Genomic DNA, 144,179 nt, shown 5'->3' with positions numbered 1-144,179 from the left:
TGAACTGAGAATGCGTGAGGAGCGCTGATGTTAGCTGCAGGAAGGAAGGTCGCCAACCTCTTTCCTATGAGGCAGTACTGGTGCAGTTCCAGCAGCGGATCTCAACAGCTGGCGGGAATTGGACATCCCCACCAGCCATTCAAAGGGTATTCCAGTAGTGGAGGATACCTGAGCTCCTCCCCCCCACCCCCGGTGGTTATGCTACTGAAGAAATTTGTTCTTATTTTTCAAATTTGTCTTGAACTACAATTTATATAACATATTTTAGGGGTTTCTTTCATAAATTTATGCCCACAATAGCTGTGCCATTACCTGACTCATCTTCCCCCTTTTCCTCTCTAAGTTCCCCCAACTGTACCTACCATACATGTACCTCATTCTACTACAATATCACTTTGTATTCATTCATACCATGTATTTTTTCAGACCGTAATCGGCTAATGCTGTTAACGGTTATATGTAAGCCAAATTGAGCCTGCAAAAGGTGGAAAAATGTGGGATACAAATATAACAAATAAAATAAGCCATCACCCTAGATCAAGGTAATGCCTCCAGTCCACAGGCCTGAATCACCTTGAAGAAAGCAGGAAAGCCTGGGGGTTAAATAACAATATGTGGGGCTCCCAGCATGCCTCACTTCATCAACCATGATTTTTTTATCTTTACTGCAGCTTTTTACATCCTGCATAGGAGTTTATACTGCAATATTGTACTTTTATAGTGCACTTTAAAATAGAAATATAAGTGAGGCCTCACCTTTTTTTTCTGATTCACCCTTTGCTCCCATAGAGTATCTGTTAGAGGGAATCCGAAACTACTTTTTTTTTTTTATTCAGCCAAAACTGAGTCTGCAATGAAACTTCCAACACGTAGGCTCCCCTAAATCTCTTTCTATAAAAATATATTTAAATAAGGGTAATTTACCTCTATGGGCACTTTCACAGAAGAGCAGAAAATCTAGTCAAAGAAAAAAATGAAAAACACCATCACCATCATATACTGTAAAAATATAATGTATGTGCATCGCAATGTGATATGCATCCCGATGGTATGTACAAATTACTGTATATAGACTGTATAAAAAGTATTCAAACACAAAAAGGAATGAGTTATCTCTAAAATGATTGTACAATGTTAAGAAAATTATAAGAGGGAACCCATTGTTTTTCTTCTATAATCTGTTTACCCCCAATGCAGTCCATACTTGGGCAAAACAGGATGCTAGGAATTATTAGGAAAGGGATGGTAAATAAGGCCAATAATATTATAATGCCTCTATCACTCTATGGTGCGACCTTACCTTGAGTATTGTGTCCAATTCTGGTTGCTGTATCTCAAAAAAGATATAGCATAATTAGAAAAGGTTCGAAGAAGAGCAACCAAAATGATAAAGGTGATGAAACTCCTCCCATATGAGGAAAGGCTAAAGAGGTTAGGGCTCTTCAGCTTGGAAAAGAGATGGCTGGGGGGGGGGGGGGGGGATATGATTGAGGTCTCTAAAATCCTGAGTGGTGTAGAAGGGGTAAAAGTGAATCGATTTTTACTCTTTCAAAAAGTACAAATACTTAAAACAAATAGGAAGAAATATTTTTTCACTCAACGAATAGTTAAACTCTGGAACTCATTGCTAGAGGACGTGGTAGCAGCGGTATCTGTGATCATTTGACTCCTGGCTCATATAAGTAAAGTGTTTGTTTTAAAGGGGATTTAAACTGGTTAAATCCTCCCTTCTTTAAAAAAAAAAAATCCATAGAAATAATTACTTGAATCTTGAGTACTTTGGAAGTCCAGATGTTTTAAAGTAACCATTACAACTATTGAGGCTAATAATGCACTTTCACTACCATTTTATAAAGTTCCATTTGTGAGTCTCTCTTGGCAGAATATGGACTTTGGTACTACTGTTTTTAAATCTGCTTTTTTAGGAGTAAAAGCAAAGTAGAAAGATGCTTACTGAGACTGTTTCTGGGTTTGGAAGAACAATCAATACAGCTACATCGAGTCCTAGTCAAGAGAAGGGGACTAACGGATGGAACACACAGCTGGCTAGAAGAAATATTAACATAAAGCCCTGGGGCAGCACATAAAAGAAATTGGAACATGAGTCCTTGAGCTCTGAACAGATGTTTATTGTAAGCAATATTTAATATATATTACTATTTATAAACAAACCAAAAGCAACAGATACCACCAGATTCAGGTTCATGACAAAACCATTTCTATTCCTCCTGGGTTCATCATAAGGGATACCACTCTTCCTTATGATGAACCCAGGAGGAATAGAAAAGGTTTTGTCATGAACCTGAATTGATGTCCGTACCTCCTCACTGATTACAGTAATAAATTACTCTGAAGTAACTGTACACAGAAAGTCAAATACATTAGCGTTTAACTTTAAAAAAGGAGACTATGATAAAATGAGAAGAACAGTAAAAAAAAACTTAGGGGGGCAACTGAGAGAGTAAAAACTGTACAAAAGGCGTGCACGCTGTTCAAAAATACCATCCTGGAGGCCCAGGCCATGCATATTCCGCGAATTAGAAAAGAAAGACGGAAGTCCAAAAGACAGCCGGCCTGGTTGAAAAGTGAGGTGAAGGATGCTATTAGGGCTAAAAGAAACGCCTTCAGAAAATGGAAGAAGGAACCATCTGAAAATAACAAGAAGCAGCATAAGGAGTGTCAAAGCAAATGCAAGGTGCAGATAAAGAAGGCCAAGAGGTATTACGAAAAAAAGATAGCATTAGAGGCCAAAAAACATAGTAAAAAATTTTTTCGGTATATTAAAAGCAGGAAGCCGGCAAAAGAATCGGTTGGGCTGCTGGATGACCGAGGGGTAAAAGGGGCGATCAAGGAAGACAAAGACATAGCGGAGAGACTGAATGAATTCTTTGCTTCGGTCTTCACCGAGGAAGATTTGGGTGGGATACCAGTGTCGGAAATGGTATTTCAAGCGGACGAGTCGGAGAAACTTACTGACTTCACGGTAAACCTGGAGGACGTAATGGGCCAGTTCAGCAAACTGAAGAGTAGCAAATCTCCTGGACCGGATGGTATTCATCCTAGAGTACTGATAGAACTGAAAAATGAGCTTGCGGAGCTACTGCTAGTGATATGCAACTTATCCTTAAAATCGAGCGTGGTACCGGAAGATTGGAGGGTGGCCAATGTAACGCCGTTTTTTTTAAAAAGGCTCCAGGGGAGATCCGGGAAATTATAGACCGGTGAGTCTGACGTCAGTGCCGGGGAAAATGGTAGAGGCTATTATTAAAAACAAAATTACAGAGCACATCCAAGGACATGGATTACTGAGACCGAGTCAGCACGGCTTTTGTGTGGGGAAATTTTGCCTGACCAATTTACTTCAATTCTTTGAAGGAGTAAACAAACATGTGGACAAAGGGGAACCAGTTGATATTGTGTATCTGGATTTTCAAAAGGCGTTTGACAAGGTACCTCATGAAAGGCTACAGAGGAAATTGGAGGGTCATGGGATAGGAGGAAATGTCCTATTGTGGATTAAAAACTAGTTGAAGGATAGGAAACAGAGAGTGGGGTTAAATGGGCAGTATTCACAATGGAGAAGGGTAGTTAGTGGGGTTCCTCAGGGATCTGTGCTAGGACTGCTGCTTTTTAATATATTTATAAATGATTTAGAGATGGGAGTAACTAGCGAGGTAATTAAATTTGCTGATGACACAAAGTTATTCAAAGTTGTTAAATCGCGACAGGATTGTGAAAAATTACAAGAGGACCTTACGAGACTGGGAGACTGGGCGGCTAAATGGCAGATGATGTTTAATGTGAGCAAATGCAAGGTGATGCATGTGGGAAAAAAGAACCCGAATTATAGCTACGTCATGCAAGGTTCCACGTTAGGAGTTACGGACCAAGAAAGGGATCTGGGTGTCGTCGTCGATAATACGCTGAAACCTTCTGCTCAGTGTGCTGCTGCGACTAGGAAAGTGACTAGAATGTTGGGTATTATTAGGAAAGGTATGGAAAACAGGTGTGAGGATGTTATAATGCCGTTGTATCGCTCCATGGTGCGACCGCACCTTGAGTATTGTGTTCAATTCTGGTCGCCGCATCTCAAGAAAGATATAGTAGAATTGGAAAAGGTGCAGCGAAGGGCAACTAAAATGATAGCGGGGATGGGACGACTTCCCTATGAAGAAAGATTAAGGAGGCTAGGGCTATTCAGCTTGGAGAAGAGATGGCTGAGGGGAGACATGATAGAGGTATATAAAATAATGAGTGGAGTGGAACAGGTGGATGTGAAGCGTCTGTTCACGCTTTCCAAAAATACTAAGACTAGGGGGCATGCGATGAAACTACAGTGTAGTAAATTTAGAACAAATCGGAGAAAATGTTTCTTCACCCAACGTATAATTAAACTCTGGAATTCGTTGCCGGAGAAAGTGGTGAAGGCAGTTAGCTTAGCAGAGTTTAAAAGGGGGTTGGACGGTTTCCTAAAGGACAAGTCCATAAACCGCTACTAAATGGACTTGGGAAAAATCTACCGTTCCAGGAATAACATGTATAGAATGTTTGTACATTTGGGAAGCTTGCCAGGTGCCCTTGGCGTGGATTGGCCGCTGTCGTGGACAGGATGCTGGGCTCGATGGACCCTTGGTCTTTTCCCAGTATGGCATTGCTTATGTACTTATGATTCTTCATAAGAAATGAATTTACATTTTTATGGAACCATGTTAAAAAAATAATTACATATATGTATAATATGAAAATATAACACCATTCCCACTGAGGACCAAAAAGAGATGTTAATTATTTACCAGAATTAAATTCTATCCCAATATAAGCTTCTATATTTAAATTAGTTTAACTTCAGTATTATCAATAAACACATGTTCAAAGGACTAAGCTTGCAGTTGTTGATGTTGCTGTACTTTATTCTGATTTTTATTACATTTCTAAAGAAATGTTAGTGTGAATGTTTTGAAAACTTCATCTATAAAGTCACCTCAGTTTCTGTCCCCTATTGTTATCCCAGGCAGCCATCAGTAGAATGGAGGGCTAAGAACCAAAAAAACTGAGGGTCAAGTCCTGCTTCTCCCACTGACACTGTGACATTGGGTATTTCTCTTCACCATCTAGCTCAGGTTCCATCTTAGACAGTAAACCCTCTGAAGAAGGGCAATACCTTCTGGAAATTGGGAAATTAGCACATGGTCATTAAAGAAAAATATACAAATATAACCATTTTACTACTGGGAAGCCCATGTGCTAACAACAGCACCAGCCACTTTTTTAGCGTGGCTTAGTAAAAGGGCCCCTTTATTTCAGAAGAGCCCGTCATGGCCATGTTTTAGTTTGCGCCTGCATCAGGGGCATAATCAAATGTCTAAAAACAAGTTAAAATTACATACATCAATAACCAAAATAAAAAATGTATAATTATGTATATAGGAAAAACAACATAATGCACATAAAATAAATTAGTATTGTACATAAATAAAATTACAGAATAAAACTATTACAGAAAACCAAATCGGTACTTGTAAATATGTAAAACTATAGATAAATTAATCATTGTACTATTTTTATCTCATGTAATTAATGCACTTGTATAAAACCTTTTAGCACATACACTAGTCTGATCCAGCTAATCTCCAAGAGGAAAAATTGTCAGAGAGAGACGTTCCAATAATAATCCTAAAATACATAAATATTTAATTGACCACCTGACCTTATATTATTTCATGTGCAGCATGCTGCTTTTCCTATATACGTACTATAATTCTTTGTTTTATTTTTGCCATAGCTATTTTCCAAGCCAAACTGAGGCTTCATTCGTTTTACATTCTGGGCAGATTTCTGAACAGGAAACACCCCAGGTCAGCTACCCCTCTGTCAAGTCTGTCACTGAAAGTGGTGATCCTGCATGGTCCTATCCTTGTGTTAGGATAGCCAGGCCTGCAGCAACATGCAACTTTAAAGGGGAACCTTGTCCCCTGTGCCCCCTACACAAACACACATACCGCAGTTGGAAGTGGCAGCCAGCTATCTCAATGCTGAGGGGCAACTGACAAGTGAAATCCATTACTGTTAACATTTTATTTGTTGCAAAACTGCCAAAGTTAATTTCTCCCCATTGCAGTTAAAAGTAATTTTGCTCTGCAATGATAAATGATCTCTCCTTTGATCTCCAACAAATCAGTGATAGTTTGTGAATTACAAAGCCCATCAATGCTTCTACATTTTTTGAATGATATAGATGAGTCCGTGACCTGGAATTTCACCTCTGTTGAGCATCTGCACGACTTCATGTATGCTATTAACTGCCTAGTAAAGAAGTAATGAGAGAAGGTCAAGAACTCAACTATGTACTGCAGAAATGTAACTGATCCATAAGTCAATAAATCCATGTCCTTGGCATTGTTTCTCCTCTCTTCCCCTATGTATGACCATGAGGGGCATAATCGAAAGGGGCACCCAAGTTTTCCTGAGGATGTCTTCGCAGGACATCCCGGCGAAGGGGCGGGGAAACCTGTATTATTGAAACAAGATGGGCGTCCATCTTTTGCTTCGATAATACAGTCGGGGACACTCAAATCGCGAAATTTAGGTCGACCTTAGAGATGGTTGCCCTTAGAGACGGTCGTCTCCAATTTTCGGCGATAATGGAAACCGAGGACATCCATCTCAGAAACGACCAAATCCAAGCCCTTTGGTCATGGGAGGAGCCAGCATTCGTAGTGCACTGGTCCCCCTGACATGCCAAGACACCAACCGGGCACCCTAGGGGGCACTGCAGTGGACTTCAGAAATTGCTCCCTTACCTTGTGTGCTGAGCCCCCCAAAACCCACTCCCCATAACTGTACACCACTACCATAGCCCTTATGGGTGAAGGGGGGCACCTGGATGTGGGTACAGTGGGTTTCTGGTGGGTTTTGAAGGGCTCACATTTACCACCACAAGTAACAGGTAGGAGGGGGATGGGCCTGGATCCGCCTGCCTGAAGTGCACTGCACCCACTAAAACTGCTCCAGGGACCTGCATACTGCTGTCATGGAGTTGGGTATGATATTTGAGGCTGACATAGAGGCTGGAAAAACTATTTAAAAAAAGTTTGAGGGTGGGAGGGGTTAATGACCACTAGGGGAGTAAGAGGAGGTGATCTCCGATTCCCTCCGGTGGTCATCTGGTCATTTAGGGCACATTTTTGTGTCTTGGTCGTAAGAAAAAAAGGACCAGGTAAAGTCGTCCCAAGTGTACGTCAGGGACACCCTTCTTTTTTCCATTATCGGTCAAGGACGCCCATGTGTTAGGCACGCCCAAGTCCCGCCTTCGCTATGCCTCCGACACCCCCCCCCCCCCGTGAACTTTGGTCATCTCCGCGACAGAAAGCAGTTGAGGGTGCCCAAAATCAGCTTTCGATTGTGCCGATTTGGGCGACCCTGTGAGAAGGATGCCCATCTTGCGATTTGTGTCGAAAGATGGGCGCTCTTCTCTTTCGAAAATAAGTCTGCATGTGAATCAGAGTAACACAATAATGCTGTTTTCGTATGTATTGCTTCATGAAAATTGTAAGTATAAAAAATAGTTTCCCTCTTGTTATTAATGAACAATAAGCGGTAAAAAAAATAATGTGTAGTTTAATCATCAGACCTTGCTTGCATATATTGCACAGTTAAAAATAAATAAATAAAATAAAAAGCTGTAATGTTTCACAGAAAAAAAAACCCATCAACGTAGCAGCACATATTGAACAACCAGCATGCTCATCTTAGGATAAAATTGCACTCTGCCTCTTAGGATAAAGCAATGGGTCAAGACTATATATAATATTGATTGATTACAATACATAGGAGTGCTCCAGCATCCTCATCTGTAAGGGAAAAGCTAGCAGGGAAAAAATGTATGACTGAGATTGTTGCAAAATATTTTCAGCTGCTGTGCATCACCACATTTCTAAGAACGCAGGTGCATACAGAAGGCTCATGACCAGCTTAATTTGTGGACTTAACCTTTTCAGGATTTGCTGATGTTTGGTACAATGAATTTGAGTGACTGCAATACTGCTTGACCTTTTTTTTTTTAGCATATAGAAGTCGGACCTATCCTATGACACATGATGTGTTCTGAAGAATAATGTGATGTTCATTAACATGGGTGTGGATAGAATCTTTATGGCATAGTACATAGCCTGGCAATAACAATTTTATGATTCTAGCTACGCACAGAGGAAAGTCAAGCTGGAAATATCATAAATATTCAGCAACATATGCATACGTAGAGCTGGCTGTACCATTATGTGAACTTGGGGGGAAGGGGTCATCTAGAACACTAGAATTTAAAGGAGCACCAAAAACATGCTGTCCCAGTACCACACCAGCCATAGAGAGGAGCTAGCCAGGCAGAGCAGTATATCTGCCAGCTGAAGAGAGAGCAGATACATCCAGACAGGATGCCTCCTTTTTAGACATCTGGAAACTAGCATTTAGAAATCCATATTGCATAGAAGTCCAAATCTCAATTTTATAAAGCTGGGACATCAAAAACTATAGTGCATCCTTATGGCAGGGGGCGTTGTCTGGGTGTGTTTTGAGCAAGATTAGGGAGAGGCCAAAAAATGGACATGCAGTTCCTATTTCTGTCAGACACCAACAGGACCAATCTCTGTTCTCTTCTCTCCTCCCTGAACTACATGATACCCCCCTCCCCAACCCACAATCAAGGCCACCAACTAGATCTGGTCACCTTCAGTGACAATGGAAACACAAATCCCACCATCAGAGTGTCAGACATCAGTTGGGAAGAATATGTATGGTCTAACCAATACCAGTGCTCTTTCACAATCAACTGGAACCACTTTAAGAAAGCTTCAAAACCACAAAAACAGCAAATCACATCCAGAGAGAGAATCAACCTCAATACTTTCTGGGATACTGTAATACAAAGACTACCTGAAGACAGATTACACGACCTGCAAATCTCCTGGCCTAAAGTAAGCCTAGACACCCTGGGATGAAATAATACCTCTACGCTCTAAAACCAAGCTGGTGAACAGTGATAAATGGTTCACCCCCGATCTATTGAAACTAAAACGAGAATGCAGAAAACTAGAATGCAAATGGATTAAAGACAAATCCGATCTATCCGGTACCAACAGGTGATCGGCAGTTCGCTCCTACAAACAAGCAATAGTACTAGCCAGGAAATAATATTACTTAGAACTGATTGAAAGAAGGGGATGCAACACCAAGCAACTATTCTCCATTGCCAATTGCTTACAGCACCTTCTAAAAATGAAGACACTGCGAAAGAGGACCTTCCCACTACTAACCAACTAGCCACATTCTTCCAAGTCAAAATGAATAAACTCAGAGCCGGTTTCTCTTACGTAACTGACAATCCTGACTCGCCTTCAACCCTTCCCCCTAAAGAAGGCACCCCCTCCAACAGAACTTGGAAAGCCTTTAAACCTACACAGTGTCAAACTTCACCAAACTCTTCTCAAAATATGCCACCTCCTATTGCATACTAGATGCCTGCCCCCTCTTCTTAATGAATGGAGCCCCCTCATCATTCCACACCAAGGTACACTCATGGATTGAACAGCGACTGTCACAGGGCATCTTCCCCCAAAGCCTGGCTGAAATCATCATCACACCAATACCCAAAAACCTCAAACAACCCAGAAAACTGATTTCTTACTACATCCCATTCTTCACTAAACTAATAGAAGGTATGGTGATTATATAGCTACCTAGACAGGAACAACATCCTTCCAGCATCCCAATCTGGATTCCATGCACTTTTCAGCACAGAAACAGTCTTATGTTCCTTGCTGGAGCATGTCCGACTACTGCTAAGTGAGGGGAAAAGTGCACTCCTACTCCAGTTTGATTTATCCTCAGCATTTGACCTGGTGGACTATACTTTCCTACTAAGGAACCTCGAGGACATAGGGATCACAAGAAAAATTCTAAAATGGTTCAAAGGCTTCCTGAAAAGTAGATCATACAGGGTCAAACAACAAATGAACTTATCACTGAACTGGAGTAATGGATGCGGGGTCCTACAGGGTTCCCCTTTATCAATGGTACTAGTTAATGTTTTGCTTCGATCCCTAAGCTCACAATTAGACAGCAATGGCTTCCTCCATTATATCTACGCAGATGACATCTCCGTATTAATCCCCATCCAATTAACTTTCAAAATTGACATACCCAGGGTCCAGAAATGCATCACCTTACTAGAAACTTGGATGTATGACTACAAACTAAAGCTCAACGCAGACAAACCAAATTCTTATGTTTCAACTCCAAACCAGAACAAATCCCCAAGAAGATTACCATCAACCAAGTCAGTTTTGCCCTTTCCGCAACCATCAAAATCCTAGGTGTGCAAGTACAGTGCTCTTTCCCTAGAGACACAAATTAACACCTTAGCCAGAAAATGTTTCATCCTAATGAGAAAGCTCCACACCATTCGGAAATACTTCAAAATCAACCACTTTGAATGGCTGGTGCATGCATTATTACTATCATCCCTAGACTACTGTAACTCAATATACCTGGGCTGCACGAAGACTTTACTGAAAAGACAAAACACGGCAGTAAGCCTAATCTTCGGTCTAGCAAAATTCAACAGCATCTCACCGCTCTACATCAAACTACATTGGCTACCCATCGAGGCAAGAGTATCCTTCAAACTGGCTTGCTTCCTTTACAAAATACTTCAAGGATTGATCCCCAGCTACCTAGTAGCTCATTTCTACTTCCCAACCTCCACAAGAATGAGGAAACAAGAAACCGCTATTTCACTTTCCCTTCTCCCAAGGGCAAGGAAGAGACGACCAAACTCTTGCCGTCCAAGCAGCCAGACTCTGGAAATATATCACCGGAATGTTCTCACCTTCACAACCATACCTCAATTTCAGAAAAAAGATCAAAGCTCTCTTATTTAAGAAACATATACTATAACCAGAATCCCATCTACCCCATAATCTACTGTAATTCTCAAAGGAATGTTGTGATTTCAAAAACCCTTAGATAATTGTAAACTACTTAGATCTGAACAGGTGCTAGTAGGATATAAGCCATAATTGTAATGTAATGTAATGTAATTTAATAAGGGAAAGGGACATCTATTCCAAAAAATGGATTTTGTTATTTAGACCTGGTACCTGGAATGTCCATGTTACTGAAAGTTGCATCAGTTGAGCAGCTCTCTACTAGAGGGATTAAAGGAAGTTACAGTAGGTATTTTTCTGTCCCTGAAGAGCTCACTATTTAAAAAAAAGAAATTGCAAAAAGCCACAGGGTCCTTTGGTTTTCAGCCCACTACTCTAACCATTAGGCTATTTTTACGAAACGCCTAGCCACCTGCCTGGGGTTACCCCGTGACCACGTAGAGGGTCTATCCCCAGCACAGCTCAGGCCCGCCTGCACCTGTTGCTTGTGCTCTACACTAGCACCCTCCTCCACTGACTGGGTCATAACCACCTCTGTTCGAGTCTCCCGCTCTCCAATTATCCCCAGTGATTTCTAGGTTACTGGAGGCCACACCCCACAGTTCGCAGAAAGCACTCACAGACCCAACACACAAACAGCCAGGATTCTTTATCAGTCCAGACAGGCAGAACGAACAAACAAATGTGTTTATTCTCACACTGGAACAATAAACAAAAAATGTGCAGTTAGCAAACAATAACAGGTAACTGAAATATGGATCAATTATAACACTAACTAAACATCTTTATACTGTCTAAACAGTACCTGAGAAGGTCAGAATATAGAACTGTTCACAGAGCCTCAGCAAAGTATCTGTCTCTCTTTCCTTCTGGGCTAAGACTGAAGCAACAGCTAGCCATTGCTGGGTAATTTCAAAACTCCAGGCCAATCAGAGCCCAGAACAGTGTTTCAAATTAAAACTGGTTATATCACTACAGGCACTTCCTATTATCTGTGTGCCAACTAAAAGAAAGAGAAGCCAGTCCTTTGTAACAGCTTTAAGCATAAACATGCACCATCTGCTGGCCAAATAGAAGAAATACACTTCAGAACATAACCAATGCAGGCAAATATCCAATACATTTTACAGGTTTAAAACTCTTTCTTCACAGCTATGCCTTCGCCTAGATACCTATGTGACTATTTTATAACATAGATGTTCCTATGCTACTTTGATGACATTCAACTCACTTGTTTGACATGTTCATATTTTGAATGTCTCAGTTTGTAAAATGCATGTTCTCACTAGACATAACCAGCACATGGATTCCATATCTTCTGTGGATTCTGAAGAAGGGGCAGGAGAAAGAATGCTGGAGAAGAGAAAGTAGTGGTATGTGGTAAGAATAGGAAAGAAGGAACTCATCTGTCTTGCTTATTTAGTAAAATTTAATGTGCACATCAGTGGTGCTGGCAGTGTTATAGCCATGGGTTGGCCCAGATGAGCAGGGGTCCACTCACCAGCAACTGCATCCTTACAGTAGCTGTCGGGGATCCCCAGGCCCCACCAGCTGAGACCTACCTGAAGGTGCCCAGAGCTCTGCTGCCCACCTCAGCAGTCAGTGGCAGCTCCCAATGCCAGCACCCATGAATGCTCAGTTTCTGCACATGCACCAAAAATGGCACATGCACCTAAAATTAAGCCTTTACAGGTGTCGGCATTAGTGGCTTGTGGAGCTGCTGCCAATGTCGAGTTGGGTAGCAGAGTTCTGGGCACCTGCAGGAGGTCTTCAGCAGGTGAGGCATGGGGATCCATAGCAGCTCATTTTATTATGCAGTAATGCATTATCCTTTTCATTTTTAAATCTTTATTGAATTTTTCAATTACATATCAAGACATTTCTTGAAAATGGAATAAAATTTGTGGTAATAGAGAAAACAAGTCCATACTGTCAACCAGAAAAGAGGAAATAAAAGTAAGACCACTTATTACACAAGCCCTCCATTATGGGGAGAGAAAAGAGATCAAACAATATAGGTAATTCTTAACAAATCTACAAAAAGGAAACATTCCCTAGAGAGCAAACATTATGCAAATATCACAACAGAGAGCATGGTGAAATAAATCAAGCTTGGAGTTCCTCTAAAGGCATGGACATCGCAACTTGTCCTTGAGCCACCCTCTTATTACTCAAAACACCGTAAGTTGTGAAGGCTCAAAGCAAATATGATTCATTATTAGATCTAATTATACATTTGCAAGGAAACTTGAGCAAGAAAGAAACCCCTAGGGCCAAAATTCTAGCCCTCTCAGCAGCAGTTGTTTACAACACTTCTGAGTTGCCTTTGCAACATCTGGAAAAATTCTAACTTTCAAGGTGCAAAATAGTTTCTCTGAAATACAACTTCAAGAGCCAGTCACAGTCATAATCCAAAGTCAGAGTCATTGTGACCACCAATGTGGATGGAATGGCCACTTCTTCCTTAGATAATTTAAGAAAAGCACTCAGATTTAAACTATCCTCTGATTATACATAGAAACATAGAAAAATGAAGGCAGATAAAGATCATATGGCCTATCCAGTCTGCCCATCCATGCCATCTACTCTCCCTTTCGCTCCTTTAGAGATTCTATGTACTTGGCCCAAGCTTTCATGAATTCAGATACAGTTTTTGTTTCCACCACTTCCACAGGGAGACTGTTCCTCAAATTCACCACCATTTCCTCAGGTTACTTCTGAATCTATCTCCTGTCACTTTCATCCTATGTCCCCTCATTCCAGAACTTCCTTTCAATTGAAAGAGACTCACCACATGTGCAGTTATGCCACGGAGTTATCTAAATGTCACTACCATACCTCCCATCTCCCACCTTTCTTCCAAAGTATGCATATTGAGGTCTTCTTTTCCCATATGCTTTATTTTGAAGACCACTGACAATTTTAGTAGCTGCCCTCTGGACCGACTCCATCCTGTTTATATCTAGGAGACAATTGATCAATGCCATGTCCACCAGTTTTGTTCTTAAATGAAGACAGAATACTCTAGATATAGGTGGCATTGACTGGGTCAGCACATGCAATACTGCAATAGCATAACGTTTAAACATATCGTGCGCAGAAATGACCGGTATATGGGAAAGTTTATCAAGCAGAGATTCTTCCTCCAAGCTGGATTCTCCATATTCTCACATTTTACCTCCAGATTTGTTTGGCCTTTAACAAGGCCCACAGATAGTCCAAACGCTGCACTGTGGCAGAATGGAGTATTGTTATGATTTTTTAAATCTGTGAATGAATAAGTCATCAGCAATCTCAGGATTCAGTCTAGTTCACCTGTCTTCCACAATCCTTCCTGCAATAAAATATGTCTTCTCAAAAGATGTTCTGGTAGCAGGAATGTACAGGATCCCCCATGCAAATTTTGCCATTTGTGGCCAGCACTTGCGCTTGTTTTTCCAAAAAATTAAAGCCTCATTGCATGCATCACTCAAACATAAATAACTGTCAATTCATTAACAGCCTTCAAAGTAGAGAATGATACTGGGAAAAAATTTGTCCCAATTCCCGCGTTTACTGCAGGTCCTCAGTCCCCACGTCATTCTCTATCTGACACCTTTCCAAACTGAACCCCCATGCCTAGGTTTCTACTGGCTTCCATTTGCTCGCTACGAGATGAGATTGTGCTCCGGGATCACTTCCTGCTTGCGTTTAGCCCTGCTTCAGGGATGCCAACACTCGTGATTATTCCCAGATCCAGAAGGTCAATAGCTGAGCAGTCGTCAACGGACACTCTACTCGTATCCACCTCTCTTCTTTGCCTTAACACAGGATTACCCGGAGGCTCTCTTTCCTCACGGGATAGCAAAACACTACTCCAAAAAGTGGAGAGGGCTCCCATTCACCTTCTTCTACTCAAAGCGGGACTACCCCACTAGATGGAAGGTGTACAGTAAAAGTTTCCATTCTCTGCTGAATATAGGATAGAGTATACTTGCCATTCTCAATGGGGGTAGCAGGCTTCCTTAGTCTTCTCTTAGGCATAAGGACTGAAATGGAGAGGAGCTTTGTGCACATCTCTCTAGGGTGCCATCTTGACTCTTCCCCTGCTTTTCTAATACATTATCATTAATTAAAGCAGAATTTTGCTGAAGACTGGACTTGGACTTAGCTTTAGTTTCCACAGTTTGAACACGAGTATCTATGGAAGCTAAATCTTGCTGTGAAGTCTTAATTTCCTCAGATACATCTTGATGGTACAAAGCTTGAGCAGAAAATTGTAGCGAAAGCAGCTTACCAGGACTCCAAAGATGCCAAATTGAATCTGGAGAGACCTTGGTCGGTTGTTGGAGTGAAAAAGTAGATACTGGGCTTCCAATCTCCAGCTCTTCAACTCCTCACATCTCTCTGGTGTCACTCTAATAATCTCCCAGAGAAGAAATTGCTCCAACTCCTGGGGTTCCTGCTGCAGTCATTCCAGCCACAACACTTTCAGCAGATGCAGAGAGCTGGGCGAACGGCCCTATACCATCCGAGTCACTAGCAGGATTCGGGAGAGGTCATTTCATGCCCAGGTTAGAGGCTTCTCTGTCATTCCCAACCTCGATACTACAGATGTCGGTCCATCAGACCTATCACAGAAGCTGGCAGTAAGACTGATTTAGCCTCCCAACTGCTTCTTTTTCTTCTCTATAAAGTAGAGAAGACATTTATAAAGGGAAAAGAACATATAACTGCAAAGCTGCAACCATCAGCCAATGCTCTGCTAATGTTAAATATTTAATAAAGTTGCTATACTAGTTGCTAACACTGTCAAATAAGACTTCAACAGTTCCACTAACAACAAAATTCTGGTTTATGCTGTTGTGTGAGCCATTATCTGTGTATGCTTCCCATGGTGTCACAGACTGCATACAATTGAATGGCAGGCTACAGATTGCCCACCCCTAAAGTAAAGGAAAGCCTTGTTTCAAATAGTAGAAAATATTGCCCAGGATAAGATGCCATTATCTTGCATGTTTGTCAATCCCCATCCCAACATCTCTGCCCCCACTTCCCCTGGGTTCCTTCTTCCAGTGCCTCCTGCTTCTCAAGCACTAATACATCACTTTATCTCCTTCTTACATTTCAGTTGTCACCACTCTTAACCTACGAGTTGGTGCATAAAAGAAGGGCATTCTGCTTTGCTGTCCAAAAGCCACCTGTAAGTAAAATTAGCAGGTTTGATGGTTTGTATCCCTCCGAAGGAGGATGGATATGCAGCACAGATGGTAAAAGAAGGAGGGAGGGAGCATGTTAAATAAAGCACCTGGACTGGTTGACCTCCCCAGCTGCTTGGATTTAGAAGCCCAAGCAGAGGACTGGACGGGCTACACATTGCTTTCTTCTGCAGTCAGCGGCAAGGGCTGGAGCATGTGCTCATATGTGTGCTGTCGAGGAGTAGGAAAGTGCATACACTTACACTCTCGGCTATGTTTTTCTTGAATGAAATCTAATTGGGCAGATAAAAATAGAACCAATGTTGACTGTCATCAGAGGGTGAGCAGTGCAGCTGAAGATACTAGCCAAGTTCTTTCCACACCATCTGGGAGGGAGGGAGGGAACAGGAAATAATGTGGGAGGTGGTGGCCAGGTAGGGGCAAAACAACATTTCGCATTTCATCTTTTTGATATTCCACATGTAATAAAAAAATGCTTTACAGAGTCATTAAAAAAGTGTGGGGGGGGGGGGGGACAAAGAATTCGGAGAAGATGCAAAAGGTTAACGGTATTAAAATAATCCATTAACTAAACACAAAAGATTACAGAAGAACAAAACCTATTCGAGACCACCTCTGGACAGACAGACAGACAGACACAAATGCTGCTAAGATACAGGGAAGGACAATGACAGCGCACACCAGTGCTTTCCTGCAAAGTTGTGTTGGTTAGTCTTTCACACCTATTGACCGAACATATATACTGGCTAGGTCCTGATTATGTGCACAACTTTTATTGACAGTTTCTTGTGTTACATATGTTTGGATTAGTCCCATATTACGTCCATCATATACAGGGCTTTTTTACAGTGGGTACTTGGGGGTACTGAGTACCGGCACCTTTTCCATTGTCTGCTAAAATTGACCCATGGACCCCAAGTTTTAATGGAAGAGCTTAGGCTCTACACACCAATTCTGCCTTGTCGTAGATTATGTGACTGGTTGTAGAGGGCCTGGCTATTGTGGGGTGGGCCACTCAGTGATCACCCCACCCCTGAAGGGTGGCCTAGCATTGGAGTACAGGCACCTTTTTTGCTAGAAAAAAACGCACTGATCATATGACAAGTTAATTGGCATTGATGTGTGTTAAGAGTGGAGGAGTAGCCTAGTGGTTAGTGCAGTGGACTTTGAACCTGGGGAACTGAGTTCGATTCCCACTGCAGCTCCTTGTGACTCTGGGCAAGTCACTTAACCCTCCATTGCCCCTGGTACAAAACAGTGGCATAGTTACGTGGGGCCTGGGCCCCCGTAGATTTGGCCCTGACCCCCCTGCCAACAACCCTCTTGACCCCCCCCCCCTCCTGCCACCAACCCGCCGTCGCCTACCTGGACGTCAGACTCAGAAATAGAACAAAGCCTTGCACTGGAAGAAGAGGACCTCGGCTGGTGGGGGTTGGGGTCCCCCGCCAGCAAAGGTAGGCGACCGTGGCGGCGGGAGGGGGGTTGAGAGGGTTATCAGCAGGGGGGAGATCAAAGTTGGTGGTGGTGGTGGCGGTAGGGGGGGGTTGGCAATGGTGGGGGGGGGGCTTAAATGTGCCCCCTCACCTCGGGCTCTGGACCCCTCTCCCGCCGAAGTCTGGCTATGCCCCTGGTACAAAATAAGTACCTGAATATATGTTAACCGCTTTGAATGTAGTTGCAAAAACCTCAGAAAGGCGGTATATCAAGTCCCATTTCCCTTTCCCTTAAACTGCACCGATTTGTGATGTCAGGGCAGTTTGTGGCACTTCTGCTGCTGTGGTGAGGCAGCAGAACAAAATCAAAGTGTTCCTCCAGATTGGCTGCCTGCCTTGCCATTCAGCCCTGGCTGCTGGTTGATTTTCTGAAAGTGGACATTAACTCTTTATCGACTTTACATAAGAAGTGTCCTGTCGGTGCCCCAAGATAGCCAAGCCGTAGATGGGAAATTGTAGTTTCTCAAGCAGACAGCAGTTAGTGGTTTTCTGCCATTTTGCTTACGGAGCCTGTTGTGTGCTGTATCCAACAATGAGGCTTTAAAGCACACCAATCAAGTATCTGGTTGCTAAAAAAACAGATGTGTTATTTTTTTTAAGATATGAAAAAAATGGTTTACACACTTATTTGGGTATGTACTGCGTGTGTCTATTATGAGTATCTACATATCAGTGTACTTGGAAACATTCTCTGCTTTAAAAGTATTAAATATTTGATGTTGTAACAACTTGTAATCATTATTACTTGTCTTCTTTTCGCTTCCAGCCTATGTAACATAAAACTGCTTAGTGGTACCAAAAGAAGAACCTGAAACCCTACCTGTATAGCTGGTAGCTTTTGTGAATTTTATTTTTATTATATTTGGCATCAGAAGGTTTGGAAGTTACATAATATGCTGATACTGATAACTCTTGAGGAGAACGCAGGTTAGATATATTGCCCTGAGGTTTGTGGTTGTAACTAAGGGGTCCTTTTACCAAGCTGCAGTAAAAGGGGACCTGCACTGGCCTCAGCGTGTGTTTTTGACACCAGCTGAGGCCCCCTTTTACCACAGTGGATAAAAGGCTGTCTTTTTTTTTCTCAAAAAGTAATGGTCGTACAATAAGTGAACCATTTGCTGAGTGGCCATTTCTTGGGTGGGGGGGGGGGGGGGAAGTACCGCCACCCATTAAGGTGGTAGTAAGGGCTCCCACGCAAACAGCGTTCAGCACTACCCAATTACTGCTGGCTAAGCACTGGCATTACAAAAATAGAAAATATGTTTGTAGCACCGGAAATGACACATCCTTGGGGGTAGGAACTACCGCTGGGCTTCTGCAGTAGACCGGCGGTAGCTCTGGATTGGGGCACGGCAAGACCATTGCTGCACACAAATCCTTTAGTAAAAGGGTCCCTTAGTGATTTGTCGCTGGAATGCTTATGGGCAGGCTTGATTCCTCTCCATCTTCCTACGCTTACCTCCTAACGCTAATTTCCTTCTGCACCCAACTCCTCCTATGTTCAATTTACTTATCCGTTAACCACATTAATATTACATTTACTACAAATTATATATTCTTTTTATGACTTTTTTTTAATTGTTTTTTTTGTTTTGTTTTTGTTACATTTGTACCCCGCGCTTTCCCACTCATGGCAGGCTCAATGCGACTTACATGGGGCAATGGAGGGTTTAGTAATTCTTTTTTATTGTTACTATGTAAGCTGCATTGAGCCTGCCATGTGTGGGAAAGCGCAGGGTACAAATGTAATAAATAAATAAATAAATAAATAAATAAATAAAATAATCGTGGAAAGAAGCAGCCCTAGTGTTTTATCTCTACACAGCATGGAACAGGGCAGGACTGAAACTGAGCAAGATGTCAATGAGCATGCTTAGCACGCAGATTGTGCTTAGCAGAGTTATACACTATTGCTACCCCCCCAAAAGAAAATCCTCTGCTTAAGAGCATAAGAACAGCCATACTGGGTAAGACCAATGGGCCATCTAGCCCAGTATCCTGCTTCCAGCAGTGGCCAATCCAGGGCACAAGTACCTGGCAGAAACCCAATTAGTAGCAACATTCCATGCTACCAATCCCAGGACAAGCAGTGGCTTCTCCCACGTTCATCTCAAAAACAGACTATGGACATTTCCTCCAGGAACTTGTCCAAACCTTTTTTTAAACCCAGATACGCTAACCGCTGTTACCACATCCGGCAACAACTTCCAGGTCTTAACTATTCTTTAAGTGAAAAAATATTTCCTCTTAAGTATTTCCATGTAATTTCATTTGAGTGCCCCCTGGTCTTTGTACTTTTTGAAAAATTGAAAGAAGTCATCCTCGATCGTATCCCTCCCATCAGCCGTCTCTTTTCCAAGCTGAAGAGCCCTAACCCCTTTCGCCTTTCCTCATATGAGAGGAGTTCCATCCCATTTATCATTTTGTCACTGTTCTTTGAACCTTTTCTAACTCTGCTGTATCTTTTTTGAGATACGGCAACCAGAATTGAACACAGTTCAAGGTGGGATTGCACCATGGAGCCACACAAAGGCATTATAGTATTCTTGGTCTTATTTACCATCCCTTTCCTAATAATTCCTAGCATCCTGTTGGCTTTTTTGGCCACTGTCACCCCACACTAGGCAGAAGATTTCAGTGTATTTATCTACAATGATGCCTAGATCTTTTTCTTTAGTGGCACATAAATGTAGATTAATAACAAATAAAGCTGTAAAATTTCACATTGAAATTTCAAGCAGTTGCTGAGAAAACAATAAAAGAAAATTGCAGGAGGTTGTGGGTTGTTTTTTTTTTCCTCACACTGTACATTTATAAATTAATTACATTGAAAGAAATGTATCTAAAGTGGAGAATATATCTGAAGTTTACTTACCTCATGGTTAGATCAGAAATGACTAGGAATTATGGTATTTCTTTGGGAAATTTAAAATATCAGTGGGCAGGGCATTAGAAATAGCTCTGAAACTTGATGACTTCATGTTTAAACTGACCTGAAAATGAAAATAAATGTGTTCACTGCTGGTTTGATGTCAGAATCCCCTAAAGCTTAGTGGTCTCACGGCTACGTGTGGATGAAAACTGATGAGCAAAACCTATCTATGTCAAGGCATTCTTGTGGCCCTAAACTTCACAAACACAATTAGTGCTCATTTTGCTTGTTTAGTGCTGTTATCAGTACTCATTAGCTTGTCAAGCTACACATGTTGTTATAGAATCCACTTGGATTTTGGCACGGATTTCTAGCCGCACTCTGCGTCCTAATTTAGAACATCAAAATGGTTTGCAGAGGTTCTACACCCAACTATGATGGGCAGGAATATTTTTCTGCATCGAGTGTCCTGAAGAGTCTCTGAGGAGAACCTAAAAGAGTGAGAATCTAGTAGTCTACTTTAGTTATGTCAGAGATAGAGGAGAGTTCATCAGAAGAATAAAAGGACCCTATGGCTTGAGAGATCTCTAAAGAGCTTTCTGCAAGAGTCTGGGAGTCACAGGAAGCCCTTGTTACTGTCTTTGTGATTTGACTATAAGCCACCGTAAAGACCCTGGAAACTTGTCTATGAGACACCAACATTTTTTTAAATGATTGGTGATGCCATACACAATACAAATTGTCCCTCCCTTAACACAATGAAAGAGCTTGTTCAATATTGAAGCTGCTCGGCACCCACTCTGAGCTGGTTCCTGTGCCCCCAGTCCAAGGAACATGAAAGCCCTAGAAGCTTTATGATGGCTCCACTGCTTCCAGCTGTACTCTTGTATCTTACGAGATGATGGGTGGGTTACATTTGTTGTATCTATTACCCTCCAGTTAAGAAATCTCAAGTATTTGTAAGGCAGTAGGCTGGTTACCTCATTAGTCATTTTATAGGCGTTAGTTTACAAAAGGGTCCTTTTATGAAGCTGCGATAAGCACTAGCACATCCTTACTGCAGCTGAAAAGGGCTTACCACGGGGCGCACTCAAGCATCTTGCAGTAAGTTCTGGGTTAGCTCGCGCACACCATGTGCTAAAAATTTATTTTTATTTTTACCGCAGAGGGGACCTAATAGAAAAACAATGTAATTTCTCAAGTAAAAAAGAAATATGGTCAAACTTACAGTGGGGGAAATAAGTATTTGATCCCTTGCTGATTTTGTAAGTTTGCCCACTGACAAAGACATGAGCAGCCCATAATTGAAGGGTAGGTTATTGGTAACAGTGAGAGATAGCACATCACAAATTAAATCCGGAAAATCACATTGTGGAAAGTATATGAATTTATTTGCATTCTGCAGAGGGAAATAAGTATTTGATCCCCCACCAACCAGTAAGAGATCTGGCCCCTACAGACCAGGTAGATGCTCCAAATCAACTCGTTACCTGCATGACAGACAGCTGTCGGCAATGGTCACCTGTATGAAAGACACCTGTCCACAGACTCAGTGAATCAGTCAGACTCTAACCTCTACAAAATGGCCAAGAGCAAGGAGCTGTCTAAGGATGTCAGGGACAAGATCATACACCTGCACAAGGCTGGAATGGGCTACAAAACCATCAGTAAGACGCTGGGCGAGAAGGAGACAACTGTTGGTGCCATAGTAAGAAAATGGAAGAAGTACAAAATGACTGTCAATCGACAAAGATCTGGGGCTCCACGCAAAATCTCACCTCGTGGGGTATCCTTGATCATGAGGAAGATTAGAAATCAGCCTACAACTACAAGGGGGGAACTTGTCAATGATCTCAAGGCAGCTGGGACCACTGTCACCACGAAAACCATTGGTAACACATTACGACATAACGGATTGCAATCCTGCAGTGCCCGCAAGGTCCCCCTGCTCCGGAAGGCACATGTGACGGCCCGTCTGAAGTTTGACAGTGAACACCTGGATGATGCCGAGAGTGATTGGGAGAAGGTGCTGTGGTCAGATGAGACAAAAATTGAGCTCTTTGGCATGAACTCAACTCGCCGTGTTTGGAGGAAGAGAAATGCTGCCTATGACCCAAAGAACACCGTCCCCATTGTCAAGCATGGAGGTGGAAATGTTATGTTTTGGGGGTGTTTCCCTGCTAAGGGCACAGGACTACTTCACCGCATCAATGGGAGAATGGATGGGGCCATGTACCGTACAATTCTGAGTGACAACCTCCTTCCCTCCGCCAGGGCCTTAAAAATGGGTCGTGGCTGGGTCTTCCAGCACGACAATGACCCAAAACATACAGCCAAGGCAACAAAGGAGTGGCTCAGGAAGAAGCACATTAGGGTCATGGAGTGGCCTAGCCAGTCACCAGACCTTAATCCCATTGAAAACTTATGGAGGGAGCTGAAGCTGCGAGTTGCCAAGCGACAGCCCAGAACTCTTAATGATTTAGAGATGATCTGCAAAGAGGAGTGGACCAAAATTCCTCCTGACATGTGTGCAAACCTCATCATCAACTACAGAAGACGTCTGACCGCTGTGCTTGCCAACAAGGGTTTTGCCACCAAGTATTAGGTCTTGTTTGCCAGAGGGATCAAATACTTATTTCCCTCTGCAGAATGCAAATAAATTCATATACTTTCCACAATGTGATTTTCCGGATTTAATTTGTGATGTGCTATCTCTCACTGTTACCAATAACCTACCCTTCAATTATGGGCTGCTCATGTCTTTGTCAGTGGGCAAACTTACAAAATCAGCAAGGGATCAAATACTTATTTCCCCCACTGTATGTGCTGTGCAAAGGAATCTAGTGTCTGTGTTCTGTAATAATTGAAGTCATTTGATCTGATATTTCAGGATTCCTGTAATCACAGCATAATAACCCAAATAGGATATTAGGAACATGAGCAAAAAGAGATGGAAGAGTTTCAAAGTCAAAGAAATGGTGGACTGCACAGAGTTGAGTACCAAAAAGCCAGCTTGCATCACTGAAGACACATGCTCCCTCAGCGCATGTACATTAAAGCATAGAACTGCAGTAGGCCACTGTACCTGAAAAAAAGGTCTGTGGTCTAGCTCTGTGTAAAAGAATGTCTTGCCCACCTATGTGTACACCGAGATGCAGTACACCACCATTATTTGCTCCTTTTAAATCTGGGCAACTTCGGTCCTCAAGGGCTGCAATCCAGTCAGATTCTTTTAGGTTTTCCCCCAACGAATATGCATGAGATATATTTACATACAGTGGAGGCAGTGCATGCAAATAGTGCTCATGAATATTGATTGTGGAAATCCTGAAAACCCAACTAGGTTTCGGACCAAGGTTGCCCACCCCTGCACTAAGGTTATTTATTGTGAAAGGTCTTGATGCGGCAGGTTGTTAGTTGCATTGCCTCCTAAAAAGTTGTAAATTCCCAGTTGCTGATTAATTTTCCCTGATACTGTTCATAATTCTTGGCTGTCATTCCACTTGATTCATATATTTAAGACTCCCTATTGTAGAGAAATCCCTTTAGTGAGTAAAGGGCCTAGACTCAAGTGCTGCAGAGCCCTTGCAAGCTTTCTTGCCCTCATAGATTCAAGATTTTTGCATAGAGAGAAGAATAACCTGCCCAAGGGTAAGCGCAGGGGGATCACATGCAGCCTTGTCAGCAAAGTCCCTAGGAGTTTTGTTCCATATAAATTTAAGGTCATGGGAAAATCTGGACTTTCTATAGTTTTTGTATTTGGTCCCTTACTCTGCCCTTCACCATCAAGGAGCCTCATGGAGTCACCTGTGCAATTGAGCTATGTTCATCTCTCACATAATGTTACACTCCCCTCAAAACTCCCTTGCTGGAAATTTCCACACTTTAGCATTCAGTCTTTGATGTAGCCAAAAATTAAATCTTTTGACCAAGCACTTAGAAGAGCAGTACTTTTTACTCCCCCTCGGTAACTCCATGAAAGAAGCATTTTGGCTAAGTTAGTGTGTAGCTCAGTGCACGCACAGAGCTGTTACAGCTCCATGAATATGAAAACAAAGAGCTAAGAAAATTACAACCGTTTACTTCATAACTCAGGGTTTTCTATGTTTCATGCTCCAACTTGCTTTCCTGCTTCCCTCTCCCATCTGCTGGGAGCAGCAAAAGTACAGTTTATAGTGCAGCCTGGAAGAGGATAGAGCATTGGAACTACTGAAGGATGTTAATCTACCCACACTTTGTTCAGTTTAAACATATATTTTGAATGTTCTCATTCTGAACAAGTATGGGGAAATATGGATAGCTAGCTTTACAGACCTGCCTGATGTGCTCTGTGGTAATGCGAGCAAGGGTGGGCCCGGAGGTCAGGTCAGATAGCTACACATAGCAGTTGCAGGTGAAAGAAAATACTGTTTATTATAAGTATCAGGTAGGGGTCCTGTTCCATTCACAGGTAGGGGAGAGAAAATAAACACAAAACTGTTCTTTAAATGTAACAAGGTTCTCCATTGGCCTGTTCCTACAGAGCCATGATATGCATTACTGCTTCTCAGCACAGCAGTATGCTTTATTTGTCTCTGGTCTGGTTCTCCAGAGTTATAGCAATATAATCTCTAGCAGTTACCTAGATTAAAGTCCAAAGCTGCACAGTTGAACTTGGCCTACCTGACTGTAGTAGTTGCAGCAGTTCACATGTTGTAGGTGGAAGCAAATGCATCTGGGCATTGCTACTTCCCTTTGTGTCTCCTCAACCTAGCTGTGTCCCAGAGAGGTTTAATGATAGGAGACAGCATGAGCATATCTCACCCATTATCTGGGCTGAAAGCAGTGGGTGGAGCTTGCCGCCATATCGGACAGAAGAAAATTGAAAACAATAGCAAGTGTCTGATTTTATTAAACCTAGGTTTTGCATTCTCAAGTATCAAAGCATGCTCTGGAGCACTGACAAAAACATTTTGAATATAACCCCCCCCCCCCTTCACAGACCCCTCAAACTCTCCAACCTTCCTTATACCCCCCCCCCCCCCCCGATCTCCTAACAGAAAGAATACAAAACCAAGGAGGTTTAATAAAACAATAGAAACCGTACGATAGCAACTGGGGTTTTTTCTGGCCAATATGGCAGGGGAGGGTGGTAACGGCTTCAAAAGGAGCAAGTTCCCACAACCCAAAAATGTGCACTACAAAATGCAAACCTTTCAAAGGATACAGAATGTAAAACACTAGGATGAGCTACTCAGTAAGGTAAACACTGTACACAGTAACAGACCAGCAGAAGTCCCTGCAAAGGAGACAGATACTCTAAACAAGTTTATGTAAACCAATGCAATGCAATAAATTCCTTTCAAAGGACAGAACGCTCAGAACCAGTACAAGGAACCCATTATGTAGAGTTACTTAGGTGGGCAACAGAAAATCACTTATACAGTAATCACTCTGGACTCATTTGCTAGGAATATGATCAGTACCTTTTATATGGCCCTAAGCTCTGCTGACAGGCTGTACCAATGAAAGGAACAGTGCCAAAATGGAAATATTTATTATAGATATAAAAATAACTATGGCAAAATGCAAAGCAAGCTACAAAACCAAAATATACTGTGCCCAATGTATTGAGGATTACACAAAAATACTGATTACTATATATATGCGCAATAAAACTATACTGTCCTGAGAAGATTATAAGAATTACCCACCTATAATATATCCTGAGAAGATTACACACAGCAGCAAAATTAGGCTAAATACCACAGGTCCTATTATAACCAATTAGTTGCAGGCAACAACCGCAAACTAGCTAACCCTGAACTATTAAAGGAAAATCGTGATTCTCTCACCCTTTGCAGTCTGTAGGTTCCTGACTTCCAGTGATGAATTGGATTCCTGCTTTGAGGCTTCAGCAGGGTACCTGCGAGTCTATCCCTGTTCAAGAATAAAGTCCAAGGTCTTTGCTCTGTGCACGGGTTACACAATCTTTGGGGAAGCCACAGAGCCGCAACTGGACTGACCTTGTCAGCTTTTATCACAAGGAATTCAATTCACTGGTGTTCAGGCCAAAACGTCTCTGACTCCTCTGAAAGAGAACCATACACCAAGCAATCATCCTCTTCCTTCTCTCCGCTCTTCTGCTTTCTCCCTCATCTCCATCCTTCACACTGCTCTCGGTCAGGTGACATATGGACCAGTCATCAACCGTGTATCTCTGTCCAGCAGATAACCCATGGTCATGACAAAGAGGGCTTGTGAGCGTTCAGCTAGAAAAACTTATCAGTCACGAGTCTGATTGTAGCAAGTTCCCCTCCATTGTTCACAGTTGTTACCAGCGACACTGTTCCTGAGAAGTTCACTTCTCAGCATGCTCCCAGGAGACAAGGTGGACAGCCAATTCACATCGATACATATCCTTGATGAAGTCGGCACAGCTGTGCCAAAAAATAATTTTCTTTTGTAGAAAGCTAGTTTCTGTTGTATTCAGGCCACAGTTGCAGAATCCATATTAGATCAGGAAAAGACGGTTCAGGCTTACCAGGTATCTGACCAGCAAAGGTGAGGCAGCAGGAATAAAAACCCTACAGACCCAGGTGGTGAGAGGAGGGTGCTAGTATACAGCACATGCCCAGGTGCAGGTGGACATGAGCTATGCTGGGGATAGACCAACTGGCTGCAGGGTTAGCCCCAGGTGAGTGGCTAGGCGTTTTGTGACAAGATTCTAATGCATTCCATTGGTTTTCTTATATTTTGTCCTTGTGATGACTTATACTGCGCTAAAACTGGAAATCCAGTGAGACAGAATAATAGAAATCAGTTACATCCAAAACTTATTAACATTATAATTGTGTTCACATTTGGGTAATAACTGAGAAAATGCCGTTGAAAACTGACTTGAAGAAGAAATAAATATATATCACAGAACTGGAAAATGTTGGCACATTTAGACTGACTCTGGATTTCTGCATGAAGGTAGCTCTGCCCTCATTTAATATCTTTCTTTTAAACAGCAGTAATAGACAATATTAAGTGCATTTTTATAATCTACCGCTGCATTCCACAAAACAAAAGGAGCACGTTCCCACACACCATCTTTCTTTATTGATCTAGGCACAGAGCTCTTAACCATCAATTGGGTGCCAACAACCAATCATTTATTTATTTAGATTTTGCTCACACCTTTTTCAGTAGTATCTCAAAGTAAGTTGCATTGAGCTACACTGGGTATTTCCCTGTCCCTGGAAGGCTCACTATCAAATTTTGTGCCTGAGGCAGTGGAGGGTTAAATGACTTGCCCAAGGTCACAAGGAACAACAGTGGGATTTGAACCAGGCACCTTTGATGCTCTAACCACTAGGCTGTTACTATAATTTGTGCACACATGTAGCTGTCCGCTATTCTATAAGACAAGGTGCCTAACTCCCATAGTGTATATTGCAAAAAGGGATAGTGTAGCCATGAGAGGGGCATGGGCCTATCGGTGGCATTCCAAAATGTTACGTGCATAGTTATAGTATACTGAGTAAGCGCACCTAGCTTGGGTGCCAGCATTTACTCCAGGCTTTAGCAAGTATTAAGTCTGGCACCCAAAGTTAGGCATGGGAATCGGCGCTATATGCTATTCTATAAAGGGCATGCACTCTTTATAGAATAGTGCTTCATGCCAATTTTTTGCACTATTTAGAGAATTCCCCCCTAGGGTGTGTACTTGCATATGGTCCCTGCACATAGTTGCATCTTCCTTGGAGCTGCTGTAATATTTGTGCAAGGGCATTTTGATGATGCTAAGCTTAGTTCTTAGCCATTATTTTATAATGGTAACTACATGCGTAGGTAAAATGAATATCTCAAGTGGCCCAGTCAGCACCCAAACATGAATACATAGTAATATAGTAAAATAGTAAATGTTGGCAGTGAAAGACCTGCACAGTCCATCCAATCTGCCCAATGAGGTGGCCAGAGTTGAATCTGGCACTCAAATATTATAGGTAATCTGTGCTAAGACTTGAAAACTGTAGTCAACAGATGATCCCCAGCCAATCTGAAAGACCGTGAGCTATTCTGCCAAGAAGAATGGGCAAAACCTGCACCATCCTGCAGTGAAAAATTGGTAGACGCTTGCCCTAAACCAGGGTTTCCCAAGTCCAGACCTGGAGGTACCCCTTGCCAGTCACGTTTTCAGGATATCCACAATGAATATGCATGAAAGAGATTTGCATATAATGGAGGCAGTGTATGCAAATCAAGTTCATGCATATTCATTGTGGATATCCTGAAAACCTGACTGGCAAGGGGTACCTCCAGGTCTGGACTTGGAAAAAACTGCCCTAGACTACTAATGACTGTTGTTGCTGTAATAGGGGCTTCCACCCAGCACTGAGTCAAGGGGTGTGAAGTCCTATGCAATCAGCTCCTTGGTTTCCCATTCTTAATTATTTTCTCAATTCTTTCACGTTGAAAGTGTAGAGCATGTTGTGAAGATCAGTGAAACAAACTCCTACTTTAATACATTTTCAGTTGTGGTGTTTAGACAACAGAATGTGAAACATGTACAGAGGTGTGAAGCCTTTGCAAAGCACTGCAGACAGAAAGGCATAAGGTCACTCAGGACCCCTTTTACTAAGCCGCATAGGTGCATACGCACACCGAACGCATGCCACATTGGAGTTACCGCCAGGTTACCACATGGCCCTTGCAATAATTTCAATTTTGACCCGCGTCCGCAAAGTATTTTTTATTTTCTGGCACGCATAATGGATGCGAGCAAGTCATTACCTCCCAGATTCTTTACCTCTAGGTCTATAACTGGTGATAAGGTCTCAGACCCAAAATGGATGCGCGGCAATTTTGATTTTGCCGCACATCCATTTTTGGCAAAAAAAAAGAGGCCTTTTTTATAGGCCCGCTAAAAATGGATCGGCATGCGCCCAAAACCCGTGCCTACACTACCACAAGCCATTATTCAGCGCACCTTTGTAGAAGGACCTCTCAATGTCCATAAGCAATAAGTACAGTAAGAGGAATTTTTGTTGTTAGAATCAACAGACTATGGTCTCATTAGCTCAACAGCTTTATAATTTATTTTTTGTAAACACAACAGGAAGGATTCTATAAATGGTACCCAAAATTAGGCAGCAGGAAGATCCGTATTAAAGTAGTATTCTGTAAAGGGCACTCTATGTGGAGCATCCTTTATAGCAGTGGTTTCCAAACAGGCACCCCAGCCAGTCAGGTTTTCAGGATATCCACAATAAATATTCATGAGACACATTTGCATGAACTGCCTCCACCTCATGCAAATCTCTCTCATGAATATTGTGACACGGCAAGCCCCAGACATTCCCCAGTGAAGCAGTTGAGCCCAGAACTACGGGTCCCAGAAGTCCTTGCAAGAATGAGAGAAGAGAGTAGGCCTAAAAGGATGGAATTGATTCCCAGCCCCAGCAGGGGAAGCAATGACTCAAGTCAGGGTGAGCCTGGTACTCCCTTCCCCACTAGAGGGAGAGGGAAGGATGAAGCTCAGTTTCCCTGGCTTCGCCATCAGTATATAATTCCCCCCAGCTGTGAGAAGGGGAGAGATTTCCTGGAGGCTCTCAGTCACCAGGAGAGAGGGGAGACGAATGGAGAGAGACCCTCTGTGCTGTGAAAAGGCAGGTGATTTGTAGTATTGGTTTGATGTGCAAAGGACTGAACATGAAGATTTGTTCTGAACTGTTGTGCTATATTGGAAGTGTGCTGAACTCTTACTAAACCCTTCTGAAGGAGGGGGAAGGGAAAGCTAATGCCCTAATAGAAGACATGAGCGTTTGCTGAGGGGTTTTGGGACCTGGACTGTACCTTTTTTTCTTTTGAAGATTATCTTATGAGGACTGTACCTTTTTCTTTTGAAGACTATATTAACAGGGCTGTACCTTTTGTTATGAAGAATTAATTATGATTTTTGGTATGAAATTGCCTTGACAATAAAATACTTTGGCCCTGAGTCCCAGTATCAGCAGCATTTTGTCCTGGAACCCTGGGAGCCCCGCAGGCTTGCTGGCTCCACCCAAGAGGAGGAAGCAGACCCCCCCCTTTACAATATTTATTGTGGATATCCTGAAAACCTGATTGGCTGGGGTGCCTCCAAGACCAGATTTGGGAACCACTGCTGTATAGAACACTAGCTTAGCACAAGTCTCACGCTTAACTGTGGGTGTGGCACTTATGCCTGCTGAAACCTGGTGTAAATGCTGGCACACTGCTAATGCAGGCTCTAATCTCTCTCTCTCTCTCTCTCTCTCTCTGATTTCTTTTTTTATTTTATTCTATTTTTGTGTAAACCACTGAGTTTTGATCACGTTTATTATTGTGTAAACCGCTCAGATGCCTATGTGTAGGCCTTGCAGTGATACATCAAAAGTCTGAAATAAATGAAAAGATAAAAATAATGACCCTATAACATTGTGCCTAATTTCTAGGAATGAAAAATGTTTCTCCCATGGGCATGCCCCTTTTTGATTTGCACACTATAAAATTCAGGTTCCCCCTCTGAAGGGACACCACCTTGTAGTGGTGGAGGGGCTTCTGTGTTTCAGTGACTCAGAGGGCTATGCTGAAGTGTTACCCATATCAGACAGGCCTCTGAGGAGAAACCAGACAAAGAGTGTCCCAAACTAGGGAGAGTGGAAAGATGGTGACCTGAAGCTCGTACGCTCAATGGCACAGCTGTCCTCTGAAGTTTTGTCTTTGTTTACTTGAAATTTCCTCTCTGCATTTGCAGTTACCTTAACTGAGAGGAAGGGGACAATGGGGGTCAGCCGCCGATGACCAGCATTTTGTCCCCTGTGCAGCAAGTGTGGGACCGCTGCGCGACAAGCTGCCCATAGATGATTGGGTTGATGAGTCCTTTGATTAGTGCCGGCGAAGGAGCGTTGATGTTCTTGAACCTGGAAACAACTTCATCGCTCCCGAGTCATTTAACCACCATGTCCAAAGGAGTGGAGGAGTGAGTTAGGAGTGTAAGCTGAAACGGAAGTCGTTTACAGCTGAACCCGTGTCGACGGTGCCACTCCTAAACCCGTAAGAGCTATCAGCTTGGAGTTTTTGGCTCCCGTGGAGGCTACATTGAATATCATCTGGAAGGCGCTCCAGGACCTAACGGTGGTAGTAAATAATTTTGCTTCAGATATAATCTTATTAGTGAGCCACATGGATAATCGAATCGAATCCTTTGAGAATGAAAAATTGATACAGCAAATGAAGTTCTACAGGAGTAGGAAACGGTTAAGATTTTGAAAATGATAATAGACCAGAAAATTTGAACAAAATGAATATTATTGCAGATGATTAATATTGAGATTGTTGTTTTCCCAGAGTTCCGGGTATGACTCCTAAAGGTTTTTCCTCTGAAATGATTCCTCTTAGTATATTAATTCAAAAAGAGTGAAGCCTGTGAAACTGGGATTACTTTAATCAGTGGGAATTGGATTAGAGACTCAAGTGTTTGTATTGTTAAATAATTTCTGGTTTTAAAAGAGAAAAAAATGAAATCAGTTGTATTATTTCCACTAATATTGGACAATAAGTATGTTTCCAACAAAATAAATTGACTATACACCGTTTTGGATTTGAAGAAGCCAACCAGACGATCAATGTGGAATAATGATTCAGATAAATAATAACTGGGGATAATCAGGTTAATACCACATTTTCTTTGTTTACTGTTGTTTAATTGATCTCCTTGTCTTGTTTCACTTTCCCTATTTATTTTGTGGTCTAAGAAAGAGAAAGATTTTATATAATCCATTTATCTAGTTGAGATTGTTTTCCTCTAATATTGTATTAATGTACAGTCATCTCTGTATTACTGTTTGCAAGTGACCCTTGTAAAATTAAAAATTATAAATAAATGATTAAATGAAAAAAAATTCAGGTTTACAATTTTATAGAATGGGGCGCAGGGCATATCTGCACATAAACCCAAATGAGTGCCAATTAACACGTTTAATGCCTCATTAATTAGTTTGCACGTGGATCTGGGATCTGTGCCCAAATTTAGGTGACCTATGTAGAATCCGGGGGAACGTGTTGATCTAATTATTGACTTTGTAATTGCTTCTTGCCACCACATTTTGCAATTAGAGGTGGGAATTGATGACTGCATTGTAAACATGGAACAGCTATGCCCATACTCGGGCCCTGATGATCAATTCCTCACACACTTCTAAAACATTGGCCTAAAAAGCGTGGGGAATTAACTCCCCAGTGATCAACATTAATAACATTCAAATTTAAGCGCATTATTAGCGTTGATCATCCTGGGAAAGTACAGGAGGACTGTGCCTGAGCATGCATTCAGGCGCAATCCTCCCGCACTTGTTTGACAGTTCCAGGCTATGAAAAGCCTGGACCTGTCAAACACAGGGCTTGAGGTCCGTGGAATCCCCGAACCCTCCCCCCCACCCACCCAAATTAAGGTCCTTGTGGCCTAGTGCCTCCCCCCTCAAAGCACCCCCCTAGGACAATGCCACTGGGGGCTGGAGGTCCAGTGGATCTCCAGCCCCCCCCCCCCCCCACACACACACACAACAATATACCTCGTAGCCCAAGCGGGCTGCTGACGCAACCCCCCCCCCCCACCTTCCCTCCCTGGTGGTCTAGTGGCAACCCCCCCCCCCCCCCCCGTACCTCAGTGTTGGAGGAGGGAGTAGCACTCCCTCCTCTTTCCAGTGCCGCCTACAAAATGGTGGCGCCATGCGCTATTGCATTGCTCAGGCACTGTTTGCCCAATGATCTAGAGGGCGCAGGTAAATGCGGGCATTACTAGCCTCTGGTGCCCGCATTTTCTTTGATCATTGGGCCATCAGTGCTGTCAGCTGCCACAGGACTGCAGAAAGCTCCATTGTGTTTTCCTTGGGAATACACCTATCCAAGTTTAGACTGTCGCCTTTAACAACTGAGTAGAGTTCTGCAATCCCAAAATTATCCCCTGAAATAAATAAAGAGATTAAATCAGTAACCCTCCCAGGAGATTTCCTTTGTGGCTTTGCAGAATTCTATTTAAGCCTGTTGAAAAGGACCCAGCTGAGCCCCAGCTTAGTTTGTTATATGCAGCGTCAATAATTTGTGCATTAGTAGTGGAGCATGAGTTGTGACTTAATCCTATCAAGTCTTCATCTCAGAGTAGAGGAGTAACCTAGTGATTAGAGCAGCAGCCTGTGAACCAGAAAGACCAGGGGGACGGTGATCAAAAGTCTGGTACTATTCTGAATAGCGCCATAAAAATACCGCCGGAACGTTACAGAGGAACAATGCTGTAATGCTGAAAGCTAATGAGAGACAAATATAAGTGCGCTCATAGCTTTGAGCTTTAGGGCGTTCAGCAGGAGGCTTGTGCTTGGCGCATGCGTAGTGCCTGCACCTGGTACAACCTGAATGTGAAGCATACATTGGTGTCTGTTTTCTGCTGCCTAAGTATAAGCATTTTTCAATTTTTTTTCTGGATGCTTATATTTAGATGCAAGTAACAGATGCCAATGTGTGCTTTGTTTTATTTTTAAAGCATGGCCGCTTTAAACTTAGACACAGGACAAGAATGCCAATGTGTGCTTTATGTTTGGGTCTGCTGTTTCTCACAACCTGCACTGAAGGACTTGCACGGGCTTCCTTCTGCTTCCAAAAGCAATCAAAACCGGTAGATTTTGCAGAAAGAATCACGAGAGAAGCATGGAAAATCCTCTCTTCCAACACCCTAACGCCTGCTCGGACCTGGCGTTATTTTTTACAGCGGTAAGGCATCTTTGTTTCAAGCACTCTTTTCTGATCATTGGGGAGGAATATAAAATGATCTCATTTAAATGAGCTTGACTACTTTTGCATGCTGTCTGCGCTAAGGCCTGGCGCGCTTGTTGTTTGCTGCACTAGACCCCCTCTGATCATTCTGCGCTGGTAAATGTAGGTGCTAGTGTGGCACTTAATGGCCTCTAGCGCCCGTGTTTACTTTTGATCATCGGCACCCAGGCTTTTAGTGGCCTTGGGTAAGTCAATTATCCCTCCATTGCTTCAGGTGCATACTTAGGGGCCCTTTTCTTAAACCTCGTTAGGTTCTAATGCACATTTAATGTGGGAGGTGCTAAAACATTCTGTACTGGTTTTGCTATCTGCACATTTTGAGTGCATGGTATGTGTTTATTTTTTGAGGGGGGGGGGGGGGAGCTTGTGGGCGTGGAAGCATTAACCAGCTAGCCTTCTGACATAGCTATGCACTAACTAGTTAAAATGGACTTAACACAGTAAGGACTCCTGCGTTAATTTATTCAAATGGCCATGTGCTAATGGTAACACACAGTCAGAAATGGCACAAGTAGAAAAGAGGTTATTTTATGGGCTTAGCGTGTGGGAAAGACCCATGTAAAGGGGAAGGGAAATGGGACTTGATATACTGCCTTTCTTAGGTTTTTGCAACTACATTCAAAGCGGTTTACATATAGTCAGGTACTTATTTTGTACCAGGGGCAATGGAGGGTTAAGTGACTTACCCAGAGTCTCAGGGACCTGCAGTGGGAATTGCACTCAGTTCCCCAGGATCAAGGTCCACTGCACTAACCACTAGGCTACTCCGCAAAGCCCATTTACTTGTGCAGTTTAAGAAAAGGGTCTCTTAGATTGTAAACGTAGGAACAGGGAAATACCTAGCATACCTCACCTTGAACTACCACTGGAAAGGCAATATACAAGAATAAAAAAAAATCTTAATGCAGGAAATTTGTATGGTATTGTAAACTTTTATGAGATATGAGTGTTACGCTTTCTAAGAGCTGTTGCTGTATTACACAACTATGTTGCCACTGCAATAAAGTGTTCTAGGCTTTGCACACAGGTAAACTTGGCATTTGTGTGTAGAAATGTGTCTTGTGCTTAAGCTAACTGTGCATAAAGCCTCGGGTGTACATTATTTATTTATTTGTTTATTTATTTATTTGTTGCATTTGTATCCCACATTTTCCCACCTCTTTGCAGGCTCAATGTGGCTTACAATGCATCATGAATAGTGGAAATAAGAAGAGAATAGACATTTGGTATTACAGAAGGATTTTGGGTTACATGATAATGATAAAGCATAATAGTGATAGCACACAGCACATTTAAATCCATGCTAATGAAGCTATTAGCCGCGCTGGGAGAGATTCTGTATATGGCACCTAAAAAATCAGTGCCGATTAAGCGTATTCTATAATGTACAGAATACGCTTAGTTGATATTTCCGTGCCTAAATCAATGTGCATTCATTTACACCATTGAAAACGTAGCATAAATCCCAGTGCGTGCATTTAGTCATACTGGGCCATATTCTTTAACTGGGCGTGTAAATTTCAGAATGCTCAAGAAACACCTATAACCATGCCCATTTTTGCCTGTGCGCGTTAGAAGTTCATTGAACGTCTTACAAAACATACTTAGCAAGTTGTGCGCCTAGATGCTAATCAGTGCCAATTAGTGATTGTTAAGTGCTATTATCGGTGCTCATTAGCTTGTTAAGCTTGTTAAGTTACTTGCATTGATATAGAATCCACGCTGATTTCGATGCGGATCTCTAAGCGTGCTATATAGAATCCAGGGGTCTGTGCAGAAGTGCAATGCCAGAATTTTAATTCAAGGTCTGGAGAGGAGTAAGTTTAATTTTATTTCTTCTAAAGTGGTGTTAGTGAGGATTTCATGCCTGTTTTCTTCCCTTTGCTGCAAGCATAAGGAGCTGCAATTTTTTTTTCTGACTTCAGTGGAAAAGAGCACGGATATAAAAGAACTGAAGAGAGGAGAAGAAGTGTGCTGCACTGTTGACAAATGGGTATTGGCACTTGTCAGAAATGCAGGCGCACACACCCATGCATGTGCATCAGTAGTGATACTGCAAAACCTGTATGCACAGAGTAGCATTCCAACACATGTGCCAAAATAGCTTTTCTTTTTTTTTATGCATAAGATGCAGTTGCTACTTGCACAGATTAGAGGCCAACCGAATCTTGGGTTCGGTTTCGCCACTGAAACTGGTCCAAAATCTGAGTTCGGCTTTCGGCGGAAAATACAAGTGCATTTTCAGCTGAAACCGAAACTTCTCCTACCCCCCCCACCAGGCTGAATCCTCTGGCCTGTGGCTCCCACCGCTGCCACTGTACAACACCCCCCTGCAGATACTTGGACCAGATAGGCAGGCTGGGCCAGCCACCCACCCTGTGCCCCTCCCCCCTCGTAGGAGAGTAAGTGCTGCCGCACCAGCCCCTCCCCCTGCTCTCCCCAGGCCTACCTTTTACCTCCCTGGTGGCCTAGTAGGAGCTACTCCAATCACTCCTGCCACCGCTGGTTCCTCCATCAAAATGGCTGCCGAAACTCTGCATGCAGATCAGGGTTCTCCGTGCAGTTGGGGAAGATACACCACTGTGCACAGTCAGGGCTATGATATGTAGATCTCTAGTAAACTGGCAGACACAGTGACTATGTTGTGGGCTACTGAGTGTTTTAAGTCAGCTGATCAAATATTGGCGAGAATAAGGCCTGAATGAGTCCCTTCATAAAGGTGAACATCTTTCCCCACAAAATGACGAACAGCTCATCCATAATGGCAATTGTTATGCATCCCTTTGAATATACACTTTATTGATATCAACTGAATATAAAATAAAACATAACTTCAGACCATCCACTTTTTCTTTGTCCTACAGGCTGTTAAATAAGTGACACCTTTAAGGTTGTAGCAAAAACTGAAACCATAGCACAACAATTTTTTTTTTTTGTAAACAGAAATGTTTGGCCAACCAGTCTCTCTTCCATTGCTTCCTGCTCTGTAGAATTCTGTTTTTATAATACTGTTTGTGTTCTGGGATTAAAAATATGCCTGAAAAGTCTTTGAAAAATGTAAAGGTTTTCATGTCCTCTACCAATCCCATCAAGTACACAACTTCCACATCTCATTCCTTGCTGTTACTGGCTTTCAGGCAGAGAAGTCTTGTCTGGAACCATCACAAACCTGAATTTCCAGCAAGTTGCTGTCATTGACCATCAACAGGACAACCATGCCATGGTTCAGTGCCACCACTGACCAGCATTAACAGGAAGTACCAGGCAACTCAGGCCATCACTGAATGTGACCTGGTTTTTAGTGCATCATATGTAACACATATATCACAATAGACTTTATTACCCAAATCTATAGAGAAAAAAGTTGATTAAATAAAGCCCAGTGTCTGAGGATATTGCATATTCGAGCCAGGAAATACAAATAGGTATTTCTTCTAAAATCAATGTAGTTAGTAAGGAAATAAGAGATTATTTTCCTCGGGGGAAAAAAAAAGCTTTTTCAACATACAGTGGTGGAAATAAGTATTTGATCCCTTGCTGATTTTGTAAGTTTGCCCACTGACAAAGACATGAGCAGCCCATAATTGAAGGGTAGGTTATTGGTAACAGTGAGAGATAGCACATCACAAATTAAATCCGGAAAATCACATTGTGGAAAGTATATGAATTTATTTGCATTCTGCAGAGGGAAATAAGTATTTAATCCCTCTGGCAAACAAGACCTAATACTTGGTGGCAAAACCCTTGTTGGCAAGCACAGCGGTCAGACGTCTTCTGTAGTTGATGATGAGGTTTGCACACATGTCAGGAGGAATTTTGGTCCACTCCTCTTTGCAGATCATCTCTAAATCATTAAGAGTTCTGGGCTGTCGCTTGGCAACTCGCAGCTTCAGCTCCCTCCATAAGTTTTCAATGGGATTAAGGTCTGGTGACTGGCTAGGCCACTCCATGACCCTAATGTGCTTCTTCCTGAGCCACTCCTTTGTTGCCTTGGCTGTATGTTTGGGTCATTGTCGTGCTGGAAGACCCAGCCACGACCCATTTTTAAGGCCCTGGCGGAGGGAAGGAGGTTGTCACTCAGAATTGTACGGTACATGGCCCCATCCATTCTCCCATTGATGCGGTGAAGTAGTCCTGTGCCCTTAGCAGAGAAACACCCCCAAAACATAACATTTCCACCTCCATGCTTGACAGGGGGGACGGTGTTCTTTGGGTCATAGGCAGCATTTCTCTTCCTCCAAACACGGCGAGTTGAGTTCATGCCAAAGAGCTCATTTTTTGTCTCATCTGACCACAGCACCTTCTCCCAATCACTCTCGGCATCATCCAGGTGTTCACTGGCAAACTTCAGACGGGCCGTCACATGTGCCTTCCGGAGCAGGGGGACCTTGCGGGCACTGCAGGATTGCAATCCGTTATGTCGTAATGTGTTACCAATGGTTTTCGTGGTGACAGTGGTCCCAGCTGCCTTGAGATCATTGACAAGTTCCCCCCTTGTAGTTGTAGGCTGATTTCTAACCTTCCTCATGATCAAGGATACCCCACGAGGTGAGATTTTGCGTGGAGCCCCAGATCTTTGTCGATTGACAGTCATTTTGTACTTCTTCCATTTTCTTACTATGGCACCAACAGTTGTCTCCTTCTCGCCCAGCGTCTTACTGATGGTTTTGTAGCCCATTCCAGCCTTGTGCAGGTGTATGATCTTGTCCCTGACATCCTTAGACAGCTCCTTGCTCTTGGCCATTTTGTAGAGGTTAGAGTCTGACTGATTCACTGAGTCTGTGGACAGGTGTCTTTCATACAGGTGACCATTGCCGACAGCTGTCTGTCATGCAGGTAACGAGTTGATTTGGAGCTCTACCTGGTCCTGTAGGGCCAGATCTCTTACTGGTTGGTGGGGGATCAAATACTTATTTCCCTCTGCAGAATGCAAATAAATTCATATACTTTCCACAATGTGATTTTCCGGATTTATTTGTGATGTGCTATCTCTCACTGTTACCAATAACCTACCCTTCAATTATGGGCTGCTCATGTCTTTGTCAGTGGGCAAACTTACAAAATCAGCAAGGGATCAAATACTTATTTCCACCACTGTATCTCAGTACATTAGCTTAAAAAGCAGCCATTTATATGTATTTTCTTCAACAGCACAGTAAGGACTTGAGTCATAACACCTCCAATTAATGAATAAGGAGCCAAAGATCAGATTTTTCCATGTTGTGTACTGTAGCCCGCCAGCTCACAAATTCACTCGGACAGGCCTGCCCAAAATTTGCTATAACTTCTTTTCTCACTGAAATGACTGAACAGACTTTTTGTGATTATAAAAGAAATTGGGTCATTCAAGTGTTAAATGCTGCCACATAGAGGAATGTAAGCTTGATTCCTAGCCTAGGCCAGACACCTCTCCTTCCCAGGCTAAATAAAGCTGGAGAAACTGCAGAGGCAACATTCAGTCCATGGGGGGGGGGGGGGGGGGGGGGGGGGGGGGGACCTAGGTAATTGCTCAACAGTGATACCTAGTGTTCATGCTTCAGAGGAGCATGGTTTCATGACCCTTAGCTGAGGTCTGTTGCTGCAATGGCAGGTTTAAAAGGAAAGAATAGTGGACTGGCCTTATGGTTAGAGCAGTGAGCCAAAACAGAGAGAAATCGGATTTCAATTTTTGCCTCCCCCAAGTGATGCTGCTTGTGACCTTAACCCCATCATTTTTTCAAGTACCAACTTAGATGACAAAACCTCTGAAGCAGGGACCTACCTGTGATACCCGATCTATAGTTTATCTTGAGCACAGATCTGAAAATGTGAATGAGCGAGTCAAAGAATCAAGGTAGGGTATAAAATACAGGTGAAATACCCCAGGTAGTGGTGACTTGAAGACTCATGGAACTGGTTTCCAGGGAGGAAGGAAATACTAGACCAAAAGCCCCCAAAGGAGAGAAGCATCACGAGAGTTTCTAGGTATGCAACTACAGGAGTCTACTGCTCATTTCATCGGTACTGCACAGTTCTTCTCATTTTTGTTTTTATTTTATTTTTGTCAACTTCACAAATCCATATTCAAAGCTGAAACTGGACCTCCCTCTTACACAATTGTAAACATGATTACTTTAAAAAGTGCGGTATATATCTGAGTGCAGTATATATCTGGTTAACTTGAATAATCAAAATAATTGTTTAATAATATATGAGCTAATGCAACTTTAATAACCCACCTTGTCTGTCAGCTGCTGCTTTAGTTTCCTGTGAGTATCCACTGTTAAGTGTTTTCAATTTTACTTCCTCTGCTGTTAGCAATATTAATTCAATGCATGCATGTATAATCTGTAAAGTGGCAATTAAAATATTAACCAGATAACCAGGAAAACAAATATGATTTTACTGATTTGACTGCAGTTTTTTCCGAGGGCATTGTTCAAGTAGTCTTCTAGTCTAGGTACGCATTCTCGGGGACATGCTTCTTTCAGTTCTTGGAAAAAAAGATAAGCCCAAAGGAGGCCTAAAGAGAATTGCAGATTCTGCAATGGCCAAACTTTACTGTATGTGAAGCAACATTTGGGCCTCATTTACTAATGCGTGTGAATGAGTTAACGTGTTAATTCAAATTAAATGAATTGCTAGTAAATTGACCTTGTTACTACTACTTATCATTTCTATAGTGATACTAGATGTATGCAGCGCTGTACAGTGGACATAAATAGACAGTCCCTGCTCAAAAGAGCTTACAATCTAACTAGGACAGACAAACAGGACAAATAAGGGATAAGGGAGTTACAAAGGTGGGAATGATAAAAATGGTTGCTGAACAAGTGAGTAAGGGTTGTTGATTGGCTTGTATTGTTCAACATGGAGCAGAGGAGTGGCCTAATGATTAGAGCAGCGCTAGGAACCTGAAGGCCCAGATTCAAATCCCACAGGGGCTCCTTGTAGCCTTGGGCTAATCACTTAGGGTCTCTCTTATCAAGCTACGCTAGCGGCTCCCAATTCAATAATGCCAACAAAGCCCGTTCACTTTGAATGGGCTCCGCCGGCATTGCCAAGCAGGAACTGCTAGCACGACTTGATAAGAGGCCTTTAACCCTCTATGCCTCAGGAGAAGGCAGTGGCAAGCCACTGATATATCATGCCAAGAAAACCACAAGGGAGCATCCCTCATTGTGTGGTCATTAGGAGTCAACTCTGATCTGAGGGCACATCTGAATCTGGATTGTTTAACATGTTAAATCACATTAATGCATATTGGCAAACATTAATAAATGAGTCCCTTTATTCAAGCAATAGCTGCACAATAATCCTGAGCAAATAAGAGTATGTGAGGTGCCACAAAGATTAATACATCTAAACAGAGAAACAACAATATAGATGAAACCACTGGATGTTAGTACACTACAAGGGTGAAGAACCTCCGACCTAGACTATAGTCCTATTTGGTTTGCTGGTTGCCTCCTATACCCCATCCCCCCAAAAAATCTGATTGTAGCGGAACCCCAGCTCTCACCAACTGCTATCCCCCTTCCCCCTTGAAAACAACTGAAATGGAGCTCTGCTTTGCTCCAATCGTTTTGCTCCACTCATTCTCTCCCCCACCCAAATAGCTGATGCTGGCATGGGGGCAGGGGTGGGGTTGCCAAGTGGGCCTGTGAGCTGTGTCACACTGCCTGCTGTAGCTGCTTCTTGTTTGAACTCTCTGGATTGATATCAGGGTGAGGAGGTTGAATACAGAGAGATAAGTGGTTCTGGATGTGGGCATGGAGGGAACACGAGCAACATAGCAGTAGAAAAGGAAAGAAAGTATAGAGAAAAGGGAAATAAAGAAATAAGTAAAAATGAACAGTTTGAAAACCTGTACAATTTTATAGTGTGACACAATGACATGCTTCCCTTTCCTCATTGACAGACTCAAGCATTTGGGGATGCAACAGGGAGTGATATGGCAAAGTCTGTCTTAGTAAGGTTGCACAGTCTGTATCACACAACCAAAGAAAATGACAGCAGATAAAGACCAGGAGAATAATCATACATCCTCTCCAGTCTTCCCTTCTACACTAACTCCTAAGCTCTACAGTCCCTTCTTCTTCCTCAGAGATTTTTTTGTGCTTGACCTATGCTTTCTTGTTGAGGTGAAGGAAAGTGCAAGGGGTCTATGTGCTGTTTTTCACTGTGGAGGGGGGATCTATAACTGGGTAGCAGGTAGAAGCCTGTTCTACAAAGGAACATAGGTACCCACGCTCCCTTTTGGCGTACTAGCATAATTGGGAATATATGCAAGAATGCAATTAGGTGTAAACTCTTACATCAGTCATAGGACTGGCATAATTATGTACAACTAAGTGCTGATGATATGTAGATAACTTTTGAGTCCCGCCTATTCTCTGTCCCAGAATGCACCTGTGTGTGCACGCACTTGTAAAATTACAGGTGTATTTGAATTATGTCCTATCACTGGTACCCCACATGTGGAATATGTGAGATAAAATATGATGCGTGCCACCCATGGTCCACCCAAACTCTGCACCTATAAATGCTTACTGACCAAGTACACACCATCACGTCCAAGTGCATACTTTTATACTGATTGATATTTTATAAGAGGCCATTTACATATGTATGTGGTCACACACATGCAAAAATGACTTTAGAAAATGGCTCCTTCATGTGCATATGCAGTTATGCATTTTTAAAGCCCTTTTCTGCATGTACACTTCTCACCGTTACCCCTTCTGTACCCAACTGTACACCACTACAATAGCCCTTATGCCTGCAGGTGTTACCTCTATGTAACTACAGTAGGTATTAGTGTTTTTTGGAGGGCTCACACTTTCCACCATAAGTGTACTAGTTAGAGTGGGATATGGGCCTGGGTTCTCTTCTCTACAGTCCACTGCACTGTCCTCTAGGCTATTCCTGGGACCTGCCTGCTGCTGTAATAAGAATGGTTATCATATCTGAAGCTGACATAGAGCCTGGTATGTACTACTACTACTACTACTATTTAGCATTTCTATAGCGCTACAAGGCATACGCAGCGCTGCACAAACATAGAAGAAGACAGTCCCTGCTCAAGAGCTTACAATCTAATAGTCAAAAAATAAAGTAAGCAAATCAAATCAATTATTGTGTACAGGAAGGAGGAGGGTAGGTGGAGGCAAGTGGTTACAAGTGGTTACAAGTCAAAAGCAATGTTAAAGAGGGGGCTTTCAGTCTAGATTTAAAGGTGGCCAAGGAAGGGGCAAGACGTAGGGGCTCAGGAAGTTTATTCCAGGCATAGGGTGCAGCGAGACAGAAGGCGCGAAGTCTGGAGTTGGCAGTAGTGGAGAAGGGAACAGTTAAGAAGGATTTATCCATGGAGCGGAGTGCACGGGAAGGGGTGTAGGGAAGGACGAGTGTGGAGAGATACTGGGGAGCAGCAGAATGAGTACATTTATAGGTTAGTAGAAGAAGTTGAACAGGATGCGAAAACGGATAGGAGCCAGTGAAGCGACTTGAGGAGAGGGTAGTATGAGTAAAGCGACCCTGGCGGAAGACGAGATGGCAGCAGAGTTTTGAACCGATGGAGAGGGGAGAGGTGACTAAGTGGGAGGCTAGCAAGAAGCAGATTGCAGTAGTCTAAACGAGAGGTGACAAGGTACTATCACTGTCACATCTTATGGGGCTGGGAGGGGATCAGTGACCACTGGGGGAGTAAAGAGTTTATGCCTTATTCTCTCCAGTGGTCATTTAGGACACCTTTTGGTCACTTAGGGCCAAAATTAAGACATTTTGGGAAGACTTGTTTCAATCATAACTAATCTAGCTTATTTTCGAAAGGGAAGGACGCCCATCTTCCGACACAAATCGGGAGATGGGCGTCCTTCTCCCGAGGTCGCCCAAATCGGAATTATCAAAAAGCCGATTTTTTGTATCCTCAACTGCTTTCCATCGTGGGGATGACCAAAGTTCATGGGGGGCGTGTCGGCAGTGTACTGAAGGTGGGACAGGGGCGTGGTTAAGAGATGGACGTCCTCAGCCAATAATGGAAAAAAGAAGGGCGTCCCTCACGAGCATTTGGGCGACTTTACTTGGTCCATTTTTTTCAGGACCAAGCCTCGAAAAGGTGCCCGAACTGACCAGATGACCACCGGAGGGAATCAGGGATGACCTCCCCCACCCTAAAAAAAATAAAAAAAAAACATTTTTCCAGCCTCTATGCCAGCCTCCAGTGTCATACCCAGCTCCATCACAGCAGTATGCAGGTCCCTGGAGAAGTTTTAAGGGGGTGCAGTGTACTTCAGGCAGGTGGGACCCAGGCCCATCCCCTACCACCTGTTACACTTGTGGTGGTAAATGTGAGCCCTCCAAAACCCCCCCGAAACCCACTGTACCCACATGTAGGTGCCCCCTTCATCCCTAAGGGCTATGGTAGTGGTGTACAGTTGTGGGGAGTGGGTTTTTAGGGGGGTTGGGGGGCTCAGCACCCAGGTAAGGGAGTTATGCACCTCAGAGCAATTTGTGAAGTCCACTGCAGTGCCCCCTAGGGTGCCCGGTTGGTGTCCTGGCATGTGAGGAGGACCAGTGCACTACGAATGCTGGCTCCTCCCATGATCAAAGGGCTTGGATTTGGTCGTTTTTGAGATGGGCGTCCTCGGTTTCCATTATGGCCGAAAACCGGGGACGGCCATCTCTAAGGTTGACCATCTCACAATTTAGGTCGACCATCTCTAAGATCGACCTAAATGTTGAGATTTGGGCATCCCCGACCGTATTATCGAAGTGAAAGATGCACTTCCATCTTGTTTCGATAATATGGGTTTCCCCACCCCTTCGCCGGAACGTACTTAGAGATGGACGCCCTTAGAGATGGTCGTCCCCGTTCGATTATGCCCCTCTCTATGTTTTCATTTTGTACCATTATTGCAGATAAATGTCTATCTTTTGATGCAGTCCATGTCCAGCCCATGTCCATCCCAAAACACTACCCCAAAATACCCCCTTGAAATTTGGACGAACTGTGGAGCAAAACATCTAAAATCGTGGACTTTGAGATGGGCGTCCTCGGTTTCCATTATGGCCGAAAACCAGGGACGGCCATCTCTAAGGTTGACCATCTCAACATTTAGGTCGACCATCTCTAAGATCGACCTAAATGTTGAGATTTGGGCATCCCCGACCGTATTATCGAAGTGAAAGATGCACTTCCATCTTGTTTCGATAATATGGGTTTCCCCACCCCTTCACCGGAACGTACTTAGAGATGGACGCCCTTAGAGATGGTCGTCCCCGTTCGATTATGCCCCTCTCTATGTTTTCATTTTGTACCATTATTGCAGATAAATGTCTATCTTTTGATGCAGTCCATGTCCAGCCCATGTCCATCCCAAAACACTACCCCAAAATACCCCTTGAAATTTGGACAAACTGTGGAGCAAAACATCTAAAATCGTGGACTTTGTTTTAAATTTGCATTTCCTTGTAAATGTTATGTAGCATATCAGAATATTCGGTATAGTTTCTATGAACCTGTTCAGTTGAGATTTTTTTTTTTAAAGAAAAGCTGTAACCCTTACTTGACCCCTAGCTTTTTGGGGTTGTTGACTAGCCTATTTGAGTGACGAGAGGGGTAGTTCTTACTGTATTTTCTTTGTATGATTTTCTTTTATATTGATCTTCCTATGAATTTACTTGTCCTTAGATCTCCTCACTAGTTGGACTGTGTTTTATTTCTTCTGATTTGTTTAATGACTATAGGCTTCTTGAACAAAGACACGATACTGATTCCCCCCCCCCCCCCCCCTTCCGTGGTAAATGCAACAAAGCCCATAGGAATCGAATGGACTTCGTTGCATTTTGCCGCACAGGAATCTTTTATAAAAGGAGCCCTATATTTGTTCGAATTAATCTGAATTTTGTGTCAAAATAAATTCAAATCTTTGTTATTTTGAAATGCAAACTTAAAAAAGAGAAAAACATCCTTCTGCCACCTTATGATGTTTCTTGGACATTTTTTTATTTTGAAAATGAGCCCCTAAATGTATTTTGCAGGTTAAAATCTAGATCTAAACAATGTGAAGCTTTAGTCAAACTAATGTTTTTTTGGCATGTTTTTAATTCTGTAATTCAAGACTGATTCACTTGTAGCCTGTTTTGACCATAGTTTGGATTTGGTGTTTACAGAGTTTAAGTTGTATTTTGTACACTGTGAAATGTGGTTGAAACTTGCCTTCCCAGCTCTACTGTTTAGTGTAATCTTAAAATACATGGCATTAAGCAAGTCTATGCTAGAATGCCTAAGGTGAGACCCACACATTTCCAGTCTCTTCCAACTCCCAGAGTAAAGTGTGTTTAATAAGAAGTCAATGTAAGCAAGCAGTCCTACATTTGGCCAGTTTTATCTTCTTCAAGCAAGTTCTTGTTTTGAGAAAACCTGGGTTAAATGCAGTAAACATACTTGAAGTCAGATGAACTCTGTCTGCTATGATAAGCATAGGGTATAAAAAGAAATTGTTTGCCCATATCATTGTGCATTTTGGTTGAGTACCAATGTACGTTGCTTGATCCTTGGGGGTTTGAAATAGAAATTTAAGGATCAAACTTGTTGACACATTTACGGTTGTGGGGTAAAAATATACAGTTATTGCAATTGTCTTATTTCAGTTTTCTATAAATGGACACTGACATGGATTACGAAAGACCCAATGTTGAGACCATAAAGTGTGTGGTGGTGGGTGATAATGCTGTGGGGAAGACTCGTCTCATCTGTGCAAGGGCATGTAACACAACGCTGACCCAGTACCAGCTTCTATCAACTCATGTACCAACTGTATGGGCAATTGATCAGTACCGTGTCTGCCAAGAGGTAAGGCTTGCAATTCCTACCTAAATTTAATTTTTATTCTGTTGTGAAAGGTAATAGGACCATTGCAGTTCTTAGTGAAATGTGTAGAATGATTGAAAGATAACATGAAATTTTGTCGGGAATCAAAATAGAACAAAGTTGAAGGCCAACCCAGTGGCTGTGTTAGACATTGCTATGCAGATGGCTAGTGTTTATTCCAGGGTCATGTCTTCCACTTCTCCAGGCTGATTAGGGGCTGATTATGTTCCTGAAGTTGAAGCAGTCCCAGTCGTCAAGCAAAGGTGAAACCTAATAGATAAATGTATGGCCCATATGGGTCTAGAGGGAATATTGGTACATGGGCACTGGCCAAGGCTTGTTGCTTGCAAATCAAAAATTGAAAAAAAGATTCACAATAATCAAATTAGATAAACTGTTTCAAAATAAATCTGAACATTTATTGAAAGTCTGAACAGTTATTAAAAAGCCAGAACCTAGACCTCAGATATCACAAAGAGTTGTAATCCACCTTATAATTCACAGGCTGGGCTCACAGTCTTTTTGCAAAAAAAATCAATCATTGGTCAAACCTCCATCCTGCCCGTGGTCAAAACAGGTTTGCCAAAAATAAACTTGTGTTGATAATTTTAATCTGAAGTCTTTTTCCTTCCTGCTAGTTTCTGGCTTTTTCAATAATTGTTCAGACTTTTCAATAAATGTTCAGATTTATTTTGAAGGTGTTTATCCAATTTGATAATTGTGAATTTTTTTTCCACTTTTGAGTTGCAAGTTGCTATTGCTTTTTGGAAAATGTTTTGGCCATTTCTAGGGATCAAGGGACTGTTGCTGCAATAACTGAGCTAAATGAGGTGGGAGTGGATTTAAAGTAGTACAGATAATCCTGAGTAGTTATAAATAAAAGAAGGCGCCGATCAAGAAACCCAAAGGAGTAGGAGAAATTGTAACTGATGACCATCTTCCTCCCTTCAAAAAAATCCTCAAAAACCTATAAAAGGTATTTATATCAAGCAAAAATGGAAAAGATAATTACAAATTAAATCTCAGCCTAGCCTCAAAAAGAAGGGCAAGCAAACTAAGATAGCTCTGGAAGTGTTAACCAGTATTTGAATCACCTGTCATGCCCCTCAGAACTTCCACGGGCTTTTTCGGGGGGGGGGGGGGGGAGGAGGATTGGAAAGGAAATCAGAGGGATGGGGAAGCCTTTTAAAAATTATGCAGCTGCTGGCTGATATTCAGTGCCGGCACCCACATAGCTAAGTGCCAGAATTTAAGATAGCTTTTCAGCTGTCCTAAATTTATCCACTTAGCTATGCAGGTGCTGGCACTGTATATTACTACCACCTGCATAACTGCTGGCTGTTCCCCAGCACTGCCTCCTGTACTACCCCTGACCTGCCCACTTTTTCATGACCGGTCAGAGCTAATATTCAGCGGCATTGCTCAGTTAAATGCAACTGAATATTGGTTGCTGGGCATCCCTGAGTGATTGTAAGCGGGTAGGAGCCTCTTCTGTCTGCTTGAATTGGTTTGAATATCAGACGGATGGATCATAACTCTGGTCCTTGTGATCTGAAACCTGGTGTAATTTTCACAGTAATGAAATATAAAGATAAACTTGCTTCCTAACTGAAAATATAGAACCATATCTCATTCATATTCAGTTGTAGATATTCTGAAAACGGTTCTAGGTCAGTTCCTACCTGGACAGTAAACACCAGACAGTTCCCACCCACAAATTCCCATCTGGACAATTCCCACTGAACCAATTCCTACCACACCAGGGAGGACAATTCCCACCCATAACCCAAAAAACACACTAGGACAAATAATCTCCCTCCCTTTTCTCTTCCACATCGTTAAGGGGCCAGTACACCCTCACACCCCTCCTCCCCATAACATTATCTTTTACACATCCCTTTCCCCTTCCAGACATGAAGTTCATGTGGAAGGACAGTGCTCCCCACACCCCCCAAACTAGGTTTGAACCTAATTCATGTTTAATCTGGGATCTAAGTGTCATAAATAAATAAATAAATAACTACAAAGTGCAGTTCATGTGAGGGGGCAATGCCCCCCCACACTCCCCAAACTAGGTTTCAACCTAATTCATGTTTAATCTGGGATCTAAATGTCATAAATAAGTAAATAAATAAATAGATAACTACAAGTGCAGTTCATGTGAGGGGGGCATGCCCCCCCACACCCCTCAAACTTGGTTTCAACCTAATCCAGCCCCTCAAAATGACACAGTGATTACAATTTATAGCAAATTACTACTCTACCTATGAAGTTATTCCGTTATTATACGTCCTCTGTGTACATCCATATGCTGCTCTAACCTCATTTCAGATGCCGTAAAAAAAAAAAAAGCACTGCCAGGACTTATGGGACACGATAAAAGAAAGAAGCTATAGGTGGGGGAGGGTGTGAAATGTCCGGGGGGAGGGAGGTAAAAGTCCTTGGTGGGAAAAACCACACCTGTGCTTTGAGAAAAATTGGACTTCACAATATTCATTTCATTTTGCATTTTGAATTTGCTGAGGCATGAAGTACTTTCTTCTGTTGATCGTTTTTTGTCTTGATGAATTTGAGTATCTTGAAACAAAAGCACACGTGGCATTTACAAGTTAGCAATAGAATGTAAAGTTTTGTTCAATATTTTGTAAGCAATATTAAGGAAGGGATATCAGGAAACGTTTGCCTCTGTGCCAATGCTATGAATAACTGATGATCTTAAGGTGGCAATCAGTTGGACTAGTTGATTGTGACAAGATCCAGAAGGATACGTTGATGGATAAGAAAGGAATAGTTAAAAGGAAAAGGGAGATGATAGTGCCTCTGTATAAATCTTCCTTGAGACCTCATTTGGAGTATTGTGTGCAGTCATGAAGATCACATCTTGAAACAATATAAGATGGAGTCAGTCCAGACTGAGGACAACTGTAAAATGGTCAGTAATCTTCACCATAAAGAATATTTGTAGTATGGTAAAAAGCAGGGCAGGGTGATATGATGGAGATATTTAAATATCCCTAAGATAAAGATATAACAGGAGGCAAGGCATCTTGCAATGGAAAGGAAGTCTGGAAACAAGGGACCATAGGCTAAAGGCGAAAGTAGTAGAACCTCAGTAGTAATCTAAAGAAATATTTCTTACTTAACCCTCCATTGCCCCAGGTACAAATAAGTACCTGTATACAATATGTAAGACCGCATTGAGCCTGCCATGAGTGGGAAAGCGCGGGATACAAATTAACAAAAAATAAAAAAAAATAAATAAAAATAAAAAGGATAGTGTCACGATGGTAGCGACAAAGACAGTATCTGAATCTAAGAAAGAAAGAAGAAAGAAACAAGACACAGACAATCTCTAAAGATAGATAAATAGTGTTAGGTTGCTATTGTTAATCTACTTTAAAGATAATAAATAAAAGGAAAGGAAATAAGTGATACTTTTTTTTTCTTAGACTAACTTTCAAAGGCCAGAACCATCCTGTACTCAGGACAGCAGCGCTGTAGCAAGGGCTATGCAATCGGTGTGACTGACCTTCAGGGTGCAGATATGCTCCCAGCCCACTGTCTCCTCTCATTAGCATGGTGAAGTGAGCAAAAGGAGGATGCCACACAGGGTGCAACTATAGCAGGATATTAGAATATATAGTGGTAGGAAGCAATAATCCACCATTATTATCAGATGGGGAAAAAAAGGAAGGAAAAAAGCCTCAAAAAGAGCTCCAGGTCACACAAAACCTTCGGAGGTGAAACAGAGCACAAAAAACCTTCTTCCTAAGCAAACCATCTGTATAGTACAATATTAGAGGCCACAATCCATTTTCAAAATAACAATTGGCACTTATCTTTCAAAATGCTGAATAAGTTGCAATCCAGCACTGAGCTATCTTTGTCGTCCGTGCTGTAATAAACAAGGTGTCAAACCGACAACCAACGTGGCCAGCATTTTGCTATTCTGCTTCAGGGTTATACCATCTGGGAGTGTAACTAAAAAAAAACAAAGGCTCAGACTCCATAACCAAAATCCAGCTTCTGCTTCAGCTTACTCTTACGTACTTCCTAACTGCACATTCTTGATGAAAAGTTTCAGCTCCGAAGGTTTTGTGTGACCTGGAGATCTTTTGAGGCTTTTCCTTCCTTTTTTTTTCCATCGGATCATAGTGGTGGAATTATTGCTTCCTATCATTTTATAGAGGGAGTCGATTTTATTTTGTTTATAGTATTGGTTGTTTACACGTTCCTTCACACCTTAATTGTTATAGTAGAATATGTAAGTGGAACGGAAAAAGCATTCCAATGACAGGAAAGGTAGAGATGTGGGGAGGAGGAAGAAGAAAAGGGAGAGATGAAGTGGGGTGATTAGAGGTGACAAGGCAGCATAATTGTATGGTTATAATGTGATAGAAAACCAAGACCTTTAAGTTCTTTTTTGTTGATGTCAAAAGTTATTTTACTCTCTGAACTTTAAGAGGTCTTATTTCAGGATTGTTTTACAATTTCTTCATTGCATTCTGACCGTGGCTCGTGGTCCTCAAAAGAGCAAGGAGGAATTGTAGAGTTGAGCTGTGGGTGCAGATGGGCAGATTGATAGGCCATATGGTCGTCATCTGTCATGATTCTCTGTTTCCTCTATTGCAGTTCCATGTTCAAAAAGACTTGACACATGACAAGAAAATATTTTAACAGATTATAGACTAATTGGTGGCTGCAAATTTTATTTATTTTTATTAGGATTTATTTACAGCCTTGTTGAAGGAATTCACATCAAGGCAGTGTACAGTAAGAATAATCAAGGCATGAGCAATAGACATTACAGCAGTAAAATATTCAAATAATGCAAAGTATGGCTAGAGTATACTACTTAAAGCTAAGTACCAAAACTCTAGAGGGAGTAAGTTTGTTGATGACAGTAAAAAGCCAGCATGAGGGAACTTTAAGTCAATGTCTGCTTAATGAACTGTTTAGATTGCCGTGTCCTCCGATTGGGGTGGTTTTCTGTAGTTAGCCTTTTTGCAAGTTTAGGGCTGGGATTGGTCTGTTATGGTTTAGTTTGGGTGAGTGCCCCTTTATTGGTTAATATTTGAAGGTAAGAGAGTTTTTCACCTCATTTGCTTTTTCTCACTAATTGTGAGTTTTTTGCTTCTGGGATTTTTTTCTCTTTGTCCTTCTCAAGAAACCAGTGATATTAACTTACTCCTGATATAACAAGGATAGTATAAATACTTTTGTACTCTTTCCTGTTTGGAGATTTGAGGTTTCAATTGTTTGTAATATAATATAAGTTGGGTTTTTCCACAATTAAAGGGACACTCACAAACTAATTATATATAACAAACTCCTTTTAGAGAGTTAGAGTATTTCAATAGAGTTTGTTTTTCTCCTATTTAGTATTATAGTATACTACTTACAATGTCAACACATTACAAAATAGAACATTTCAATTGACAATGTAGGGTATAATGTCAACACAATATGAAATAGAACATTTTAATTGACAGTGTAGGGTATAGGCAAAGATGGAACATATAGATAGGTAAGGGAGTAAGAGGAGTTAGAGAATAAGGTGACTAATTTAAAGAAAGTTGTGCATGAGGTCAGAGAGATGGTTAACATAGAGATAGGTAAGAGAATAGAGGTGACTAAAGAAGGTGCACATTGGAGGAGGAGTATGGAAAAGAGCAGTAGGTGTTGACACAACATGGTTTGAGCTGCGTTATTGTGGTCTGCATTGGGTGCTATTTGAACGAACTGTAAGTATGGAAAGAATAATCAGTAGCCCACCTAGATTCAAAGTAGATAGTGTTTTTAGCAAAGTTTTTGAAGGCAACTACCAGGTGTTTTGTGTTTTAAAATTAGCTTGCAAAAGTAGTGCCAGAGAGCTCCCATCTTTCAGTCCCATATTATTCAATATCATGATAGCTCTTTTGGTAGGAACTGGAAGCATCTAGTCTAAATGCGTTTATCTATGCAGATGATTAAACAATATATCTCCCATTTGAACAATCACAGTTCACACTATCCAGGACATTGAATCTGGCTTAGACCTAATGGAATCATGGATAGCCACTTTTTAAACTGAAACTTAACTGAGGCGAAAACAAAATTTCTGATTATAACCAACCTTTCACCCTATCCCATACAAACACTTCACAATCGACCAAAGCAACCTACCCACTAAATCGAGTCTAAAGAACCTTAGGGGTGACCGTTGACCAACACCTATCGCCTAGAACTTATGGAGAAATAAAAGGATTAGATCTTTATATCTGTAACGAAATCTTCTGCACTTTAATGCAATCCCTGATTTTTAAATCTCAAATAGATTATTGCAACGTGATTTAGGCAGGTTGCAAAGAACAGTGCTAAAAAAAAACTGCAAAACAGCACAGAACACCGCAGCACAGCCTTATCTATAGGTCCCCCCGTTCGAGAGAGGCAGGGGCCGCCGAGAGGGGGGAGCAGGGGGGGCAAAATTCCCCAGGCCCGTGCTGCGCTGCACTCATAATTGCCGGGGGGGGGAGGGTTCATGTTTAGAAATTAAGGTAAACGGCGCCGCAGTGATGGAGCAGGAAGAAGGCTGCAGCAAATGGTTTCCTTTCCTCCTGTGCGACGATGGCCCATTTACATTGACGAGCTGCATGCACTGCCGCTTCAGTCCTCCTCCCTCTGCTCCTCCTCTCATCTTCTTTCCTCCTGCCTCAGTCAGTCTCTCTGGTGCGTGCGTGCGTCGTCTGCGTGGGCGGCGTGGCCAGCCCTGGGCAGGCCCTCCCCTATCTGTCTCGGTGCGCGCATGGTGACGACACGTTTCCTGAGTGGCTCCTCGTGCGTGGCTTCTCTGCAGCGGGCTAGTGTCTGCTCTTCCTACAGTCTATCTGGTCGTGCTGTTCACTGAAGGGCCTGGCATTGAATATCCAGGCTCACTGCCAGCTGCAGGAGTAGTTGGGCAGCCTCCTGTGGTCTGAATATCAGCTCCTAAGATTTCACACCTGCCCAAAACAGTTCAGTTTATACAGGGTTTACTTTATCTGCTGGTTGACATCCAGTCTTACTGGAATGGAAAAGCCCATGTATGGATCCCAAAAGGTCCCCCTGAAGGCACCATAATTTGTATGTTGTCTACCTAGAAGGTCATGGGCAAGACCCAAATTTCTAACAATTTGCTGGACTGACAGTGGAATGTAATCCGGGGGGCGTCACTGGTAGGGTGGATAAAAGCATTGCCCTATTGAGAGTGGGGTCTTTGGTTGCCTAAAACCCCCACCAGACCCATGGTTGAGAGGTATCCTAGCAGCAGCAGAAGGATGGGCTGTTGATGCAAAGTGGACTTCTGCTGGGGAGCAGATGTTGAAGTAAGGAGGTGCTCCGAGAGGGAGAGAGAGAGAGAGACCCCCCTTCCCCCCTCCCCCCACAAGTGGAGCAGGGAGAAAAATCTGTTCGAACCAGAGGTCTGTGAGGAGAACTGCCTCTGATGGAGAGGGACAGGGAGGTCAAATCCTGGATCCAGTCCGGCAGCTGGGAGAAAGCCTACTGGATGCTTGCCTGGCAAGTTGATGTGGCAGGCCGCATCTCCGGGTTTCCTGCTGGGTGGATGGGCCTGAAGGTTTCAGTGCAGAGTTGACATGTAACAGAATTGAGATTGAGAGACTAAGAACTAACCCGAGCCATGTGCTTACCTCTCTCTCCCGTGAATTACACTTCATGAGACTATGACATGTTGTGTTTGAAGTTCTTAACATGTTCCTGTTGGTAGAGTTTCCATGTTTATAAAAAAACAACTGGGTTATGAGAGTTGGATGTTTTTTTTGCCTGAACTGTGTCAAAGTTGAAAAAAAGGTGGTGCAAACCCCCCCCCCCCCCCCCCCCCCCCCCCCATAGCCTACAGGGAAGCAGCCAGGCCCTGGCCTGTGCCCAGCTCATCATACCTAACACTTTTTGTAAATCCTGGTCAAGATGCCTAACCCAAAGAGCTTAGCCAGCCTCCAGGACTGTGTGAGCGGGATCAGGGGTTACATCATTATATTGTTAAATACAAGTGCATAAGTGCACACCTGTCTTCAACATACAATCAACATTAATGCTCTGTTTTGTATACAGTGTACAGATCATTAAGGCATTACTAAAGATAATGGCAAAGCCAACACCTCATTTACTAAGATGCCAAGTTACTAGATCCTAACTGGAGATTTGGGAACATGTCCTGGATTTCTGACCACCCCATCCTGGTGCATTATGGGACTGCAGCACTGGTTTCAATGGGCAGGATCAGGCATTAAAGTCCAAAATACAGCAAAGGCACCAAGAGCCCTCAGAAACCGGGACACAGTTCTTATTTATAAATGTCAATTTTCAATGTTGACCCGACACTGGCAGTGTTTCGGTGCACAGCGCCTGCGTCAGGGGTCTAGTGTATTCAAAGACCAAAGCTTCTTCCTACAAGTAGGGTGATAATCCTTCGGTTGAGAAAATATTACTCAGTGGTGTCCAGGATAATAAAGTCCCTTCGTGTCCTTTTGGACTTTATTTTGTACTTTGGACTCTCTCTGTACTACTATCATGGTCAGGCATTACAAATCCCAGCACGTGCTCTGGGATGTAAGTCCAAAATGTCTCCTTTTGAAATTGGGTAACTTGGCATCTCTGTTTTTACCCACTTCAAGAACATGCTGAATAACAGTATCTGGAAGGAAAAAAATTAGCCCCTCATTTGAGGGAAAGCCAAGATGCTGTTACTGAAACTACGAGGTTCCTTATTCACAATAAAATCATGAGTCTCTCAATTTTCAACTGATGATATTAAAAGTACAAAACGCATGATGGAATAGTGGCTGCGTAGACTTTGAGATGTAAAAGTTGCAATTATGTAAAATAGTGGGGTCTCAACACCTTTCTAAAGACATCTATATGTATGTGACATTAAAAGGCTTTTATATGTTTGGCATTAAAAGTACATGCGCTGGCATCAGCGTGTGTACTTTTACTTTAGATATTGTCAGGGGCGTGGTCTGGGCAGAGCAGAGTGAAGTGACAAAAGTGCACATGGTAATTATATGGTAAACTATATGCGCGCTTGCATAAGTTATGCATGGATATTTACACCTGCTCTTGAGCTGGCATAATATCCACACCTTCAATGTAGGCCAGCGTTTGTCGATCTTTTGATCGTGGCCAAACAAAATTGTATAATTCCCTGGGATGTGCAGAATAATGGTACACCTATGCAGAGCCTACCCAGGGCGTGACCCCAAATGTGGATTTAGGGTCCCACCAGCATCAGTATTATGAGCATTTTTTTGCAAAGCAGAATGAAGGTCTGAGGAGTGCAGTGAACTGTAAACCAGGGGACCCAGGTTCAAGTCCCACTTCAGCTCGCTTTCCTTTCCCTTTCAATTTTGAGTCCTCCAGAAATGGACATCTATCTACTGTACCTAAATATTTATGACACTACAAGCTTAAGCCATAAAAACAACGCAGACCTAACTATCTTCTGAAGTCTACTGAAAACTGATCTGTTCAAGAAGGAATACCATAAACATCCATCTTAAACACTAAATAATAAGATCCCACATGAACTAGACAAAACCGAAATCTTATCACTTGACTGATTAACCTCTTTGCTAGAAATGAACAACACTAATACTTAATCCTTACGTCGAATATGAACTCTTTAGTCGCTGACCTAATGTATGTTACAATCCGAGTTATTATTCGGGATCCTTCATGCAGTATCATAAGTATTCTTCTTTACCATGGATGTATACACATGATATAATATATATATATATATATACACATGATCTATTCCATGTATGTCACGTTCATGTATGTTACCTGGATGTATTACCTTAACGCAATACCATTGTAATTCCGTTACCCGGAAATGGCAACTGCCATTACGGCAAATGTAAGCCACATTGAGCCTGCAAATTGGTGGGAAAATGTGGGATGCAAATGCTACAAATAAATAAATAAATATCACTTTGTAAAACGAGCCCAAAGGCTGTTTATAGCGATTCTGCATGCTGTTTTAGATTCTTTAATTTGTAGTTTTTCAATGTATGTGGAGTGGAGGAGTGGCCTAGTGGTTAGAGCACTGGTGTCTGGTTCAAATCCCACTGCTGCTCCTTGTGATCTTGGGCAAGTCACTTAACCCTCCATTGCCTCAGGTACAAACTTAGATTGTGAGCCCTCCTGGACAGAGAAATATCCAGAGTACCTGAATGTAACACACCTTGAGCTACTACTGAAAAAGGTGTGAGCAAAATCTAAAAAATAAATAAATATAGTTGGACACAGTAGGTTTTTCTCTGTTCCTGGAGGGCTCAGTATTTACAACATGAGCTGTAGGGAGATATGAACCTGGGTGTACTGGTTTACAGTTCACTGCACTGACCACTAGGCTGCTCCTTTGCTCTGCAAGGACATCTGTGTGGCCATTTCTGTAACAATGCTGTCTTGTCTCTGGATTTCTGGTGTTCATAATTTGGATGTTTCAGTTTGTAAAATGGCTGTTCGTTTTGGACATTCTCACATATTTTTGCACAGGAAACCCTGGCTTATTTCTTGTTCAAAAATGGCTGTGAGATGGACTTTTTTTTTGGACGCTGTGAGCAGGAGGTCCTTTTGAAAATGCCCCTCATAGGTACCTGTGTGTCTTTATAAAGTAGGGCCAAAATAGGCACTTTCTTGCCAACTAAATCTAGGTGTCCTGTTATAAATTACCTTCAAGATATTTGTCTCTGCCTGTTATGACAAAAATAGCAAACTACTGTAAAGAGTCCTGCATGAATCTCAGTGCTGAGTGATTAGATGGCATGAGCCAGGAAACATGACATTTCCTATTAACAGTACCAACAAAAGGTGGAAATTACAGAAATAAAACAGGTCATAATAAACTTCAAAAACGTGAGCAAAGCAGTGAGTTCAGAATCAAAACTGAACCTCAGGCACAGAGTTACATGTGAAGAGGTCACATAAAAGGCCGCAAAATTGTCCCCACTAATGACACCTGGTACTAGGTCAGATATCTGACTTGATTGCATTCATTTTTCCCAGTTCTGAGATTGAATCTTGGTGAGTTTTTAGCTAAGCATGTAGTTTTTTTTGTATCCTTTTTTCTTTCATAGGTACTGGAGCGATCCCGGGATGTTGTTGATGAAGTCAGCGTTTCTCTCAGGTTGTGGGATACCTTTGGGGACCACCACAAAGACCGACGATTTGCTTATGGAAGGTAAATGGAATAGATTTCAGTTTTCTAGAGGTAGCTTGTACAGTAAACCTAAGCAGAGGCATGAAAGGAACTTGGACTACTGAAGAAACAGAGTGGAATCTGAGATCTGAATGAATGTTCTGGTTTCCCCCTGGGTCAGAGTACTTTGATATGTACTTCAGTCTAGGCGGTATATTAAGATTTTAAATAAACTAAACTACTGCCTATTGTGCAGCATAAAAATTCTAAATATTTAATATGGTGTAATTATAATGGACTCAATCTGTAAATGTCATCCATATTTGGGGCGCCGATAAAAAATTAGTGCTAAGCGCTATTCTATACATGGTGCTTGGATTTGGGTGCTGTTTATATAAAATCGTTTGGCACCATGGTCTGTGCCCAGTTTTGGAGTGTGAGAATTTACACTAACTGAAACCTGGTGTAAATTCTCACTCCTAAATTAGGCATGGATCCCCCGAAGTCTGTAACACTGCGCACAAATTCCAAGAATGCCTCTGATCTGCCCATGCCCCTCCCATGGCCACACCTCCTTTTCGGATCCATGCGTAAAATTTATGCGCAGATCCCACTGCCTAAAGATTGGTGTGCAAATATTAATACCAAGTCATGCTGATAATTGATTAGTTCTCAATTCTTAGCGCTAATTGGCTCATTTGTCAAGCAAATTTGCACATGCAGTTTTTTATTTGTTACATTTGTATCCCACATTTTCCCACCTATTTGTAGGCTCAATGTGGCTTACACAGTACCGGAGAGGCCTTTGCAGGCTCCGGTGTGAATAAATACAGGGTGATGTTATGGTAAGATCAAGTTCATGTGGCACAGCCACATCAGGGAATCGGAGAACAGAAGAGTTGTGTTATGTCCATTACGTGCTTTAGTTTGGTTGTGTTGGAGAGATTTATTTATTTATTATCTCATTTGTACCCCACAGTTTCCCAACAATGTCAGGCTCAATGTGGCTTACAATGCACCACAGAGGCAGGCGCCAATGTAGTAAAATGAAACTAATACAGCAAACCTACAAGAGATAATGGGGAAGAATAGGAATGGATGGAGATAGAGGGCAAATTGTGAGGGAAGAGGGAAGGGGGATATGTCCAAATGTCTTTAGGTCGGTGTGTTTCCAGCAGTGGAGTCACTGGGAGAGCCCGCAGGGTAGGCACTTCTGTTTAGGCATTTAAGTTGGATTGGTAGGGTATGCCTTTTTAAACAGGTTGGTTTTTAGTGATTTCTGGAATTTTAGGTGGTCATATGTCGTGTTGTCAAGGTTTTTGGTAATGAGCGTTATACATACAATTAGGGTGAATTTGTTTAGTTTACTCAGTTCATGATCCTGAAAACAAAGTAACACACATTTGGCTTGCCCTGCTCTCATGAATCTCTGTCTCTTATCTTGTACTTGTCACAAATCAATGACAAGAACCTGGTTGTATCAACTTGCATGATCACATTTCCGACTGGTGAGCAAATTTACACATGCAGGTTTTAGAATAGGGTCAATTGCGCATGTAACTTAATTCAATATAATTGGCAGTTAATAGCAAATTATATTGGCTATAATTGGGCATACTTAGTGGTAATTGGCACTAGTTACGTGCGTAACGAAGTTGCACAAATTTCAGAGTGCGCATCTTCAAGGGGGATACGGATCTGGGAAGGGCATGAGCTGGTTGGGCAGTTACACGCGCGGGTTATAGAATACTATCATTTATGCACCTAAGTGCCTACAGTTAGGTGCTAACATTTACGCCAACCATTGAGCTGGCGTAAGTGCTTGTACCTAACGTTAAGTAGATATATACAGAGTTACGCTAGTATTCTATAACGGCAGTTGCATGTACAGCTGCCATTATAGATTTTGCGCTTAGTATGCATCAGCCCCTTACCTAAATTTCAGCAGCTTTTTGAGAATTTACTCCTAGTTGTGTTACAGAAGCCACAGCTCTGTGGAATCTGACAGAATGATTCTGCCGATGGCTCCTGGATTTGGATCGAGACCATCACCATATTTCATATAGGCCACCTTAGCTGGTTTTACCTTTGTGACGTAGAGATGAAAGGCTTCTCTAGTCATGTGACTATTTCCTTGAGTCATCCACTTTCCAGTTGAATAATTTGGGAAGTTTTTGAAAACCTAAAGAATAGGTTAGTTTTATGGTGGTGGCTTAAGCCATCTTAGGGTACGCTGGGATTTTTGTTTAGAAAAGTTAATGTGATAGATGTCTATACTATTCACTTTTGTATGCCTTTATAAAGAAGAATTATTAATAACAATAATAATCCAGTTAGTTCAAACCAAGCACAAATGCAGAGCAGGCTGGAGTATTAAGAAATGGATTTCTTCACAGTTAGAAATGGTCTAGTGTGAAAATAATATGAAACACCCTGTGTGTGGAGACATAACACTAAGACACTGAAATAGCAGTGTCTTAGGATATCTGGGAAGTTGAAGGTTGACTATGGTCATTGCTGTTTTATTTATAGACAGCAGTTCAGGCTTGCAGAACAAAGCGTAGCATTAGAGTCCTCTCAGCCACTCAAATTACACCTCTGTAACTGTGTCTGCAAAAATAATCATAATAATAAAATAAATAAATAAATGTGTTTGTAGAACTGTATGAGAAAACTATTGTTTCTCCAAAATCTTGAGTACATCTTCTTACACTGGTCTAGTACAAAATTATTGTAAACACATTGGGGCCAATATTCAGATCCCAGGAGTTAGACCGGTTAACTCCCGCAGTAGGCGCTAAGCCCAGATATTCAATGCCAGGCTGTTTCCGGTGACCGCATTGAATATCTGGTTTATTTTTGTCTGGTTTAAAGATAATCGCTAAGTCAATATTCATACATAGCTGGTTATCTTTAAACTGGCCAAAGATATACACAACCAAATATGGCCACAAACCCAGTTTAGAAATTGGCAGATAGCCGGTTATATTGGCCGATATAACCGGCTAGCTGCTAATCAGGGATATTCAGCAAGGGCATAACCGGTTATCCCCGCTGAATATCATCAGATAGTTGGTTAAGTGCTATTTAACCAGTCAGCAGCCGTTCTGACCGGTTAAATAGCACTGAATATCAGGGGGAGAGATCTTGGAGAAGATTTTTTTGCAGGCAGTAGGTAAGTGCTCCCGCCCGAAATTGGTGCATGGCAAGTGTGTCACTTCCTGCATGTCCATTTCTTTAAAAAAAAGAAAACCTGCCTTTTACCCTTTGCGGTAAAAGGGGGCCTCAGTGCGTGTCAAAACACGTGCTGACACCAGCGCAGGCCCCTTTTGCCGCAGCTTCGTAAAAGGACCCCTTAGGTGCCATTTATAGAATAGAGCTTAGTTCTAGGAACCGTGACTACATTTAGGCGTGACCATTTACACCAACGAAACCTTGGTGTAAATACTCAACCCTAAATTAAGTGCAGATCCCCTTTTAGAAACGTCCATGATCCACTCATGGCCACACACCCCTTTTGGACCCACATGTAAAATTTACATGCGTAGCTTTTAATTAAATCTAATTAGCACCAATAATTGCTTGTTAAGCTCTCAATACTGTCAAGCCTCTTAAGACTTGTTAACTGTAAAGTCTCAATATCTTGACGTATAACCTTGGCACACCAGTACACACCTGAAGTCTCTTTATTTTCTGAAGTTTCCTTTATTGAATAAACACAGATAATTTACTCACAGTCAGAAGTGTTCAGAAGTGTTGCCCCAGGGCACAGAGACTCCATAATTCTGAGAGCTGTATCAGTGGTTGGAGGTAGAAATCTGAAGAGAGGCAGCTTTATTGCAGAGGTGAGAAAATAGTTGTTGAACAGGTAGAAGTAGCTCAGAGCTGGGTGACTGGAGAGTGCAATATTTCATTAGGAAGATATATTCAAGTGCAGGAGTGGCCTAGTGGTTAGAGCACCAGTCTTGATATCCAGAGGTGACCAGTTCAAATCCCACTGCTGCTCCTTGTGATCTTCAGCAAGTCACTTACCCCTCCATTGCCTCAGGTACAAACTTAGACTGTGAGCCCTCCTGGGACAGAGAAATACCCACTGTACCTGAATGTAACTCACCTTGAGCTACTACTGAAAAGGGTGTGAGCAAAATCTAAATAAATTGTCAGTACTAAAGGTTTGTTAACTTCTTGGAAATACACAATATTTTTGCAAACCACTTTATGGTATGATAAATGAATCTCATATCACAATGCCACTCTATATGTGCAATATGAAAAGTAGAGCCATGCCAGTAACCATTATCTATAATGTAATTTAATAAGAAACACTACTGTTTCACAAAATCAAGAACAGAAATGGACAATTTATTAATGAGAATGGGAAACAAAAACAGAAATTTGTCTACGAAAATAGATTAAATGAACTGCAGTGTAGAGTAACTGTCATTCTTGTTTTCAACATTTCTAATTTTATTCCACATAGTTTAAAATTTAGGGTTTTACCACAAGAGCAAGATCTCTGTGTATTCTAATTTTCGCACATGTTTTTCATTCATACCTACGGTTTCAATGCTCTTATGTTAACAATTTGCAAAAATGTATTATGACTATAATTATTAGAGAAGTATAGGCTACCTGAAACATGAAAACCCTGGACCACAATCAAGCCATGAACCAAGGGTACTCGTATACTGTAGGTTTTGACAGCTGAAGTACATTGAACACTTTTTTAAACATTGCCTCCTGAGGAGGACGCGTATTCTTTATAGAATCACACTAAGCGCATTACATTTTCAGCGTTGATTTTTAGACGCTACGTATAGATTATACCCCTTAGTGCACACTAATGTGAATGTGTTAACTGGATAATGCTTCCATGCTCATTCCTTGCCCATGATGCACCCCTTCCCAAAAATATTTTTAAATAATTCTGTTGAGCAATTTTGTGCTCAAGACAAGGTCAACTGCAACATTTGATTTTTATTTAAAATTTAAAAAGTGCATGCCTTTCTTAAAAAGAAAAGAAACCACTGTAAATGAGGGCTCTCCAAATTGATTTAATTTGCATGTAAAGAGTCAGCCAGCTGACGTGAACTATTTTTCTGCAGGACTAAATGCATAAAGTACTTAAAACTTTACAGCTGTTTCCACATGTAGACATTGTACAACAAAGCAGGATAAATTCTGAGAACAGCATTACATTTCAGCACATTTTTGTTAAGTGCTTGAACTGCAGTAAGAATAGATAGGTCTTTCAATTTGTTTTGTATCACAAGGACTTTATATAGCAATCTGTTTATTGCCCTTTGCTGAAATCTCTGAAATAAATGTGTGTGTGTGCGTGGGTTTTAAAATAAGAAGAAGAAAAGTATGAGTATTGTTGCTTCCTTGGTGGTCTGCATGAAACATTGAGATATTTATAGCTGCAGGTTTGTCTGTAGGTAGAAACAAAATCCATCTGAAATCTCAAATATATAGTCTCCCCCCACACATTTTTTTTTTTGTGGTAGATTGTGAGGTTTTCTCACTGACATTCTTTGAGTTTGTGCAATCACTTGTGCATTAGGATAACCTCAAAAACAGAGTTTATTCCTTGATTCGCCCTTTTGGGGGAGGTGGGTTCTGAGAGAGGCAGAAGAGTAGGCCTAGCGCAAAAAGAAATCTGCTGAAAACCAGTTAATTTGTGGGCGGTCCAGGAGCGGAGTTATGGTGGAATGGAAACTTAGCTGATAAGTTTTCAGTCCACTAACCAGCTAAGTAACCACATAAAATGCTATGACAGCAAAACAGCTTCTGAACTTTATGCAGCAAGTCAACCTGGCACCAGTCTGAATGTCAGTCGGTGCCCAGTTCACGTCTCAGTTTGAGACTATACCCAGATACTCAGTGTTAGTGCTGTCCAATTCACAATTTGAATTGATTCACCAATTCGTTTTGTGCGAATCAATTTGAATCGATTTGTTTTAGCAAAAAATTGGGAGCCCCGATTTGGGACTTCCCCACCTCCCTCCCACTGTAACCCAAGCCGCTGCTGCTCCTTCTAGAACCAGTTATGGGAGAAAAACAAGGCTTCGTTCTGTTTCTGAGTCTGAGGTGTGCAGGACGTCAGACTCAGAAACAGAACGAATCCTTGCACCAGAAGAAGAGGACCTCGGCTGGCGGGGGTTGGGGTCCCCCGCCAGCAAAGGTAGGCGGTGGTGGGGGAGGGTTGGTGGCGGGGTCGAGAGGGTCGTCGGCAGGGGGGGGTCAAAGTTGGTGGTGGCGGCAGCGGGGTCGGCTATGGCGGGGGGGGTCGACAATGGCAGGGGGGTCGGCGGTGCCAGGGGGGCTAAAAAGTGCCCCCTTACCTCGGACTCTGAACCCCCCTTCCGCTGAAGTCTGGCTACGCCCCTGGGCTGTCCAACAAGGTACAGCCTTAACTATCAGCTGCGCCATTTTATCTTTCTGCACACCATCCCTCGGATTCTATGTAATGGGCCAGATTCTGTATGTGGTGCCTGAAAAATCTGCGCGGAACAAATTTCCGCCTAAGCATTTTCTATAAGTGGCGCCTAGATTTAGGTGCGGTATATAGAAAATGCTTCGTTGATATCCCAGCGCCTAGAACTATGTGCATCCATTTACACCATGGGAAACATGGCATAAATACTAATGCATAGATTTAGGGCTCAGAGGGGCAATATTCCCTATCAGTGCACATTAATTTTGGCATGCCCACAAAATGCCATTTCCCCACTCATCACCATGCCACATTTTGGCAGCATGCATTAGAATTTAAAGACTCTGCATTACAGATGCACATAGCGAGTTGTGTGCATAAATTCCAACTATTGCAATAGTGCTCACTATTGCTTGTTAAGTGCTGTTAGCACGCTGATTCGCTTGTTAAGCCAATTAAGTTCCGTGCATTGTTATAGAAATATGCTTGGATTTCAGCGCAGATGCTAAGGCAATAATTAGAATCTGAGAGAAAGTGCCCAAAATCGAGTGCCGATCTAAGATGTCCGCCCAACTAAATTAGCTAACAAACCAATTTATGCTAATTGAATTTGCACTCACATTTTCCTATATACTATTCTATAACAATGTACGCCCAAATCCCATTGTGTGTAACCCAAAAGGGGGCATGGCCACGGGAGGTGCATGGGCGGGTCAGGGGCATTCCTAAAATTTGTGGGTGGTGTTATAGAATACCAGGGATGTGTGCTAAAACTGACCACCAGGAATTACATCTGGTTTCAGCAGGTATAAGTCCTGGCGCCAAAAATAGCATTATAGAATAGTATTGCATGCTGACTTTTTTCAGCGCCATTTTTTTAGTTCAATTTACTGAACCTAGCCCTATATGAAACAATACACATAAAATACCAACATCCTGGCATTCAAGAAATGTCCCCCAAATATTAAGATCTAACATTTAAATATTCCTGGGGAATAAGCTCTGTATGTCTCAGCCCTCCTTTAAATTTCTTGTTAAAAATTGCTTATTTATTTGAGTCCCAAAGAAATTGTAGGCTTGGTTAACATGTGATAGTTTATATACAGTGGGGGAAATAAGTATTTGATCCCTTGCTGATTTTGTAAGTTTGCCCACTGACAAAGACATGAGCAGCCCATAATTGAAGGGTAGGTTATTGGTAACAGTGAGAGATAGCACATCACAAATTAAATCCGGAAAATCACATTGTGGAAAGTATATGAATTTATTTGCATTCTGCAGAGGGAAATAAGTATTTGATCCCCCACCAACCAGTAAGAGATCTGGCCCCTACAGACCAGGTAGATGCTCCAAATCAACTCGTTACCTGCATGACAGACAGCTGTCGGCAATGGTCACCTGTATGAAAGACACCTGTCCACAGACTCAGTGAATCAGTCAGACTCTAACCTCTACAAAATGGCCAAGAGCAAGGAGCTGTCTAAGGATGTCAGGGACAAGATCATACACCTGCACAAGGCTGGAATGGCTACAAAACCATCAGTAAGACGCTGGGCGAGAAGGAGACAACTGTTGGTGCCATAGTAAGAAAATGGAAGAAGTACAAAATGACTGTCAATCGACAAAGATCTGGGGCTCCACGCAAAATCTCACCTCGTGGGGTATCCTTGATCATGAGGAAGGTTAGAAATCAGCCTACAACTACAAGGGGGAACTTGTCAATGATCTCAAGGCAGCTGGGACCACTGTCACCACGAAAACCATTGGTAACACATTACGACATAACGGATTGCAATCCTGCAGTGCCCGCAAGGTCCCCCTGCTCCGGAAGGCACATGTGACGGCCCGTCTGAAGTTTGCCAGTGAACACCTGGATGATGCCGAGAGTGATTGGGAGAAGGTGCTGTGGTCAGATGAGACAAAATTGAGCTCTTTGGGCATGAACTCAACTCGCCGTGTTTGGAGGAAGAGAAATGCTGCCTATGACCCAAAGAACACCGTCCCCCCTGTCAAGCATGGAGGTGGAAATGTTATGTTTTGGGGGTGTTTCTCTGCTAAGGCACAGGACTACGTCACCGCATCAATGGGAGAATGGATGGGGCCATGTACCGTACAATTCTGAGTGACAACCTCCTTCCCTCCGCCAGGGCCTTAAAAATGGGTCGTGGCTGGGTCTTCCAGCACGACAATGACCCAAAACATACCGCCAAGGCAACAAAGGAGTGGCTCAGGAAGAAGCACATTAGGGTCATGGAGTGGCCTAGCCAGTCACCAGACCTTAATCCCATTGAAAACTTATGGAGGGAGCTGAAGCTGCGAGTTGCCAAGCGACAGCCCAGAACTCTTAATGATTTTAGAGATGATCTGCAAAGAGGAGTGGACCAAAATTCCTCCTGACATGTGTGCAAACCTCATCATCAACTACAGAAGACGTCTGACCGCTGTGCTTGCCAACAAGGGTTTTGCCACCAAGTATTAGGTCTTGTTTGCCAGAGGGATTAAATACTTATTTCCCTCTGCAGAATGCAAATAAATTCATATACTTTCCACAATGTGATTTTCCGGATTTAATTTGTGATGTGCTATCTCTCACTGTTACCAATAACCTACCCTTCAATTATGGGCTGCTCATGTCTTTGTCAGTGGGCAAACTTACAAAATCAGCAAGGGATCAAATACTTATTTCCCCCACTGTAAATACTTCTGCTATTTCTCTTAAGCGAAGATTAATTTCTGTATCTGTGTTACTTTAAATCACTGTTTCCTAAGTTGGTCCTGGAGTACTCCCTTGCCAGTCAGGTTTTCATAGTGCATTTTTTCTAGTGAAAAAGGTGCCGGCACTCAAATGCCTTACCACCCTTCAGGGGTGGGGTGATCACTGAGGGACTCACCCCACAATAGCCAGGCCCCCTGCAACCAATCACAGAATTTATGACAAGGCAGAATTAGTGTGTAGAGCCTGAGACCTTTCCATTAAAAACTGGGGTAGCATGGGCCAATTTTAGCAGACAATGGAAAAGCTGCCGGTACTCAGTACCCCCAAGTACCCCCTCAAAAAAAGCCCTGGGTTTTCAGAATATCTACAGTGAATAAGCATGAAAGAGATTTGCATACAATGAAGGTAGTGTATGCAGATCAATCTCATGCATATTCATGGTGGAAAAAGATGCAATATCATATACAACTAATTATGCCTGTGTCATGGAAAGAGGAGCGAGTTAGTTATAGTAATGATGCATAATGGTAGAGTCACTGCAAAGTTGTGCACAGAATTCTGGGTCATAACATGGTGATTTACTGGATGTAATTTCTCTTCAGGATACCTCTGTTACCCTTCATATTTCTTGGGAGGGTTAGGATCATCGTGTGTCATGACCACAGTTAATCATCACAGTGAATGACACTGTAGAAAGGGCAAAATGCTAGAAGGTGGCAGAGGGCTGTGAATAAGAATAATGACATGTAAGGAAGGATGAATCCTTGAAGGATTTTCAAACACAAGTAGATTCTGAAGAGAGGCGGTCAATGATATTTGTAAGGCTTCTGTTCTAAAGTATTGATAAGTGTCTATTTTACAGCTAATTAGTGGTTCTTTGAGAGTACAAAAAAAATCTCTGCATATTGGTGATTTCACAGCCAGGGTGCAATCACTAGATACCTTTTCTGCCTCAATCAAATATAGACATTTGTGCAGTTGGGAACTTTTCAGCACAGAAATGGCATAAAAAGACAGTGGAGGATCCAAGGCAGGAACGAGGAGGCATATGAGAATATATACCAGATACTCCTAGGGGAATGCTGCACAAAAAAAATTGAAAATCCTGCAGACTTTATTTGTAACCTTCTTGTGCAGAATTCCCCCATTCCCCCACTCACTGCAGCAGTTCCCTCCTCAGGCTCCACCTTCTTCATTTCTCTCTTAGCTTGTATCCATTCCACTGATAAGTTCAGTCCCCAGCTCTCGCTATTCCTTCTCCAAGGTGAATGCCTCCAATTTTTCCCTCTTCCTCCACCCTCTTTTCGTTCACCTGTTCTGTACCCTCTAGCAGCACTATGTCTTCTAGAGTTATCCATCCCCACCCTCCAGCCTTCACTGCCTTCCCTTTGCTCTCACCCTAATTCCTAGCAAGACCTCTGTCCTGTCTACCCCCAAGGTCTCTTCCTCCTCTCTCAGGCAAACCCCCACCTTACTTTCCCATGGCACACACACTCTGTCTATCTTTTGCCAGCCCTCCCTCTTCCCATGACGCACACATCCTCCATCCACCCTTTTCTAGCCCTCCACCCTATAACACACACATTATCCACCTTTCTCCAGAGAAGGAGGCTGCAGCCAATGGGTAGCTATACAGCTCCTCCTCTTGCTATACTGGAGTGGGGAATGTCCAGGGAGGGAGGAAGCTGGAAACGGAGTATCTGTGCCAGGCTGCACTGTGATAGCAGACTACACAGAATTCTGCATGGGATAGGCAGAATTCTGCGCAGTCTACAAAGATGAGGAATTCTGTGCGAATTATGCATTGTGCAGTAGGCAGTGCATATTTTCTAGCGAAAAAGGTGCCGGTACTCAAATGGCAGACCACCCTTCAGGGGTGGGAGTGATCACTGAGGGACCCACCCCACAATAGTCAGGCCCCCTGCAACCAGCCAGTAACAGAACCTAAGATAAGGCAGAATTGTTGTGTAGAGCCTGAACTCTTTCATTAAAACTTGGAGACCTTGGATCAATTTTAGCAAACAATGGAAAAGGTGCTGGTACTCAGTACCCCCCTCAATAAAAGCCCTGGCAGTAGGACAGAAGTAACCAGAGATTTTTCTAGTATTTATTCTGTATTTTATACAGAGGGAGTGTTTATCAGTGTTCACTGCTAAAAATGTAAATCAGAAGCAGGGTAGGCCCTACCCTTGAGCAACTGTTTTTCACACATGGCTCTGCTTTTCAGTCCCTCTTGACTTAAGCAAATGAGTCTCTGCACATGGCTCCTCAGGCCTCTACATCTCCCAGAGGTCATCCTTGATCAGGAGCTCTATATATAGGGATGGGTAAAAAGCTGGAGGCAGAGGGTTGGATTATTGAGCTTTGAAATTTAAAGAACCAGTGTTACTGCCATATGTACACTCACTGTTTCAGAGAAGGTCATGCCAGGGATAATGCTGATAAGATGCTAATGATGAGGCTTATTTACGAGAGGAGGACAACAGAGTTCCTCCCATGCGTCCAAGGGCAAGAAATAAATATATCCATGCTCATTTCACATGTGACTTACTTTTTGGAAATACAGTAGAGTGTCTACTTATCCATCGTACCACTTAGGCCCTTGAGAGTTTTTAGCGTTTTAATTTTAGGTATTCTTTTCTAAAGTCCAAAGTCACTGAAGTTTATACACTAACAGATAAATTGAAGAAAGGTTGGCTCAGTCAGGCGCCAAACATGTGGACATTAAGCTAATGGAGTCCCCACATGGTACAGACTTTATAGAATACTAGTGTAAGTCTGCATTTTCACCACCTACTTTAGGCGTGAGCAGTTACGCCTGTTCAAAGGCTGGTGTAAATGTTTGTGCCTAATTCCTTGGCATGCCTCTAACTCACCCATGGCCCCTTCCAGGTTCACAGCCCCCTTGGAGTTGTGTGCCATCAAAATTAGGTATATAGTTTATAGAATAGGAGTGTACGTCAGTTACGCACGTAACTACTAATTATTGACAATCGCTGTTTAAGGCCAATTATTGGCACTTATCGATAAAATGATTATTTAACACCAATTAGTTAGTTAATTAACAGTTAAATGTGGCTGCTGCCCAAACAAAAGAAAAATACCCATTCATGGCAAACAACCTCCCCCCATCATTTAGCCAAACCCACAATGACAATCTGCACCTCCCTCCCCCCAGGGTCCACCCCAACTCTCCTCAGTCAATCCTGGTACCAGTGTTAGACAAAGTCTAAACCCCTCCTCATCAAAAAAGCAGTTGATGCCTCCAGCACATACCAGGGGTATCATTGGTAGTATAGTGATGGACAGCCATGATACCCCTTCACTCCGCTGGTCTGGAATACCTGGAGTTGGAGTCTTGGAAGCAGGAGGCTTTGAAATGTGGCTTAAAGCCACAGATTTGGAGCATGTGAGGGTACCCAAAAATTGAGAGGCATAGCAGTTACAAATTGCACAGAAGTGAGCTGTTCGCATCCAACACAAAAGGATGCACTGAGAGTCTGACGAGATACTGGAATCCCGAGCCCTCGGGGAAACAAGGCAAAAACAGGAACCAAATGCATGGACTGACAACAGAACAACATTGTAGCAACAAGCCCAGAGGCAGGGCAGAAATGTTGAAACATGCCATGGACTGGTCCCAGGTAGGCCAATCAGAAACTAAGAGTACCAAAAATAGAAGACACAGCTAGGGGCAGGCTAGCTAGAGGTAGAATAATGCCTCCTGGAATGCAGCTGCTTCCCAGTGCAAAGGTCACAGGTGCTTAATAGCTAATAACACTAGAAAAAAAAATCAGTAATTTAAAGACACTGGAAAGAAACCTAACAGTTCAGGTTTTTTCCTGCTTTGGGTTGGAAATGATATAAAACAAGCAGCACATGCCTTTTAGGCCTAATATAAAATCCACAAAGCACTGTACATGCATCTTTTTATAGAGGTTGTAGTGCTTTCATGATACATTTGTCCCTGTTAAATCAAGGAGGGAACTGAGCAGATAATGAATCAACGGGATAAAAGAAAAATATCGAGGTGACCAGGATTTATGTTATACATCTTACAGACTGCAGGGAATGAAATTGTTGGGTAAGCTCAGGTGAGACAATAGGCAGTTGGCCATTTACGCTAGAAACTGGCAGCTCTGTTGACCAGATAGCAGGCTCAGGAAAACACATTTATTTCATTTTACCTTGTCCTCAAATCTATGCTGAAAGCCACTATTCTTCAGTTTCTTTTCACAAAGAGACATCTATAAATAGAGGGGTTGTGGCTATAGTCGCCTTGAGTTTTATCTCTTCAGAGAAACAGCTGTGTGGACAATTGTTAAATGGGGTTTGTAAAGAAGGTTTGATCCAGTCCAGGTTTTACTTCATTGCGTGCATTGACTTGACATTTAAATTTCCCTCTTGCTTTCCCTAAGACTGTGCTTCTCAACCCAGTCCTCAAGGGCACATCCAGCCAGTCAAGTCTTTAGGTTACCCACAATGAATATGTGTGAGATAGATTTGTATGGACTGCCTCCTTGGTATTCATATCTATCTCATGCATATTTATTGTGGATATCTTGAAAATCCAATTGGTTGGGTTCGCCATGAGAACTGGATTGAGAAGCACTGCTCTAAGAAAATGCAAGACTATATGTGCACAGATGTAGTAGGGATAAAATCAGAATTGGTTCAGCCTATGCTGAAAATCTGGAACCAGTTGACAGCCTTAGTTTTGTATCTAAACTAGGAGGGAGGAGTGGCCTGATGGTTAGTGCAGCATGGTAACCTCTGGGTTCAATTCCCACTGCAGCTCCTTGTGACCTTGGGCAAATCACTTAACCTTCCAATTTCCCCAGGTTCAAAAACTTAGATTGTGAGCCCTCTAGGGACAGAGAAAGTACCTGTATATAATGTGTACAGTGCTGTTTATGTCTATTAGCACTATAGAAATGATTAGAAGTAAACCAAAGTCTGAAATTCTTTTTTTTTTAATTTATAAGATTAGAAGAGTGACGTACATCTAAAAAAAGAATGTTGATAAGGAAATAACTGTTGTATTCTCAGATGACTTACAAAATGAAAGAATACTATGAAATAAATCATTGTTGAAAGCTGGAAAAAGGATGCATGCAGCAGTGTTGCCATGCTAAAACTTATTAAATGGGCCATTCTTATGGCTTGCAGCATCCTAGAATCTTGGCAAACAATCTCTTCCATTCTAATCAGCAGTATGTACTGTTGTACTTTGCCTGTTTTCCTTATAGGGTTTATATTAGTCCAAATTCAAGAAATGGCAAATGCAAGATGCTGTAAGTTCTACCGCTATGGTAGTTTTTGAAGACATTGCTATTTTTCATGTACTAAAGGTGTTGGAAGTACTACTGTGTTGTGTTTGTATGGGATGACCATTGTTTGCTTGCATAGTGCATGGAGAAACACGTTCATCCCTTCTTCAATAACATCGCGTTTTTACAATTTTCTTTGCTGCCTTGAATCGGTTCCAACATTTTATTTTAAATGTGTTTTTGAGGTAATGACATCCATATTAAACTCTCCGTTTTTCACTCTGAGCTGAAGCACTGCTGCATGTGGTGACAATCCAAGCAAGTCATGAAAGGTACAGAATAGTAAAGTAACATGATTGCTGCAGACTAGGCATTAATATCTGGCGGTAAGCACTAATCTGTGAAATTAAGGAGCTTCCTAGTGTTGCTGCATTGTGCTGGGATGCTGCCGTGTTGGAATGCTTAGGCCTAAGCAGTTTTGTGCATGAATCTGGGATGCATTCACACATTTGTGTTGTGCTGAGTCATGGAAAGTGCACCTGGCAGTTCGCATAAAGTGGATTTCCTTTAAAAAATAAAAAAAAAAAGTATCTTGAAAATATGTATTTGTTCTTTTTTCGTCTTCAGGTCTGATGTAGTGGTGCTTTGCTTTTCAATTGCAAATCCTAACTCCTTAAACCATGTGAGAACCATGTGGTCCTTAGAAATCAAGCACTTTTGTCCTCGCACACCTGTAATTCTGGTTGGTTGTCAGCTGGATCTGCGGTATGCTGATCTCGAGGCTGTTAATCGAGCCCGGCGTCCGTTAGCAAGGTAAAACGTACAATTCTGCTACTTTTCAACTAAACGGCCCTATCAAAAGTCCCATTAAGTGGAATGGAAGTTTATTTAGCATTCACTGTAGACCTGATATAATGCTGGATCATTTATTCTCATCGCTTTTTTTTATTGCTTTTGATATTACATAGTACACAGTAGCATTGATATAAAGGAGAAAGGGGTCACAGTCAAACTGTTTTGCATATTATATTACCTGTATATAATATGTAAACCATTTTGATTGTAACCGCAGAAAGGCAGTATATCACATTCCATCCCCTCCCCCCATGCCCTTCAATATACTGCCTTTCTGTGGTACGGCCAAAGCAGTTTACATTTATTATGTGCTGGTACTTTCTCTGTTCCTGGTGGGCTTCCAATCTAACCTCCTTATTTACTAAACCGCGCTAATGCCGACACAGCCCATTCTCTTTGAATAGGCTGTTTCGGCGTTGCCATGCAACAGCTGCTAATGCAGCTTAGTAAACAGGGGGATAAGTTTTCGTGCCTGGGGCAATGGGGGTTAAGTGACTTGCCCAGATTACTTACAATGTGGTCAAGTGTCTTGGATCCCGTTGTCCATGTTACATTGAGTCTACAGTATACTGTAAACAAAAGTAAAGTAAGATTTTGACATGTGGCAGAAGTCCCATATAATGTTTCTCCTTTTTAAATCCTAGACCAATAAAAAGAAAGTGACATTTTACCACCAGAGAAGGGCAGAGAAGTTGCCAAGGAGCTTGGGGTACCATACTATGAAACTAGTGTATTTGATCAGTTTGGGATTAAAGATGTATTTGATAATGCAATTAGAGCAGCACTGATTTCCCGACGACACCTTCAGTTCTGGAAATCACATTTGAAGAAAGTCCAGAAACCATTAGTGCAAGCTCCCTTCCTACCTCCCAAAGCTCCTCCTCCTGTCATTAAAATACCAGAATGCACTTCAACCAGTAAAATGATGCTGGCTACTTATTGGACAATCCTTTGTGTGCTGATGTCCTGTTCATCCTTCGAGATCTAAGACACATTTTGCACATAAGATTTTTCTAGCTACCTCCTCTTCAAAGTTCTATGACCTTTTTTTAATGGAAGAACCTCATCCTTTAGTTGAAAATAATGTGAAGAAAGAAAAGCTTACTAGAGATTTATTAACTAGGGCATTAAGTCTGGATACAGATGAAGATAGCGATGTGAGAGCCCTGAAACCATCAGGTGCCAATCTACGGATGTCAAAGAGTGATGGAACCCTGATGTTGATACTAAGGATGAAGAAATGCTTGAGGCTGATTGTCTTTATGGAGTAAGGGATTATCAGCATCCACACAGAGAGCAAGTCAATCCAGTTTCAAAAAGGTTATGCCCAGTGACTGTGGCAGGATGGACTCATCTATTCAGCCTGGGCCTTTCAAGACTGTTTTACGTTTCCTGTACACAGGACAACTCGATGAAAATGAAAGAGATCTAATGAGGGTGGCCCAAATTGCTGAAATTTTAGAAGTGTTTGATTTACCGGATGATGGTAGAAAACATTACAAACAAAGAGGCCTTCATGAATCAGGAAATTACTAAGGCCTTCCACGTCAGGAAGGCTAACAGGATCAAAGAATGCCTTTCCAAAGCAACATTTTCCGGTGAGTGAATAAATAGTCAAAGCAACAAAACATAAAATTTAGTTTACTCTTTATTCCCCCCTCCCCCCCGTAGGATATAGGCAGACAGATGTTTCTACCCACTGCTTTTCGGCTTCCAGCTCATTCAGGTATGGGATCTGGCATTATGAGCTTCTGTTCACAAGTATTGGGGGGAAGAGTCCTCTATTTTATATCCCCTCCTGAACTCAGCTACCCAGGTGTTGTAACAACAGTCCTCAACCAGGGTCTAGGCTGCAGAGCACTACAAATTAGACCCCAATCAGTCACTAAGCATCACTGTAGTACAGTGGTTGGGACTTCATCCCCCTCCCCCCAAACACACACACCCCTGTTAGCTGTAATATCGTACTGTTTATATGAGAGATGATATCTGACACACAGGAGGTCTCGGCCTACTTCTGTTTCTATTCTGTTTATATACTGCCAACTCTCCCAAACGATCTGAAGCAGTTAACAAAACAGAATAAGCCTTCACGTAAATGGGAATTGCATTTAGTTAGTTATAAGTTACATCAAACAAGTACAATTATGTTATAACTGAAACAAAAAATAATTTTAGGCAAATATGAAGGAATGGATCTAACGTCTAGAGGGATATCATTCCAAATGCTTGACTACCTGAAAAGTAAATGAATTCTCATGAACCCTTTTTAAACGTATCTGTATAGATATGGGATAGCCCATTTGTAAATCTCATAAGAAACATCTATCCGCTCAATGGCTAGAAAAAACCAAAAAGTTCTATTACATCTTCAGAATTCAAGCTGCAAATTGCTTTAAAAACCAAGCAAGCTAACTTAAATCTAATCCGTTGTTTAATAGGAAACCAGTGAAACTCTGTCGTAAAGCTAAACACAGAATCAAGCGACCTCTCCCTCTACTAAATATCACAACTAACTGCTGTGTTTTGTAACAGGTGTAACCGACGTTGCAATTTAACCAAGATGCCACCATATAAGGAATTGCAATAATTCTACAGTGGCAACAAAATCGCCTGGGCTAAGATCCTAAAATTATATGGGTGGAGTGATGCTCTCATGCGCGGAGTTGCCTGAGCTTGAAAAAAAAAAGATGTCTGGTCAGTATAGGACCAAATTTGAGCCTAAAATAAACCCTAACACTTTGGACTGATTTTCAATCATTAATTTTTCAGCCTGTTATTTAGAATTGAGGGGTCTGGAGACCATTCCTCTTTCACCCTTCGAGCTGGACCTGGCCTCTTGTGTAACCCTTGGGCCCAAAACGTTGCACACGCCTAGTTATTGCAGATCTTAGTATGAATAAAAATAATACTATGGACATGCTAATACCATTGATGTGACTATTAGTATATAGGTCCCATTATATAAAATGAGCCTTGTGGTATGTAACGCACGTTAATGTGTGCTAGAGCATACAAGTGCGATAATGAACCTTAAATTAATTTAGTGTCCCCTATAAGCTAGCAGCATGCATTGCGTTAGCACTGAATTTCAGATTGTGATTCTGTTTTGATCTGGGTTTTCTTCCATGCTAGATGTGACATTTAAATTGGATGATGGACGAATAAACGCCCATAAGCCATTGCTAATCTGCAGCTAGTGAGTGGATGTCTGCTATGTTTGGAGGTCATTTGTTGAAAGTGCAAACAGTGAGGTATTTGATTTATTTTTGTACGAGATTCTCCTCACTGGGATCCTTTTACTAAGCTGCGTTAAGGGTTAATTTGCACCTAATGCAACAAGGCACACCACAGGACACGCCCAGGCATCCTGCAGTAACTTGGGAATCTGCGTGCGCTATCTGCACGCTAAATAACTTTTCTTACTCCGTCATGGACGGAAAGTGGACATTCCTATGCTAACCAGTTAGCGCCAGATACTGTGTGAGCCCTTACCGGCCTTCAAAATGGACGGTCATAAGTGCTTACTCAGTAATTTACAAAATGGCCACACGCATGACCATTAATGCAGAAAATAGGAGAAAGCCATTTTTAAAGCCGTGGTCAAAATGGCCTCAAGGCGGCAGGGAAAGTCCGACATAAGGGCACACGAAGGCCACTTTTACTGCAGCTTAGTAAAAGGACCCTAATATTTGTTAGCCAATTCTAGTTTCATAAATAGATCATTTGCTCACCGCTAGATATGAGAATTTAAAAATTACAAGTGGCATGAAATTTCAAATCTAAAATTACCGATCTAAGGGTATGGACTCTGTTTACCAAAGCTAGGGTTAGCTCTTGGCTCAGCACTTAACAGCTGATGCTTAGGGTACCAGTTGCTGTGGTGCCTCAGTTGTAATTGCAATTCTGTGTTAATAGCTAACTTGCAAGGGGGTGGAGGATGGGTGGAGGATGGGGCAAGAATTTCACCTCAACTTACAGTTAATATGTGGTAAATTACTGCTCATTAACTGTTAACGCAGCAGATAACATGGCACAATTAATACCATCTGTGACTATCTACATCGCATAATCTGCAATATAAGTTAATATAATTACAAAATCTGAATGGGAAACTGCTGGAAACACCTCAGTCGGTAACACACCTCTTAATGCAGTTACCACATGTCAATTTTGGCCATTAATGTGCATTAACTGCAAGCCTTTAATGCACTTTAGTAATAGGGGACTATATGAGTACAAAAGAGAAGATTTTCAAATTCAACTAATCTTTATTAGAGAATCTTAATGACGAGAGGACTCAACACATCCATGTTTTGGCACCAAGGCAGTGGGTAGATATTTATGGGGCCACCGTAGATTGGCCCTGGACCCCCCTGCGAGACCCTCTCAACCCCCTCCCGCCACCAACCCGCTGTCGCCCGTCTGCTACCTGTGCTGCGGGGGACTCAACCCCTGCCAGCGAAGTCAGACTCGGAAACCAAACGAAGGAAGAAGACTTCGGCTGGCGGGGGTTGGAGTCCCCTGCCAGCAAAGGTAGGCGACGGCGGGGATGGTAGGGCGGGCGGGGGTCGAGAGGGTCATCGGCAGGGGGGGGGGCAAAGTTGTTCGTGATGGTGCTGACGGCGGCGGGGGGTGTCGGCAATGGTGGCGGGGGGGTCCGCAGTGCGGGGGGGGGGCTAATAAGTGCCCCCTCACCTCGAGCTCTGGACCCCCTCCTGCGAAGTCTGGCTATGCCCCTGGCACAAAGTGCTTGCATCAGGAGTCTTTCCACCTTTTGAAGTAAGATCAGTAGAACACACAACTGCCAACTGGAAATGTAAACTGAATACTTTGACACAGCAAAAAAAATCCAAGTAGCGCACAGTTCAGTTGTCAAGAAGACAACATGTGTCTCTGTGTCAGAGAAAAACTGAAACACAGCTGTGGCGAGTCCTCTCAACATATGTCATTAACGGGTCCTTTCATCAAGCTGCGGGGAAAAAGGGACCTGCACTAGTGGTGGGGGCTGTTTTTCCACAGCCGGTATAAGCCCTCAAAAAATGGCCACACGGTGAGATAACGCTTACTGCGTGGCCTGCAGCGGGGAGCCCTTATGCCACCCATGAGGTGCAATTAGGGCTCCCGTGCTAACCTGGCAGTAACTGTTCAGCGCACGGCGGTGCACGATTATCACCAGGTTATTGCCATGCAAGCCATTTCCGTGGCTTCTCTTTTTTCCTATTACCCTCTAAAGCACTCCCGCAATGTCCAACAGGTCCAAAAAACCGCAAACGCGGCCATTACTTGTAATCTAGCCTCAGGTGAGCGTGCCAAACCTTCCCTCTCCGCCGCTTTTATGACTATTCATTACCACTACGGTATTGTGGGCTGCATGAAGGCTGCCGGAAATAAATGCAATTCATTCATCACTCTTCCTTAGACGTCACTGGTCCTCAGATTTGGCACACTCACCCGAGGCTAGATTACAAGTAACGCCGCCGTGTTTGCAGTTTTTTTGGACACGTTGGACATTGCGGGACAATGACTTGCGCTTTAAGACTTGGTGAACTAAGAGGTGCTTTGGCACTGAGAGTTGGTAAAGAGATCTGCCAGTGCTTTAATTGCGTAGCTCAGTAGATAAGATCAAAAGAATTTTGGATAGGTGATGATGTCATATTAGCAATGTTCTATGATTGTATGATTGCACAGTGAATGATGGTGAATGCGGTGTGGGTGGATGAAGGAGTGCTGGAATAACTTGGTGGTATTGTTGAAAAGTATACACTAATAAAAGTATAATATTTTTAAGAATAAGTGGAAATGGTCATATGTTGTGAAGGAGGCTTTAGAGGGTAATAGTAAATAAATGTACTCCAGGTATAGGATATTTTCCCTGTGCATTGTAATTCTCTTTTTTCCCCTCAGAACGGTGCATGCTCAGGGCAGGACTACACCAGCGGCCGTGTTGGGCTGGTGGTAGTCCGGAAGAGTGAGCGGTAAGCCCACGTTGGCGTTACCGCTGCTCCTGTAAAAGGGCCCCTTAAGATTCTCCAATAAAGATAGTTGGACTTTAAGAATCTTCACTTTTACGCTCCACGTTTCTCTTTGCTGTTGCTCTTCGTGAGGCTCGCATCGCCTCCCTTTGTGCCGTATTCAATGAATTTTACAACAGCATTGTCTAAAGAAGTTTTAAGCTGTTTTGTTTTGTTTTTTTTCACAATTTACTACATAATTCCTAGAATAATCTTGTTACAGAACTAGGAAATATTAACATAATTCTTATCCTTAACAAAACAAAGACGCAACACCTTATCTACTTCTATTTTTAGTCCACAATTTAAAGGGGAGCCAAGGCCACAATACTCTAAGAAATTGAACAACAATTTACAATTTGAATTAGTAACATGAAAGGAAACTTACAGGAATCATTTGGTCCGATTATGGTGTAGATATTGTTAACACTCTGAAATTTGGGGATGGTGTACATTACCTTTTTGAATCTAAACAAAGATCTTAAATGATCGGGGTCAAAAAAAACCATATTTAAAAAGAAGACAACTTCACCACACATTACATGGAAAATTGAGCCAAAACAAGCCTCCTAACTGGACTGCCAATGAACGTAGTCCAAGAAAAGGTTTTCGCCTCTTTTGGGTCATTTTAGAGACATCAGGAAACATCCAATCTATAACCCAGAAAGGACTCTTCTCTATGCCAAAAAAAATTGTTTAATATCCAGTCTCTGTCTGGTTTGCAAAACAAAAGTCACAATAAGTGTTGCTAATTTTATACCAGCATTATCTTCCTCAAGTATTTGTGTAAGATTTAAAGTTTCAATAACAGCTTCATTTCCATCAATCACAGGCTGGTCAGTTGGATCCTTTTTATAAGGATACATTTTTGCAATTGGCGGAAAGCTTGTTCTGGTCCTTTTTAATATTTCAATATTTCAATATTTTTTTAAGGTTATTAAAGGTGCTATCGACTCCTGTCTTGAAAATTTATTAAACGTAAAGTTTTTGATCTTTGCTGATTCTCTAGGGTTCCATTTTACTCTGTAAACCATTTATTTTCTTTACATATATTATTTGAAGTTGTTGAAAATTTGTATATCCTTACTATGAATTTGAATTTTTTTTCTTCCAAAATGGAAGTTTTCTTTTCCAAACAGATATCCTCTCTTTCAGGTATTTGAACTTGTTTTACAAGTGTAGGACCAATCTTTTTTGAAAAGAAGTCTCTAGTCCAATAAGGCTTCCCATATCACTTCAATGTTGTAACTGAGGGTTTAGTTGGTAGAAAGGACTTACTCAGAAAAGATAGTTCAGTCGAGGAAAATCCAAAAGGTTCCAACTCCTTCCCTCTCGTTGTTAAACCAGAAGCGCCGCTGCTTTGCTGTATCACACCCATGTCTACTGGGGTGATCGGCATACTTTGCTCGTATCTGCCCCCCGCATTAGGGTGGACCAAGGGCCTCTTCGGACCCCCATGGGCAACCCTGTGTAGACATTCCTTGCTCAGTTGCTGGCATCGGCAACGGCTCTAATCTCTGGGCGAGTGAGATGCCTACCTCAGGCTATGGGAGAGTTTCACCTTCCACCGCTCCCGACAGCAAACGAAGCTTCACCGCATACAGCAAGTCCTGAAGTAGTGAACAACAATCCATGGGGCACCGCTTTTGGCTCTGAACCAGTGTTGAGGGGATTACACGCGTCTGCCTCTTCGTTTTAGGCATCTGGTAAGGAAGGAATTTCTTTCGAATTATTCAAAATTATAGGCCGGGTCCAGGAGCAGCCTCACTAAGTTCCCTTTTCATGCCGCCATCTTGTCCCAAGTTTAAGCTGTTTAAATATTACCCTTGAATATGGTCCATTAATATGCTGCACATAAACACCTAGCTTAAGAAAGATTTGCTGCTGTCTTAAATGTTAAACTGTTGTAGCTCTTCAGTTGTCTGTTTTATAATGATCTCCTACAGTAATATGAATGCAGGTAACCTGAAGGCAAAAAGAAGGGACACACAGATGTCAGCATGTAGAAAGCTTAGACAAACTCAATTTTATCATCCCAAATTACAAGATAAATGTATTACCAAAACATTCAGAACTATTGCACTTTATACAGTGCCCTGGACTGTATCAAGAGCCAGTGTAAAACTTTCATTAATCTAATCACATGATCTGTTCGTCCTACTCCCTTAATTAATCAAGGATGTTATAATGCCTTTGTATCACTCCATGATGCGACCGCGCCTTGAATAATGTGTTCAATCACATCTCAAAAAAGATGTGGAGGGGCATTTTTGAACGGGGATGCCCATCTCTAAGGGCGTCCATCTCTGAGGATGTCCCCATGAAGGGGCATCCCGTATTATCGAACAAGATGGGCGTCCATCTTTCATTTCGATAATACGGTCAGGGACGCCCAAATCTCAGCATTTAGGTCGTCCTAAGAGATGGTCGACCTAAATGTTGAGATGGTCGACCTTAGAGATGGTCGTTCCCAGTTTTCAGCCATAATGGAAACCGAGGATGCCCATCTCAAAAACGACCAAATCCAAGCCCTTTAGTTGTGGGAGGAGCCAGCATTCGTAGTGCACTGGTCCCCCTCACATGCCTTAGGGGGCACTGCAGTGGACTTCATAAATTGCTTCCATGGTGCATAGCTCCCTTACCTTGGGTGCTGAGCCCCCCAAACCCCCCCCCCCAAAACCCACTACCCACAACTGTACAACACTACCATAGCCCTTAAGGGATAAAGGGGGCACCTAGATGTGGGTACAGTGGGTTTCGGGTGGGTTTTGGAGGGCTCACATTTACCAGCACAAGTGTAACAGGTGGGGGGGATGGGCCTGGGTCCGCCTGCTGAAGTGCACTGCAGTACCCACTAAAAACTGCTCCAGGGTACCTGCATACTGCTTGTGATGGAGCTGGGTATGACATTTGAGGCTTGGCATAGAGCTGACAAAAAATGTTTACAAAAATTTTGGGGGGGCGAGAGGAGTTGGTGACCCTGGGGGAGTAAGGGGAGATGATCCCGATTCCCTCCGGTGGGCATCTGGTCAGTTCGGCGCAACTTTTTGAGGCTTGGTCGTGAAAAAAATTGGACCAAGATAAAATCAGCAAATGCTCGTCAGGGACGCCCTTCTTTTTTCCTTATCAGCTGAGGACGCCCATCTCTTAACCACGCCCCCTGTCTCGCCTTCGGTACACTGGCCCGACACCCCTTGTGAACTTTGGTCATCCCCACGACAGAAAGCAGTTGAGGGCGCCCAAAATCGGCTTTCGATTATGCCGATTTGGGAAACCTTGAGAGAAGGACGCCCATTTCCCGATTTGTGTTGGAAGATGGACGTCCTTCTCTTTCGATTATGCCCCTGATAGTGGAATTAGGAAAGGTACAGAGAAGGATAACGAAAATGATAAAGGGGATGGGACAACTTCCCTATGAGGAAAGGCTTTTGAGCAGCTAGGGCTCTTCAGTTTGGAGAAATGACGGCTGAGGGGAGATATGATAGTGGTATATAAAATAATGAGTAGAGTGGAACAGGTAGACGTGAATTGCTTGTTTACCCTTTCCAAAAATACTAGGACTAGGGGGCATGCAATGAAGCTACAAAGTAGTAAATTTTAAACAAATCGGAGAAAATATTTCTTCACTCAATGTGTAATTAAACTCTGGAATTCATTGCCAGAGAATGTGGTAAAAGCAGTTATATTGATGGGGTTTAAAAAAGGTTTGGATGTCTTCCTAAAAGAAAAGCACATAAGCCATTATTAAAATTGACTTGGGAAAATCCACTGCTTATTTTAGGATAAGCAGCATGAAATGTATTGTACTGTTTTAGGATCTTGCCAGGTAGTTGTGACCTGGATTGGCCACTGTTGGAGACAGGATACTAGGCTTGATGGATCTTCGGTCTGTCCTAGTATGGCAACACCTATGTTCTTATCAATGTTCAACTTTGTAACATTAAAAATGTAGCCTGTTTTATGATATGCTGCTGTGGTACTTGAGGGCTGCAAACAGCTCAGGTTTTCAGGATATCCCTAGTGAATATGCATGAGAGGTTTGCCTACAATGGAGGTAGTAGGCCTGTAGATGTTGCTCATGGATATTCATTTGGATGTCTTGAAAACAGGATCTGTTGGCAGCCCTTCAAGACTAAGAGTAAAGACAAAGGATATACTGTTAAATCTATGGTTCTCAATCTTTGTTCTGTTGTGACACACCTGACAGACAGTATTCACATGTGTGACACACTCAGGGCTTTTTTTGAGGGGGTACTTGGGGGTACTGAGTACCAGCACCTTTTCCATTGTCTGCTAAAATTGACCCATGATCCCCAAGTTTTAATGAAAGAGCTCAGGCTCTACACACCAATTCTGCCTTGTCATAGATTCTGTGACTGGTTGCAGGGGGTCTGTCTATTGTGGGGTGGGTCCCTCAGTGATCACCCCACCCCTGAAGGGTAGCCTGGCATTTGAGTACCGGCACCTTTTTTGCTAGAAAACATGCACTGGCCACACTAAACACTACAGTTTTCAGCTGAACAAAGGGAAAAATAAACCCTAGCTTTCATTTAATTGTTGAAAATAACGATGTGAAGGAAATACAGACACAATAGTGATGACTGCCAGGGTGGAAGAGAAGGGTGAGCTGCAACATTTTCATTTGAGGCTAATAACGAAATAGGGACCAGTTATGGAGATTTCAAGTACCCAACTTCCTGGTTCTCAACCTCTCCCCAACCTGCAGCACAGAAAAGCAAAAGCATGCTGTCGAAATGTCAAATTTTGGGTGACACACCAGTGTGTCCCAACACACTGGTTGAGAACCACTGCTGTAAATATACACAAAAGCCTTTTGTCGGAATCAGCAACAAATCAGCTTGACTGAAGTCTCTGCCGCCTGTTTTATAATGTCAAATAAATGAGGAAAGTTTTGACTAAGCAGAGTTCTACTTCTGTCTCCTTCATTACTTTCAGTGCACCAGTCAGCAGAGTTTCTCTCCCTAGAGTCACACATAGTAGGTTCTTTATTAAAAAATACAGTATACTGTGCTGGTAATTAAGCCATACTGCACAATAGGAATGTAAATAAATTTTCTGCATTAGCTCTCACTGCAATTAATATTTCAAACAGTCATGTAATTGGAATTTTTAGCATTGAATTTGGAAGTATCTAAAGAACAATTATTTTTGGTTGCAAGGTATTTATTACAGAAATGTTTTCTTCTTTTTGATGGTGCTGCACTATTTTCTAGCTAAAGTGCCCATTGGAGGTGAAATATGGGAAAGATTTGCTTTTTTGCTGAATAAATATTTACTATGAGGAGCTTTTTGGCTCCCCATAGTAAACAGTTCATTTGTTTAAGATTTCTCAGAGTGCCTGAGTCTGTGGATCATGTACAGACAATTTCCCAAATCATAACTCAGGAAGTTAGAATTAATTGCCTTGTTTTCATTTGGGTCCTGGAGGCACCAGGAGCTACAGTATCATGCCAGAAGGTGCACAGAAACTCCATGGCAGAGGCACACCTTGAATTCAGTCAGTTTATTATGAACAATTTTCTATGCTTCATGCATAACTTATACTACAGTGTCTGCAATTTCTGCACTACTGTTTGCATAAACTGCCTATATATTTGTGGTCTTCACATTTCCACTGTCCAGTATTTAGTACTATTAAAAGGAAAAGGAGCACTGAAACCTGCTTGATTGAACAACACCTAATGCTCTCCTTCCACCTATGATGCACGTTTATTGGTTTTTTTCAATTTGCAGAGCAGGTGATATTTATAACCAATAGGAAGATCACATGGTGCCATGGGCTGGTGAAGATGTGTGTTTCGCTAGCTCCGAGGGTCCCCACTCCAGCTCAGCATTTTGCATCATTTATTTTGATTCATACATGCCATTATTCACTCCTAATGTCAGACTTGTGAGTCTTGTGCCAAGTGGAGCACTGCTGAGCGCGATGACACACCCTGTACTCTGCTTGGTGGCCGAGCAACCCCGAGGTTCACCTGCGGTGACTGCCATTCCCCAGAGGTTGAGCCCCCAGGTGCAGGCGGCTGGCAGGACTTGTGTGGGAAGCTGAGGAGAGGGGCCCTGAGGAACCAGCTGGAGGGGAACGGAAGGGAATGGTCCTGGTACAAGCAATGTCCAACTGGCAGGCAGCAGGCGAGAGAGTAATCCAGGTACAAGCAAGGTTCAACAGGCAGGCAGCAGGTGAGAGAGTAATCCAGGTACAAACAAGGTTCAACAGGCAGGCAGCAGGCGAGACACTAATCCAGGTACAAGCAATATCAACAGGCAGGCAAAAGAGTAATCCAGGCACAAGCAGATAAAGTGCTGGCGTCTGACGTCAGCAGGAGCCTAGCAGGGTGAGAGAGAGAGCAGCCATAGGGAGAGAACAGGAGGAGGGCACAAGCAGTAGCCAATAGGAAAGGAGCAAGGGAAAGGGAGCACCCTGAAAGGCCACGTGGGATGATAGGAGCAGAGCTACACAAATGTGCGGTGCATCACGATGCGGAGACGCCAAGCAGTCAAAGGGCAGCGCTGTCGAGGAGGCTGGAAGCACCCGCGCTGGTTACAATGGCACTGCAGTGAAGCCCTGCGCGCTCGAGGATAGCGAGGTAGGGGATGTGACAGCTGCACTGGTTACTACGGCGCTGCAGTGGAGACCCGCGCCGCTTGAGGACGTCGAGGTAGGGGACGTGACACCTAAGTGTGTGGGAACGCATGGACAAATGTCTAACCTGCACAGGAGTACCCAATGGCAGGCAAATCTCTTCGTAAGGAGAAGGACCAGCTCAAGACTGCAGAAGGCAAGTGCATAAGAACATAAGCACCGCCATACTGGGAAAACACCAAGGGTCTATTAAGCCCAGCATCCTGTCTCTGACAGTGGCCAATCCAGGCCTCAAGAACCAGGCAAAAACCCAAAACAATACAAAATTTTAAATTAATAATATTCAATGGACTTTTCCTTCAGGAATCTGTCCAAACCCCCCTTTAAACTCAACAAGGCCAACTGTTGTCACTACATTCTCTGGCAATGAATTCCAGAGTCTAACTACGCGCTGAGTAATGAAAAACTTTCTCCTATTTGTTTTAAATCTACCACATTCTAGCTTCATCTTATGTCCCCTGGTTCTATTATTGTTAGAAAGTGTAAAACAAATGCTTCACATCTGTTCCGCTCCATTCCACTCATTATCTTGTAGGACTTCTATCATATCACCCCTCAGCCGCCTCTTCTCCAAGCTGAAGAGCCCTAACCATCTTAGCCTTTCCTCATAGGGAAGTCCTCCTATCCCCTTTACCATTTTTGTTGCCCTTCTCTGCACCTTCTCCAATTCCTTTATATCTTTTTTGAGGTGCAGCAACCAGAACTGAACACAATACTCGAGGTGCGGTCTCACCATGGAGTGATACAACGGCATTATAACATCCTCGTGTTTATTTTCCATCCCTTTCCTAATAACATCCGTTTTATGCTTATTTATCCCGCACTGCTCAGAATTTACTATGAGGGTAAGTGGAATGTGTTGGATACAGTAGATCAAGCACAGGAGTTTCTACACCAGATAAATCGTTCATCTTTTTTTCTTTTTTTTTATTACATTTGTACCCCAAGCTTTCCCACTCATGGCAGGCTCAATGCAGCTTACATATTGTATACAGGTTACTTATTTGTACCTGGGGCAATGGAGGGTTAAGTGACTTGCCCAGAGTCACAAGGAGCTGCCTGTGCCTGAAGTGGGAATCGAACTCATCTCCATCGGGTACATCACCTAATTAAGTAGAGACTATAGACGATGATGACTGCTACAAGTTAACTTTTGTACTATCCATGCCCAGTATTTTATGTTGTATAGTTGGTTCTTGTTCACTTGATAGATGTACAGACATGAAATGCTGACTTTACCCCTGTTCATTCTGGGGACAGGTTTGTTGTACTTTTTAGAATTCTTGGGAGTGGGGTGGGTGACTGTTCTCTGCACTGTACGTGATCTTAGTGTGTTATTCAGAAATAGAGACTGAGGCACTAATTTTCTTTATTGTTCAACTGCTGGTGAAGGAGGGTGGTTTGAAGGGGATTATGTTTGAAAAGGGTGATGAGAAAAGGGGGACTTGTTTTAACTGTGTATTAGATGAGCAGTCCATTTGTGCACTACTTTTATTCAGTGGGAGACTTGGGGCGAAGGCTGGGCATCCCAGGTGCCCAAATGTAAGTTTACAAAACTGTTGGCTTTGGGCTTCCTGGAAAGTGCATTGACCGCCCCTCATTGTCACATAGCCACTTGGAATGTTGGCGGTATTATTTCTCCTATTAAGCGAACAAAAATTTAAAGTGACACTTAAGCGCAATGAGGTGGGCATCACATGTCTTCAAGGACCCGGTTGTTCGATGCTGAACATCAAAGCTTAAAAGGAGATGTTTCCTCTCCATGATAACACAGCGTTGATCACGCTGATTCCCAAACCTAATAAGCCAAGGGCAGAAGTGGATTCCTATAGATCAATATCTTTATTAAATGTGGATATTAAGTTGTTGGCCAAGCGTCTCACTCTTTGGCTGCTCATCTCTCAGATCTGGTGAGAGAATCACAGTTTTTGTTAAATCTCACCAATCAGTATTAAACATCCATAAAGGCATTCTTAAGCATGTCCCATTGTCAGGCTGAAAGCTGCCAGCACTGGTGCTGAGCCTCGATGCCGAGAAGGCATTTGATAAGTACACTGGACCCATCTGTTTGCTGTGCTAGATCGTGTAGGCATCAGAGGTTGGTTTCTGCAGGATGTCAGACTTTATATCATTACCAACAAGCACAACTTGAGAATTTGAGAGCCTAGGCAGGGATGTACCATTATCCCTTTTGTTGTGTTTTCCCTGGAACCGCTTTTGCAACTTATTAACCATATGCTGCAAATTACAGGCTTAGAACTTTTGGGCCATTCTGTGAAGGTGTTAGCATATGCTGATGATCTTTGTTTCTTACTCATCCCCAGGAGGCCTTACTTCATCTATTGTGGTTGGTGCAGGGATGTGGAACCTTTTCTGGGTTTTCTCTCAATCTGAGTAATTCTAAAAGCTCTTCCAGTTCAGTGGTCTGTGCGCATCTCCTGGAAGGGAGATTTCCTCTAAACGTGGGAAGATGATACTTTGAGATATTTAGGCATAAGCATACCAATGATCTGTCCACCTTATATACTGCAAAGTGTATTCATTGTTGGAAGATACAAGAGTAACATTATACTTGTGGCGATCATATCCGTTTTATGGGGCAGGATCCATCTTTTTAACGTGATCTTAACGCCTCGCTGGCTGTATGTTTTTCAATTTCGATAGATTCTTGAGCATGGGGGTTGCCTACTTGAGGTTCCTGATGTGAGCATTACTGGGGGGGGGGGGGCATGGGGAGTTGAGTTTGCTTGTTCTTCAAGACGTTATGTTTTTTTTTTTTTAGAGTGAAATTATAAGGTTTCTTATTCTTTGCAATAAAAAAGATTTCAACATAACAAATGCTCAGTATGGCAGAATCTGAAGACACAATAGATGAGTTCATTGTGTCTTCGATTTAAGTTTTTTCCTGCACCTTTGGATTTCTCTATTGGCTAGTGGTGCTATTGTCCTTTGTTCCTAATCATGCAGAATATTTCTCACATTTTTTCTAATGTTTCCTATCCTAGTCAATGCAGTGACAGTCCCTGGTCAAGAACCGTAGGTGGCAATTCCATATAAAACCTTGTACCCATTACCCTAGCCAGTAGGCCTCTCTCTAGAGCAATTGCTGGAACTCTTTCCCTCCCCACTCCCTCTCAGTGGCAGCATCCCCAGTTCTGCCTGGGCTCACAAAATCAAATCTGTGTCTTCCACAAGGCAGTGTATATAGCATTTGCCACTCAATCCCTGGGCCAGCCCAGGCACAGCATTTTATGCTTTGTAGCCCTTACGTATATGATATGAAACAATGTAGTGGTAAGAGTGTAGGGCCCTATTCAGTAAATATTTTTTTTCTAAATTATGAATATAAACAGAACTTAGCGTAATAATAACGTTAACAGACTGGCAATACGAAAATGTGGAGAGCCAAAGATAAACAGAAATCAAAGAGCAATAGTAATTAACATAACCGCTAATTTCAGTTCAAATGGAACCATCCTCAAAGACAGTTTGCTTGGAGCAAAGTGTCAGTTGTAAATATTCATTTGTTAAATATTCATTTTAACATATTTTGTTGTGTTGCAGTGAAGGTTTTCTGTCATCATGAGCCCTTGCTAAAAATGCTTGCAAGTTATGATCCATAATTTGACTGTATCTCCTACACACTTGCTTTCATTATCTGCCTCTTTTTTGATGCAGTGTACGTTTTCATAACAAATGTTATTTTGCAGGTTGTTCTTCCCAACATAAGCCAGTCTACTATGCAGGCAGTTCTGGATTATTTGTATACCAGGCAGTTACCTAAATTAGACTTGGAACCCCTTGAGCTAATTGCAGTGGCCAACAGACTCTGCCTTCCACGCTTGATCGCTCTTGCAGGTAAATCTGTTCAAAACTACAGTATAGATTGGCAACTTCAATGTGGATATCAAAGCTTAAAGAGACATTGTAATTCCAAATATCTATCTATCTACACTTAAGATATTATTTTTTTTAATTAAATATAATTAAAATGGTAACAAGATTATTTTATCATGTTGAATTAGAACAGTATGCTGTGCAGGAGCTGACCAAGTCTGCAATGAATGGAGAAGACATAGATGATAAAGTGCTGACCTATTTGGAATTGTCCCAGGTGAGTATCCATTGCATGCAAAGCTTGCATATATTTGATAGTATGTTCCATAAATCTGCGCCTTATGCACAAGTATCCAGTTACACTGGCTGCAACATGGTGCATTTCAACCTGAATTGTGCACACAATGGAAGGAATTCTATAAATGGCCCTCAAAATTTGGCCTTGGAAAAAATTAGCACTAAGGTGATTCTATAAATCTTACCACATGGCCATGTATTTTATTGGGGCTTTTTACCCACTGCAGTAAAAGGGACCCTGGTGCATGGCAAAAACGATCCCAGCAGCTACCATAGGGCCCTTTTTACCTCTGAGTGAATAACATCAAGTAATTGATTAATTAAATAAATTAAGAAGAAAAAGCTGTCAAAAGCCAATATAAAACAGATTGCATTTATTTTATAATGGATATTTTAAGAATATATAATTATCAAACCAAGTGTATAGGATGGGAGATATAAATATGTATTAAAATAAAATACATATAAATTAGCTATACAGATAGAAAAGAGCATTAAGAATTTATTAAATGATAATAGATACCAAACCATAATGGAAAAAAAAGAGAGGGGGGGGGGGACAAACAACCTTAACTGTCTTCTGGCCTAATCACAGACATACCGTTGCAGTAGGTGGTCAAAGGCAACGCCCTCATGGTAACAATAGTTGACAAAATGATAGCGGGTCTAAAACAGAAGGAAAAAAGCACACTAAAGCAAAATAGGATAGATCTTTTCAGGAACAGCCAAGAATAAATAAAGTCAACAAGAATCAGATAGGAAGACATCCCGTGAGCAGATATAGAATAAGACCTAGAAGTAAAGCCAACTGCATAAGCAATTTTTTACAAGTTGCACTCATTGCAGTAAACAAGAAGATGTTTGGCCTAGATATTATAAGAAATATCCAAGAAAGTGTCGTCAAACACGGTAGATCCAATCCCTGATAGGAAACTTTTGAAAAGATATACCCCTGAAGCCAACGTTCCAAAACACCACACAGTGACACCAGTAGGCGAAATGTGGCATATTGCCACCAGATAGTGGAGGCAGCCTAATGAAAACCAACAGAGAGTAAGTCAATTGGAAAAAACAATTGAGAGAAAAACAGCGGTAGTGGCAATGTGAAATAAAACCGCCAAATCAGACAAGCTGTGGAATGAATTGAAAAAGAAATATCTATTATTGATCGTTAAGGGTTCTTTACTCAATTAATTTGCACACACATCTTGGGCACATGCTCAAATTTGGATATGCAATTCTAGCACCATATATGGAATCTGGGGGAATATGTACAAACTTAGAAGTAAATTCAAGAAAGGTCATCTAAATATTTGGGGTGCTAATTGCAAATTCAATACCAGCAATTATACATGTAATTGCCATTATAAATACTAGCATAAGTCAGCAATCATGTGCCTAACTTTATGCATGAGCACTTAATCCATGTTAAAGGTTGGTGTAAATGCTTGTGCATAACTATTGGCAGTTGTGCACATAAGTGATACTATTCTAGAACTTAGGTGAACAACTGCAAGACACGCCCTGGAGCCCATCCACATGCACGCTCCCTTTGCTGCTGTGTGACGGTAGTTCTGCTCTCAGTATGCAGCATTTCTGGTGCTGTCAGAATTTTTGAAAAATTAATACCGCAGGAGGGCTTACCTGGCTGTAATTGGGCAGCACACAATCTTACTGTGCCCCCCCCCCCCAAAAAGAATGGCCACGCGGCACATGCTTTTTTTCAGGCTTTTTATCCACTGCAGTAAAAGGGCCTTGGCGCATGGCAAAAAACAGCCGCTGCCACTAGCACAGAGCCTTTTACCACAGCTTGGTAAAGGACCCCTGTATCATTTAGAAGCAATGGGCCAGATTCAGTAACTGGCGCTCAAATTTAGGCAACGGAGAAAGTACGTGCTAAACACTATTCTATGAATGAAACTCCAGGCTCAGTGCCCTTTATAGAATAATGCTTAGAGCGGATTCCTGTGCCCATCTTTGGGCATGAGGACTTAGGCCAGCTGAAACCTATCTGGCACGCATGTTGGACGCATAACCGCAGTATTCTATAACACTGTACCTAAATATTTTGAATGCCCCTGACCCGCCCATGGCCTGTCCCTTTTGGGTTGCATGTGAGACATTTTAGGCACTCAGAATTATAATGCATAAGCAGATGCACACACAAATCCAGATTAATGCCAATTAAGTGCCAGTCAACTCCAATTAACACCAATAATTGGTTGTTAGCACCAAATTGACTAATTTGTGTGCGCTTCTGGACTCCATGCCTAAATTTGGACACCCAACTGTGGGCAACCTGTATAGAATTCGCTATTAGAATAACGCCTAAGTTGTCAGACTTGTGAGTTCTTGTACCAAGTAGAGCGCTACTAAGCCCGGTACTCAGACCAGGTTCTGCTTGGCAGCTGGACAACCCCGGGTTTCACCTGCGCTGACCGCCGTTCCCCAGAGATTGAGCCTTTAGGTGCGGGCGGCCTGGAGGACTTGCGGGACGGAGCTGGAAACCGGGTGATGAATGTATCAGCCAGGCAGGCAGCAGGTCAAGAGAGTAATCCAGGTACAAGCGGCAGTCAGTAGGCAGGCAGCAGGCAAGAGAGTAATCCAGGTACAGGCGAAAGTCAGTAGCCAGGCGACAGGCAAGAGAGTAATCCAGATGCAGACAAAGTCAGTAGGCAGCAGGCAAGAGAGTAATCCAGGTACAGGCAAGTCAGTAGGCAGGCAGCAGGCAAGAGAGTAATCCAGGTACAGGCAAAGTCAGCAACGAGGGACAAAGTAGAGAAGAAGCAAACTACTGAGCAAGTAACACCTGTTCTGTCCTCCGACAGCCTCGCACTAGTTTATAACGTGATCCTAAAATGTGTGTAATGCCTTTACTGTTATTCTCAGTCCCAAGGACTATCATTGCTGGCAGTTTCCACTGGAAAAATATGAGCAATGCACTGTGGGTAATGTAGTTCACAGGCAGTGCAAACCCACTTGTTTGGCTGTGTAAGAACTGTTACCACTGGTTGTGAGGCTGCCCAAACCTCCCTCTCTCTCTCTCTCTCTCTGCCAAGCTTGGCTCTTTTGTCTTCCTGTTCAGATCTTACTATCTGTCCTCAGAGGTCAGCCAGGTATGACCTTTCCCTCCTATCTCTAGGACTACCCTTGCTATCCGATGGCAGGCTTTGTCCCCATTGGCCTCTATCTGCTCCTCCCTGTGTGAAGCCCCACCACTTCTTTGTCCTTTCAGCCACGCGGGGCTTCTTTCACCATTATAGCCAGGGGACATGGAGCTAACACCATCTGGCTCCGCACAGCTCTCTGTCCTGCTGAGAACTCCCTGTAAAGAACCTGGTTTTTTACCCTGGGAATATCTCTTTCCAAATGAGATATCGCACATTCCATTCACCCAGCTTTGGACTATTTCTACCTGTTCAACTACCTTCCCCTCCCCCTGCAATACAACTACCTCTCTTCAGATCTTCACCTCCCACAACCTCCAGATTAAGAAGTCTCTGTATCCTGAACATAGTAACATAGTGACATAGTAACATAGAACAAATGGCTAGAAATGTAAGGAGGGTCGACAAAAATTTCTTCAGGTATATTAGTGAAAGAAGAATGACTAAAAAGGGAATTGTGAGACTAAAAGATACAGCGAACCGCTATGTAGATAATGATGAAGAAAAGCCAATTTGCTAAATAGATACTTTTGTTCTGTTTTCACTGAAGAAAATCCTGGAGAAGGACCGCGAGGGACTGGCAAAAGTACACCTGAGAATGGAATGGATATAGCACCGTTCACGGAAGAGAGTGTGTATCAACAACTTGGAAAGCTAAAGGTGGACAAAGCCATGGGACCGGGCGGGATCCACCCCAGAATATTGAGGGAGCTCAGAGAGGTTCTGGCGGGTCCTCTTAAAGACTTGTTTAATAAATCCTTGGAGACGGGAGAGGTTTCGAGGGACTGGAGAATGGCAGAGGTGGTCCCTCTTCACAAAAGTGGTGATAGGGAAGAAGCTGGAAACTACAGGCCGGTAAGCCTCACTTCGGTTATTGGAAAAGTAATGGAAGCCATGCTGAAGGAAAGGATAGTGAATTTCCTAGAAGCCAATAAGTTGCAAGATCCGAGACAACATGGTTTTACCAGAGGGAAATCGTGCCAAATGAATCTCATTGAATTCTTTGATTGGGTAACTGGAGAATTGAATCATCGACGTGCTATAGACGTAATCTACTTAGATTTTAGCAAAGCTTTTGACACGGTTCCCCACAGGAGGCTCTTAAATAAACTAGATGGGCTGAAGATAGGTCCCGAAGTGGTGAACTGGATTAGGAACTGGTTGACGGACAGAAGACAGAGGGTGGTGGTAAATGGAGTTCGCTCGGAGGAGGGAAAGGTGAGTAGTGGAGTGCCTCAGGGATCGGTGCTGGGGCCGATTCTGTTCAATATATTTGTGAGTGACATTGCCGAAGGGTTAGAAGGTAAAGTTTGCCTATTTGCAGATGATACTAAGATTTGCAACAGAGTGGACACCCGGGAGGGAGTGGAAAGCATGAAAAGAGATCTGAGGAAGCTAGAAGAATGGTCTAAGTTTGGCAATTAAAATTCAATGCGAAGAAATGCAAAGTGATGCATTTAGGGAGTAGAAACCCACAAGAGACTTATGTGTTAGGCGGGGAGAGTCTGATAGGTACTGAGGGGGAGAGGGATCTTGGGGTAATAGTATCCGAGGATCGAAGGCGACGAAACAGTGTGACAAGGCGGCGGCTGTAGCGAGAAGATTGCTAGGCTGTATAGAGAGAGGTGTGATCATCAGAAGAAAGGAAGTGTTGATGCCCCTGTACAAGTCGTTGGTGAGGCCCCACCTGGAGTATTGTGTTCAGTTTTGGAGGCCGTACCTTGCGAAGGATGTTAAAAAAATGGAAGCGGTGCAAAGAAAAGCTACGAGAATGGTATGGGATTTGCGTTCCAAGACGTATGAGCAAAGACTTGCTGACCTGAACATGTATACCCTGGAGGAAAGGAGGAACAGGGGTGATATGATACAGACGTTCAAATACTTGAAAGGTATTATCCGCAAAAAAAATCTTTTCCGGAGATGGGAAGGCGGTAGAACGAAAGGACATGAAATGAGATTGAAGGGGGGCAGACTCAAAAAAGATGTCAGAAAGTGTTTTTTTTCACGGAGAGGGTGGTGGATGCTTGGAATGCCCTCCCGCGGGAGGTGGTGGAGATGAAAACGGTAACGGAATTCAAACATGCGCGGGATATGCATAAAGGAATCCTGTGCAGTAGGAATGGATCCTCAGAAGCTTAGCCAAAATTGGGTGGCGGAGCAGGTGGGGGAAGAGAGGTTGGTGGTTGGGAGGCAAGGATAGTGGAGGGCAGACTTATATGGTCTGTGCCAGAGCCGGTGATGGGAGGCGGGACTGGTGGTTGGGAGGCGGGAAATACTGCTGGGCAGACTTGTACGGTCTGTGCCCTGAAAAAGGCAGGTACAAATCAAGGTAAGGTATACACATATGAGTTTATCTTGTTGGGCAGACTGGATGGACCATGCAGGTCTTTTTCTGCCATCATCTACTATGTTACTATGTTATTAGTTGGTGAGACTTTTGATGGGACTATCTGTAGGTCCTGATGGAGACATTTAGTTTTGTTGGCAAAGTATTTGACAACATCATTGCTGGTTAGCTGTGACTGGGAGGGCTGATTCTGTTGTGGAGTTTGCAGTAGGCTGCTTACTGTTTTAAATAGTTGCTTGATTGAATTAGCAACTTGTTCAATGTGTTAAGGGAAATATTGTTTTTGGCAGTTGTTAAGGCCTGGTGGTACATTGCTATGTGTTTCTTTCAGTTGAGCCTGTCTTCTAGGCAGTGCATTTTTTCTAGTGAAAAAGGTGGCGGTACTCAAATGCCATACCACCCTTCAGGGGTGGGGTGATCACTGAGGGATTCACCCCACAATAGCCAGGCCCCCTGCAACCAGTCACAGAATCTAAGGCAGAATTAGTGTGTAGAGCCTGAGACCTTTCCTTAAAACTTGGGGAGCATGGGTCAATTTTAGCAGACAATGGAAAAGGTGCCGGTACTCAGTACCCCCAAGTACCCCCTCAAAAAAAGCCCTGCTTCTAGGTGAGATTTATGCCGTTTTCTTTCAAGTTGGTGTCCTTGACACTTAAGAACCCATAGTTCTGTGGAGAATCACGCTGAATGTTTGTGTGTAGAGAATAGGACCTTCTTTACAGGGGCCAGATACCAACATGTTCTGACACTGTCATCATCTTTTCATCCACATGGGAGTAGGACAAGGCCACTAGTACATTATCAGTAGTCAGATTTTTCATGTCACATAATTCCTTCCAAAATTTGGTTCGGCCTATCTGATGTCCTTTTATGATTCAATTGATGTAGATCTCTGGAGACTTTTTTGGTGTAAATCCAGCTCAGGTCAGAAGCAAAGAAAAAAAGGTGTTTGCTTGAAATGTACAGGGAAGCAAAAACTTGTCTTTATCCAAACAAATCAAATTAAATTAACTACGTAAATAAAAGAAACTCAAAATAAACTCAGGACTGGTACCGCAACATAAACTGAGCAGAGGTATGTAAAACCTTCAGCAGTATATAAACCAAAAGAGTATTTAACCTGAATTGTAGGAGCCCAATATGAATGTAACCTTTGCTTCTGTCATGCCACCACACGATGTGGAGGGCCAGCAAATTATGGTCATCATTGAATTTTGTACAAAATAATGAAATCTCATTTAACTTGTCAATAAATATTGTGGTTTCAAAACCATTAACCCAGAAAATCTGGCTATCTGAAAACCACCCTCCCTCATTGTGGCTAAAAGTATTTGCAGGCTTCCATAGCATGTGTACATTTAGCTGGACTATAAGGAGATGTTCCCAGAAACATGTTTAGGTAAGGGAAGGAAAACAATGCAGATTATATTTTCAGCTCTGGAGTAGTTTTACTAAGCCGTGGTAAAATCCGGGTTAACATATGACTTTCTGCACTCTAAGCTTAGACTGAACCTGCCATTTCTTAGGGCTTTTCTGTTGTGTTAATTACAGGTCGAGTGCTAATGTTCCTATTAGCTCATGGTACCTGCAAAGAATTACCACAGGAGTATTTACTGCTTCCTACAATGGAGGCGCTAAGTGCTCCCACATTAACTCTGCATTATCCAGTTAGCCTGCACTAGTCATAATGCACTAGTCGGATAACATGGGACTGCCCACATTCCGCCCGGGACATGCCCCCTCTGTAAAATATTTCTTTAAAAAAATCAGTAACGTGTGGGTTAGCACATGCAAATGGGCAGAATACTGCAGAATGCTTCAACGTGTTCTGCAGTGGCCTGTTAGTGTGCGCATAGCGCACATTAACACCCCCCCCCCCCCCCCCCCCCCCCGTTTACTGAAGCTTAGCTCAAGATATCTGCAACAGGGCCCATTTTATTCCTATGGGCCCTGCTACAGATAACTCGAGCTAAGCTTTAGTAAACAACCCCCTAAGAGTTTAACGCCCCTTAGTAAAATGTCCACTGTTGGGGTTCTATTTTTTCCGGACAATGTGTATAATATTTTATTGATGTGTGAACCGCTTTGATCTCACCTATGTAAAGGCTTAAATTTCCACACAGTATATAGAATACAACAAGCGTCTCTCCAAGTGACCAAATTTGGTTTCGTCCATTTAGGCCATCATCCCAACACCTAAATTAGGCACAGAGCAGGCGTATTCTATAATAATGCACATAGATTTTAGAAATGCCAATGACCTGCCCATTCCACGCCCATAACCACATCCTGTTTTCAAGTATGCGACTTGAAATTTACGTGCACCACATTGCAGAATACACTTAGTGAGCTGTGCACGTAAATCATAATGCCAATTAGTGCTGATAATTGCTTCTTAACATCCAATTAACAGCGCTGATTAGCTAGTTAACCAATTCGAAAGTGCTAAACCCCTACGTGAAATAGTGCACTGACTACCAATCAAGGAACGAATAGCCTTCAAAATTTGCACTTTGGTCCACAAAACAATCTATGGTCTGGCCCCAACCTAGATGACCGAACTTATCGACTTACCAACTAGAAACATCATCGAATCATCAAGAATGTTTCTAAACCTGCGTTACCCAAACTGTAAAGGACTAAAATACAAATCAACATATGCATCCAGCTTTTCCTACATTTGCACCCAGCTCTGGAACGCTTTACTTAGAAACATTAGATGAACACCCATCTAAAATTTCAAAAAGACCTCAAGACTCACCTCTTCCGGAAAGCCTACCCAGCACACCCAAACTAATTCATGAACAATGCATCACATCTTTCGATCTAAGAAATGAACAATACCCCTTCCACATAATCCTATTACTTCAAACTGCACGAATCTTATCACTCCAGTTATAATTAAGTGTACTTCTACCCTGTATCCTACTCTGTAGTCCCATCCCCGGAGACTTATCAGCCTCATTGGGATTACTTCTCTCTGTATGCTACTATATATTTGTCCCAGAGTTTTATTCTCTTTTCCGGAACCTTATCAGCTTCCTTGCACCTACTGTTACTCAATTTTCCACTCTGTATATATTCCCGGAGTTGGTACTCTCCTCTCCAGAACCTGTAAGCCACATTGAGCCTACTGCTATGTGGGAAAATGTGGGATACAAATGTAATTAATTAATGAAGTTACGCACATTGTTGTAGAATACGCTTCAATTTCCACATGGAAATTAAGGAGCGCTATAAAGAATTTGGGGGTAAGGGTTTTGCTCCCTTGGTCAGCTGGGACTGGGAGACATTTTTTATTTATTTCATTATTTAGTCCATCCTCCTGACAACACCAGAACAGGTTACAGAATTACATTCATAATACAATAAACAGTACAACATGTAAACAAATTAAATTAAACAACACTTTCAGCCTGATCATTTCTATTTCAACTCATCAAATAGCTAGATTAAAACAAGCAAGTTTTAACAACCCTTTAAGAAAATCCCAAAAGATCATTAATAGATCTCACAGAGGGAGGAACCTTATCCACAACAGGTCATAAAATAAGAGTAAACTGGAGAGCGAGCACACTGTAACTGAAAGGATCTGGCAGGAGGTAAAAGAACCCCCCCCCCCCCCCCCCCACTCTGAGAATGTAATGATTGCTGGGGAGTATAAATTGGCAGCTTATTAGAAACACATCTCAGTGCCATGCCATGAAACACTTTAAAACGCCAACACCAGCGTTTTGAAAATGCAGTATTTTTAAATTGGAAGCCAATGCAATGAAGAAAGAATAGGTGAGAGTTGAACTCTTAAAGGCCTTTGGGGGATGGAGGAGAGTCATACTCATAAGTACATAAGTAATGCCACACTGGGAAAAGACCAAGGGTCCATCGAGCCCAGCATCCTGTCCACGACAGCGGCCAATCCAGGTCAAGGGCACCTGGCAAGCTACCCAAACGTTACCCAAATGTTATTCCCGAAATTGTGGATTTTTCCCAAGTCCATTTAGTAGTGGTTTATGGACTTGTCCTTTAGGTTTATGGACTTGTCCTTTAGGAAACCGTCTAACTCATTTTTAAACTCTGCTCAGGGTTTAATAGGGACACCTAGTTACTGGATTTAAGGATTGTCACTGAATAACTGGTCTAAAGTTAGTTAGCAAGGGAAAATTCACAGGAGGGTTCATAATGCTAGATCCTAGCTCTAGTTCCAAATAAGTTGAAAGGCAGCAGGAGACTGCTGGGTCAAAAAGACAAGAACATGTAATATGTCACTTTAAAGTGATCATAAAGCATCTATAACCGCAGAACGCATTGAAGCATTTTGCCTGTTTGCATGCGCTAACCCACATGTTACTGATTTTTTTTTTTTAGAAATATTTTACAGAGGGGACATGTCATGGGCGGAGAGTGGGCAGTCCCATGTTATCTGACTAGTGCATTATGACTAGTGCGCGCTAACCGGATAATGCAGAGTTAAAGTGGGAACACTTAGCGTCTCCTTCATAGGAGGACGTTGTTGGCCTCTTTCCATTTGTCTACCGCTTGTAGATGACAGAGTGAATGCCCCACCCCACCTGTTAGCTTACATTTAAATTCCAATGTCTTCCTTTTTTCTTTTGAAGGGATGGGAAATGCATCCTCTTTTCCTTCATTTATTTGTAGCTATTCAGAAAGAAAGATGCTTTAGAGCATACGATTTATTGGTGTCGTGATTAAAATTTCTGGAGCTTTCTTGCTTGTGCTACTTGTACCTGAGTCCTTTCCTCCTGACCATAGTTTACAATGAATCCTTTGCTTTACAGTTTCATAATGCTCATCAGCTGGCAGCATGGTGCCTATACCAGATCTGCACCAATTACAACACTATTTGTTCCAAATTCTACAAGGAAATAAAAGCAAAGTCTCTGGGTAAGTACTGGATGTAAGAATTCCCTTCTAGATATTTAGAGGGAAATTCATCAAGCAGTGTTATGGGCTTAAGGGAATTAGTACACACTAAGGGCCAGATTCTGTATATGGCGCCTAAAAAATCCATGTGGTAAACATATCCACCTAAACGTATTCTATATGTGACACCTAGATTTAGGCACAGTATATAGAATATGCTTAGTTGATATTCCAGCACCTAAAACTATGCGCATCCATTTACACCAATGAAAACGTGATGTAAATCACTGCGCATAAATTTACACACACTGGGCCATATTCTACAACTACGCATGTTGTTGCTGGAAATATCATTTTGTGCAAGTAATAACAGAGCTTGTACTTGTCTTCAGCATACAATATATTGATTAGCCAGTGGATTATCTATTTATTTATTTATTTATTTAGGATTTATTTATCGCCTTTTTGAATTTTGATTAACCAGTGGAATAATGCAGTTGAGCAGGGCTAGTGCAAGGTTACTGGGTGCTAGACAAAACTTCAGTTTTATTGTCTCCCCACCACCATCACCAGTCTGCCCCACCTCAATATGTCATGGGGCCCTTTTACTAAGGCGCATAGGCGCCTACGTGTGTCCAATGCATGCCAGATTGGAACTACTGCCTAGTTACTGCATGCCCTAGACAGTAATTCCATTTTTGATGTGCGTTCTACCGTGTGGTGCTTAACAGTTTACACGCGCTGGCTGCTTACCGCCCAGTTAGCGCGTGGCACATTACCGCTAAGTCAAAGGGTGGTGGTAAGATCTCAGGCCGAAAATGGACGTGCACTGGTTTTAATTTTGCCGCACATCCATTTTCAGCCACAAAAAAAATGCCTTTTTCCCAGACGCGCTGAAAAAAAAAATCATCTGCGCACATCCAGCGCAGGCACTTTTTGGTGCGCCTTAGTAAAAGGGCCCCACACATTTAAGTACTTAGGGGCCCTTTTAGAAAGGTGCGGGAGGGCTAACGCACGGGTAGCACACACCCAATCAGCACTACTGCCGGGGTAGTACTGCGCCTGGCAGTAATTCTGATTTTAGCATGCGCTGAATCCCGCAGTAGAAAATATCTTTTAACTTTCTACCGTAGGGGTGTTCCTAGCTAACTGGCAGCATACCCATATTGGCGTGCACTGTATAGTTACCGCGTGGGAAGAGCTTGAGCTCAGGTCGTAAGGAGGCACATGCTAGTTTTAATATTAGCACAGGTCCATTTCCCAGCCCATTAAAAAATAGCCTTTTTCCCAGCTACGGTAAAAAATGGCCCATCACGCGCCTAAAAGATGTACCCACACTACTGCAGGCCACTTTTTACCCCGGCTTTGTGTGTGTATGTATGTATGTAACATCCACTAAATAGTAAGATAAATGAGCTGATTGAAAATTGCCCACCCTTCCCACAGATAAAAGTGCAAATTGATGGTTCTTCTAGTTTATGTGATAGGATCTATTGTTTTGCTTTGTTGAGTTTGTTTGGCTGTCAGGATCTATTGTTTTGCTTTGATTCTTTCTGTGATGATTATTTTACCCACAACGATCCCTCAGAATCATCTGTGGCTACATGATTGGATGCCTTTAAGGTGACCATTTCAGGGGTGTCATTGGGTTATTCGGTTCAGAGAGGAGGAAACATGCCAAGGAGTTGCCCAAACTTGAGCAGAAAATTAAAAATATGGAATGGCTTTTAATACAGAAATATGAGTATAATCTATTTAAAAAATTTTGTTGGAAATTATTTTTTGGTTTTAAGTATTGAGAAATATTGCTTTGTGATTGAAAAATACTTTTATGAAAATGTATTATTCCCCAGTTGTGATTGACTTATTTTGGTATTCAATAGTTTGGATGAAGTATTTTTTGTATCACAGATATTTTGTTCTTTTGTTTGGGTTTCAGGCCTTTCCTGAAAAAAAGGCATTTGTTGTCTTAATAGCAAGTAGCATTGTAGGAAAAGAAGACCATCCCGGAATGCACAAATTTTTTAGAAGCTGTGATTTTTTTTTGCTTGAATAATGAAAAAAGCACGAGCTCTCAAGACCAGATAAATTTATTCTACAGATGTGACTGAAGGAAGGGCCTGAGTTGTTTGAATTTCATGTACTAAAGCACTTTTTATTGGTCAAGCAAAAGTATCACAATCTACATAGACTGCAGTTTCTTCAAGGACTAGTACAATTGCTAGAATCTTGTACTGGCACAAATCAGACAGTTATATCAGGAAGAAAAAAACTGAGCAGGCTTTTATATATTTTTTTAAATGTCTTTTTCTCAAATCAGATAACCAGGAGTATTTTGAGAGACACCGCTGGCCTCCCATCTGGTATTTGAAAGAAGATGACCATTACCAACGAGTTAAAAAGGAGAGAGAAAAAGAAGATATTTCATTTAAACATAATTCAAAACGCAAATGGTGCTTCTGGAACTCACCAGCAGCAGTTTCTTGATTATTGTAGTAAACTCAGTTTATGTTGTGTCTGCAGTTAATATTTTGTCTTATTGTTAGAGTATAATCAGGTTTCAAACACTGGTCTCTTCTTCCCGTATGGGTGCAGTTATCATCATTATTGAAGCATAAAATACATAGAGTCTGCACAAAGCAGCCATTATAAAATAATCACAGATCCTTTATTGAAAAACAGATCAAATCATTGCCAAATGGGGTTCCATGTGAAAAGAAATGTATGAACCCCTCTTCCCCCCACCACAAACATTTCATACTGAACCAGCAATGTTTCAGGGCAAAACATTGCTGCAGAATTTTATACATTTTTTATTTGACACTGATTTTATATATTGTTTTTTTATAAAGAGGTTGTTTTTGCTTTATTATGGCTGTTTTGTTTTTGCTGTGGAACTATTGCAGACATTTTAAGCCTAACACCAACTAACCACTGTCTTTCCTGTGGTGTAAGAGTTGGTGTCATTGAACTTTCTCATCTTTGCTATGAAGAGCAAAGCACAAATTACTCCTTAACTGAGCCTGGCCTAAATTGCACTTCTTAAATTCACAGATACAGTTTTGGTTAGGAGGAAAAAGTAAAACATGCTCCATTATGCCATTTCATTTCTAATTGAAAAAAACATCTAAAGTAAGATGCATCAAACTGGAAAATATTTTATACTCTCAAGTAGTTTGTTTAAACAACAATATGTAAATGTGTAGAGGGTAAAACATAAGAGCCTATCCAGCAATAAATTTCAGGACAGGCAGGGGGATGTAGAAGGGCAGCGCGAGATCATTGTGACCTGGCATTTTATGTTCAACCTGGTTTTTATTAGAAGAGCTTAATTCATATTGGCCTCCTTTCTGCAAAATTCATAAGCCTCGTGGCTGTGTATCTCTGTATATGTGACACATGGCATTTTTTTTACTTGTCAAAATGGCTCACAAGACAAGTGGCTCTTTCTCATGGAGATCTGCTCCTGAGAAATTGTTTGCACACCTACCAAGTTCTGCAGATCAGAGGCCATGGTTATTAAAGGGAAATGCCACCATATTAATAATCCAAATAAAATTAGCAGTTACTCAACATTACAGATACTAATTCTGTATGGCACCATCACAGCTCACTGCTGGTCCTGAAAGGGATTGTGTCACAGATTGCTATAGGTCACATGATATAAGAACAGTTGTTCATAGATAAGTTGTATGTGATAACTTCATTTTTGTCACCATTGCCTTGTATATTAGCTGAGAACATTAAAATGCAAATATTTTGTTAAAAACAAGTGCTCTTTTTAGGTAGAACTACGTGTAATTCATGTATGCTGTAGAGCAAGATATAAATGGTGCACTCCGTCCCGAGGGGGGGATTCCATGAAAGCACAGGTCTGCAGCAAGCGTGAAGTCCTGCACTATGTAGATTGCAAAAAAAAAAAAAAAACAGCTTATAATGTTTGCAAGCATCTATGAAATTTCCTGTACATTTTATTTTTATTGTCTGTACTTTTTCTGTCAGTTCTTAAGCTTCAGTGTTTTCTTTTGTTTTTTAAAAAAGGGAAGAATACATTTTTAGGGCTCAGTCATATCTCAGTTTTAATTACATTATGGTGCATTATGTTCAGTACCCAGTGGTAGATAGATATTCACACACAGCCTGAGGTAGCTCTCTCTCTCTCCCTAAAGCTGTGTGTTGTATTTATGTATTAAACTATTGATGTTACCATACTCCGAAGCAGTGTATTGACACCCCAGTGTCTGCAGGTCAGGAAAGGACGGGAATCGAAAGCCATATATGTTTCTATTATTCAGGTTCTAGATGGAAGTTCAGCCTTGGCAGGAACACTTTGTGGGCGCTAGAAGATTCTTATTGATGCAGAAACAGGTGGAACTCCTAATAGAAATACTATGGGGTCCTTTTACAAAGCTGCAGTAAGCATTAACGCATGCTTGCCACAGCAAAACAATGGCGTACCGTGGGGCACTCTGAAGCGTCCCACAGTAATTTTGAAATGTGCATCACTCATGTGGTAAAAATTAAAATTTATTTTTTGGCACGGAGGTGGGGGGTGGAGAGTGGGCATGTTCTGCACAAATCAGTTAGTGTAGCTACATTGCATTGCGCAGATTAGCGTGTGCTTAAGAGTGTGAGATCTTACGTCATATAATGGGTGACAGTAAGGGCTCACGTACTAATGTGTTTTAATGGCCATGCGCTAATGAGAAAATTAGCGCGTGGCCATTAATACAAAAAAATAGTACATTCGGCCATTTTACCTCTGCAGTAAAATGGCCATAGCACTCTGGAAAGACCAGTGTAAGGGCGTGCTTAAGCCACTTTTTGCCGCTGTTTGATAAAAGGACCCCTATGAAAATAAAATCACAGAGGAATAAATGCTCACCAACACAAGTTGCTGCACGAAAATGTTGGGGAAATTAAGAAAAAAATAGGCTCAATTAGGTATAAATTGTTAAACGTGAGTATCAAGTAACATAAAAAGTGAAACTAGTAAGATTGAGGGTCAACAGCAATCTGGTCTTAAAGTTGATCAGATCATTCATTATTAAATGAGTAATGCTGTTAAGTTTTATACAACCAAAGTTATGAATGCAATCTTGCCAAAATGTAACAGATGTACATATGCACCTGGGGTATATGCAATAATATTCAGATATAGTAGTAATGTCAGCTGTAACCAAGTGGCTGGCTCATTTGGTGAATGCCATCTATGGACTTTTATCTTGGTGATTATTTGAATTTCATTTTTTTTTTAATTATTTTGCACAGAAAAAAAAACAGTGTCAATAAATTTCTTAAGGTACAAAATGGCGTGTGCAGTATTTTTGTTTTGGAAAGAGATCTCTGTCAGCAAAGATTCCTAGGTGAGGATGATATCTGTCTCTTCTGTAGAACAGAATACTCCTTTTACACTGACTCAGCAGCCGCAGTAGCATACTTGCACTATTTGTGTTACCTCTAGCAGCAGTTTCTCTTTAAATAGCAAACTCATTCAGTGCTACAATAGCAGTTTAGCTTGGACTTGTTTTGATAAGTTCATCAAGGCAAGAATATTCAAAACCAGACAAATTGTAATGGTATACAGTGGTATTTCTAGACAGATGTGTTTGCAGGAGCTACAGACAAGCCAAAGTGGCATTTCTGCTTGGTTAATCATGGAACTTTCTCAGTGCGTTTTTTTCTAGTGAAAAAGGTGCCAGTACTCAAATGCCAGGCCACCTTTCAGGCATGGGTGATCACTGGGGGACCCTCCCCACAATAGCCAGGCCCTCTGCAACCAGTCACAGAATCTATGAGAAGGCAGAATTTGTATCTAGAGCCTGAGCTCTTTCATTAAACTGTGAGGACCATGGGTCAATTTTAGCAAACAATGGAAAAGGTGCCGGTACTCAGTACCCCCTCAAAAAAAGCCCTGGACCTTCTAAATTTGAACATGTGACACCAATGTTGAAGAGCTTTCATTGGTTACCAGTGCAGTATCGTATTCAGTATAAGGTGTTCATTTTGGTTTACCAAGCTCTATAGGTGGGAATTCCTTGGTATTTGGGTCAGGCAATACAGTTGTATGCTCCTCCCCATAATTTAAGATCCAGCTCTTAATACCCATTTGTTATGCCAATACATCAGCATGTACTTTTTCTATAACAGGACCATTACTGTGGAACAAGCTTCCAGGGCACCTTAGGTTCTGTTCAACTTAACAACAGTTTAAGAAGATCCTTATAACGTATTTATTTCTGCAGGCTTTTACTGCAAGGTTACTGATCTTTGGGGGGAATGACAGCTGGTGTCTGGAAATTGTTGTGATTGGGGAGGCAGATAATATTGGTATTAAATCTTTTTGATATGTATTGTGTTTTGTTTTTGTTATGTTTTGTGCAGTTGTATGTTTTTTTATTAAATTATAGCCATGTGTGTTGTGCAATACTGGCAAAAAAAAACCCCAGAAATGCATTTCTTCATGTGCTTTACAAGGTACAAAAATAGAAGAGATATATACCTTTTCCAAAGCTGACATAATCCCTAAAACTGAAAACATTTTTTTCTTTGATACCTTTATTGTCTGGGTATTTTATTTTATTAATTGCTTTGGTTCTAGTCTTTCTTTTCCCATGTTTCTTGTATCAGTCTTCTTCAAATCCTTTATTTGGGGTGGCCTTTCCATATATTCTCTCCTTTTCTCCCTTCTTCTTTTCCTTCTCTATATCTTTTTCTGACAATGATCTTTCCTTTTTAACTATTTTCTCCATTTCTCTCTTCTCTGCCTATTTATCCATGTGTGAGAGAGTGGATAGTGTAATGAAGAGCACTCCTTCACAGATGATGTAGTTCAGCCTCCTTGCAGCAGGGGGCACTTGTCTGCTGAGATGGAGACTGAGGCAGTTGCTGAGTCAGAGGGGCGGATGTATGTGAGTGCCAGATTCCAGATTCAGCAACTGTTGATCAGCTGGAGGATATTTGCAGCAAGCTATGGTTGAAAGGACTCCAGAACAGAGGATGCATTAGATATGGGTATCCTGAAAACCTGACTGGCTGGGTGTGTCCTGAGGGACTGAGATGTGAACTCCTGCTCTATACTCGACATTTATCTACTTTCTTCTTTCTCTCCCTCTTATTCTCTCACTAGCCCCAGCTCTTTCCCAATTTTTCACCACTCTCCTGGCTTCCAATCCATTCTTCTCTGTTACCCTTTTTTTTACTATATTCTCAGCCCCATTTCCTCTCTCTCTCTCTCTCTCTCTCTCTCTCTCCCCCTCCCTCTGTAGAGACTCATCCCTTTCCTCTCCCATAGCCCTCCACAGCATCCCACCCCCTCCCTCATTCTTTTCAATGTTGATCCCAGTCTCATACTCACTCATATCCCCAGTACATCTAACATACCTCCTCTTATATCTACCCAATTGCCAAGTTCCCACTGTCCCCTCCAAATTCCCATTTAGTCACTAACCCTGGGATTCTGTATATGGCACCTCAATTTCTGCATGGAAATCAAAGCATATTCTGTAACAATGCACATAACCTAATTGGTTAACTAGCAATTCAGTGCTGTTAATTGGCTATTAAGCAATTAACAGTACTAATTGGCATTAATTGAGATTTACACTCACAACTTGCTATGTGTATTCTATAATGTGATGCGCCTAAGTCACATAGTTGAAAAGGGGACGTGGCCATGAGTGGGGCATTGGCATTTCTAAAATCTATGTGCATTATTATAGCATACACCCACTCTGTGCATAATTTAGTCATCGGGATTTATACCAAGTAAAGCATTGCCTAAATGGATGCAAACAAATTTGGTCATGTGAAGAGCTACTTGGTGTATTCTATAAACTGTGTGGAACTTTAAGCCTATTCTATAACATTTAGGCTTACTTCAGAGAATATGCCTTGGCGTAACTTTTTTCCACATGGATTTTTCAGGTGCCATATATAGAATCTAGTCCTCTCCCATCCCCAGTTCCCCACTCTGACCCCATCCCAAAAACTCCATCTCAGAATCCCTGCTTTACCAACCAATCTTACTCTGTTTTATTTCCTAATCACGTCCCTGTTCTTCCCTTGCTCTCTCCCTCCCCAGTCCCCATTATTCCTTTTCAGTTTCCCCCTACCAGCTCCTGAGTCCCATCTATTCTTTGCTGTGCTTCAAGTCTCATCCTTCCTCTGCCCTTTACCCCCATCCCTGTGTCCCCAGCTTTAAGAACATAAGAATAGCCATACTAGGTCAGACCAATGTTCCATCTAACCCAGTGTCCTGTTTCCAACAGTGACCAATCCAGGTCACAATTACCTGGCAGAAACCCAAATAGTAGCAAGATTCCACGTTACCAACCCCAGGACAAGCAGGCCTCCACCATTCCTCAGTTCATGTTCTCTCTCAACTAATTTCTGAGTCCGTGCTCTTCCCACCCCATCCCCAGTCACTAAATCTCTTACTTGGCACCCTTGAGAACTGGCTGGCTTAAACAATTAAACTTCTGATTACTTAAATCAATAGTTTGTAGGTTCTAGTCTTGACTGGGGAAAACTTTCTCACAAAAGCAAAACTATTAATTCCATAGACTATGTAATTCAATATGCAGACTGCTCTATCCACATCCAGACACAAAGCAAAACTTTGCAGATTATTTACAATGTCTTTAATTGACAATATTAGCAGAAAAGATGCTTGATCGGGAAGAGTCTTAAGAGCCAAAGCTCTCCCCGCTCCATAGCTGGGTGAAGCCATTAGACTGTATAATTAAGCATGATACAGAAGTGATAATACTGTTAATTCTGCAGCAATAGAACTTATGCTCAAGGGTGGGGTAGAGGAGAAGGGATGAGTAGAATTAGGGGATAAAGTTAAAAAGACTTGATGTTGATACAACATTCTTTCTTATAAGTATGTGAATGTAACATTTTATTTTCAATGTCAATAAAGATGATTTAAACTAAAATGTCTTTAAACCATATCTTCTATCCTATTCCTATGACACATTTCTCATTTAAATTTAAGCTTCTTATTAATATGTTTCATTTTGGAATGTTTAATCAAAAGGTTTTTCAGTCAAAGCAATTTAATAAATGTCAGCAAACTTGTTAATGCTCAGTACACATAACCATCTTGAATTATTGATTTGAACCTATGAGACTAGATCTACCATGAACCATTACCAGTTCTTGCTGACACTTCAAAATTACTATGAATATGGGGAGCAGAACAATCATCAGAGGGACAATTGTTCTGCTCCCATATTCATGGAGGCAGAGTGCTTTGATATATATATATTTTTTTGTATGAGTAGTATTTGTATTTAATTGTATTGTCTGTGTATAGATAGTACTGGGGCTTCCCCCCCCCCCCTATAGTTTGCAATATCCTGTGATTGATCCTTGTGAGCTTGGCTGTTAGCTCTGAGCTAGGGCCAGCCCACCCTCTCTGCCTCTGGGGACTGAGAGAGTCCCAGTCATCCTAGCATGTGTTTGTGATCTCAGCAGCTGTTCTAGGGGCTGAGCCCTCCTGAATCTAATATGATTCCATCAAAATTCTTCACATTTTCCCAAGGTATATTTCCCAGGGTATTATTCCCAACAATTGATTCCCACACTTTCCCTTTGAGTATTACAGCTTTAACTCTCAGCTGGGCTGAGGTTCTAGCTATCTCCTTGCCTCTGTGGTAGCTAGACATGGACTCTGTGCAGAAGGCAACAATTTTGTCCAAGAACTAACCTGTAAGTTGATTTTCTTTCTTTGCTATGATTGCTACTTTAAAGAAGGGTTGTATTAAGGCTTGAAAGTCATCTGGTAAAGTTTTTACTTGGGAAAGGTTTAGCTGACTTTTGAAGCTTTGTTACCTCACCTAGCCTAGAACAGCACAATGATAGCAACCAGAATAGAGAGGGGCATCTTTGATTGTGTACATCCTAACAATCATAGCTGTTGAAATTTTGGGCATATTATTTAGTAACATAAACTGAAATATTATAAGTGATTTCCTTTTAAAGACAAATTTAGTCAGTATTAATTTATACTACAGTGATACCTCGGTTTTCGTTGATAATCCGTCCGAAAACAATCAATGAAAACCGAAACAGACGAAAACCGAGGCAATTATTTCCATATGAATCAATGTAATCCAATGAGCAGGAGAACGCATGGGTTGCCCTTTGTTTTCGCAAAATTAGCAGCGAAAACCGAGGCAACCAACGAAATCCGAGACAAATTTTTCACTGAAAAAATCAACAAAAACCGAAACCAACGATAACCGAAGTTTCACTGTATATACCACTGATCAATTTGAGTAGAATGACTTTCAGAAAAATGTTTATTCTGTATTAACTGAGTCCAATACAGACATCCATTTTGGGGTCACACCCAGCCACTCAGTTTTCAGGATATCCATATTGAATATGCATAAGATAAATTTGCATATACTACTTCCATTCTATGCAGATCTATCTCATGCACATTCAGTGTGAGTTTCTTGAAAACCCAACTGACTAGGTGTGTCCCGTGGGCTGGATTGAGAACCCCGGGTCTATACAGTGTACAAGTCTTTGGGATTTGATATACCACCTTTGCCATTCTTGTTCCCTTCATGTGTCCACTGGATTTTGATTTTATAATATCGGTAGTTAGCTGAACAGTAAATGTTACTGTTCAGTGACTGAGGCTGGGTTGAGAACCCATGTAATAGTGCATTGATAGGAAATTACCTATCATTAGCCCTGGCTGCAAGTTCTAGAATGTTGCAGCAAAAATAATACAGCATGGTTCTAAATGGGATAGTGTAACATTGCACTGGTTTCCAATCAAGGCTAGGATAGAGTTTGAGAACATAAGTGTTGCCATACTGGGACAAACTGAAGGTCCATCAAGCCCAGTATCCTGTTTCCAACAGTGGCCAAGACCGTAAAACAGATTTTATGCTGCTTATCCTAGAAATAAGCAGTGGAATTTCCCATCTTAATAATGGCTTATGGACATTTATTTTAGGAAGTTATCCAAATCTTTTATAAACCCTGCTAAGCTAACTGCTTTTACCACATTCTCTTGTAACAAATTTCAGAGTTTAATTACACATTGAGTGAAGAAATATTTTCTCCAATATGTTTTAAATTTACTACTTAATAGCTTCATTGCATGCCCCCCTAATCCTAGTATTCTTGGAAAGAGTAAACAAGCAATTCACGTCCACATATTCTATTCCACTCATTATTTTATAGACCTCTATTATATCTCCCCTCAGCTGTCTCTTCTCCAAGCTGAAGAGCCCTAGCCACTTTGGCCTTTCTTCTTAGAGAAGTTGTCCCATTCCTTTTATCATTTTTGTTGCCCTTCTCTGTACCTGTTCCAATTCCACTATATCTTTTTTGAGATGCGGTGACCAGAATAATATTCAGGGTGCACCATGGAATAATACAAAGGCATAATAACATTCTCATTTTTGCTTTCCATTTCTTTCCTAATAATGCCTAACATTCTATTTGCATTCTTAACCACTGCTGCACACTGAGCAGAAGGTTTCAAAGTATCATCAACGGTGACCCTTAGATCCCTTTCCTGATCGGTGACTCCTAATGTGGAACCTTGCAACACGTAGTTATAGTTTGGGTTCTTCTTTCCCACATGCATCACTTTGCACTTGCTCATCTGTCATTTGGATGCCCAGTCTCGTAAGGTCCTCTTGCAATTTTTCACAATCCTCTTACGATTTAACAACTTTGAATAACTTTGTGTGATCAGCAAATTTAATTACCTCACTAGTTATTCCCATCTCTAGATCATTTATAAATATGTTTAAAAGCAGTGGTCCCAGCACAGACCCCTGTGGAACCCCACTATCTACACTTCTGCATTCAGAATACTGACCATTTAACCCTATTCTCTCTTTTCTATCTTTTAACCAGTTTTTAACCTACAATAGGACATTACCTTCTATCCCATGACTCTCTAATTTCCTCAGGAGTCTTTATGATGTACTTTGTCAAAAGCCTTTTGAAAAATCCAGATACATATCAAGACATGTCATGACTTAACGTATCATAATATAACACATCATAACAATATAATGTGTGATGCTAACATGACATGTTACAGTGGGGGAAATAAGTATTTGATCCCTTGCTGATTTTGTAAGTTTGCCCACTGACAAAGACATGAGCAGCCCATAATTGAAGGGTAGGTTATTGGTAACAGTGAGAGATAGCACATCACAAATTAAATCCGGAAAATCACATTGTGGAAAGTATATGAATTTATTTGCATTCTGCAGAGGGAAATAAGTATTTAATCCCTCTGGCAAACAAGACCTAATACTTGGTGGCAAAACCCTTGTTGGCAAGCACAGCGGTCAGACGTCTTCTGTAGTTGATGATGAGGTTTGCACACATGTCAGGAGGAATTTTGGTCCACTCCTCTTTGCAGATCATCTCTAAATCATTAAGAGTTCTGGGCTGTCGCTTGGCAACTCGCAGCTTCAGCTCCCTCCATAAGTTTTCAATGGGATTAAGGTCTGGTGACTGGCTAGGCCACTCCATGACCCTAATGTGCTTCTTCCTGAGCCACTCCTTTGTTGCCTTGGCTGTATGTTTTGGGTCATTGTCGTGCTGGAAGACCCAGCCACGACCCATTTTTAAGGCCCTGGCGGAGGGAAGGAGGTTGTCACTCAGAATTGTACGGTACATGGCCCCATCCATTCTCCCATTGATGCGGTGAAGTAGTCCTGTGCCCTTAGCAGAGAAACACCCCCAAAACATAACATTTCCACCTCCATGCTTGACAGTGGGGACGGTGTTCTTTGGGTCATAGGCAGCATTTCTCTTCCTCCAAACACGGCGAGTTGAGTTCATGCCAAAGAGCTCAATTTTTGTCTCATCTGACCACAGCACCTTCTCCCAATCACTCTCGGCATCATCCAGGTGTTCACTGGCAAACTTCAGACGGGCCGTCACATGTGCCTTCCGGAGCAGGGGGACCTTGCGGGCACTGCAGGATTGCAATCCGTTATGTCGTAATGTGTTACCAATGGTTTTCGTGGTGACAGTGGTCCCAGCTGCCTTGAGATCATTGACAAGTTCCCCCCTTGTAGTTGTAGGCTGATTTCTAACCTTCCTCATGATCAAGGATACCCCACGAGGTGAGATTTTGCGTGGAGCCCCAGATCTTTGTCGATTGACAGTCATTTTGTACTTCTTCCATTTTCTTACTATGGCACCAACAGTTGTCTCCTTCTCGCCCAGCGTCTTACTGATGGTTTTGTAGCCCATTCCAGCCTTGTGCAGGTGTATGATCTTGTCCCTGACATCCTTAGACAGCTCCTTGCTCTTGGCCATTTTGTAGAGGTTAGAGTCTGACTGATTCACTGAGTCTGTGGACAGGTGTCTTTCATACAGGTGACCATTGCCGACAGCTGTCTGTCATGCAGGTAACGAGTTGATTTGGAGCATCTACCTGGTCTGTAGGGGCCAGATCTCTTACTGGTTGGTGGGGGATCAAATACTTATTTCCCTCTGCAGAATGCAAATAAATTCATATACTTTCCACAATGTGATTTTCCGGATTTAATTTGTGATGTGCTATCTCTCACTGTTACCAATAACCTACCCTTCAATTATGGGCTGCTCATGTCTTTGTCAGTGGGCAAACTTACAAAATCAGCAAGGGATCAAATACTTATTTCCCCCACTGTATGTTGCATTATGTTTCATCATGACGTTATATTGCAATATGACATATGTTATATTACATTATGCTATGTCATGACATGCTATCTTATGATATCAGAAAAAATATATATGGGGTAGCAAACTTTCAAAATATCCCAGAAAGAGCATGAAACGTGCAGTTTGCTAACAGGATGGCTAACCCAGACTGTGGGGAGCTATGAAAAATCTCAAAATTTAAACAAATGAGGCCTCAAAACTCAAAGAGAAATGGTCTGACCAAACATGTTAGTCTACCTCCAAAGGGGTTCCCAGATATTACCATTGGCCCCACTAAATTATCTATCTCCAGATAAAAGAGAGCAACAAAAAACCTCCAGAAATGGAGAAAAAGGTTGCTAACTAAAAAACTGGACAAAAATAGCCAAAACACACAGTCTGTTTTAGTCATCAAGAAACAAAAATATCCACATCAGATCCCCAAAGTTCCAACACACACCACTGGTAGTTGATAACTTATATCAAAATATCTTTTCCCAATATCAGCTCCTCAAATTGCTACTATTCTAGTGAATAAGAGAACTCTCAAGTGCTGTAGAACATGAACAAATTCCAGCTGTCCAAAAACCCCTAAATCTGAAGATGTTATGATCACTATTTCCCATTGAATCCAACACTGTTACCTCTCATGCCATGCCCTGCATTCCAGTAAGGACAAGATCTAAAATAGCTCCCCCTCTTGTCAGTTCTTGGACCAGTTGCTCCAAGAAGCAGTTATTTGTTATATCTAAGAATTTTACCTCCCTAGCGCTCCCTGATATAGCATTTATCCAGTCAATATTATCTATCTCCAGATAAAAGAGAGCAACAAAAAACCTCCAGAAATGGAGAAAAAGGTTGCTAACTAAAAAACCGGACAAAAATAGCCAAAACACACACAGATTGTTCCTGCATAATGAGTACTCTCTATGGTTTCTGAAGTCTTTTTTTTTCCACGTTTTATGAATACTAGTGACTGCACATCTCCAATACTGGGTCATAACAAAGTAGAATTTTGTTACAAACGGGTATTTGAAATCACCCATTATTATACTGTTGCCTAATTTGCCAGCTTTCCTAATTCTGTAAACATTTGTTCATCTGTTTATTCTGTCCCGACGGATGGTACTACAGCCCTACCAGTATACTCTTTCCCTCACACATGCAATTCCTATCTACAGGGATTCCACACTGCTGTTTCATGTAGAATATTTATTTTGTTTGACCCAATTCTCTCTTTAACATTTATTGCAAGCACCCCCTCCAATTTGATCCACTCTATCATTGCCATATCATTTGTACCCTGATAACAGTGTCCCATTGTTTGTCTTCATTCCACCAGGTCTCTGAGATGCCTATATCTCTCTTTATTTAGTGCTATATTCTCCCAACTCTCCCTTCTTATTTTTAAGGCTTCTAGCATTTGTACATAGGTACTTCAAATTGTGTTTTTTTTCTTAGCATCTACAAGCTGCTTTGAAGTTGACGGGAATAATTTGCATCCTTTACTCTGTTCTCACATTGTCATGTCCCCTACCTCAACGCAAGCGGCATCCTCTGGCTGCGTGGGGTCCCATCGACACACACAGTTGACTGGCACAGCCCTGAGCCATGTGTGTGTAGTTCTTCTCTGGCTGCAGGCTCCTTGATTGCTTTGCTTCCATGCACCTGGGTCTGCTCTCTCTCTCTGCCTGGCTTCCCTTACTTCTCTCCTATTGGTCTTCTGGTTCCTCCTTCCCCTGCTCTTGTCCTATGGTTGTGCTCCTTCTCCCTGCCAGTCCCTGCTGATGTCAGACACCAGCACTTTATCAGCTGAGCTCTTCCTGGACTCCATGCTTCAGCTTCTACTTTGGTAGGTGTTACTTGCTCAGTAGTTTGCTTCTTCTCTACTTTGTCCCTTGTTGCTGACTTTGCCTGTACCTGGATTACTCTCTTGCCTGCTGCCTGCCTATTGACTTTGCCTGTACCTGGATTACTCTCTGGACTTGCTGCCTGCCTATTGACTTTACCTGTGCCTGGATTACTCTCTTGTCTGCTGCCTGCCTACTGACTTTGCCTGTACCTGGATTACTCTCTTGACCTGCTGCAGGCCTGGCCGATACGTTCACCACCCCGCATCCAGCTCCGTCTCGTAAGTCCTGCAGGCCGCCCACTCCTAAGGGCTCAACCTAAATTTGACTTCTAGAACCTCCTTCCCACATTTTCCTATGTCATTGGTACACACATGTACCAAGACAGTAGGCTTCTCCCCAGCACTATGTAAAATCTTATCTATGTGACACATGAGGTCCGTCACCTTTGCACCAGGCAGACAAGTGACCAGGCAATTGTCACTCTCACCAGCCACCCAGCTATCTACATACCTAATGATTGAATCACCAGTTACAACAGTTGTCATAACCCTTCCCTCCTGGGCAGAAACTCCTGGAGACACATCCTCAGTGCGAGAGGATATTGCATCCCCTGGTGGGTAGGTCCTGGCTACAGGATTATGTCCTACTTCAAAACTCAAAATGGGTGTGGAACCATAAGAAATCTAAATAATGAACAAAAAGAGTTCCACTAAAAAGCAAAAGAGAAAAGCTTAACTAAAAAGGAAGGAAAAGCTTTAAAGAGCTCCAGGTCAGCACTGACCTAAAGAACTGTAATGATCACAAGGATCCACTCTTCATCACTGGCAAAAATCTTCCAATTTTCAGTGTAAAGTTCCAACTTTAAAGCTTCAAAATCAAAAATACCCAAAAATCATGTCAAACTTCTTCACTCAAACATCAATGCACAATAAAACAGTTCATTTTATGCACACTGTATCTTATCAGACAGCTTCATTCATCTCATATGAGCCAGCTTCATGATTCAGAAGTCCCCCATAACCAACAATGGCCAGCGTTTTACAATTCTCTCATATCACTGCTGCATCAGGGTCTAATCAACTGGCGTTCTCTTCACAGTGCTATGGTGATGCTCTCCTTCTAGGAGACCTCCCTCCTTCAAGGCAACACAGGGGCTGCCAAACTGGAAGTGGGACTTCTCTACAACGTGCCTGAAGGCATCCTTTATGTACCTCTCTGTCTCCCTCAGCTCCACCAAGCCTTCTACTGTAGCCTCAAGAGAATGGACTCGTTCTCTGAAAGCTAGGAGCTCTTTGCATCAAGCACACACATATAACCTCTCACCAACTGGGAGATATTCATACCTGTGACACAAAGCAAAAGACTGGATAGCATCCCTCTTTCTGCTGGACTGCTGTCTGCATCTTAACATTATTGTATTGTTTAAACTTCTTAAGCTACTAGGGATATTAGATTAATATAAAGAACCTTAAGATTATATGGTATATTGTGTGTTTTATTTAGTGTTTGCTTCACAGAAAGTAATTACATGTAATTAAAACACTAATGAAAACTCCCCTCTTGTTATCCTAGTTAGAATAATTGAATATTAGTTAAGACTATAAATGAAGAGATGTGCTATGGGTGGGTGGGATTTGGAGAGGGTGGGTGGGAATAAAGACTGAACTAAGCCACTAGAAGACACAGCAGGGCCATCTATTAATGGTTCAAATTTTAGAAGCTATGGGGAGAGATAGGAAGACTAGTTAATAAAGTTTGCTTTTTTAATTTCTTTCTATGTCAATAAACCTACCTCTTTTAAACCCAACCTTTAAATCACCAAAGCACAGAGTACAAAAAATACTCACTTACCAGAGAAATGTCCTCTTCTCACAGAGCTTCTTGGAAAGAAAGTTTCCTGGGTCCTTTCCTCTCTGTATAGTTTTGATTCTAAGGGGATTGCTTCAAACAGACCCTTTGAAGCTAACACAGTAATCAGATTGCCCTAATAACCTTTGTAGCTATTCAACCTGCCTCACACCTTAAGTAACACCTAATTCAGGTCAGTGGCACTGCTACCTCACTTCCAGGCAAGAACAGAAAGTAACTTTCTTTTAAGACAAATATTATGCCCTGCTACTATCCTTTTTTATGCTTTTGACTGTTACAGTTAAGTTTCTGCCTCTAGAAAAGATTTCAGTTTAAAACTATGGGAAAAGGGGTTGAACACTATGGAAACTAGTTAATAAAGCTTGCTTCTTTTTTTTTTTAATGAAGACTGAGCTAAGCTCTGCTGCTGTGCCTTCTAGAGGCTATCTGTTAATGTTGTATGCTGTGGTTCAAGATTTAGAAACTATGGGGAAAAGGGTAGGGAGACTAGTTAATAAAGTTTGCTTTTTTTAAATTATAATTGTCTGTATCAATAAACCTACCTTACCTCTTTTAACCCCCAATCTTTAAATGTTCATTTAGAGAAATATCCTCTTCTCTCAGAAAGATACCCTTGTAAATGTAAAATTTACCTGGATAATTTTAATAACTCTTTTTTTTTCTTTTTCTTTTTTTTTTTGTTTGTTTGTTTCTTGGTCTCTTCTCTTTTTGTGGATTATAATTGGATTAAGTAATTGATTTCCTGTTGAATGTTCTTGGTTTATTATTACATGTTCCATTATTCTTTTTCAAGGCTTCCTTTGATGCATTTATTTTAAAGTGCAAATTTAAAAAAAAAGAAAGCATTGGGCCAGAAAGTTGGGACTCTTTACTATTAACCATGTGTAAACAAATTATATTCAGTTTTGACATTCATAAAAACTTTGACTATAATCTAGATGTAAAAGCCTAGCTATGAAATACTTTAATTTTATATACATATGACTTTATGAAATCATCAATATATCACCACATTTGTCTTCATTTTATTGATATATGTTTACTTACAAATGTACTTTGACAATGCTTGTAGTGACTAATTTGATTATCTGCCTTGAGCTAATGTTTCATTGGTTAAGCAGAATATAAATGTGTAATTAAATTAAATCCCTATTGGAGACATTCTTGCACACAATAATGAAAAAGCCTATGGCTAAAAGCAGCTGTTTATCAAAGTTATAAAATAGAATACTTAGGCAAGTAGCTGATAGCAATAAAACCAACTCTCTTCTTCAGTGTTTGTAGGTCTTTCAGTGTAGGTATGTCCAGTGTGCTTCAGCATTGGCCTGAAGGGTAAGGGGTGGAGGAACTGCTGGAATTTCAACTTCATTCCCTACTAAGCTACTCTTCCATCTCAGGAATCAGGATATTGTCACATTGCTTTTGTTGAAATGGGTCAGAAATCCCCTTTGTCAATCAACTAATTTACGTCACTGGAAAGTGAATATTCACAGGCACATTAAAAACGCTAACGCACCTTAGTTAAAATACCCCTAAATTTCATCTGCCATTTGGATGCCCAGTCTTCCAATTTCCTAAGGTCTTCCTGCAATATTTCATAGTCTGCACATGTTTTAACAACCTTGAATAGTTTTGAATCCACACCAGAACATTGCCTCCTATCCCATGACTCTAATTTTCTCTGGAGTCTCTCATGAGGAACTTTATCAAAAGCTTTCTGAAAATCTAGATATACTACATCAACTGGCTCACCTTTACCAACATGTTTATTCACACCTTCAAAGAAATGAAGCAAATTAGTGAGGCAAGGCTTCCCTCGGCTGAACCCATGCTGACTCTGTCCCATTAAACCATGTTTGTCTAAGTGTTCTGTAATTTTATTGTTTATATTAGTTTCCACTATTTTGCCCGGCACCAATACCAGGCTGACTGGTCTATAAAGAGGAAGAGAGCTGGCACATGGCCTAGGGATTGAGTTGGAAGAAGGGTATGATTCAGGGGTTAGGAGAAGGGGGAAGATACTGGCAGGTGGCAATGGGAATTGATGCTGAGGAGCAAGAAAGAAGAGGAAGATAGTGTGATAGGAGCAAAGCAAGGGCTTATACGTCATAAGGTGGCAATGGAAAAGCAGAGGAATGGATTCTAGTGCAAATAGGAAAAGCAGGGTGAATGAATATTGGAGGAGGAGGAGGTATATGGGTAGATGCTGGGGAGGATGTATGAGGAAGAGACAGGTAATGGATGTTAAGGATAGGGAAGAGGTGGGGAAAAGGGAGAAAGAGGTAGAGGGATTTGAAGAGAATGAAAGACAAAGGAAGAATAGATGTGTTTAAAGGAGGTGAGAGAGGGTGGATATTTATTTATTTGTTGCATTTGTATCCCACATTTTCCCACTTATTTGCAGACTCAATGTGGTAGTAAAAGGAGGAATTGGAGCCTGAATATGGTGGTAACGTGTAAGAAAGGTTCTGGAGGAGGAGCAACTGTCCCTACCTTGCTGGATCCCCATTGGAGCACATACTAAGGCTCTCATGTGTGGCGGGTAGTGGCATCTGACATCATCAGCTGCCAGTGGAACATCTTCCTTAAAGCAGTATGAAGACTGTGGTGCATGGCCACAGGGAATGCCCAAAGGTGCACACCTGGCCTCTTGGGAGTCCCTTAGGAGCCCTGGATAAGCTGTGACTCCTGGTCATTTATCCTTCCAAGGTACTTTTGTTACATTTTGAATAATGGTCAATAAGAGGAAAGTTAATGATACTAGCACTCCCTCACTAAAAGATCCTATGGATAGACATATGTAACCCAAAGTGTCTTCTGTTTTGAGAAATCATTTGCTTCTGGTGCCTCTGAGTGTGGGTGGTTGTTTCATTCCAACCCCTCCTAATATTCCTTTTTCACCCATGGGGGCATCTTCTCAAGTTGGTGTTACTTCTCAAGGTGTGATATCTATTGATTCTATGGTACATTTTTCTACAGTACCCAAAGCTGTCCAGATACCGACAGCTGTGGTTGTCCTAATTTAGCAAGGGTGGAAGAAAATCCACAAGAGATTACTCTGAAAGATATTTGGAAGGTTCGAATTGAAGAATGTATTAAATCTACAATTACACAATTATGTTTCTTTTCGCAGCAAGCGGTAGACAAGTTTGTCGATATGGGCATTAATATGTGGACTTCAAACTGTCTGAGTCATTCCCTAGGTAGTAATTTGCAATCAGTTTCATCAGCTTTTGCAAAGACAGTTTGGTCTTACATAAGCAGTTAGAATTTCTTGAAAATCGAGTGTGTGCTAAGATTACACATACATTAAATTTCATTTGTTTCATCTCCCAATTCCTGAGATACTATTACATAAATGTTTTAAGGAAATATTACAGTTTGATAAAGTGGAGCATATAATTTTTTTCTGATTGTCTTTCTTTTCTGTACCTCTAGCTGGTGCTCATGGAACTGCTGAAGGAGTCCAAGATGGGGGATACAATAAAATAGATTCCTTAGATTTGACAGCCTTTTTGGAAAACTCTCAAGAGGAAATTTCTACTAGGTCTACCCTTTTAGTTACTCTTTCAACTGAACAAGAAAAAGTTAAGATTCTCAAGACGTATTTTAGTAGGTGATGTTCAGTTTTGTGGCCAACCAGTCTGGATTTTTCTGGACGTGGCAAGGGCTACATAGCTGCATTGTAATGAATGTATTAAATTGAAGGGCAGGGTGACTGTACTTGGATGTTTATTCTTCCTGCAGTTCCCATGTAAGTTTTTAGTAATTGTAAATACCATACATTATGTATATTTCGATGCAAGCCAGATAGAAAGATTATTGGTTCAAAAGGAAAGTTCTGTAGAGGAAAAAGTTTACTGTTGTTAATGGCAAAAAAGTGATGGATTTAGTGTTATTTGCTAACTTCTGGCTTACCTTAATATTTTTCCTGGATATGTACAGCTGTTCTCCATTAATGTGGATTATGATTTCTTTTGTATTTCATTTCAAATATGTATAAACATAAAAAAGGGGGGAGGTGGAGATGAGTGATGGGGGAAGGAACAGGGTTGGTGAAATGATGAAAAGCAGAGGATGAAACTGGATAGGGTATGAGAACAGAGGGTGAAAATGGGGCTAGAACGTGGCTGAAAGATGGGAATGAAAGACAGGTGGAAAAGGGTGGACTAGAGAAGTGAGCATGTGAAGTGGAGAGAGGTAGGGCTGAAATGGGGAAAGAAGGAATAAAATGTAGCTAAAAGATAAAAAGTCAGATAAAAGAAATGGAGAATAAAACTAAAACAGAAAGATCAGTGTCAAAAAGAGATGAAGGGAAGAAAAAGAAAACGGAAGTGAGATCTTGAAAAAGGACTTAAGCATAAACAAGAGGAAGCGCTAAAGATAGACCAAGACCAACCTAACAGGAAGATAAATTGATCAAAGGTATAAATATTTATTTTTCAATCTTTAGAGAATGAAAAATGTCACCTTCGAAAATGTGCATCTGACAGGAAGAAATGCATTTCTGTTTTTCTTTCTTCAGTGTTCCACTGTCAACAGTCTGGGGTTTCCAATTAATTTTATGTCTACATATTTGTTTCTAACTTGCAGTCTGTTATTTTATTGGGTGACACATAGGTTTTGTGTAAGAATCTGTAGCAGTCTAGCTTATCCTCTTTATCCCAACTGAGGTGTACTCCTGAGTTACCATAGGTAGGGCTGGTGGATTTCAAGTTCTTGGACTTGGTGCTGGTATGGTAAGCTTCGAAGTGTCCATTTGCAGGACTTTGTGTTATTTCACCAGTGTCTGGCCATAGAGAGAAAAAGAGAGGGCGCTGGGGAAGGGAGGGTGCACATAGATAGCAACATGGGGTGGTCCACCGGGAACATGACCATACCAATTTTTTGCCCCACATACCATGAGCATGAGGCATGGACAGAGCTTGGTTTGTTTGGCCCTCCCAAGTAAAAAGATGTTTTACTGTCTCTAAAGAAAAGTGCCAGGAAAGGGGGGAGGAGGAGGAGGGAAAATGAGAGATGGGAAAGAAGTGAAGGAGAGGGTGTGCCAGGAAGAGGAAGGGAAAGAAAATAGAGGGTGTGTGCTGGGGAGGTGGAAAGTGGGAGACATGAGGGGAGGATGTGAGGAACGAGAAGAAAAGAGATTAAGGAGAGAGAAAGAAGGTGGAGGGAAGACATGGGGAAAAAATCAAGAGGAGAGGAAGGGTGATAAAGGGGGACAGAGATGAGAAGGGAGGAAAAATTGCTGATAAGGGTGGGGAGGAAAGATGTGGGAATGGCAAAAAGTAGAAAGAATGAAGAGGGTGGTGAGGAAAAAAGAAGCAAGGAGGGAAGGGTGGAAAAAGATGTGAAGGATAAGGGAATTATGGAGAGATGGGGAGGAAGAATGTGTATGGAAAGGTGAGGTGCAAGGAGTGTGAGCAGGAGAGGGAGAGGTGAATGGAAGAGTTTAGGGGAAAAGGGAAAACTGAAGGAAAAGGTGGAATAAAAGCAATGGAGGGGAGAGAGAAAGCTAATCAATGCCCATCTTAGGACAGAAAATTCTCCCTCTGCCCTAATCTGACCTCTCTATCCCTTGCCCCCCCCCCCCCCCCCAAACAAAGTAGACAAACTATGCCTATGCTGGGTGTGACTCTTAATGTGGAACTTTGCATCATGTAGCTGTAGTTTGGGTTCCTCTTCCCTACATGTACCTCTTTGCACTTGCTCACATTAAGGGCCAGATTCTCTATAATGTTCCTAAAAAATCCACGCAATAAACATTTCCACCTAAATGTATCCTATAAGCAGTGCCTAGATTTAGACTCAGGATATAGAATACGTTTGGTTGAAATCCCAGCACCTAAAACTATGTGCCTTCATTTACACCAATGAAAATGTAGCGTAAATCCCCTCACATAGATTTATGTGCACAGGACTATACTCTATAACTACGTGCATAAATTTGGGAATGCCCAAGGAACGCCCATTTTCCCACCCATAGCCATGCTCCTTTTGAATTGTGTGCATTAGAATTTAGGCGCAGTTCATTACAGAATACGCTTAGTGAGTTGTGCACATAAATTCTAATTATTACCAATTAGTGTTCATTATTGCTTAAGTGCTATTATCAATGTTGACTAGCTTGTTAAGCCAATTAAGTTGCGAGCATTGTTATAGAATATAGCTGGATTTTGGCACAGATCTCTAGGCCCGCTATATGGAATCTGGCAGTAAACATCATCTGCCATTTGGATGCCCAGTTGCCCAGTCTCATAAGGTCCGCTTGCAATTTTTCACAATCCTCTTGTGATTTAACAACTTTGAATAACTTTGTGTCAACAGCAATTTTGATCACCTCACTCGTTATTCATGTTGCCAGTCATTTATAAATATATTTAAAAACAGCAGTCCCAGCACAGATCCCTGGGGAACCCACCATTTACCCTTCTCCATTGAAAATATTGACTATTTAACCCTACTCTCTGTTTTCTATCTTTTAACCAGTTTTTAATCCACAATAGAACACTACCTCCTATCCCATGACTTTCTAATTTCCTCAGGAGTCGTTCATGAGGTACTTTGTCAAATGCCTTCTGGAAATCCAAATACACAATATCAACTGGCTCACTTTTATCCACATGTTTATTCACCCCTTCATTAAAAAAAATAGTAAATTGATGAGGCAAGATTTCTCTTGGCTAAATCCATGTCCACTTTGTCCTATTAATCTATGTCTATGTATATATTCAGTAATTTTGTTATTTATATTGGTCTCTGCCATTTTGTCCAGCACTGACATCAGGCTCACCAGTCTGTAATATCCTGGATTGCTTCTAGAACCTTTTTAAAAATTGGTGTTACATTGGCCACCCTTCAATCTTCCAGTAACACTTGTTTTTAAAGATAAATTACAAATTACTACTAATAGATCTGCCATTTCATTTTTTAAATTTTATTTTATTTTTGTTACATTTGTACCCCGCGCTTTCCCACTCATGGCAGGCTCAGTATTCTGGGATGTATACTGCCTAATCAGGGTGTTTTGCTACTCTTTAGTTTGTCAAATTGCCCTATTACATCTCCTGAGTTTACAGAAATCTGTTTCAGTTCTTCCAACTTATCACTATTCATTTCTGGCATGAGGATCTCCCCCACATCCTTTTCAGTGAAGACCAAAGTAAAGAATTCATAAAAGCACATAGACTTACAAAGTTACATGGAGGGGCATAATCGAACGAAAATGTCTATCTCCATGGGCATTTATCTCCGAGAACGGGTCCGTGAAGGGGCGGACTGAACCGTATTTTCGAAAAAAAATAGACGTCCATGTTTTATTCGACAATTTGTGAGCTGGGCGTTTTTGCTTTTCAGCGATAATGGAAAATGAAAGCGCCCAGCTCAAAAACGAATAAATCCAAGGCATTTGTTCGTGGGAGGGGCCAGGATTCGTAGTGCACTGGTCCCCCTCACATGCCAGGACACCAACCGGGCACCCTAGGGGGCACTTTTACAAAAAAAAAAAAAAAAGGTAAAAGAGCTCCCAGGTGCATAGCACCCTTCCCTTGTGTGTTGAGCCCCCCAAATCCCCCTCAAAACCCACTGCCCACAAGTCTACACCATTACTATAGCCCTAAGGGGTGAAGGGGGGCACCTACATGTGGGTACAGTGGGTTTGGGGGGGTTGGACAACTAAGCATTAAGCAGCACAATTGTAACAGGTAGGGGGGGGGATGGGCCTGGGTCCACCTGCCTGAAGTCCACTGCACCCCCTAACAACTGCTCCAGGGACCTGCATACTGCTGCCAGGGAGGTGGGTATGACATTTGAGGGTGAAAATAAAAAGTTGTGAAACATTTTTTGTGGTGGGAAGGGGTTAGTGACCACTGGGGGAGTCAGGGGAGGTCATCCCCGATTCCCTCTGGTGGTAATCTGGTCATTTAGGGCACTTTTTGGGGCCTTATTCGTGAAAAAACAGGGTCCAGGAAAAGTGCCCTAAATTCTAGCTACAAACGCATACTTTTTTTCCATTATCGGCGAAAGGCGCCCATCTCTGTTTGGGTGATAACCATGCCCCAGTCCCGCCTTCACCACGCCTCCAACACGCCCCCATCAACTTTGTACGCTTCCGCGATGGAGTGCAGTTGAAAACGTCCAAGTTTGGCTTTCAATTATACCGTGTTATTCGTTTTTGTGAGATAAACGTCCATCTCCCGATTTAGGTCGGAACTTGGGCGTTTTTCTCGTTCAATTATAAGCAGGATAGGTTACTATTTTATCTATGCAGATGTGTCAATTTATATCACTTTCAACAATGTTATTGAAAACGTGCTGAATAAAGTCAAATCTGGTCTAGACCTGATGGAAAATTGGGCTTCCAACTTTAAATTAAAACTAAACAGAGAAAAAAGAATTCTTGATCTTATCTAATCCCTTCCATGCTATAAAATACCACAGATTCACCATCAATCAAATACATAATATTGGCACTTGCATCGCATCTGTTCCTGACACACACATGAACAAAGAATACTATGACAACCTTATAAACTGGAAAAATAATTTTGGCCACAGCTTTATTAACCAATCAAAAATTCATAACACATATAAAAATGTTATCAATATTTCAATGCAACCTTCACTTTCTTATTACCTTTTATAAAGTTAGTCGGTGCTGACCTAGCTGCACATATTTATTCCATCAAATGTATTAATATGCCACGAACCACCTTGTAAAGTGAGACCTGCGGTGATGTCAAGGCCTCACTTCTGCTTCTAGCAGTTTTGCACACAAGCAGATTACACTGTAAAATCCATAAAGCCAGTAAATTGATTGTCCTTAAATGAAGGCTGCTTGCAAAAATTCTCATTTAAATTGCCACAGTTGCAACTTAAATTACCCCTTTTAACATCCCTAAACATCGCTATCCCAACTACAAAATTACCCAAGATCCCAATCTCAACCCTCAGTCTTCTAAATTTTGGGAGGGATTGGGTGGGATGAAATTTTCCCTCAACTTGCTTTCATCCTTGCTACCTATCAATTCTCAGCCTGGAGACCACCAATTTTCCTGATGTTCTCATGCTCTTTTGCTCCGTCCCCAACCTTATAAAAAAGCAACCCAAAATTTACATACCCTTTGGAGTCACCATCCTTTCTGCTCTAATTTGGATGCCTTACTAAACCTCAACATCCCTTCCCAGTAATCCCTTCTCATTGTTTACCCCTTTTTGCTAATTAATTTGTTAATTAATTTAATTACATCAAAATTTCATTAATTTTAATTCCTAAGTCTTTATAAGACTCCCATTGCAAAATAATTAACTTATCTTCTTATCGAGTATATATCTCCCCCACCACCACCCATTTTTTTATCCATTCACCATAACAAAATATATATAGGCACTACTGCAGCAATACCAATATTATCCACCCATAATTGATCTTATGGGTTTTCTTTATCTGGTGGAGCTCCAACTAAAGATATTAGGAGTGATAATTGATTCCACATATGTCTTTTGATTCCCAGGCACAAACAGTCACAGCAAAAACATTTAAAGCAATGTGGAAGTTAAAAAGAATAAGATACCTATTCCCCAATAATATCTTTAGAACCTGGTACAAATTTTAGTACTATCACATTTTGATTATTGTAATGCCATCTATGCTGCCTGCAAAGAATCAACCTTAAAAAGACTGCAAACAGCTCAAAACACTGCAGCTAGACTGTAAAAGCCAGAATAGCCTTCAAACTCTCTATCTTTGTTTTTGAAACAATATATGGCCTGACTCCAGATTATATGCAGCCCTTAATCAATCTACATTATCCGAGCTGCAAAAAAGTGTTAAATAAATCAGTCTTCACAGCAGGGTTCCCTCACCAATGTATCAAATGGTGGAACTGCCTCCCAAAACCAGTCAGGTGGCAATACAATTACTTGACATTACGCAAATCTCTAAAAACCTTTCTTTTTTAGGAAATTCATACTGATGGACAATGCAAACGATGTATCTGAAATGTAATCTTCATCTAATTATCTACCAATATCCTTATGTCTGATTCCATAATGTACTTTTCTTCAGGTTGTTACATTTTATTTAATCAATCTTAATGTAACCTCCTAATCTTGTATTCATTGTTTACTGATTATATTTGTATTGTTAGTGTAATAATCTGTTAGCCACATTGAACCTGATCTGATTGGGAAAATGTGAGCTATAAATAAAATAAATAAATAAATAAAATGTGGTTTGAAAATAAGCCCCTTAGTCTCTGCTATGGACTTGACCTTCCTGAGTGCCCCTTTTACCCCTCAATCCAACTGATTCTTTTACTGGCTTCTTGCTTCAAATGTACCTTAAAAACATTTTAGTATGTATTTTTGCTTCTGAGTCAAGCTTTTTTTCAAAGTTTCCCTTTGCCTTCCTTAGCAGTGCTTTGCATTTGACTTTTGTCATTTCTTATGCTGTTTCCTATTATCTTCAGTTGGATCCTTCTTCCATTTTCTGAAGGATATTCTTGTAGTTCTAATCGCCTCCGCCTCATTTTTTAACTGGATTGGCTTTCATTTGGCCTTCCTTCTGACTTTTTTAATACATGGACTATATATATATCTTGTCTGGTCTTACAGGATACATTAAAATGGTAATGTTTGTTTTTTAAAGTTGTATCCTGTTTTGATATTTTCAGGAAATTGTGAGAAATCGCATGACCTAAAAAAAGGATGCAATAATCACTCTGTATAAGTTTTGACTGATGAGAATTCCCGCCTTTAACCACACTGGTATTTATACAAACCAGCGGCAGAGCGGAGCGGTGCTATTCAAAAGAGAGTGAATGTGCACCGGGGATCTGAAGTCTTTTTACCTCTTACCAGGAGACTGTGTGTAATAGTATAGTTTGCTAGTAAGGTATTAGATTGAACTCATTGAGCAAACACTGGATGGTTTAACTCTGTATAAGATTACAATAAGACTTCATTGGGAGTACCGTGCGCAGTTCTGGTCTGGAGACAGCTTCAAAAGGACAAACAGAATAGTGTTAAGTCTGAGGACAGCTAGGAAAAAGATCAGTTATCTTCATCATAAAACATAGGGGGAGAAACTTACAAATCTAAATATGTATACACTGGAAGATAGGTGGGAGAGGAAGATATGGAACAGATATGTAAATACTTCCATGATATCAATGCACATGAGATAAGTTCTTTCAAATGGAGGAAGAAGCCATAGGATGAGTGTGGAAGGGGATAGACCCAAAAGCAATCTAAGGAAATATATCTTTATGGAAAGAGTCATAGCAGTATAAAACAGCCTGAATTCACAAACACATGGGACAAATACTGAGGATCTCTAAAGAAAAGGAAGAGCTGTAGAGCTTAGTAGTTGGTGTGGATGGGCAGACCAGATTGGCGCTGTGGCCTTTTTGCTACCATTTTCTATGTTTCTATATAAATTTGTACAGATATGAAAACAAACCCAATCAATCAATGTAATGTAACCAGCATTTTATTTGTTCATTCAGTCATCAACCTGCTCTGTCATCAAAATAAATGCTATACTGACATCGTGTGGTGAAAGGGGAAAAAAGCCACATCAGTATACACATTACATCACTTAAGTTTCAGCTTTTTCATTTGTATTATATGAATGTGTGCGTATAAAAGCATCAAGTTTGGCTAAAATTTCTTTTCTGCAAGGGAAGATTCATTCTTTTTACATCTACTGTTGTCACAACAGGCAAGTGTTTTAATGAATATTTATTAATGAAGCTATTAACTGCCTTTTTGAAGAGGTTTACCCAAGGCAGTTTACAACAGGTTTAGGTTTCTGACGAAAGACTGACAATTGCAAATGCTATATCTCCAGTAAGAGGTCATTTTATAAAAGGGCACCTAGGTTAGAAGGTGGATGAAAAACCTGTATTTAACCTATTTTATGAAGATACATAGGTATCTATCAGGCTTATTTTTCAAAGTGATCGCTGGCGATCTTCCGACATAAATTGGGAGATGGCCGGCGATCTCTCAAAAGCGTCGAAATCGGTATAATCGAAAGCAGATTTTTTGACACCATCGCTGCTTTCCCGTCGCCGCGCCAGTGAAAGTTCAAGGGGGCGTGTCGGCAGCGTAGTGAAGGTGGGACATGAGCGGGCATGGGTGTGGCTACCAGATGGCCAGCTTTCGCTGATAATGGAAAAAAAAGCGGCGTTAATCAGTATTTCGCCGGGTTTACTTGAACCTTTTATTTTCACGACCAAGCCTCAAAAAGGTGCCCCAACTGACCACCAAAGGGAATGGGGGATGACCTCCCCGTAGTCCCCCAGTAGTCACCAACCCCCTCCCACACGAAAAAAATTAAAATAGAAACCTTTTTTTACCAGCCTGTATGCCAGCCTCAAATGTCATACCCAGCTCCCTGACAGCAGTATGCAAGTCCCTGGAGCAGTTTTTTATGGGTGCAGTGCACTTCAGGCAGGCAGACCCAGGCCCATCCCCCCTACCTGTTACACTTGTGGTGCTAAGTGTTGAGCCCTCCAACCCCCCCCCCCAAAACCCACTGTACCCACATATAGGTGCCCCCCTTCACCCATAAGGGCTATGGTAAAGGTGTAGAGTTGTGGGGAGTGGGTTTGGGGGGGATTTGGGGGGGCTCAGCACCCAAGGTAAGGGAGCTATGCACCTGGGAGCTATTTGTGTATTTTTTTAAAACATTTTTAGAAGTGCCCCCTAGGGTGCCCGGTTGGTGTCCTGGCATGTCAGGAGGACCAGTGCACTACAAATGCTGGTTCCTCTCATGACCAAATGCCTTGGATTTCGCCGGGTTTGAGATGGCCAGCATTTTTTTCCATTATCACTGAAAAACAAAACCGGCGAACTCTGGCATTTGGCCGGGCTAAACCGTATTATCGAAAAAAAATACGGTTCCAGCCAGCTGTTGCGCTGCCGCATCGCCGGCGACGTTCGATTATGCCCCTCTATGTCTTTCGAGAATACTAGCAAATAAGTAGTAACCCATCTCCAAACTTTTGCACTACATAGAAATAATGAATCTCTTTGTAATAAATAAGTCACACACCTCAGTGACGACTTGGTTCACAAGGGCAAAACAGCTCTTGGCTCGCCTTGTCTCCTCACTGGTCTGTATAGAGTTATAATACTTTCAATTTTTAATATTCAAACAATCTCAGACTTTCATAAATTTTTGCATTTTTCTAAAATGCCTTAAAACAAAGGACTTATCTTTATCAATTGAGGAACCATCAACTGACATGCGGCATGTTTCGCATCAGCTGCGTCAGGGACTGGTCCTCAAACTTAGCATGTCACAAACCTGTTTATGGTGTGCTATTGTAAAACTTGAAGTTCAGAAAAAGTCCAGTTTATTCGCCACATAAAACAATAAATAGTTAGGGACTGGATGTTTACTTAATCTCGCTTTACACCTTCGGAATTAGAGGGGGTTTATTATGCCCCTTATAATGAATATTCTTTATTACATCTTAAGGCTCAACTTCCGCCCAGGTTGAGGAAAAGTTTACTTTTTTGTTTGCTGCAGGATATCTGGAGACCCCTCATTCAAGGTCTGGGAGGGAATGCATTGGTCACTGGTTGTTTACCATTGAGAGGTAATTTGGGTTTTTGTCCGGGTATGGAAAATAAGACTTTCCAAGACTGGGAACAGGTAGGATGGGCTTCACTAGAGCAGCTTTTAAATGCTGAGGGTCAGCTACTTCCCCTTGAGGAACTTCAACAGAAGTTGAAGGTTGGTTGGGTGCATAGATGCGCGCATTATCAGTTGCAACACAGGTTTATTTTCGAAAGAGAAGGATGCCCATCTTTCGACACAAATTGGAAGATGGGCGTCCTTCTCACAGGGTCGCCCAAATCGGTATAATCAAAAGCAGATTTTGGGCGTCCCCAACTGCTTTCCATCGCAGGGATGACCAAAGTTCCCGGGGGCGTGTCAGAGGCATAGCGAAGGCGGGACTTGGGCGTGCCTAACACATGGGCATCATTGACCCATAATGGAAAAAAAAGGGCATTCCTGATGAGCATTTGGACGACTTTAACTGGTCCAGTTTTTCTTACGACCAAGCCACAAAAAGGTGCCTGAACTGACCAGATGACCACCAGACGGAATCAGGGATCACCTCCCTTTACTCCCCCAGTGGTCACTTACCCCCTCCCACCCTCAAAAAAAATCTTTAAAAATCTTTTGTGTCAGCCTCAAATATCATACTCAGGTCCATCGCAGCAGTATGCAGGTCCCTGGAGCAGTTTTAGTGGGTGCAGTGCACTTCAGGCAGGCAGACCCAGGCCCATCCCCCCTACCTGTTACGTTTGTGGTGGTAAATGTGAGCCCTCCAAAACCCACCAGAAACCCACTGTACCCACATCTAGGTGCCCCCTTCACCCGTAATGGCTTTGGTAGTGGTGTACAGTTGTGGGTAGTGGGTTTTTTGGGGGGGGGTTTGGGGGCTCAGCAAACAATGTAAGGGAGCTATGTACCTGGGAGCTTTTTATGAAGTCCACTGCAGTGCCCCCTAGGGTGCCCGGTTGGTGTCCTGGCATGTGAGGGGGACCAGTGCACTACGAATGCTGGCTCCTCCCATGACCAAAGGGCTTGCATTTGGTTATTTCTGAGATGGGCGTCCTTAGTTTCCATTATCGCTGAAAATCAGAAACAACCAAGTCTAAGGATGACCATCTCTAGGGACGACCTAAATGTCAAGATTTGGGCGTCCTCGACTGTATTATCGAAACGAAAGATGGACGCCCATCTTGTTTTGATAATACGGGTTTCCCTGCCCCTTCGCCGGGATGTCCTGCGAGGACGTCCTCAGGAAAACTTGGGCATCCCTTTTGATTATGCCCCTCCATGTAGCCTCTCTGGATACAGCTCAGCTTAGGCTCAAAATATGTCAGCAGATTAGAGAGTTTTTTAATGGCATTTCAGAGAGAACAATCTCTGTATTAATGGCCTACAAAGCCCTCCATCAGTTTGAAAGGCCAAAATCTTTGGAGGTCACTGGGCACATTGGGAGGGGAATTTGGGATTGACAATGATGGGTTGGGATTTAATGTTAAATATACTGAGTATCCCTTCTCTTATTTCCGGTGCCTGGTTGTGGGAATGTTATTTTAGAGTCTTACTTAGGGCTTAAGGTACACAAACGAAAATGTACAAAGTGGGTCCACTCACCACATCTACCTGCCTGAAATGCTCCAGAGAATGGAATACCTTTGCGCATTCCCTGTGGCATTGTATTAAGGTGCAGAGATTTTGGTCACAATTACAGCGATATCTTGAGCTCACATTAGGTATTTCTGGTATAGGCTCTGTGGATCAACTCTTATTAGACAAATAGAGGGGCCTTTCGGGGCCAGGAGAAATGCACTATGCTATTATTGAGGAAAATGGCCTTAGTGGTGAGGAACTATATTATGCAACAGTGGTTATCATCGGAAGTTCTGACCTACTGGTACTGGATAAATGTGTTTCTCCTTTTGGTTCAATGAGAGGCACGGAAGCAATTGTATTTATGGGTTTGAGAAACTTTTTTTGCTAACCTTGCATCCAAAAGGCTGTAGCCTGATATTAAATACCCTGTAAATCTGTGTGTAAACTATTAGGAAGGGGGTAGGGGGGATAGATTCTGGAGGGTGGTTGGGTTTTAGGAGTGGGTTAGGCAGTTGACTATAGATTGTGAGGCCACACATGTCCTTTGCAAAGTTACATTTATTTGTCTTGGCCATCTCATATACTTTGTTCGTTAGAGCCATTTCGGGGGGGGGGGGGGGGGGAAGAAACCAAGTTCCTCCTCCTCAAATGCACTGTGTCTGTAATTGTGGGTTGGGGGGGAAGTATAGGGCTGTAGGGAATTTAGGGAGGGAAATATGGGTGGAATCGTTGTTACGCATTGCACATTGACATCCCTAAGTTTGTTTATTGCTAGTTACATATCATAACTTTACAACTTTACTATAGTTTGAATGAAGGGTCAAGAGGGGAGGTGGGGGGAGGGCTAGAAATATATATTGCTAAAACTAATTGAACTACACATGTTTCAATTTAAACTGCTGTATTTTTTATTCATATGTTGAATAAAAAATTGTTTAAACTAAAAAACAAACAAACAAACAAACAATAAATATACAAATAGTTAAAAGCCTGATAAGAAAATGTTTCACCATCTCAAGGGCTGCAACAGGGGCTTGTTAAAATACTTTCAACAGATACATTTAAAAAACTGTTAGTGTAAATAATAAGACCAATAATAATGGAAACACTTCATTAAACACACAAATTGATTAATACAAACCATATATACATATAGATAACAGACTTTATCCACAGATCATATAAGCCATAAGAGAATTAATCATTCATCAAAACAAGCATAAATAGCACATAAAACCCACATACCCCCATTTCTTTTTTAAGAATAATCAATCTGAAAGCCATGAATAAATAAATAAATAAATAAATAAATAAATAAATAAATGGGTAATTTAAACCAGTCACATACCCCAGAGGTGTTTTCACAGAGCATCACCTACTGGTAAAGAGCTGTAAATAGAGAGTGGGAGTAGTATTTAAAATTATAAAAACCAAAAACCTTTCAGAAAGGCTTCATAGTTCCTCACATTATTTTACCAAGAGGAAATATCAGACAGAATGCACATAAAAAGTGGAGCAATTGTAATCCTGAGACTGAACAAATATAAGAGCTGCTGGAAGGTCACAATGGGTGCAAATACTTAAAAATAAATTCAAAAATAGCTGTGTATGCTAACATTACTTCAAAATGGTACAAAACCTCACTTAAAAAAACATCACAGCTTATATAAGGGCTCATTTTCAAAGATTTAACAAAGTTCCACAGTGGAACATTGTAAGTCTAAGTGCTTTGAAAATACGCCTTTATAGTGAGCCTTCTGCCTGATATTTTAACAAGCCCTTGATGCAGCACTTGAGGGCGAAACATGGCCAGGTCAGGCTTTTAACAATTTATATCAGTACAGACTTGATTATCTTACCATCCAGCATATCCCACGGACCCCCCTCCCCCATGATGTCATCTCATTGCTATTAAGAAGCATGCAGCTTCTCTTCCTGTATTCTGGCTTCACATGCTGTAAGGAAGCAATGTTTTTGATCTGAGATCATGCTTCTCTGCAAGGGAAACGTGTTGCAGCTGATACTCCTTCATGCACTCCTCATCCGAGTTAAAGAAGCACATGACTTATCTTCCTGTTTGTGATTTGAGCCCATGCTTCTACACATTAATTTTTATTTATTCCAGACATTCCATACCACTTGAACTGACAGGTGAGGCTAAGCGGTTTAACAAAACTAAAATTACATAAAAAGAAAAGAACTACTCTAAAAGAAACATAAATAGGAAAGAACCACAACACATGCATTCAAACATACAACTTAGCGAACATAAAAGGTAGATCATCCAGCTAATTGCAGCAAGGAAAGTTTTTTTATTTGAGACCATGCTTTCATGCATTTTTTTAAACCATGGTTCTACACAAAGGAACCATAATTTTGGGACCTGGGACCCCACTTTCACAGCAAGGGAACCGTTGATAAACTTTTAAATTGAGACTTTGCTTTCAGAGCATGGCAGCAATTTTTGGACCTGGGACCCCACTTGTGTGGAAAGGGAACCATTGAAAAGGTTTTAAGGTGAGATCTTGATTTTAGATCATAGCAGAAATTTTGACCTTGCTTTTAGAGCATGGCAGCAATTTTTGGACCTGGGACCCAGCTTGTGCAGCAACGGAACAGTTTAAAAAGGATGCTAGGCTGCGTAGAGAGGGGTATAATCAGCAGAAGAAAGGAGGTGTTGATGCCCCTCTACAAGTTGTTGCTGAGACCCCACTTGGAGTGTTGTGTTCAGTTTTGGAGGCTGTATCTTGCTAAAGATGTAAAAAGACTGAAAGCGGTGCAAAGAAAGGCTACAAAAATGATATGGGATTTGCGTTGCAAACCGTATGAGGAGAGACTTGCTGACCTGAACATGTATACCTTGGAGGAAAGGAGAAACAGGGGTGACATGATACAGACGTTCAAATATTTGAAAGGTATTAATCCGCAAATGAACCTTTTCCGGAGAAGGGAAGGTGGTAGAACTTAGAGGACATGAATTGAGGTTGAAGGGTGGCAGACTCAAGAGTAATGTCAGGAAGTATTTTTTCACAGAGAGGGTGGTAGATACGTGGAATGCCCTCCTGTGGGAGGTGGTGGAGATGAAAATGGTAATGGAATTCAAACATATGTGGGATAAACACAAAGGAATCCTGTTTAGAAGGAATGGATCTATGGAATCTTAGCGGAGATTGTGTGGCGATGCCAGTATTTGGAGAATAAAACCGGTGCAGGGCGGACTTCTACCATCTGTGCCATGATCGTGACTGAATAGATATGGAGGGGCTGGAGTGTAAATTTTAAGGGGCTTCGACGTTAGCTTCAGAACTTTTAGTACAAGAACAGTGCTAGGCAGACTTTTACGGTCTGTGCCCTGAGAAAGGCAGGGACAAATCAAACTCGGGTATACATATAAAGTATTACATACCATGTAAAATGAGTTTATCTTGTTGGGCAGACTGGATGGACCATTCAGGTCTTTATCTGCCGTCATTTACTATGTTACTATGTAAAAGGTTTTAAGCTGAGATCCTGCTATTAGAGCATGGCAGCAGTATTTGGACCTATGATCCCACTTTTGTAGCAAGGGAACTGCTGAAGTTGTTTCTAGCTGAGACCTTGCTTTTACAGCATGGCGTCAATTTCTGGTCAGAAGAAAGAGGAAAAAAAGTTGTTTTGTCTGTAGAGCAGAAACATTTTCAGAAAACGAACATTAAAGATGTTTTGAGCTGCTTTCTAGCCAGGGAACCATTTTTGATCTGAGACTGTGCTTTTGCAGAACTTTTTGGAGCCAACATGCTGCACTATGTGACCTGAGAGCTTGCTTTTCCTGCTAGGGAACCATTTTTGATCTGAAACCATGCTTAGAACTGTGGTAAGATTCGTGTGCACATTTTTATGCAATTCAGTATATGTACACCTACTGTATTCCTGTTTGTTCATTTACATTTACAACACTTTCTTTATTCCTCCTCTCCTTCTTAGATCAAGAGGCTTTCCAGTTTTAGTTCTGCTGCCAATTTCTGCTTCACACTGGTTTTGACTGGAGAAGATAACACAATAATCTTGAGAAATGAGCTCTACTTGGTTTTGTATATACAGTTTTTAAAATAGTTTCCCTTGCTCAGTTCTGTATCTGTACAGTACTATATTTCTGTTCACATTGCCTGCTGTACAATCGTTGTGCTGTTTATACTGCTCTGTATTTGTGCTCAAATTGCCTGTTGTACAATTTTTTTCATTGCTGATTAATTGAAAAATATTGTTTATTAACATTAAAGATACCCTATGCTTATTATTCATGCATAAAGTATGTTTTCCATGCATTGTTTGTGGGGGGTTACCATTTACCATATCTGACTTTTCACTTAACCAACAATGGGTTAGTCCCGTTTACATGGATAATCAAGACTCTACTTTATTTATTGTTTTACATGGTGAATAAACTGGACTTTTTAAATTTTATGATCTACTGTTTTATTATCTGTGACTAACCTGACTGACTGACAGACTTGACCTGATCACTGACCAACTGACCAGGGGCGTAGCCAGACACCCAATCTTGGGTGGGCCTGGGCCCAAGATGAGTGGGCAGAAGAACTTCGTCTTGTCCTACAAGTGATTTGGTCTCTCCCTCTCTCACCTGCATGCTATATGGTCTCTCAAACATCCCCTCCCCTTGCATACCTTTTAAATAGCAGATTTTCACCAGCAATGAGCAACAACTAATACACACTGCTCATGTTGGCCCCACAGCCTTCCCTCTGATACAACTTCCTGTTTCCGCATAGGCAGGAATACATCAGAGGGAAGGCTGTGGGACCAGTGCAAGCAATATGTTTCAGTCGCTGCTCACTGCAGGCGAAGATCTGCTATTTACAAGGTATGCAGTAGGGACAGTTGTTGGGAGTTTTCGGCTGGTGGGGCTTGAGGATCCCTGCCAGCCACATCATAGGTGTGCTGCTACTGGGTGGGCCTGGGCCTGGGCCCATCCAGGCCCACCCTTGGCTACGCCACAGCAACTGACTTGAGTAATTTGAATTTACTGACTTGACTGACTTGACCAACCAACCAACCTGACTTGACTAACCAACTTGACTGACTGACATCTGATGTGGCATTCAATAAAATCACACTACTGGTAGTTCGGTAGCACAGTAGTTGCTGACCTGTAAAAATAAAATGATCATAAGTCTGAATACACTGTTACGATGGGACAACAGTAACTATCAGTCCTTAAGTCAAAAGGCAGAATGTGGGTAGAGAGGAATTAAGAAAAAGGTTGATCCTTTATGGCAGAATACAGGAAGCAAACTTCCTCTCTCTGCATTCTGTAATCTGCCATTGGAACACAAAGTTGGGCCAATAATGAGAAAAAAGCACTGCAGGCAAGGAGACACCCTCATCACCACTATCCTCTGGAAACAAAACTTTCCTCTGTAATGGTATAATTTAGCAACAACTGCTCCACTACCCAAGCTGTAAAGAACTCAAATACAAATCAACTTATGCATCCAGCTTCTCCTACATATGTACACAACTGTGGAATGCATTACCAAAAGCTGTGAAAACAACATATGACCACTTCAACTGCCGGAAATCACTAAAGACCAACCTGTTCAATAAGGCATACCCTCCCGACCCAACTTAAATGCCTGAACTCTGCAACACAATGTAACTAAAGCTCGTAATGAACACTATATAACTCTCCTTCTCTACGATTCCCAATGTGTCTGTAACACATGAACCTTATTCGACTATAACTTCAGTGTATTTGTTTCTCTACCGGAGTTGGCAAACGCCTTCACAGTACAATGTAAGCCACATTGAGCCTGCAAATAGGTGGTAAAATGTGGGCTACAAATGTAACAAATAAATAAACAAACTTAGTGCCTAGGGGTTAACCACTTAAATTGCTCATTTCCCACTTGCACACCGATTTGCATATTTGGACACATGATTTATTTATTTGTTACATTTGTATCCCACATTTTCCCACATACTTGCAGACTCAATGTGGCTTACATAGTACTGTAAAGGCATTCGCCAAGTCCGGTAGAGGAACAAATACAATTAGATGTTAGGGTAGAATAGGGTAGGTAAGATTCAGGCACATTAGGGGTTGAAGATAGGAAGGGATAGATAATGTCCAATACGATCTTAGGTGTTGATGTGTTGCAGAGTTGAGGCAATTATGTTGGGTCGGTAGGGTATGCCTGACCGAACAGGTAGGTCTTTAGTGCTTTTCTGAATATTAGATGGTCGTAGATTGTTTTCACAGCTTTTGGCAGTGCGTTCCATAGTCGTGTGCTTATGTAGGAGAAGTTGTGCGCATAGGTTATTTTGTATTTGAGTCCTTTGCAATTTGGGTAGTGGAGATTCAGGTAAGTCCGTTATGAACTGGTTCTATATCTGGTTGGGAGATCAATCAAGTCAATCATGTAACTTGGGACTTCATCGTAGATGATCTTGTGGACCAGGGTGCAGGTTTTGAAGGTGATACGTTCTTTGATCGGAAGCCAGTGCAGTTTTTCATGGAGGGGTATGGCACTTTGGAATCGTGATTATGGTAACATTTGCCATTCCAATGACAACATATTATAATTTTTTTAAGGCCTTGTTATAATTGTTGCGCATAGAAAGGTCTTTATTTCATGTGCTTAAAACCTGTCAGGACTGCTTATTGTATCAGTCCCGAAGTATTCAAACTCTTAAAAGCTAATGTGTGATCCTACCAGTTCAATTAAATCCAAAGATTATGTAAGAAAATAGGTGATGCACAATAGAAAAGGTGCCCAAAATAATGCACAAGCAGTACACCTCTAGCATCATTTCAGCTATTCGGAATCCAGGCTCATGATGATTGATAAGCTACATGTGCTGAAATGCTGCTAATCTGATGAGTTCAGTTTATGCAAAAAGTAAGAGATTTCACAGACTGCTTATATTTTTTTTTCTCAAGCTTTTCATGTACTCTCCTAGAAGCATCGGTATGGGTTAGTTGTTCTTTTGTCTTACTTTTTTTTTTAGTACTGTTTTTAAGGAACAGATTGACAGGTCTAATATATATGTGCTGTCCTATTTTTTTTTTTTTATGATGAAAAAAAAACAGTATGGGCTGTTAATCCTAAACAGGTAATCTAATACTCCAGAGAACTGAAAAACAGCCAAACACAATCCAAAGGGTTGTGTGGAATGAATGTAAAGAAATGAGGAAAGTGGGGAAATACCCTCAGAAACCAAGGCTTCTGCCAAGGTCTAATCAACAAGACACTATTGTCTATGAAAGACTTTGTGCCCGTGATCAAGTTTCTTTCATGGGGTAAATATTCCCTACTCCACTCATTCAAAAATGCCCATATAGGAGCATCATGCAAAATTGCCCATAATAGAGCACAAATTGTTTATACAAAAAAGCCCATAATAGAGCACAAATATTAAAGATAACTGAGTTACAAAAACTGTTCAAGCTACAGCATGGCATGCATCAACTTAGCTCAATAAACGCTGGCTTGACAACCCCCACAGTTCAACTGTTGATTTTCAACGGGGCCCGATTCGTTTCACCCATAGCAGGGCTTCATCAGGAACCACTCAGTTGGATCATAGTGACAGGGGTATCGGTCTCAAGCTGACTAAACTTCTCTTACAACCCCCAGAAGCCTTGGTTTCTGAGGGTATTTCCCACTTTCCTCATTTCTTTGCATTCATTCCACACAACCCTTTGGATTGTGTTTGGCTATTTTTCAGTTCTCTGCCCTATTTTTTCAATAGAGTTCCTTTCTTTATGTATTTTAAGTATAGTAAACCACTGTGATCAAGTGGAAACTATGCACTACAGTGCCTGTATCACTTACCACAACACTTTGTAATAAAGAAAATAGATAACAAGCATAGCAAAACATGCTCTAAAGTTGAATTTAACTGATGAGGCTGTGAGCACTTTACTGAATGCCATCCACATTAATACTAGCATGAATGGAGAAAATTAATTTATACATTTTGGCTGCACAATAAAACAAGCATGCATTGTCACTTTCAGAACAGCATCTCTGTTTCTTTTCTTTGGACACATTATTTTACACTTGCTGGGCCTGATATTTCTGGACATTGATGTTTATGAAATTCTAATGCCTCTCTCAACAGAACCTCTCTCCCACCAGTGCTATTGTGCAACGTATTTCTAATCCCTCACTATCACATGGACACATCTAAGCCTGGTAGTTATTATAATTTAAAGAGGTGGTAGAAAAAAACAACCAATGAAGAAAAGGGCCAGCTCTACTTCAGTCACTACTTAAAGGTATTCAGAGACAAAGAGAGAGTTGCCAGACTGATCTGCTAAGTACTTATAGCAAAATAAACCAGTAGAATAAAAGAACCCAGTAAAAATAGATGGCTTAAGAAATTCTATTGCTGTGCTCGAGGCCACCCCCCCCCCCCCAAGTTTTATGCAGCAACACTTTTACAATCTTATATAAATTGTATGACTAAAGCACTGTTTTAATATCTATTTTAAAACAATTTTTGTAAGTTGTGTTTGAATCATATTTTCCTTTTTCAGCATCCAATTTTTTTCTTTCCTCTTTCCCCACTTTCATGTGGTTTCCCCCTCTTTAAAAGGTGCTTCATAATCTGTCTTCTTTCCCTTTCCTCTAATTTTCAACCACTCATCTCACTGCCTCTGCCTTCCATCATTCATCGATCCCTAGGCTTTTTTCTCACTCATCCATGTTTCACTTTCACACTGTACAGAGAAAAATTACAATTTCTTGTATTTAAAATGCATAATTATTGATCACAAAATGAAATAAATATTCTGTGGGGAGATGATCAAGACAAAGCTTTACTGCACTTGAAATGACTGATTTATCATCTTAATGCAATGGAGCCTGCAGGTCTAAATAATAAACATTGGAAAGTAATTCATCAATAAGCGATCTTGTATTCCATCGTGGTGATATGTACTGTTCTATATCAGTATTTTAGTATCTGTTTTATGGGTTGAGACTTTAAGGATGATAATGTGGTAATATATAATAGTTTTTCAATCAAAATGGATTGCAATTTAAATTTGATTACTGGACTTGCTTAATGACAAAGACCAATTAGATAACAATGTATGGATATCAGTTGCTTTCTTAATCAATGACTGATCAATCTCTTTAGAGAAAGAATCTGTAGCCAAGCAGTAGACATTTTGAGGATTTAAATGTAACACAATCAATGTGGAATGGTTCAGATGTCATCTTTAGAAGTTCATGGCATGATGCTTTTGAAATGATATTCCTCCCAAAGCAGGGTTGGTGAAACAGGCATCTTGTCAGGGATTTAGAAGTGACAGGATTGTTTTCTTAAGAGTGGAAGCAGAGCAAATACTGCAATAGATCTTAATTAAATACAATTTAACACTTGAAACAATGGACTGCACTTTGCTTAAGAAAATTGAGTTTTAGACAATGTGATGTGTTTGTTATGACCAGTGATTGTGAATATAGCCCAACTGGCCATAAGTTAGCAAGGCTTAAAAAGCCTGAGGTCTTTTCAATACTACTACTACTACTTATTTCTAAAGCGCTACTAGTGTGCTGTCTTGCAAATCCTCCTTTCATTGATATACAACTACCTGCTAACATTTAAACCTGTACTTAAGCTTTCAAGCTAGGTGCAATCCGGTTGATAAGCCAGTGGCAATCACTGTAATTTTAAAACACTGATCATCACCAACTACATTAACCGCAGATATTCAGTAGCACCAGCACTATATTCAAGGCAATTGAGGGCTAAATTTGGTTCTTTGTAATGGCAAGCTAATGCTTTCTGCTACCTGTTATATGGTGTTCAAAATGGTAAAATGCCATCATAGTCTCCCCCAATCAAAAGACACAAACTTCAGGTCACATTTAAAGCTTCTTCTACTTGGAACTGATGAGACTAAACAACATCACTGAATGGAAGGCTTTCCTTGGAAGATTTCACATTATATGTTTGTAGCACATGACAATGATTCAAATGTGACCCTAAGTTTGGGCCTTTTAATTGATTGAGAGTTTTAGTTCTTTTTTTTATTATTACATTTGTACCCCGCGCCTTCTCACTCATGGCAGGCTCAATGCGGCTTACATATTATATATAGGTACTTAGTTAAATACACCCATCATTTTTAAACATCATATCAACAGGCAGAAGAAAGCATTAGCTCACAATTACAAAGCAACCAGTAAGCTATATGTTTCTTCACAAGAAATGTTTTTAAAATGGTTAACTATTCATTTATTTTTTTTAAGGTATTTCCCTTAGAATTGAGGATGGTTTTGATAGCCTGAAAGTCAACAGGCTGATTTGACTGCAACACTGATATTAGAGATAACAATGACAATATCAAAAACACAAGTTATGTACACTTGACACTAATATTGCACATTTAAAACCAAGGAAAATATGAGGTTTTTAACCTATGAAAGATAATGGTTGCCTATTATATGGTAAAATTATGTATCATACCTGATAATTTTCTTTCCATTAATCATAGCTGATCAATCCATAGACTGGTGGGTTGTGTCCATCTACCAGCAGGTGGAGATAGAGAGCAATCCTTTTGCCTCCCTATATGTGGTCATGTGCTGCCGGAAACTCCTCAGTATGTCGACATCAAAGCTCCATCCGCAGGACTCAGCACTTAGAGAATTACACCCACAAAGGGACACTCTGCCCAGCTCACCACCGCCGAAACGGGGGAGGGGAATTAACCCAGCTCATCCCCACACGAGTGGGGGAGGGGAATCCATCCAGC

General features: G+C 41.7%; 1 protein-coding gene across 1 annotated transcript; it reads left to right on the top strand.

The window, feature by feature from the left end:
- Positions 1 to 46,816: 46,816 nt before the first annotated feature.
- RHOBTB1 (Rho related BTB domain containing 1) lies at positions 46,817 to 106,545 on the top strand. Its single transcript, XM_030203111.1, is given in 18 exon segments — positions 46,817 to 46,839; positions 46,952 to 47,153; positions 58,289 to 58,392; positions 73,400 to 73,585; positions 74,272 to 74,284; positions 74,286 to 74,544; positions 74,547 to 74,618; positions 74,621 to 74,842; positions 74,845 to 74,964; positions 74,967 to 75,103; positions 75,105 to 75,225; positions 76,763 to 76,824; positions 76,826 to 76,853; positions 76,856 to 76,881; positions 90,016 to 90,163; positions 90,331 to 90,419; positions 100,750 to 100,855; positions 103,155 to 106,545. Coding segments are annotated over 17 exon segments (2,052 nt in total). The 5' UTR covers positions 46,817 to 46,839; positions 46,952 to 46,961; the 3' UTR covers positions 103,322 to 106,545.
- The last annotated feature ends 37,634 nt before the right edge of the window (positions 106,546 to 144,179 follow it).

This window comes from Microcaecilia unicolor, chromosome 5, assembly GCF_901765095.1.
Source record: "Microcaecilia unicolor chromosome 5, aMicUni1.1, whole genome shotgun sequence".
Classification (NCBI taxonomy): domain Eukaryota; kingdom Metazoa; phylum Chordata; class Amphibia; order Gymnophiona; family Siphonopidae; genus Microcaecilia; species Microcaecilia unicolor.
This window is presented reverse-complemented; position numbering and strand designations above follow the sequence as displayed.